This window comes from Capra hircus, chromosome 16 (genome assembly GCF_001704415.2).
Source record: "Capra hircus breed San Clemente chromosome 16, ASM170441v1, whole genome shotgun sequence".
Taxonomy (NCBI): domain Eukaryota; kingdom Metazoa; phylum Chordata; class Mammalia; order Artiodactyla; family Bovidae; genus Capra; species Capra hircus.
This window is the reverse complement of record NC_030823.1, coordinates 74,042,498-74,185,268: the sequence shown is the minus strand read 5'-3', so window position 1 is coordinate 74,185,268 and position 142,771 is coordinate 74,042,498. Positions and strand designations below refer to the sequence as shown.

The following is a 142,771-nucleotide window of genomic DNA, read 5'->3' as shown; positions in this document are numbered from 1 at the left end:
TGTGCAGCCCTTCCAGATTCCCGCCTGGCTCTCAGCCTTCATGATTTCCTGGCCTTGAGGGAACACGCACGTCTACGTGTGTGGTAGAAGACGTATCTTCCGCATCACTTTCACGCATGGGTGTAGCTGAGTAAAAACCCAGGTCCCAACCATGACACCATAGCACGTTTCTGAAGCACGGCTGCACTCTGGAATCCCCTGGGATTTTCACTAATGCCTGGGTGCCCCCACCTGCTCCCCCAGATGCTTGTCACACTGTTGACCTGGGATGTGCCTGGGCATTAGACATCTGTAAAGCTTCCCAAGTGATTATAATATACAGCTAAAGGAGAACCTCTGCGTTAGTGGTTCTTCAGCCTCAGAGTCCACGTCTGCCTGTGAACTTGCACATACAAACTTGTAGCGACAGAAGGTAAGTGCTTATATTTGCAAGAGAAAATTGTGTTTTTGTAATTTAGCCTGTTAAGTCACAAAATGACAGACTTGACAAGATCTTGTCACCCAGCTAATCAAAGGAAGCTATCTGGTTAAAAAGAAGCAATCTTCATAATGCCAACGCTGATAATGAGGTTGGCTATAAAGAAAGAAAACATTTTGCCGAACTTTATTTACCTGTAACCTGAGATCCAACCAGTCCATCCTAAAGGAAATCAGCCCTGAATATGCATTGGAAGGACTGATGTTGAAGCTGAAACTCCGATAACTTTGGCCACCTGATGCGAAGAGCTGACTCATTTGAAAATACCCTGATGCTGGGAAAGATTGAAGGTGGGAGGAGAAGGGGATGACAGAGGATGAGATGATTGGATGGCATCACCGACTCAATGGACGTGGGTTTGGGTAAACTCCAGGAGTCCGTGATGGACAGGGAGGCCTGGCGTGCTGTGATCCATGGGGTCGCAAAAAGTTGGACAGGACTGAGCGACTGAACTGAACGGAACCTGAGACTACTGTACTATTTTCGGATGGGCTGGCTCTTCTTGCTGCACAGGGCGCTCTCCAGTTGCAGAAAGCAGGGGCTGCTCTCTGGTTGTGGTGTGCAGGCTTCTCTTGTTGCGGGGCGTGTGCTCTAGGGGGCACGGGCATCATCAGTTCTGTTACATCCTCTTAGCAATTGCAGCAAATCAGCTTAGTTACCCTGCGATGTGGACTCAACCAAACCAGGGACCGAACCCTGCACTGGCGGGCAGATTTTTAGCCAGTGGTCCTCCAGGAAATTGCTATATATATATATATCTTTTTTGTCATAAGATATACCGGGAGAGCTTTTACGGTGATAATGAAAAGTCTCTGTCTTCCAGAAATGATACAAAACTAAAAAGTGTTAGTCGTTTATTCCTGTCCGACTCTGCGAGTCTATGGACTGTATACCCTACCAGATGTCTCTCCATGGAATTTTCCAGGCAAGAATACCGGAGTGAATTACCATTTGATCTTCACACACATTTGCAGGTGGGGTGGGGTGGGGATGTTGTTTGCGGTTCCCAGTCTGCATTGCTTTCATCATTTCCAGGCTCATCTAGAAAACCTTACCCTGGCACGTCGCGGGCAGACTTTAAAACCACCACACTGCTGCCCTCCTGTGGACTGCGAGAGCATCTGACATGTTCTCTGCGTAGTTCAAACTCATTCAGAGGTTTTAGTCACTGCTGGGATACCTAGAAGTCATTTTCAACTTTAACTAGCTCTTTCCTACTTAGCTTCTAAAGAATTACCTTTAAAAATGGCTTACATATGGGGGAAGCATAATATAGGGGTCTGTGGTCAATAAACTATTTTCCTTCCCTCTGGTGTACATACCAGAAGGTGACCGCATTGATCCACGTCTGGATGACACTGAGAAAGTTCCCTACTCCGAGGAGACCTGTACGGGGTGATAAACAAGTGGTGATGGTTGTGGTGTAGTCAAGTCATGTCTGACTCTTGCAACCCTATGGACTGTATCCCACAGGCTCCTCTGTCCAAGGGATTGCCCTTTCCTTCTCCAGAGGAACTTCTCAACCCAGGGATCAAACCCAGGTCTCCTGCATTGCCGGCAAATTCTTTACTGAGAGCCACTTAGAAAGCCATAAACATGTGGTAAAACTTAGGTAGACCCAAGCCTGGCAAAGCATTTTCTAAGTTGAAAGCATGATCACGAAAGCAGATTCAAGATGTCTTCAAAATAAACACTGCTCAGCAATCTATTAGCACAAACCACCCTGGGATGCTAATTTTAGCTAAAAAGCTGTCAACCTTCAGATGAATAAAGAAAAATCCTCCTCCATGAGCAGCCCTTCAGTTAGAACCAAGGGGCTTTCATTTTGCTTCTCATGACACAGCCATGAGCACTTGTTTAAAATTAAGCATTCATGAGAACTCCAGAAACTACTTTCATGGAAAAGATGTCCCAAGCCATTGTTTTTATGCTTTCATGTTAAACCCAGATCTTCTGACACTTTCTCATTTGGGGACTGGAACCATAGCCACCTGCTGGCAAAATCCACAGGTTACTTGCTTTATTGGCAATACCTAGCCCACTCCAGTGTTCTTGCCTGGAGAATCCCAGGGATGGGGGAGCCTGGTGAGCTGTCATCTATGGGGTTGCACAGTCGGAGAGGACTGAAGCGACTTAGCAGCAGCAGCCTGGAGCCAGGGACACAGTAGGTGAATCAGAAGCTGTTCAGTTTGTTACAACTGACCCAAAGCTTTTATGCCCACAGGTCTGTTGTAGCTACCTCACCAGAGAGGTGAATAAAGCAATCCAGGGTCTTACCTGTTCCCACCACATCCTGGGAACCAGAACCTGAATTCTCCAGTCAACAGCCCCACACAGCCCTGCAGCTACAGTGGGAGGCGCCCCCCATTCCCAAGGAAGTTTTCCCAACAGAGGCTTCACCCACCTCACCCCACCCCACCGGGCAGGGCAGCCAGCTAGGGGGAGTCTGGCAGGAACTGGACCTCGAAAGGCTTCCCAGGTGGTTGAGGTGCCACCACGTATGGAGAACAGGTGTGAAATCAAAGTCCTGCAGGTAGGTCAGGGCTGGCCTTGCACTTTCTGCTCAGAAAGGTCAATCAAGGGGACACAGCTCTCCAACCTGAAGACCCTCCCTGTGAAGTCAAATCTGGCTCATCTCTGAGCACCTTTACAGAACTGGTTCACTCTGCCTTCAAGGGTTGATAGAAATTAAGAACAAAAGTAGAGAATGCCTGCATCTCTAAGGTCGCTGAATTCATCAGCGCACCTCCCTCCAGGGGCCGCGTGAGTACGGGCTCCTTTAATTCATCAGCGCGCCTCCCTCCAGGGCCGCGTGAGTACGGGGCTCCATTAATTCATCAGCGCACCTCCCTCTAGGGGCCACGTTGAGTACGGGCCCGTTAAGGGAACGTTTCTGTGGGAACGCAGACTGCAGAGGCTCCGGGGCTGCTGCCTGTTTGCGACTGCGGTCAGTTTCCCCTTCAACTCAGGTCTGCAACACTTCTCTATCATCGTTGTTTTCATTTTATTTCTTGGCTCATAGAATTTCATTCTTGTCAATGGACTACATGTTTAATATCTGTTTGCTGTAACTGACTTTGAACTCTTTATGAAGTAGGTAACATTTGCATATAGCAAATTAATTTTTCAGGGCCCCACTTATCATAGAATTATGAATGGAAAATAATCTATGAAAAACAAACACATGGTAAGTTGAATACAGTAAATATTTATTAAGGTCAGGATGCATGAACAGAAAGATAATTTAACAGCAACCAATTCGGAGTTTATAGCACTATCACATTTTAGCAAACTGAGGACATTAGGTACACCAGGGTGATTTGTTTCTAAAAATCCACTAAATGATTACCTGTGCATAAAGCATTGTAGATGTAGTTAAGTCAGTAGGGAAAGGTGTGACCTCCCTCCCCCACTCTGCCCATCCATCTTCCAGGAAGCCACGGGCTGCTGCTGACCAGACTTGGCACGAGACCTCGAGGCTGCTGCTTTTCCCCCTACATCATAACCGATTTCAAATGGTGCTAGACAAAAACAGACTCTGAACACCAGGAGAAATCGGTCAGCCTGTGTAAGAGATGGGTCCGGTGGTGCTCAGTGGGGTCCACACCTTGACGGTGCAGGTGGCAAGTCTGATTTCACCTACTCAGCAACTGCAGCTGATTGTTCCATGGCGTGCAGGAGCAGGTGGACAGTGCTGCTGTGATGAGAGAGGCCTTCCGGTCCACGGCCCTCCCGCTGCTGACTGCAATCAAGTACCCAACCCAGCGCTACCCAATCACATGCTGAAAGGCCCCACCAACAGGTTCCTGCTGGTGGCTGCCTCGGAGTTTCTATTGACCACCACCCCACCCCTGCACTGTCCCCCTTCCACAACCCAACACACTCAAGAGTGAACTCTGCTTCTCAAGCTCTTCTTTTCTTGAACCAGCTCACGTGGCAGGGGGAGGGGAGCTGGTCCCAGGGCAGCAGCTCCTCTGCAGGTGGCCTTTGGCTCTGCTGCAATTCTTACTCCTAAAACACTGATTTCAAATGGTGCTAGATACAAAGATGGAAAAATCTAAGCCACCATGTGAAACCAGCTTCCAGAAGAAGAGGATCTCACTGAAGAAAGGCAGGAGATACGATCAGAAGACCCAGCCTTTGCCTGAGCAAAAAGATGTCTTACTGCAGTTATACCTGTGACGGGACATAACATAAGGGTCCCCTCAAAAGGCACAGAGAAGAGTTACAAAGTGATGCTCAAAGGACATGGAAGTCAAAGCTGATAAGTCACACAGACGATCACAATACAAAAGTAATAAATTCTAGGCTAATTTATTCAATTCCACAACCAGTTCCTTCACATTATTATATATGACGAAATAAAACAGTGAAAGTTATCATTGAACTGTGTGAACATTTACATTAGTTTTGCCCTGTTTGTAAACCATTTCACAATCTGCAAAGCATTTTCTGATGTTATCTCCCTGCATCCGGAAACAAGCACCCTTTCGGCCTGGGAGGCTCCAACCACTACACACAGGTGGGTTTCACCTGGGCCAGGGCAACTCGCCCACGAACCCTAGTAAGGATGAGTACAGGCTCGCCCTTCCCCATCACAGACGAGCGGTCAGGACATTCAAGTATGACCCCGTGAGCCACCAATCTTAGTCTCTACTGGTGTCCTAAAACTGTATTAAGTAGGCAACTCTCTAATACAAGAATGGGGTTTTGTTTTGTGTTGTTTTCAAAATCAGCCTGAAAATAAGATGTGCAAACAGTGTTCAAATCAGACTTCCATCTCCTGTGGGTGAAGCTAAGAAAGTATGTCTGTATTTCCTCTGATACCATAACCAAGAGAAAGAAGAGACAAAATCTTTACCTCTCAGGTTCCCTACCGATTCTTCAGGACTCCAGAGAAAAACGTCGTTTTTTCTGCCTCCTGGAAATAACGTTACGTGCTGCTCTAGGGAAGAGAAGGAAATAAAATGCGAACACCAAGTTGTGCTCTTCAATGCTCATCACGAACCAGGGATTATTCCTGTTCTTGCAGAAGAAACTGATCCTCAATGTGGTTCGAAAACCTGTCCACAGTCCCGTGACCAGTGAGCCGGGTCCAAGCCGGGTCTGAGCCTGGCGTCTGCACTCCTGCCCCTCTGCCCACCACCACCTGCTCTGTGGTTGGCCGACTGTCTCCCTCTGCCCTTGCCCCTGATCATGAGCAAGACTGAGGGCAGGTGGGAATCCTAGGCAGGGCTTCTGCACAGACGGCGGGGTGCTGCTGACTGTACGGGTTAAACTCGGGTGGAGATGGGAGCACGCCCGGTGCTTTGATACTCCCGCAAGCCGTGCCTGGGTGGTCTCCACCGCGCGGCTGCGGCAGTGGGGAAGACGCTGGGGATGAAGGCCCTGCAGCATCTGTCGTGGACGCCTCTGCAACCTGTGGGGCTCTGCAAGGCCTCAGTCACAGACAGGGGAGTCTGGGACAGGCGGGGTCGGCACTGCCTGCAGGGAAGGGCTCTAAGCATGGGCACCTGCGGTCAACAGCAGAGGTGAGGTCAGTTGGGTTGGGGTGTGAATCAGGTCATCACTTTGAGGCTTTAAGATCAAGACTGAGTGTGAGTCATGACTACAGGATACGAATAAAATATAAAAGGAGGGGGTTGAAGGAGATCTGCATTTGGCAATTCTCAGCTTTGCTGCTTTCTACTGCAGCCAAACTCTTCTTCCTTAGTAACTTCCAGCTGCCACTATCCACCCCCTTTCCGAAGGTATTACAGGAGTCCTTTGGTGACCCAGAATGTCTCTCCCTCTCCAGAAGGCCTCTCTGCACATGCCGCTCCCTCTTTCTGGAATATTCTGCATCTACTGTCCTGAAACTCCCAGCCCTGAACCACCCCACTCCACCCACACAGTAAGCCTGGTGGTCTCAAGTCCTCCTTCGGGTCACAGCAGGGCTACCCTGTCCTCAGAAAAGCACCCCAGTCTAGCCCGGCTTTTGGTTAAGCTCCCCTCACACTCCACCCTGCTCTGGTCCTTCATAACACACTCAGATCATTGGGTCACGAGGGTGACTAATCCCCGGCTCCCCGGGAAGTGTCAGCTCTGAGTGCAGAACACGGGCCACGCGTGGCAGACAAGCAACTGTCGCCGAGGGAGCTCGGGGGCACGAGCCCGTGTGTGTGCTCCCAACTCCGGAGCTCTGAAACACTCAGTGCCCTGGAAAGAGAGGCAAGAGATCATCAGCAACACACTGCTGTAGCACACTCTTAAGGGACACGGGGGGTTACCTTAGGATCCAAAGCTTTTGCCCTCCCAAGCCCACCAGATAAAAGGGTCTGTTGAGGTCTCAGATCTCCCGACAGAACCAAGCTTCTTTCTCCAAGTCAGTCGAGCAGGGAGCGACTCACTTACCTGAACCCAGCCGCTGGTTCTGTCCCCAAGTTGCATGCAGCCAGGTGATCCGAGGCGGCTGGAAGCGGCATGCCCTCCCTGGCACCCAGCCCGGAGGCCTCCTGGATCTGGAGGAAGGCAGCCTGGGAAAGCCTCAGCATGCTGAAGCCTCCAGGTCTTCCCACAGCAACCGAGCAGCCCCGGGCAAGCCAATCAGTGAACAGGGGCTCAGCGGGCTGCCCAGGAGGGAGAACCAGCCCTGGAGGAGTGGGGACATCGGCCCTGGAGGTGCCACCTCGCAAGAGGCTTTGGGGCCACAGGGCTGTTTCAGCCCACTTCCGTGTCCACGTTCTATTTGGAGGTTTTTTCCCCACCCCCCTCATGCCTACGAAAACTCCTCTGCCTGGGCAGGGACCCAAGGGTGGAGGAAAGGTCACCACACAGAGCATCAGAACACAGCGGCTTTAGTTTCTGCTCAGCCCAGGTTCTGAGAACGGGGGGCCTGGACTTTTCTCGAACGGGCCTCAGGGTGCTCATCTGAAAAGAGAGGGGCAGGGGCAGACTGGTCACTGCATCATCAAATGTAAGGAGGGTCAGGCAGGAAATGAGACAAGCGGAGCGGGGACAGTGTGCAGAAGTCCAGTGGCCGTGCTCAGTCTACAGGCACGCAGAGTCAGATGCAGCTAAACAAGAAATAAGACACAAAAACTGCACAGGCCAAAACCAAACATCTGAGGGTTAAACACAACCCATGGGCCTTTGCTTCCAGAACAGTCTGGAGACAGCAAAGAGAGTGTCCACTGCATTCTGTAAATGACGCTGTCTGCATCATTTAAAGTCCTAAGAATCCTATGCGCAGTATGGTGACCCCCTACAAAAAATAAAGGAGGAAAACAGGAAGGAGAGGAACCCTTATTTATGATATCCGTAAGCATGGACACAGAACACGCAGGAACCAGGGCTACCGGCCGTGTCCTGCGCCACCACGGCGTGTGCAGATCCAGAGCCGGGAAGGCTCCTGGGAGGCGGCAGCCTCCCCCTCCCTCCGACCTGCTGGGTGCTGAGTCACAGCTACTTACAGGACTGACGCAAGTTCCAGCCGGAGCGGGGGAGGAGAGCCGGAAGTGGAGGCCAGCTCATCCATCTTCCTGCCACTGGGAATGCTGGTTTCGGGGCTCCCAGTAGGGAGAAGAGTCATCTTGGGGAGACAGAGGCCCCGAGAAGGCCCTCCTGGAGAACGGGGAGCGGTCTGCCCTCGAGGCGCTCCTGGACCACTGTCCCTCTGAACACGGAGGCCCGGCCCAGTTTCCTGCCACCCTCAGCTCCAGCCCCGGCCCAGTGTCCTGAACATTTTGTCTCCAAGTGGTCAGGGCGGGGCCTGTGGCCAACTAGCTTGTGGTTAATGAATCAGAGGAAAGGGAGATAAAACGACAGGTATAGGGACAGGGGGCTGGGGAGCAGGAGGGCATGGAGGGCTCAGTGTCCAGGAACCACCACACTTCACCAGCCCTGGATCCCAAAGGGGGGTGGCGCGCGGACCCACTAACCATCACCCCTCCCCATGGCGCATGCACATCGCCCTTGAGATAACAACGCCAGAAATCACTGCCTTCTCAGCTGGGGTGGGCCCAGCACACGCACTTCCAGTTTCTCCTGGGGCGGGGGTATAGGGGACCTACGTTCTGAGGCTTCCGTCCCTTCCTTGACACTACCAGCAAAGACTTGGGTCTAGAAATCTCCCCACGTCCTGGACTCAGGACAGGGCATGGGGGCCCTGGGCCAGGAGGACACACGAAGCTACCCTGCCCGGGGATGCCATGGAGGCTGGGGCAGCAGCAAGAGACGGTGGGGGGGCCATGAAGATGGGGTCAAGGATGACTCCCTGTTGCCCAGAGAGTGGCTCTGCCTGGGTGCAGCGTGGGCACAGTGCTGGACTGCCTTCACGGAAGCTGGTGCTTTCCACAAGCAGGAAAGGGAGTGTGCGGACGGTCTGTCACACGCATGATGCCCACCACAGTTTGCGGCTCTGCGCCAGAGTAGGTCCCCAGGAGAAGCAGCCACCGACACTCCCCGCTTGTCCCCCCATCATTTATTGACCCGGTGAGGATGCACTCGGAGGTGAAACTTCAGACTCAGGTTAAATCTAACCCTGGAAGTTGGGGGAAGAGACACCCAGAATCCAGTGTCCCTGCCACCGGGAGTGAACAGGAGACACAGCCCCCCCACACCCCCTGGGAGCCCCATTCACAGGGCCCCATGCCTGCCTGTGGGGAGAAACACTGTGTCTGTCAGTGGGAACGGGTCCAGAGGTGTGCCCAGCCTCTGCGGTACTGCTGGACTCCTCCTGGAAGGAGAGCAGGGCCTCTCCCGGAGGTGGACATCCTCCTGGGAGCACGGCCCCTGTGGGCAGCAGGAGGCCCGGGGAGCACCCACAGACCTCCCAGTGGCAATTCTAACCGGTACCTGGGCCCACACCTGGCAGAGCACGTGGACCAGGGCATGCCCCTGACCTGGTTCCACTTCCCTAGGTGGGGGAGGACAGGCAGGGGGTAGGTCTGCAGTGGCGGGTGGCCCAGAGCACCCTCCTCTCCTCCTGCTTTCCCTGCAGCTGGCCCAGCAGGTAGCTGCGCCTAAACTGCTTATGCCAGCCTCAGGACCCGGGTCTGCCAGTCCGGGACCTGCAACAGAGAGCGGTGGGAGGAGGGAGGGGGAGGAGGGAAGATGGAGGGGAGGAGAGAGGGGAGGAGGGAGGGGAGGAGGGAGGGAGGAGGAGTTTCACAGTCTAGTGCATTCCCATCAGATCAGAGAGGGGAACGCAGGCTACTTCCCCTTTTCAAGCGCTTCTGGGGCCCCACTTGCGTTTCAGTTCCTCCCCCTCTGGACCGGGGATGGCACGGCTGGTGGGCCTGGCCCGGGCGGGTGCCCAGGTGCCCAGCCAACTGGGCCCTCGCCCGGCTCCATCTCGGGCTGGCAGGCTCCCTGCAGTTACCCGGCATGCCCTTCCCCTTGTCAGGGAGGCCTCGCCCTCTTGTTTTCCAAGTTTTATAACAGTATTGTTTGTTGTCCGGCAGATTAAATTCTTCTGGAGGCGGGGGAGGGAGATGAGGGAGGGAAAGGAGGGAAGAGAGAGAGGGAGACGAAACACAAATAGGGCCATCAGGGCCAAAAGACTAGATGAGCTGCTTTCTGAACAGAGCTCACCTGTCTCGCAGGGAGGCCCGTGGCCGGGAGCCCATGTTCACTTCCTCTCTGACCCTCTCTGCCTGCACTCTCAACCCAGCACGGGGGCGGGGGCTCAGACTCTCCAGGCCGCCAGGGCTAGGCGGGGAGCCGCACCGTCTCAGAAATGGCTCACCTCTGCAGCAAGCCTGCACCGTGCTCACATGTGAAACGAAGGGAACACCGTTTACCACGTCAGAGACACTGGACGAACAGGTCCCCGAGGAAACGGTGCCACAGGCGTGCGGACAGACATTCCTGTGTGCCTAAGGAGTGAACGAGGGTGGGAAACAGACAAGAAGGGAGGCCGGAAACTGACACAAAGGCAGCATGAGCTTACAGAAGGCAGCGGCGGCGGGCGACCCGGCAGGGGAAGGCTCCTGACTTGTCGGCTCCCTCTATGTCAAACGTGCAGGCACTAGTGATACTAAAGGATATACGATTCTCTGCATTTAACACAACCTTCATTTAGACATCAACTGGTTGATTTCTGGACTTTGGTCACTTCTAAATAGTATGTTAGGTGTGCTTCAACACCCCCCCATGCCTTTAAAAGAGCCAGCAGTGCCGGTGGCCCCAGAGCTGTGGACCTGCCCTGAGAACTCCTCTTCCCTCCCCTGCCTTTCTCCAGCCAACCGATGTATGGCCCTGCCTCACATGCCGCATTCTCACACACACACACACAGTCTCTCTCCCCCCACACACACACAAAATTCACATATACACACTCTCTCTCCCACACACACAGAGTTCACACTCATTCACACACACACACACACTCTCTCACAACGCATCTCTGATGCCTGTCGGCGGTCCCTAGAGCGCAGAGAAGCCGGCCGGCAGGATGGCAGCAGTGCTGATACGAATCAGGATCAGAGCAGCTCAGAGCTCTCCCGGCAGGGATGAGGGGCGAACATGCCTTTCTCCTTTTTTATTCACAAATACAATCAGTCCTACAGGGTCCGTGCCAGAAGTTCTCTCTGCAAAGGGAAACAACGTTCACGTGTTCCCCCATCCCGAGCTCTGGCGTGCCTCAGGGGCAGAAAGGACTGGCGGAGCCCGCACGGGATCCTAGCACCCACAGCTCCTGCTGCTCCCGGCGTCCACAGATGCAGGCCTGAAGGACCCTCCTGAGGACCGCCAGCCTCCCCCTCTCAGAGAAGCCTCATCTCTCCTCGGGAGCCATCGGGATGCCACGGTGGTCCTCCCTGGAGTGTAGCCTAAGCCCCCTCCCTGTGCCGGTGCAGACCTCCTCCGCTCCTTCCTCCAGAGAGCCGGGGTCCAGAACGACAAAGGTTCACACGTCAAGCCCCTCAAGTCTGCGGCCACCGAAACGGCTCCCAGGTGGCTTGCCCATCACAGGGTTTCTCTACAAGCCAGGGCTGCATCCAGGGGATACCAATGGCCAGATGGTGCTGGCATGGTAAGTGTGCCGACCCCCACCCCACCCCAATCCTTCCTCAAACACCCCGTTAAATACGCTATAAACGCTAAGTCACCCTGGTTAAATACGCTATAAACGAACACTCCTTCCCCCTCCTAACCAAATGCAGATCACACAGAGGGCCACATGGCCAAGGAGCCGTGCAGCCCACGCTCTGCTTCAGAACCCCTTGTGGAGGGTGGGGGCTGGGCTCAGTACTTAGAATACACGGCTGCCCAAGGATTCTCTGAGCACCTTCTCCACGGGAAAGGCCTACTTCTTCCAATCAGTCATCATGCAAACAACCAGAGCTGAAGCGAGCGCTTCCATCGCACATCGGCCGGCTCCTCCAGCAGGTGCAGCACGTTAAGCAGCTAGCAGACAGGTAATGAGCAGCTAGGCAGAGCTCCATACAGAGCTCCATACACAACGCCTACAAGTCCGATGGGAAAAAAGTCTCAGAGACCCCACCGTGAGGCCTCATTTCTGAGAGAGCTACTCGGCAGAAGCAGACCATATGCACAAGCATGAAGTGCTGTACAGACGTGTCAGAATGGTCGGAAGCAGAGCATATTCCAGAAGCTTCCAAATGCAAGAAACCTCACCAGAAACGCATGGTGCATGGCTGGCTTCCCAGAGACAGAGCACACGCCAGTCTTCATGAGAGCTCTGAGAGAGCTGAAAAGGCAGAGAACCCAGATATTCTGAGGTTTCCTGCCCCTTCAATATATATAGAAAAGACCTGAGGCCTGGAATGGCCAAGTCAACTGCCTAAGACCCACCCCCATCCCCACCCCACCCCTGGGTCCCCTGGCTAGAACACCCAGAGTCAGGGGACCTGGATGCATGGTGTCCCGAACTACGCAGGTACAAGCAGGATTCTCTCCAGTTCAGGGTCATCAGCCACGGGGCTCATACCACCCACCTGCCCTCATAGGGCGTGAGAGGTCAGAAGAGCTCGCAAATGTGAACAGCACTGTGAAACATCAGGGGGTGCAGGTGAGACCACGGTTACCAGGCAATTCCTGTCCTGCCTGCATCCGAGCCCCAGTCCCCATTCCCACCACCATTCGGGGAGTCCAGGAGGCCGGGTTCATAGTGACGAACCCCAGGTAAAGTGTCCTGGAGACTGGCAAGCAGATAGCATCTTGGGAGAAAGGCAACTATTTTTAAAGCTCTGCATTCTGTCTAGCGGGTTGCACAGCGTGTGCCTCCGCCTCGGGGCTCCTGCCCACGCACCCCGGGAGACACAGTGGACGTCAGGGACTGAGGCCACTATGGAGCAGGCAGGCCGGGGGCCCCGCCACGCCAGGCCACAGCCCGGCTCTGCACACAAGTCCAGAAGGGCTTGGGACCCTGCGCTTTGCCGTACATGTATTTCATTTTTGCTGTCTTTTAAGGAGGGGCTCAAGACTAAAAAGCCAAAATGGAACTGGTGGCTCTGAGATATTTCTGTTTTCTTTGCTCCTGTCATTTTTTTTTTTTAATGGAAGGGCTTAAACAATCACATGAGAAAATAAGGCTAAATATAAAGGGAAACTTTATGACAGCAACAGGGGCACAGACCCTGAGAAGTTACAGGGAAAGCATAGGACACAAGGACCCTGCAAACCTATTTCCTCTCCAGGATTTAGGGCCAAAAGGGGAAGGCCAAATCTCTCTGGGAGCATGGCGTGTCAGGTCACCCCCCTGCAGCCCTGCCAGCCCCCAGCAGTTCCCATACAGCCCGTCTCTAGACGAGCTCCTAGCAGGAGCTGGAGTCTCTGTCCTCAGTCACCCAGAGGGTCCTCAGCAGACACTTTCATGCTCTTTACTTTTTGCATTTATTTCTGGGGCATTTCGAAAAGTGCCTCTACCGGCCAGCCCTAATTCACTCCAACGGTGTCCCTTCAGGAAACACGGTTACCGCTGCAAGCAGACAGGTCTCTGGGGTCCCTCCCCTCTCCTGGTAACGCAGGTCTTGAGTTTCTGGCTAAGAAATACCTCCACGGGGCTTCCCTGGTGGTCCAGGGGTTAAGAGTCTGCCAGCCAATGTGGCGGGGGGACACAGGTTGGGTCTCTGGTCCAGGAGGGTCGCACCTCCCCCGAAGCCCAAGCAGAGCAGTGACGTGCAGCCCCACTCCCTGCCGCTGCAGATAGCCTGCGAGCAGCCACGAAGACCCAGCACAGCCCAAAATACACAATTAAAAACAACAACAAAAAAGAAATACCTCCACAAACATCCAAGGAGCCCCCATATCAGAGCTGACGGGAACCTCCGCAAAGATTCTCGTTCAATCCCTCTTGTTTTTATAGATAATGAAACTGAGGCCCACAGAGGTAAGGCGAGGGAGCACGTTTTTACCAACGGAGCCAGAACCCCAGGCCCGCTGACTCGTCTACGGGTTTTGTGAGCCCCCACAGGCACACACCACCGAGGCCCACACTCGGTCCCACTGCAACCCCGGCTGCCTGGCAGCAGGTGGCAGCCTCCACGGCCAGGGTGGGCCAGGCCGCCGGGACTGTGGTGCCAGAGCGGGCGAGTCACGTGGCCTGCCTCACCCTGGGCCCAGCAGCCGCGGCACTCCCACCGTGTCAACAAGCCCCAGGTCCTGGCGCTGCACACAGGAAACATACCCTCCCCCATCCCCAGCTACCGACCTGCCTCAACCTCTCAGGACACAAAGCTCCTCCGAGCATCCGACACCAAGGGACTCCCCTCCCTTCCCTTCCCTATCGTGAGGATCTTGGAACCACGCGTGCTGGCAAAGGAGTGGCTCCGTGGAGCTCTGCCTCCTGTGGGCATGGCTCTACCAGTGACTCGGCAAACACTGACCCCGAGTGTCCCCCGGCACTGGATGGATAAGACAGTGACCAGGCCCTGGGGGAGATGCCAGCTGGTGCCTGGTAAGGGTGGGAGAGACAAGAGGTCAGGAGTAGACATGGCTAATGGGAAAAAAAACAAACAAACCCTAGTCTGCTGGTGACCAAAGGTCTGACAGCTATGGCCACCCTGATTCCTGACCCACTGCAAGCTTCTGTGAGCGTCTGTGGGCCACAGATGGATTTTCCCAGCTGGTGGGAAACGAGAAGGGTTAGAATGTATGTCAGTTCTCTCTGGAAGTTCAATCAACATGGCTTCCCCGGGGGCCGAGGTACTTCAGTCTCCCCGGTTCCCTCCCTGACCAACATCTGGATCCCGCTTCTGCAGAAGGAAGAGGGTCCTTCTTTTCCTTCTATGTCTATCTTTAAATCCCATTTACTAGCATTAACAGTATCGTCCCCACGCGAGGATATACACCCCCAAGGGCAGAAACTTGGTTTTGTTGAGGCCAGCAACCCCACACTGAGCACTGTCCTTGGCATATATGCAGCAGAGGCTGAAGACACCGTGTGGAAGGAATGTATCTGACTGCCCGTGCACGGGGATCACAGAGTATCTGGCCTTGCCCTCTGGGTCATGTCGGCTGCCGATCCTCTGAGGGTCTCAGCTGGGCTTCAGCCTGACAGCGTGAAGAAAACGTGCAGGCTTCGGACTCAGAGATGCCCGAGTTTAAATCTCAGGAGTGCCACCCACCAGGCGTGTGACCTTGCTTAAGTCACTTAACCAAATCACTGTGTCTTCAATCATAAAAGGATTGTTCTAAGCATGAAATCAGATAAGCAAAAGGGGGCCTAACAAAGGCCGGCTTCCCTGGACTGCACGCTAAGACAAAAGACTTTGAGGCCTGTCTCAGGCTCTCCAGCCTGGTAACAGACCCCAATCCGGGCTCCATGCACACGTGTCTGCTCAGGCTGCCATAGGCAGCCTCCTCCCACCCGTCCCGGCCTTGATCCTGCGGTCAGATGCTGCACAAGTCTTCCCCCACGCCCGTTCCCCGCACCCTGCGTGGCTCTCCATCCCCGCCCCCCTGCTCCTCCCCTGCTTGGGGCTCCACGAGACTGCACGGGCCCAGGGGGGCTGCTGGAGGCGTTCTCTGGCCTCATCTGCCTACGAGCAGCTCCCGTGGAGGGAGCTAGCAAGAAACCAAACCGCGTCTATGCTTCCCTGACAGACACTCCAAGTCCCAGAAAAGAAACGCAAGATGAAGAGGGCCTCCCACAGACAGCCGGCAAGTGGAAAAGGCGCTCTCGCATATTTCGGAGGTGTGGGGGTGGGGCGGCCACAACATGCCCAACAAAGTGACCAGCACGAAGTACAGATGCTCACTGAAGCCCCGCTGCAGCCCCGGGGGCACTCGTGCCAGGACACAGAGCCAAGCTGTGCATTAGACAGTGTGCGGTCCTGAGCAGACCAGGAGTCGATGGAGAGGAAGGTGCTGACCAACCAGGCCCCCTGGCAGGGCCCCTCCCGCAGGTCTTCCGGCCAAGCCGCACCACCGCGGCTCCAGGGCCACCAGCCCTGTTAACCTTGGCCGGACCCCAGCCGGAGAGAGGCCCCCGAGCCGCCTGCCGGGTCCCAGACTATGGGGACTCAAAGGTCAACAGAGAAGCGCCGGCTCTGCCTGACCCCCCTCTCAGGGGGTGATGCCAAGTGCTCTGCCAGCCTGGCTCCTGACACAACGCTGCACGTCACGTCTGGAACAGCCAGGCCAGGAGCAGGAAGGAAGGAACGCATGAGACGAGGGAGAAAGCTGGGCAAGTCGGCAGGGGAGCACCAAGCCCCAATCCAGGGGGATACCAGAGGCCCCAGAGACAACAGGGTCTCAGGGAGCAACGCAAGCCTCTGCACCCTGGTGACCCCCCCAATAACAAGCCAGGGGCAGGGCTGTGAACGCGGGCAGCGGGCACCCGGAGCCAGGCCTGAGGACCCGCTGAGCACAGGGAGCCGCGGCTCCCCAGCACGGCCAGCGGCTCCATCTGGCTCCAGCCCGGCAGCCAGCGCTGGCCAGACACTAGCCGGCACATCTTGAGGGACTTGGCCGGCTCCCGCTTCATCTCCCCAGCTGCACCAGAGCTGATCTGTCTGCTTTATTCCTGTTCCAGGTCCAACACCCCTAGCCATCCCTCACTCCGTTCCTGCCAGAGGGGCTGAGGCTTCAGATTCCTTGAAGGAAGAGACAGCGGACTCTTCCAAATACGCTCAGCAAGGATCCCAGGCTGCTCACGCCAACTCAGAGTCTCTTCTCAGATGGGAAGAGGTGAAGATGCAACTCTGGGAGGCAGCATGCAGCAGGCTTCCCGGGGAAAGGGGTGGGCGGGGGGAGTGGGGGCAGAAACACCACCCTCGTCCCCGAGGCACAAGCGGAGAGCTGGGATCCCACAGGGGCCTCGTGATATCATCCGAGAACATCAGAAAATTCCCCAGCACCATCCCTCTGGTCTTGAGACCCCAGACGATCAGCTGTCAGCTCACTCCATCCGGCCCTACTGGCTCAGACGGGGCAGGAATCGACTCGACAGGAGAGAGATCTCCCGAGAATGTGGACAGCGCCTCAGTCTGCACCATCTCCATCAAGTGACAGATCTCCCAGTTCCGTAGGCCTCATCCTTTATAATCACCATCGCTATTATTGTGACCAGTATCTAGTGCAGCATCGAGAAAAACGTTCCTACGTCAACTGCCTGGAGATGCTTTGCAATGGCTCACTGGGCCAGGATTTTTTTTTAAGTAAAGGCAATGAGGGCCTAGAGGAAGAAAGTAACTCACTCAAAACAAAAAAAACTTAAGGTAGGGAAAGAATCCCAAAGTTCACTGCCCAGCCCACAGTCCATAAAGTCCAGGCCACGGGCCTAGACTAAGGCCCAGTGAGGCTAAAGGTGCTCTAGCGTCCAGGTAAGAGAGGACATGGGGAAAGGAAGGCCCAGCTCCCAGGCAGGCTCCCAGCCCCTCTGAGGGCTCAGCACCCAGAACCTATGGCTGGACACAGGGGCCTGGGGCGGGCAGTGACCTCGGGAGGCCTGACAGTTGTTCTGCCAAGGGCCACTCCCACCGTCGCCAGTGTCCGATCACTTAGGCTGCCCACCCGGCCCCTGTGCCTTCACTGGTTACTAACCTCATTCACAGAAAAGCCAGGAGGAGGAGGATGGAAAGAAGAGAGCAATTGTCTGGGAGATTCTGAATGGAGAAGTCTGAGGCTTCTCCACTAAGTAGAATGCCCTCCGTGGGCAAAGAGGGGCTGGGGGAGGGCCGGACCGCACCGCACAGCCCACACTTGACTTACCTGGGAGGCAGGGAGGTGGCAGGATCCTATCTTCCTTCCTGCATCTGGTTTCCGATAAGCAGCCTGGCAGTAGCTCGCTGACAAGCCCAGGGTCGCGTCATGCCCATCGGCACTTACAGTCCCAGAACCACACAAACTGTGGGCTCAGCAGTGTCTCTGAGAGGAACCCAGACCATGCTGCCCTGTTCGTCTCAGCATGACACGCTCATTCACCACCCAGCTACTCTGCAGACAACTGACCCCTTCTGCTGGTCAAGCCAGACTTCTAGAAACCCCAAACGAGGGTGAGGGTGGGGCGCAGACAAGCTCCCGGATGCCCAGAGCTGGGGCTGCCTCACTGATCCCAAAGAGACTCAGAGGAAGGACGAGGCAGGGCTGGAGGAAGGCAGGGAAGGTAGGAGGTTCCAAAGAAGGAAGGGAGAGGTCAAAAGACATGCTTGGGCAAAGCAGGGCAAACCGGAAGCTGTTAAGACACAGCGGAGGCCACACAGTGCTCTCAGCCACATTGGGTGCCAGCCTCTCCTCCAAACAAACCCAGGATCCTTCGAGAACCACCCGCCCCTCCCGACCCGCATCCTACATCGCCGGCACCTGCAAGGTCCTGAACCTGCTAGCACCTGAAACAGGGGGAAGGAAAGAAAGCTTGGCAGCTCTGAACCAGATGACCAGAGGCAGATGCGTGTACACAGACACACAGATGCATGTGCATGCGTGCGCGTGCACACACACACCCACACCCCTTCCCAGAATAAAAGGTCCCGTGGAGGTGGCTCACTCTCTCCAGGTTCTGGTTTTCTGATAGAAGCTCTCCTCCCCGTGGGGGTGAGGGGACAGACAGGTCCGATAAGAATTGCTTAGCACAACGCTATATATAGTCTAGGTTCCTAGCGGCCTAGCGATCTGGAGCTAGAACTTGGCAGAGAACCATGCTAGATGCTGGCAAGGCACATCCCCCACCTCGCCACTCCCCCACCCACCCCCCTCAGCCAGGCAACTGAGAGTCACTCCCTGCTGGGGGCAGTGAGCACAGGCAGGGCCCTTCCATTCAGCCCGTGAACACTCAGTTCCGGAGGACCTGGCCTCTTGGCTCCATTTTAGGGAGAATCAACTTCTCCTGAACCTGAGGGGGATGCACGGGGGCGGAACACTGACTGCTAGGCTCCCTGCAGCTCTCCAGCAGCATGGGGAAATGGATCCAGCGCCCGCTTCTGGAGGACCCAGGGCGGGGCTGTGCAGCAAAGAACCGAGAAAGCACAAGAGCCAGCTGGGTTCAGCACCGCATCCGTCCACTTCCCACATTCGAAGGGATAAAAGAATGCAGACAGATACTTACTGCCGAGAGCCAGGCTGCGAGGCAGCTCCTTTTTCTGTGTGTTCCAAATAAGACACGCAAACAGGCAACACGTTTACCCCACAGGATGACGACTGTCTTCTGAATGCCAGCACCATCATCAGCGGAGTCTCCAGCAGGCTGTCACCTACTTCTGGAGCTGAACTCCCCTGAGTTCTCTGTGGGGAAGAAGTGAAAGGTGGGCTCAGTTCCCAGGGACCACCAGGCGAGGCACCACGCATGGGCCCCAATCACTGGAGTCTCTTCTGGGACCCCGGACGTGGCCCTCCGCTGTGGCGCCCTGTCCACCGACAAGAAGCAGAGCCACCATCAGGCCTAGCGTCCTGGAGAAGGGCCAGTCGCAGCGGGCACGGGGGCTCGCTGAGGAGGACCCATCCATCACACTGCTGCAAAAACAAACCCGAAGGACAACAGCTCCCTGAAGCACAGAACCTGGGCTCTCGGCACCACGCAGCTTCCGGACAAAGATCCGCAGATGTTCCAACACCCACATAGAGACACGAATTTTTTCAGGTCAAGTTGCTCTCTACTTAGGCTGAAAAAGACATGACTGCAAAAAAGGGTGGGGGGTGGTGATGGGGCTGCCTTTGTACTTGCATGGGGTCGGCCAGCTCCCACCCCCTAGCCTGTCTCTTCAGCTCTCCGCTGTGACCTGGGCCGGGTCCCCCGCTCCTTCTGGGCGCCCAAGACCCCAGATCCCAACGAGTCACGCGGAGAGGTCCTCGGGGGAAGAGGTAGTGCGCGGCGACAAAGGTCAGAGCGGGCATCGTCCACAGGAGTGCGGGAGGCTGAGAAAAATGGCACCCAGGCTGAGGCGACCAGAGAGTTCGGCCAGGCTGTCTGTCCCTCCATCATCCCCTCCCACAAGTTGTTTGCTCCTCTGCCCCAGAGGCTGGCCGACAGCGCGGGAGGAGAGAAGGGAAGCCAGATGCTGGGGATGATGGTGGTTTGGCCGAGATTCTGCGGCGAAAGAACGCAGGGCCAGTCTCCTCCCTGGGTCTCAGGGACAGGCCGGGCGGCGGGGCGGGGCCCGGCGGTGGGGCGGGGCCGGGCGGCGGGGCGGGGCCGCGGGGGCGTCACGTGCACAAAGCGCATTGCTGCAGACCCGAGAAAAGCCTAGAACCCCGAGCCGCCATGATGACACCACACACACACACCCCCACACCCACAGACGCGGAGGTCAACGCCCACCATGGCACCTGAGGAGGAAGAGAGGAAGACGGTGAAGATGAAGAAAAGCTTGGTATTTGGGATAAAGAAAGGGGAGGCTGAAGAATGGCTGCCCGAGAGAGCTGGTCTTTGGCTTGAGGCCGGTGACGCCGGAGCCACCATCTTCGCGTGACGCCGGCAGAGGAGACCCCCAAGACACTACATCCCCACAACAGGCACTAGGGCTGCCAGGCCCCACCCTTGCTGCCCCACAAAAAGGGGACTTGCCCTCCATCCAAGGCAATGAGCCACACTGAGAAATCCCCCAGGGGTTTTTCTGGACCCGGGAAGATGTCTCTTTGTCGGGGACGAGTGCGAGGAGCTCAAGAAGCCATCCTGGTTGCCAAGCTCATCTAGTAACACAAATGGCTGCGTTTTCTTTTCAGGTTCTAAAATTGAAGGGTCTACAGAGCCCTGTTAAGTTACCCGGTATCACCCCTGCCAACCCAATACGTGGCGGTCACCTTTCCTCTGCCAAGCCCTTCCTGAAAATGACCCCAGCCCAGGGTCAGCTCCGAGCTCCGACAAGCTGTTTTTGCTGCTTTCATGTTGACAGAACGTCCTGGCCACTCGGCTGAGTGCTCCATCTCCCGGCTCCCGACACACTGAGTCATCATCCGAAGAGGAAAAAAACAACAAAGCAGCCGTCACCAGGGTCCCCGCTGCCGTCGGCTGACGACTCATGAGCTGTCGTCACTCTCTGTTCTGCAGCCCCGGAACTGGTGACGAGGGGCTTCAGGGTGTCCAACTCCCCTCCCACGGGCTGCGATAGCGTCAGGAAGCGGGCAGCCACCGCTGCATTCGGAAAGAAGGGAAAGTAACCTGGCATCAAAAGGATCCCAGGGAGGCTCACTGGTTAACCCTCACTCTGCCACCACATGGCTCATCTACGTTTCCATGGTGCTTTCCTGATTCAGAAGGTTCTAATGCAAGAGCGGGTATTTAGCCCAGGTGGGGGAAGGCACGACCTCGCAAGTTTCAGGTGCCTGCTGCCGGGTTGCCTCCTCCCTGCCTCTGGCTATGATACCACTTAAGACACATAAGCTTCCTTCTTCCCCATTTCTTCTCGAGCTACCTCGTATATTCCTTTCTTAAGTCCCCAGCAGAAAACTGGGCAAGGGGAATGAAGCTGCATCGCTTTCTCTTAGGAGCCTACCTGTTTGACAATGTATTAGGCATTTCTGTGTAGTAGGTATAGTGGCTTCATTTCACTGACCGGGGACACTAAGACTTAGGGAAATCAAGTAACATGTCTCAAAACACCCAGAAGAGTGAGGCAGAGTCAAGATGTAGACCCAGCTCTGCCCAAGTGCCACGTCTCTGCTTCTTCGGTCTCTACAGATCTCTGGATTCCGGGGGTTATTCTGTCTGCCCTGAAGGTAATGCAACCCTCCACCAACACGTCCTCTTCCAAGAGGAAAACTGAGGTTTGGTAGTCCATTAATTTCAGCTACAAAATGAACTCATCCTCTTGCGTTAACCTATCCTCAAAGCAAGAGGAGAAAGTTAATGAGGGCGCAGGGAGGGTGGCACGGAAGAGCTAAGTGACCCAGACCCTGGGTTCAGGAAGATGAGCCACCCAAACTCCCACAAAGCATCAGGGATTCACAGAACTCCTTAAATAGACACGTTTTGGGGATCTACCTCCTAAGAGGCATTTTATAGACACTGAAGAGTGAGAGAAGAAAAATGCAAAGGCTGTGAGACACCAAGGTTCTAATCATGAGCAGAACACTTACCAGTCACTCCTCGCAGGGCTGCAGTGAGGAATAAATGAAATAACCACCGTCAGTGATCCCCCACCTGGAGGTGGTACCTGCCAAACAGAAAACGTCATATAGGTGCATGTTTCCTTTCTTTCCCCCGGCTTCCTGAGGCTCACAATCTAATAGGTGACATAAGACTTAAAGAACCCCAGCACATCTAAAGTAGCACAGGACAGGCATGAAGATATGGGAGTTTGGTCGAAGTGGGCAGGGGTGGGTATGAGGATTGCTTCTGGTGAAAGTAATCAGGAAAGGTCCTTGGGAGATAGTGGGACTGCCGCAGGTGGGTGCAGTGGAGGAGGCATGGAAAGTATCAGCAGTGAGAACAGAGACAGAGAAAAGGCAAGAAAAAGTAAGTTGCCTGGTTTTCCTGGAATACTTGGTCCACACAGGCAAACGCGGAAAGGTGAGACCGTATAGGAGAGCTAAGACAAGACTAGTCATAGACAGCCTCCAGCATCCTGCTAAAGGGAAGGGATCTCAGTCTGGAGACGAAGAGAAACCATTTTAAATTTCTGAGCAAGAAAGACAAGATGGCCGCTGCACGCAGAAGGGCCTGGAAAGGAGAGGGACGGGAGGCAGGGAGCCTCACTGGAGGACTACAGCTGGAATCATGGCCCTGGCAGGGGACATACGGGAGAACACAGAAGGAAAAAAATGGGGACCAGGCAGGGCCATCCAAACAGATCGTCAAAGCTCCCACGGACCCCACCCCCTGTCCCCATGGAGAGACTGCCAGAGACAGAACCTATTTGGGGAGCACAAACCACAGGTCCAACTCGTCGGAGGTGAGCTGCCATATCTCTGCTTTTACCCTCCCCCTCAAAAACCTGGTTTTCCCTCCCTCTGGACTGCTCTCAGCTGCAGGCTGACGAAGGCATGGGAGACCCAGACCTTCGGTGAGCAGTGCCCACGTTTGGGCAAAGCCGGGGCCCCAGCTGGTGGAACCCTCACCCAGGGCTGTGTCCGTGGGCACTGGGCAGTCCTGCCCGTGGGGCCATCTTCACTGCGGCAGCCACCACTGTGCCCGCCTCTGCTGCGCTTTTGCCCCCCCTCCCCTCCTCCGTCACAGCCCCCGCCCCCCGCCCACTCTGCGGAACTGGCACAGCAGGACCAGAAAAACCAACGCCACCATGTCTGAGACCAGCAGAAATGCCTCCAAAATGGCAGCCTTATGATAAAAAGGAGTCTCCAAATGCCATCAACCCACCCAGGGAAAGGGAAGCTAGAGACAAGGGGAGGGGAACTGTCAACCACCTCCCAACTGGCCCCCCAAAGTCTTCCTTACTCTCCCAATGGTCACATCTTTCCCTTCAGAAACTTCCTCTCAGAAAGCATAAGAGACAAAAAAGGGCACTGCCTCCTCCCCCCACGCCCCCTCCCCCGCCCCCGAGAGGTCCTGGGGGCCCATAGGTGACATAGGGCATTCAGAAGGACGTTCTGCATTTCATACCCTGAGACAGGGGTCGGCAGTCCACTTCTGTCTGCAAACCCAGCCCCTCTCACTGACTGGACAAGAGCGAGCCCTCCAAGGGAGTCAAGTCTTATCACTTCTCTCCCACCAGACCCTCCCCAGTTCTGTGGGCCCTGGGGAGCCAGGAGGTAGGGTTGCAAGGAAGGGCCGAGAAAGCACAGCCGTGCCCTCCGTTATGTAATAAGAAGGGCGGTGCTGTCCTAGGCCGGAGACCCGGAGCGCATTGCGCTCCTGGATGCGCAGTCATGGGCGGGGGCCACTGCGCAAAATGCAGGGATCGGAAACCCCCTCCCCACGGAGGTAGGAGTTGCAACGAGGGCTGGATGGGGAGCTGGGACCCTGATTTTTCCAAGTCCTCCTCCCCCAACCAGAGGCGAGCAGCCTGCTGCCCTAGTTTTGCTCTCACTCTCCTCACTCCCCAGGATGACAAACCCTTCTAACCTGGGACCTCCAAGTCTCTTGTGGCCCCGTGGCTTTCCTGGAAACCCCACCAAATAAATACGCAGTTTCTGAGCCGTGTCCCAGGCTCAGTCCCCATCCTCACCTTTCCAAGCACCAGGGAGCAGCAGCTTCTAGAAGGCAGGTCCTTCCCATAATGGGCTCATCTCTGGACAGCCCGGGACGTCAATGCAAATCTCTCGTCCCCGGGGAGTAGCCCAGAGTCAGCAGGAAGCCCAGGGTGGTGGCAAGAGCAGCAGTAGCAGCTGTGCCCTACCTTGCCCGTGCGTTTCCAGGGGAGCCAAGAATTATTTTGCCGCAACGCTGAGGTGTGGCTGATCGGAAAATTCCCACTAAAGAACAAATACTCTCTTCCAGTTTGGTCAACCCTCTGCGCACCCACCTCCCCAACCCTTGCTCCTCCAAAAAAAAAGTTTGGGGGAGCCCTTAGCTCCTCTTCCTTATAGTGCATGAAATTAAAAAGGCACAGGAAGAGGCTTCAACTGGTCAGTCAAAATCAGGCAGAGACACAGGAGCATACGCACACCCCTAAACAGATTTTAGAAAGCTGCTGGGCTTCTCCCCCCTCCCCTTTAAGCAAGTGAAATGCAAATTCAGATTTGATACCCTGCCCTCGGCCAATCAAAAAAAGGTTTTCACCTGCCATTGGCCCACCCACCAATCAGAGGAAGTGTCTGGAGTGAGAGCCCTCCCCTGGCCAATGGAAGGCCAGCTCAGTCACTTCGTTAATGATGCAGCAGTACAAGGAAGGCCATCACATGTGAACTGGAAGGGGGCCAGCATGGAGACACGGGGAGCGCACGGTAAACAACTCCCAACGCCACAGGGATGACATTCAATCTCTAAATGCTAGCTTCCCTTCTCGGCCCATCCTCAGCCCCACTCAGCAGGCCCTATAGATCCCAGGAGCCTCACTACCTGTCCCCCCAGAGCCCACAACAAGACCCAACAGTGACTGCGTCACCATTCCCCACTTTCCCCAACTACGCAGTGACAAACGTGCCGGCTTCACCCCACTTCTCCCAGCCCACGCCCCATCCTGCCCGTCCGCTCCCCCACCAGCCCCGGGTTCCCAGGGATGAACATTGCAAACCAGGTAACTAACCCCTGGAAAGGCTGCCCCTTTCGCCTTCCTCACAGTGTTCCTCCTCCTCACTCCTTACCTTCCACCTGAGAACCTTATGGACGGACCGACAGACACTGACACCCAAACAACTTGGAGAACCAGTCTGTCTGTCTGCCAGACAGAACGAAATGGGGGTAAAGGCTGGGAGGTCAGGTGGGACTCCGGGGATGGCTTGCTACTTTTTCCTCTACCCTGGTCAGGCTTGAGCAGCTGATACTAAGGGAAAAGAAATTAAAGTGGAAAAAAACCCTCCCTCAGAGAAGAAAAAAAAAGGCAAAAAGCGAGAAAGAAGGTGAGAAAGACAGAGCACCCACATACGCAGAGACATCGCCCCCGATCCCAGCAAATACGTACGTGGGGGAAGAAGGGGGTTACGCCATCAAGTCCTGAAGCCCGTCGGACCACCCATCGTCGCCTGCGCAGACCCAAATCTCGGCCGGCCGTAAGGTGCCGCAGTCCCGAATGTTCCAGAAACTGGTCCCGAATGTTCCAGAAACTGGTCCCGGCAACCCTTCCGCCATCGCCCCGAAACCTCTTGCTCCCGACCCTGCCCCCCACTGCCACCCCACCTCTTCCCCGCGGGAGCCGCTCGCGCCACCTTGCGTGTCATCTCCCTAGCCTAGGCTACCCAGAGGCCTCCGGCCCCCGACAGATTTCTGAGCGCTTGGCAAGTGAGCTGGCAGAACCTGGTGCCCGGTGTTGCTATGACTTGTTTCTTGATTTCTCTCTCTCTCTGCTGCAGCACGGCTGTTGCTAGCAGACCTATCGACGGAGCGCTCGCTCGCTCTCTCCTCTCTCCTCTCCCTCTCTCTCTCTCAGAGCTCTGTGACGCAGATCTAAATTCTCCAGTCTGCTCCTTGTGTTGCAAGAGCAGAACTGCAGCTTTTCCCCTGGAGAGCCGGAGGGCAGTGCCAAGGCTGGTCAAACAAGGCAAAAAAAAGTTGGGCCTACACTCCGCTTCTCTGGCCGCACTTGCCTGGCCCCTTTTACCTCAGACCTCACTGCTCTGGGGCATAGAGGGCCTAGTGCCCGCAGGCTCACGCCTTCTTTGAGGACTCCCCTGCCATAAGACTGCTTAACTCTTTGAGTGACAGTGCCCAGAGCCCAGACAGGGCTGTCCCACACTGAATGTGGCGTCATCGTTTCTTGAACCGTAGGTGCTTCTCCTGGATCCCCCAAAATAATGGTCTCCACCCTGAGACCACTGTTCTATTAACTCTTTCTGCCACAGACAAGTCTAGTATTACAGCCGGAGCTGATTTTTGTTATTTTCTGCTTTTTTTGGCCATAAACCAGGACCTTTTTTCTCCCTGGAATTTCCTAAGGACAAAATGCATAATTTAAACATTGCCTGCTTACCCTGTGAGTTGTGAGTCTTCTACTGGGGCAGGAGTGAGAGAAACCGCACTGAATGGCAGCTCGGCGAATCTAGAGAATCTCCACTCTTCTGGGGCTCAGAATTTTAGGGCCTAGGTGGATGCGTCCAATCACTTCTCAAAGGCAGTTAGGCTACTCAGTCCCAGAGATTCAGGTTGCTGAGTCATTTGTTCCCAAGAAGATCCTCTGACAACATGAAAAGCAGCAAACCAGAGTGGCAGCCAAGCCTGAACGCTGAGCGGCCAGTGACTGGCTTTAATGAGACAAGCATCCACCAGCCCACCCCCCACTGCCCCTGCCACGGTAATACATGGGCATTCACACCTGGAATCGCTTACAAGGAGGGGGTTTCTCACCAATGCTCTGGAGACTGATGGGCTTGTTTTTGGATACTGACAGGTCTTCATTGCAGCAGAGCACACAGCTCCAACTCCCAACATTTTCCTGCCCTATGACCCAGAAATAGTTCCCGAACAGCTCAGGTGCTAACTCACAGAACCACACACACCTAGACAGGCTCCAGGTGTCTTGGATTCCCACATGGCCACATCCAAAGGCAGACCCGCCAAGGTTTCTGACGACCAGTTGTAGCACAAGAGCCAGCCCTGATGAGAAGTGAGAGATGTATTCAGGCTCATTCAGGTTCAGGGGCAGCTGCCTCAAAGTATATCATATGGAGATCCTTGCAACTTCCAGACAGCTAGAGAATGAGAGGCCAGGCAGACACCTTATCCCATACCTCGACTCCCAAGCAGCCTTCTTCAAGCAACTGCTCTGGGCCAAGGTTTCACCCAGCAGAAAGAAGACCACTTGGAAGACAACCATGGCACTCCACAGCTTTAAAAGAAGTCCAGAGCATCTGTGCCAAGCTCTCAGCAGGGGAGAAAGTGCTTCAAATTCACACCTTCTGGGCTCCAGGGTAGAGCATGCCAATAAAGAAGTCACCTAGTGGTCTGATGACCAAAGGAATGTGGCCTTGATGGCACCAAAGCAAGTCCCCCGGAATGGTCCTCTGCCTACTTAAATACCACTTGCCATAGTTTCCTTTTCCATGGAAGAAAAACATGCCTAAGTTCATGTCAGGACATTCCTGATTTATCCAAGAGCCCAGGATCAAATAAACAAAGGGCTTTGAGCTCTGCCAGGGAGCCTCCTGCTTCAGGAGGGAGAACTAGGAGGAAGTAGGGCTCAGCACAGAGTTGGCCCATCACCCCGTGAACTGGTGAATGACGTGGCTGCTCACTGCCATGGCGATGGAGATGTCATGGGTGGGTGGACGTGAGAGAGGAGAGGCAAATAAGTCACGAGAGATGGGGCAAGAGCAACTTGGGGTCAGCGGGGCCCTGCGCAGCCACAGAGCATAGAGACGGAGGCCGACTGTGGTTCAACCGCAGCTCGAGCCCATGCAAAGGAAGGTCCCCGCGTCGGGCGCTTGGCAGGAATCAGCTCTGACTTGCAAAACATGATCGCACAATGTTTGGGAGGTTTTGTTTCATTTCACTTTTCATCTAAGTCTTCTCTTTTTCTTCCCACGACCCCGTTACTCTCCTTACAGTTTTACTAAGATTGAAACAGTCATTTCAGGTGCCTCTGCCCCATTCTAGGTCTTCCTTCTATTAACCTGATTCTACAAGGCATCGAGAACAGAAAAACGCAAATGGGATGACCAGGAATCAGAAAGGGGATTCGGTTCCAAAAACATGGGAGGATATTTACTTAGCAAGGACGCCCGAGCCTACCAGGAAGCAGTTTTACAGGGGCTGTACGCAGTGCTTGATTTCAAGGGGTAAAGATAACTTTCGGAGGGAGGGGAAGGTGGCACGCTCCTTCCGTCCGCCCCGTGAGGTCTGGGGAGGCTGGGACAGGGCACACTTGAAAAGACAGGGCTTCAACTCAAGCCCAGCAGGTCACTAGCTCGCTCCAGCTTCTCTGCAGCTTCAGGCCTCGGGAACTAAACGCTCTCTCCAGACATCGCGAGCTCTCGTGGCCTCTGACTGATCTGGGTCAAAACTCTGAAATGTCAAAGAGGAAGAATTTTTTTTTTTTTTCTTTAAAGGGAATGAGCTGAACTTTTACCCAGCCCTTACCCTGGGTTCGGAATGTAAGCCGTCTGTAATTGCCACAAACTCCAGGTCGGCAGGCACCAGCCGAGAGCAGAGGTCTGGCGCAGGCCTCTTTGTGCTCCCATCCCCTCCTGGACATCTCCTGAACAGGGCGGCCTCTTTCACCAAGAAAGAAGTCACTTCTCTCAACACAGGCAGCCGTGCAGGGGACCCATCCCAAACTCTGCACGAGCATCGAGGGCTCGAGTGGGTGTTCTAGATAATAGAGCAGGCAGCAGTCTGGTCTCGGGCAGAACTGACAGGTTCAGGTCCTCAGGGAGAAGGAGTTTCTCCTCACCGCCTGGAGAGGGGCAGGCAGAGGGCACTCAGTGATCCCGGGAGGTAAATCATTCATCAGGCACCTTTGTTGTGATTGTGGAGTCGCTAAGTCGCGTCCGACTCTTCACCAGCCCATGGACTGCAGCCCTCGGACTGCAGCCCTCCAGGCTCCTCTGTCTATAGGACTTCCCAGGCAAGAACACTGGAGTGGGCTGCCAGTTCCTTCTCCAGGGGATCTTCCCGACCCAGGGACTGAACCCAGGTCTCCTGCACTGCAGATGGATTCCTTACCACTGAGTCACTAGGGATGCCCCCCTCATTAGGATGCCCCCTACTAGCTGCTGAGGCCACATCCGGCATAGGAGAAGTCCAAGACATAGCCCCTCACCGCAGGACCGATAGGTTCTAACTGAGGACCCTACAAGCAGTCCCGAATTGGCATTTTTGATATTTCCAAAATCTGCTCTTTAAAAGCTGAATTCATTTTCTCACAATACTAAATGTATTGGTTGGGATCCCAGGCTAGCCCACGAAAGCCTATTTTACAACTTGAGGAAGTCAGGAGGTTCAATGCCTTGCGGGGCTCGGCAGGTAAAGGCTGGGGGATGTGTGAGGGGAAGGAGCAAGCCCTTCCCCAGGTCTGGGGGTGGAAACCCCCAAGGGCCCAGATGGTCCAGTATTTTAGGAGAAGGTACAAATCTAAATGTATTACATTAAACTCTTGATTTTTAAACGTCGTCCCGACTTTTTAAAAGCCAGAATATACCCACAGAGCCTCTATTGTGTTTTCTCTGTGGCGATATATCCAAACTATGCTATAGGAACCTGCGCTGCCCAAGTGAGGATTTAAAGAAAGAAACAAAGAAGATAAAACTGAAAAGAATCACCACACAGATGTTGTTACTAGAGGGAAAGAATGGCGCAGAAGAAAATAAGGGAAATCTTGCCTTTTGGGTCAATGGCTGTCCACCGGCCCTACGTTGAGGGCTGCGGCTGGAGGGGTGCTTCAGAGTTATTTTTAACTTGACATGTGATACCCTTAAAGTGCTAGTATTTGTGCCCCATCCCAATCCCAGAAGGACAAAAGAATCATTTCAGTTTACAGGCCCTCTCTCCCAGATGAGAGTCGCTGCTTGAGACATCCTCAGAGGCTCTGTTTGGGGCTGTGTTGATCAGACAGGAAGGGATTATCCTAATCCAGCTGCCCATCCAAGGCATAGGGCCCTCCGTAAACAACACTATGACCAAGGCACTGTCCAGCCTCTGCTTCACTCCATAACCCCCAGCCCACTTTTGGGGAACTCAGACAGTGGGACATCACTTAAGATGACGTCTCTCTCAAGGTAACTAATGACCAGCTTTACGTCTTCTCTCTGCCTCTGGAACCCATAGAACAAGCCTCCTCCTTCAAAGGCCTTCAGCTATTTTAGGATAACTTTTACAAGTCTTTAGGCTAAACAAGGAGGTACAAAAAGGGAAATGAAAGGGGTGGGGGTGGGGGGCAGGAGGGATGGTGGGGGAGAAGAAGCCAGAGAGAAATATTCTTAAAATAGCTGGTCAAAAGTTAACAAGCCAAAGGAGAAGAGGAAGAGACCTCTGTGATTATGTATTCACGAAAAAGGGGGCGCTAGTGGCAGGAAGACAGCTGAGTGGCACAGGACATGCGGAAGGAAGAGCCCACAGTCCAGACAGCAAGCACCAAGATGGGCCAGGGGCTTAGACAGTTCTCAAGGCCAGCCACCAGGCTGTGCCAATGACCTAGGACAGACTGGCTACAACCCAAGCTTGGGAGAAGAAAACGCGCAGCTCAGTTTATAAGCATGGAATATCCTTCTGCCCTTTTTTTTCTTACGTATTTGTTGGTTACGCATCCTGGACACAAATTCACTTGCCAGTGGTAGGTATTACATGTATCCTTTCCACTCTGCTTGCCTTTTCTCTCTTTTATTGATGTCTTTTGATAATGAGAAGTTCCTCATTTTAATGTCATCCAACTTATCCATCTGTCCCTTATTGTTTTTTGCATCCTCAGTGTCTTCTTTAAGAAAATGTATGGCCACCTCAAGGTTATGAAAATATGCTAAGTGATCTTGTACACGAAGTTTTATTTTGTCTTAACTTTCACATTGAGATAGATGACCTCTCTGGAGTTTATTTTTGTGTATGACGTGAGGTAGCAGTCAAGATTCATTTCTTTCCTTGTGGACATCCAACTGACCCAGCGCTGTTCGTTATTAAAATGACTGTCCATTCCCTACTGCCCAGCAGTGCCCCCTCCATCATCAATCAGGTGTCCAGATATTCAGGGGCTTGCCATCAGGCTCTCTGTTCCATTCCTTCAGTCAGATATAAGATAGACAAATAGTTCTACTATTATAGTATGGAGCACTAATCTTAAATCAGGTGATTTTTAACATTAAGATAGGTCTGCAAGTAAAGTTTAAGAAAATATCAGTCCAGGAACTGACTTTGCAAAGTTCAATGTGGACAGACACAGTCTGAGCCCAGCCTGGGCCCCTCAGAAAGAACAGGATGAAAAGAAACTGACACAGAAAAAGCTCCCCAAGCTAAGGAAGGCAGCAGCAAGAAGAAAGGGACAGAGGAAGAAATTAGTCCTGTTTTCATAAACAGTAATACAGTGATCAAGAGGAGAGACTTATACTGTTCAAGAGATAACTGGCATCAAAATCCCAACTATAGACTTTTTGCTGTGTGATCTTGAGCAAGTTAACTCAGTCTTTCTGAGCCTCAGTTTCCTGATCTGCAGATGGGGGAAAGCTTCCTCAATGAGCTGTGCAGATTATGTAGCTTAATCTAGTGTATATGACTTACATCCCATTATCACAGAGCCTAGGAATCTAAGTGTTAAAAAATATTGGGGACTTTCATTATGGGGAGTGGTATCTCAGAGACCAGTCCAACTGTGGGAGCAATCTTGCCATTCAACAGACCTTTCCCGAGTATGTATAACTAAACAAAGATAATACAGATTGTGGTTAAAAAAAAAAGTTCAGACTCTAAAATGAGACAGGATTGAAATGTGTATCTTTGTACAGTCTCTACTAGTTATAGAGACTTGAATAACTTGTTTGACCTCCCTAAGTTCCTAGTTTGAGCTTCATCTGTACTTCCTATGAATTTTCTTGGTGAGGATGGTATGAGACATTTAGCACAATGCCCAACACAAAGTTAATGTTCAACAGATACCAGTATCGCTATGTTGATGACGATGATGATGGACAATGATGATGTTTTGGTTGGTACCATGCCAAGCACCTGGAGAAGGCAATGGCACCCCACTCCAGTACTCTTGCCTGGAAAATCCCATGGGCGGAGGCGCCTGGTAGGCTGCAGTCCATGGGGTCGCTAAGAGTTGGACACGACTGAGCGGCTTCCATTTCACTTTTCACTTTCATGCATTGGAGAAGGAAATGGCAACCCACTCCAGTGTTCTTGCCTGGAGAATCCCAGGGACGGGGGAGCCTGGTGGGCTGCTGTCTATGGGGTCGCACAGAGTCGGACACGACTGAAGCGACTTAGCAGCAGCAGCAGCAGCATGCCAAGCACTGGAAGAACAGGCCTAGTAACTCCTCAAAAGACCTATAGCATCTGGCAATCAGGGTCTTCCAACCAAGTACTAACCAGGCATAGCCACAACTCGATTCATACTGACAAGACCGAGTGGATAAGACTGAGTGTGTGCGGGTGGTAGGCTTAAGACAGAGGAGGGGCTTGGAGGAAAAAGGCTGAGATGCAATGTAAAGGCCAAGCGTGCTGGGACAGTGAAATACCTGGTAAGGAAATTCTGAGGAAAATCTCAAGGAACTTTAAGAACAAATAAAAACACAGAGTCTGTGAATATATATAATTGGAAAAAGTCTGAAAATGTGCTGAATCAAATGGGGGAGGGTGGGTTATGTGTGTCAGAAATGGTACGTGTAGATGGTAGCCAAGGGAAGAAGGTTCCTGAAAGAACAGCGCCATGAACGGTTTCAACTAACAGTAATGACCACGTCACGGTCAGCATCACAGCCTTAAAGACCGAATCTCGTCAGTCTCTAGGAACAAGGGCCCCAGAACCATGGTGGGGTTTCTCCCATCAAATTCCCCACCCGGGGGGACCATGGCACTTCTGCCCAGACTGCTGAGCTGAAGCAAAACAAGGCCCCAGCAGTGACCACAAACACTCCCAAGGACACAACGCCACACCACGTGCCAAGTGAGAATCCAAGAGACAAGGGCCGGGGACAGCCTGTGCTGGAGGGCAGGTCCTGACAGAGGTGACGTGAAGATGTAGACTCAGATGCCGCCGTGGGCGGGCAGCTGGAGCCAGGCAGCAGACGGTCGGTGGCCTGGCAGACGCCAGCCCCAGGAACACGGGACTCCCCCAACTGCAGGGTGAAAGGAGAGGAGTGTCAGCCAAGTCAGGGCCTTAACAGACAGAAGTGAGTCCCAGCACCAACAGAGACGTCCACGTGGAATACACTAAAGGCAAGAGAGCAACGGGCCACATCTGTTTCGGTGGTCAGTCAGGCCTAGGGTGGCAGGTACTATGACCAGGATGCCGTTTGTAAGTAGATGCTTTCTCCTGGGCAGACTGAGTCAGTCCACCTCTCGGGCCAAAACTCCAGGCTCCAAAGTGTCCTGCCCAAGCTGGCTCCCATCACCTCCTGGGAAAATGAAAGAGGCCAAAATATGTCTTCCCCGAGGCCACCGATCTTTCTAAGCTACGGTCCCCAGAGGGCTCACGGCTCAGCCTCAAGCAAAACCCAGGCGGGCGATGCGATGGGCACCCGCTGTTCTGACGATGGGCTGGGGGCTCAGTAAACATGGTCATTCCACTAGTCAGAAGCTCCAGACCAGGCACTTCCAGGGCTGCCCAAAATGCAGGGGGCAAAGTCTTTCCTGGGACTCAGAGAGTAACCTAACTCGACTCTTGGCTGGCTACTCCTGAAACCCTGGCCCTGTCACTGGATGGAAATAATTTCCAGAGATGGAGTGTGGCCGGTCCACGTGAGCTGGACTGAAGGAAGCTCTACCACCTCCCTACATAGTGGAATCAGCAGTCTGTGCCATGGACCAGGTGTGGCTGGGAAACGAGGGTGTCCTGGCCAGGTGCCCTCCACACATAGGCTGGGACCCTTAGATATTACTGCCACTCGTGGGCTTCTTGATTGAAGAGGGAGGTTCTGAGCAGGAGGAGACATCTCCCGGGTACAGAGAATCTGGGCAACTGATGATTCATGGGGCTGGACTGACCTCTGCGTGACCACACGAGCTTAGCACCATGTGTCTCAAAAGTGGAGTTTCTTTCTTGCCCCGGAACCAACTATTGCTGCGCTTAGCTGAGTCAGAACCAGACAGAAGTTGTCACAAATTACCAGTAGGATGGGAGTTCCCCAAACAGCTCAGATTTGAGCTTTAATTTCCATACTGCCTTCTCCCTCATCCAGGGGCATGCCCCTGCCCTTGGCTGCAGCCTCAGTAGGAGAGGAAAGACCCCAGGACCATCGCGCACACCAGGGCGTGACTCCTGACTTTCAGCAAAACGCTGGCCTTGTAGGGGGCTGGAGCAGGGCCAAGGCTCTCATCTGACGGGGGAGGCTAAAACATAATCTTGAATGTCATATTCGGGGCCATACTGAGGATACATTTTATATGATTTTCATAATATTAAGCCTTAACCAAAGTAAGCTCCTACAAAATGTCTGAGTACATCTTCTGCATACAGAGAGCTCAAGAGTGGGGAGGGGCTGATGACCAGAGCTGTTAGGTGCGAGGAGGCCCTGTGACTGTCTCACTTGCACAGGGATGGTGTTGGAACAGTGCTGAGGGTTCTGCTCCCTGAAGGCCTCTGGGACTGGCGGGAGGCCGTTATTCTCAGGGTAGGATTCACTCAGGTAAGAAGGTCAGGGTTTTCCCCCGCAAAACAGAGCAGCAGTGACAGCCTTGAAATACAAAGGATGACTCGGAGAGCCCTCTCCCAGGACCGCCACATAACGCGGCGCGAGAGGAGCGGCCCCCACCCTACCTCTAACATCCCCAACCCCCCGGGGCCCAGGGCGGACACTGAGGAGGCAGGGAGTCCTCCATCTTTTCTATCCCCCCGACAAGTGTCTGGGACAGACCGTGGGTCAGGCTTGGTGCTGGGCCCTCTCCGGGTAACCCTTCCCCTGGAAGCAGGGACCCTGCTGGCTGCCAGAGGCTGGAAAACAAGGATATCAAGACAGTAAGGGGACAGCTGGCTTCGTAACCCCACTCTGGCCCCTGCAGATAAGGCGGATCGAGGCCCTGGGTGTCACTCTGTGCAGTGACGGAGCTAACGGGAGGGACAGAGCAAACGTGGGTGGTGGGACGCCTGCAGGCCGAGTGCGCTGGTGACACGGTCAGGAAGCTTCTGGGGAAGCCGGCCCACAAAAGGACCACTGGTGCTTCCAAGAGTCTAGTGTCACCAGAGGGCTAGAGGATGTGGATGGGAGGAGTGGAGATGCCGAGAAAAGTCTGGGGACACCCCAGCCACTTCCCCCGCAAGGCCAGTTCCTAACAGCCAATGGCACACACCTGCTGATCCAGTCCCCATGAAGTCAGGGGGAGAGCAGGAATCATCACTTTTGCCCTAGACCCAAGAGAGCTGCCTGACCCCATCCAAATGGCTGGGATGACCCACCCGGCTTAGAAGACTTAGGAACCTGGTATTATGCGGCATCCTATGAGTCACGCAGCCTCACCTTTCACCAATACATGAAGACTGGTCTTGGGCTGGAGGCCAAGGTGTGGGACCTTGGTGGGTTACTTCAGATCTCAGGCTAAGTTTCTCATCTTAAAGTAGGGCTAATGAAAAAACGCACACCCCTGCCCACAGTGTTGCGGGCGATTAAATGAGTTTAAATGAGCCCATACAGTAAACACTTGGTGGCACTGCTTGGTGGTCACAGTCGTGTCCGACTCTTTGTGACCCCATGGACTGTAGCCCGCCAGGCTCCTCTGTCCCTGGGATTCACCAGGCAAGAATACTGGAGTGGGTTGCCGTCACCTTCTCCACTGCCCAGTGCTGGAGGGTCCATAGGAGGCAAACAGTTGGTAGCACTGCTTGGTACAGAGCAAGGTGCAGGAAGTGGCAGCTGGGGTGACTGCTTTTATTCTGAGCATCCTCTCGTGGTGGCCATTCAACTTACCTGCAAACACCAGAACCTGCTCCTCCACTGCTACCCACGCCCCGCTGAAGGAGCTCACTGCCTCAGAGTCACCTGTCTTCCCTCGCTCACCTCCTTCCCAGCTCCAAGGGAGGGACACTAACCCAGTCCCCTGCATCAGCAGTGGCCCCCCCGCCCCGGCCACTGTCGCCCAGTGGCCCCAGCCTGTCCGCTGGAGCACCCCAGAGTAAGCGAGCCCAGCACCCACATTAGGGGACAGTCCTGCCCATGCACACAACTGTGCCCAGCAAACCCGTCCTGCCTGCCTCTGCCCCTTTCTGGGGTAAACATGGCCACGCTCTAAGCACTCCTCCCCAGCCAGCAGCCCTGCTCTGCCTGCTTCTGCTTTGACATCTTCTCTCCTCGCTGGGATCAAGACCTGAACAAAACTGGCCCGAGCAGGAGGGCCAGCCGATCCGTCTCCAGCAGAGCCTTCTTCCGCAGACTCTCTCACTCCCTCTCACTTGCCTTCTCCAGCGGGTTGGCTACCGTCCCCCTACGCCCATTCTCACCCCCCCACCCAACACCCTGATTAAACCTTGCTGTGGTGTCTTCCTTAGGAAACTCTCAGTCATGATCCTAGGAACGTATCAACAAAGTTCTGCTGAGTTATTGCTCCACTGAAAAACACTCAATCAGAGGCTTTCACATATACTACGTCCACGAAGCTAGTTAACTCCCCTGAGCTGGGAACTGAAGCCTGTTCTCTCACCCAGAGCTCCATGCCCTGAGCAGCTCCCTGGATGGGTCCTTTCCACTGGCCAAGGAGAAGGCAGGCTGACACTGCTGATGGGTGCGAGGATCAGAGAGCCACCGTCTCTCCCAGACAAGGCAGGAGATCGACCTTTGCTGTCCAGCCTTTCCCAGGCAGGAGAGATGGCCACGGCTGCCCTCCCTTCTCCAAGTGCCAGCAGCACGTAGAGCCCTCTGTTACAGTCCGGAGCCTCCAACTAGAGCCTGAACTTTTCAAAGACAAGGCCCGGGGCAGGTTTAGAACTCTCATTCCCTCCAATATGAAGCTCCCAGAGGTACCCTAATCTCTACTTGTTGATTGATGATTGGTTCATGAGGCTAGATTTGGCCTCCCTGTCAACATCACCACCCCAAGTCCCTGGTAGACACGAAACGGGCTTACTTGGTTCCAGTCCCTTCCCCGGGCACACTGGTCCCATGAGGCCCCTGCTGCTCTCTCTTTCCCTGGTCTAGACTCGTCAAACATGAAGCTAATCATCGTTACTCCAGCTTCTGGAAAGGATCCCCAAGCAGATATCCAAGGGACACCCGACCTGTGCTTTTACTAACACCCCCTGGCCAGAGGATGCGAAGGGCGCCTTGTTCTGGGCTGAACACAGAACATCGTCACTGACACCTCCTGGCCAGAGGATGCGAAGGGTGGCTTGCTCTGGGCTGAACACAGTGCCTCGTCAACTCTAGACCTTGGGATCAGTCATGAGGTTTTCTTTCTGGCATGGCCCTGTGCAAGGCTGAGGACGGAGGAGACAGCTTATCTCAGAGGTGGGCAGGCACCCTCTGTCAAACCCACCCTCTCCCAGAGAAAGATCAGAGACCTTACTGGCTCCCCACGGCGACTGACTGTAGATATGAGCCAAGCAAAGAGCATAACGCCATCCTCGCTAGATACAGGAGCAGATGAAGAGAAAGGGGCAAAGAAGCGCAGTCGCAGACCCCGGGGGGTAGGTGGAAACACGGAGCCTCACCTACCTTCAGGTGGCCCTGGGGGTGGGCTGGAATTCTTACTGTTACAAACACTCACCAACCAAGGAAAAGGGGGACAAATCCTCTCTGCCTTGACCCCCAGTTCTAGGCAGCTCACAAACACTGATGGGCTCCAGACAGCAGCTCAAGGTTCCTCGGAGGCATCGAAGTGGTAGATGCACAAAGAACCAGAGTCCTCGGGAGGCTGTTCTAGGCACAGGCTCTAGTCTGTTACTGTGTTCCTACCAAGGAGCTCTGATTCTTCTAAGTATTTCTAACACCTAAGATAACGCCAGGCACGCAGTGTTTGTGGACGAGGCTACTGAATCCAGGGCAGGAGGAGAAACAGAATCAAAATTAAATATAAGATACGGTTCATAACCAAAGGAGTTCCTAAAATAGATTCCAGAGCTAACATGATTTGGGAACAGTTACAAAACAGCCTGCCTGCAAGGAAGCTTCCCGTGGCCCTGGACTGCGTCTCACAGGCCATCACGCCACCACGGATGGTGCGCCCGTTTCCGGCGGCCGCCCGCTGGCCGGACGAACACGTGAACACAGGAGTGGAAACACAGCGCGACTTTTTTGGGGTCTACTTCTAAGACAGTAAAGGACCAGCCTGCAACGCAGGTGACCCGGGTTCAATCCCTCGGTCAGGAAGATTCCCCTGGAGAAGGACATGGTAACCCACTCCAGCATTCTTGCCTGGAGAATCCCATGGACAGAGGAGCCTGACAGGCTACAGTCCATGGGGTCATAGAGAGTCAAACACGACTGAGTGACTTCACTTTCACTTTTCTAAATATCCTAAATATCAACATTTACCTTTCACTTTTGAAATCATAAAAGGCCCAGATACTGACTGATGGCTGATTACCTCTGGGCTACACCCAGAGTTTTTGCATCACCTTCATACAAGAAAGAGAGAAAGGGGACCCCACAAGCTACTGCCAACATTAATCTCCCCTCCCCCCAACCCCACATCTTACCTCCCCGTTTGTTCCAGCCCAAGTTGGAACCCGGCACACTGACCTCTTGAGACACAGCCAACTCCCTGCCGCCTGCAGGAGGACTTGCAGTCCTGACCCCCACCGACTGTCCCCCCGCCCCAGTTTGGGAGAAGTAGAGCCTCCATTTGGCTTAGGGTCCTTAATGGGGGTCTGGCCTTCTGCCAAGGTTGCCCTGTGGCCAAGGCCCTCATTCCCAAAAGACACAGATATTTCTAGCCCCTCTTTGAGAAAAACTTCAAATAAGGATGAGCCTCCAGATCAGGATGCCACTTCCCTCCTACTTGCCCAGTCTTTTCCTCATCACGAATGTGGACCTTAACATCCACTGAGCCTGGTGCCGGCCCCGCGCGTGTATCCCGGCTCGGTCCTCACGACAGGGCTCGGAAGCCGGGACGACCACCACCTCCAGCCACAGGCTAGGAGCCGAGGAGCCTGTGCAGGGACGTGCAGCTAGGACTAGGCTCACAACCCCTGTGCTAGGCAAGCTAGCGACATCCCTCTCTTAGGAGACCTCCCCCGAGCTCCGTCCGTCCCTGATGAACTCCTCCCCATTTTCGCGCCTGACAACTGCAGAGACAAAGGTGGGACCAACCACACACAAAAAAATGGAAACATCTCCATGTGCCTTTTTTGTGATTTTTTAAGATAAGTTTTTACTACTGACTCATTTAAGTGAGGTGTCACGTACGTATAATGCTTTCTAGTGCACAAAGAAGTTTTATGACACATTATCCCATTTCACCATCCCCCGCTGCGGCTCGAAGCCTTGTGAAGTATACGAAGTTATCCACATTTCACAGATGAGCAGATGAGCAAACCGAGGGGAGCTGGCCAAGACCATCCAGCCAGTAAAGGAACAACTGAGCAATAAACCGTCCCCAGGTCTTCCTGGCGATAAGCCCTGAGCTCCAGGTGCCCCCCGCACGGGCATCAGGACTGACTCCGGGGGCTCTGAGTCAGGGAGACTCCCAAGTTACTGGCTGCACGACCCAGGGCAAGTTAACTAACCTCTTCCTGTCTCAGCTTCTTCATCCATAAAACGGTGCTAACGACAACCGTGACATGTGGTTACCCTGAGGATTAAATGAGATACTGTATGCTCAGCACACGGGCCGAGACGTAGCCAATGCTCATGAAACGGTGGGGACTGCCACTGCACCCCATGCCCCGGCAGGCCCGCGGGGTGCCCTGGCTCCCAGATGGCAGTTAGAGAGGAGACCAGGTATGCTGCAGGTGCTAATTAACACTGGTGGGCTATGAGCGCCTTCTTCCACCAGCCAGGCACCTCCCGAGAGTCCGGGGCCCAGATTCAAGGGCATGGGCAACAAGGAGAAGCCAGTGTCCTCTACGGCGGGGCCCTGTGCCCTCCTGCCAGTCCACCACGGTGGCTCTGAGCAGCAGTGTCTGCCCCGAGCGGCCTGTTCCAGGACCAGGCAGCAAGGAGATGCAGGCTCCCATCGCAGGACCACATGGCCAAACAGTCCAAGCCCCCCGCCCTGCACCCCCGGCCCCCCCAGGCAAGGCCTCCGAGCTCTGCCGACGCCCCGCCCTGTGCCCCAGGTCCTGCTCCTGGGCTTGGGAAACAGGCCTGTCCTGGGCAAGAAGAGCCAATAACAGCGGGTGGCCTGTTTTCCAGCAACCTTGCTGTCTCTCACTTTAAGATGAAACTAATAAACACCGACACCCAGAGGCTGGTGAGGGAGGGGGAAATCAAGTGGCCTCAGAGGAGCTGGGGCGCTAGGACTTGCGCGGCGCGGGCTGCCCTAACTGGGCAACCTGGGCAAGGTGCGTCAGAGCCAGGAGGCTGCAAATACACAGGCGCCAGGGCCGGAGGCGCCAGGCCCGGACGGCGAAGGTCACCGCGGGCTGGCCTGGTTCCTGGTTCCTGGTGGCACCGGGGCCCGAGTGGGCGGGGTGGTGAGCAGTGCGCACGGCTTGTGACTCTCAGCAGTGTGGCCCCAGCACCTGCCAACCAGTCGCCCTGCGAACTCCAGGCCCTCTCTTCTCCGGGGCAGTCCAGAGTCTTCGACCAGGATCTTCCCTAAAGTTCTGGACCCGCCTGTCCTGCTCTTTCTCTAAAACCTTCCACCATTTCCCGGTGCCTGCCCCCGCCCCCCGCCAGGCTTTCTCCCAGCCGTTCCAGGTGCCCTCATGTATGGTCCTGATCACCCCCAGAGCTTGACCCACCCCAAGGTCAGGTCACACTGATCCCAGGGTGACCGTGTGTTCCCATTCTCCTACCCGGCACCCACTCTGACGCTGCTGAATAGCCCCTCCAGGCACCTCCCTCCTAGGTGCGTTCCTGTGTGGGTTCGGGGTCTGCCCCACCCCCTGGCCCAAATCTAGAGGTCGCTGTTCTCCTGACACAGATCTGCTGGGTGCCCACCACATGCCAGGCCCTGGGTGCGCCAGGCATCGATACCACAGGGCCACACAAGACACGTCCTGCCCACGGTGAGCCTGTGGTCACAGGTCCGAGCAAACAAGCCCACCGCCACTACACAATGTGGTCACCAATCCAGGATCAACTAACAGAGTCCTAACTACGAGCCAGATGCTGTTTCAAGCACGTTACGAGCTCATTGAATCCTGTAAATAACTCTGTGAGCTAAAGTGAGTGACGTAAAAGTCACTCAGTCATGTCCAACTCTTTGCAACTCCATGGACTATCAGTCCATGGAATTCTCCAGGCCATCATACTGGAGTGGGTAGCCTTCCCCTTCCCCAGGGGATCTTCTCAACCCAGGGACTGAACCCAGGTCTCCCGCATTGCAGGTGAATTCTTTCTCAGCTGAGCCACCAGGGAAGCCCAAGGGCAATGATTAATATTACAAGTCCCATTTTATAGATGAGGAAACTAAAGCCTAGCAAAGGCCAAGTAAACGTACTCAGTGTCACCCAGCGGCCAGCAGAGTGGCTGGAGGGAGGCTCCGAGGCCCAGCAGGGCAGCCAGAGGTGACCACAGCCACAGATGGAACCAAAGGCGGGGATAGCCACAGCCACGGCCCCCTCTCTGCTCTCCCCAAAGGTAACGCTGGAGACGGGCACTCCCCACACAGAAAAGAGACGCGGGGACCGGGCAGGTAAACCAACCCCAAGGCTGCCCTCCCTGATTCTAGACAGAAAGTGGAGAGCAGGAGGGGATGCACGTACGAGCAACAGCCCACAGCCACAGCGTGAGGCAAGCAGGAGGCCAAGTCCACAGCAAATCCACTCAGCATCTCCACTTCCACTGGGCCACCAGTGAGGGAACTCGACCCCCGATCTGCTGGAGGCTCAGTGACTCCAGAGTCCTGCCTCTGGCACAAGCTGGGGGTGGATCTCTAGGGTCTATCAAATGGCCTCTTCTTTCAGGGGCCCTGTGTGGCCAGGAAGACTCCATGCGCCCCTGCCAGCCAGGCTGCCTCTGCACTGGTGCCAGCCTTCCCCTGCAGCGGGAGGGCCGGGGCGGGGAAGCTGGCACAACTCCAAGGCACGGGTAGGCACGGGGCTCTGGGGCGCAGCCCTCAGACCGGGGAACCTCCACCTGGCGCTGCTTTCCTCCCCACGTGTGTGCGGGGCGTGCAGCCTCCGGGTTAGGCACAGATGATGCCTGGGGAGGAGGGAGACGTGCTGCCCCTCCAGGACTCCCCAGGGGGTCCTTCCTGCTCCTCCTCTTCTCTTACAGTGGAAACCCCACCCTGGCGGTCTCGGCGCTCCATGCAGGCCACCAGGACTGCCTCCGTCCTGCCACCCAGTCCCCCCCAGGCTGGGGTCCAAGCAATCAGAAGGGACCGTTTCCTCCTTTTCTCCCAGCAAGTCTGGAGGGATAGGGTGGGGGCGCCTCCTGAAACCAGCTCCATGAGGACAGGGGCTTCTGTCTGCTTTGTAAAATGCTAAACCCCCAGAGTTGAGAAGAGTGCCTGGAAAACAGTAAGCACTCAGTAAATGCTTGTGGAAGGCAAGCGTTCCCATCCCCCCCCTTACAAACAGGAAGTCTCAGAGTATTTCCAAAGGTTACTCAGCTGGTCTATGGCAGAACCAAGATTCACAGCCAGGTGCGACTCAGCATGTCATGCAATCGTTTCTGACACTAGGATTTACGGAGTCCGTGACATGGGCTGGAGGCTTCAGAGGACACAGAAATGATTCCTACGACCGAAACTTTACCGTGGGCTTATCATTCACCAGGTGCCGAGAGGCGTGAAGGCATGACCTTTCTTTACAGGCTGCGTGTGTGCAAACACACGGATATGCATATATGAAGTGGAAGTTTCAGTCGCTCAGTCCCGTCCGACTTTTTGTGACCCTAAGGATTGTAGCCCACCAGGCTCCTCTGTCCGTGGGATTCTCCAGGCAAGATTACTGGAGTGGGTTGCCATTTCCTACTCCAGAGGATCTTCTTGATCCCAGGAGTCAGACCCAGGTCTCCCGCATTGCAGGCAGATTCTTTATCATCTGAGCCACATATATATTTAATATGCATATACACACATGTACGTATATACACATATATACACACGTACATGCATGTATGTATATACATATATATATAAATATGTATCTAACTAAATTGTTTTCATATATAAAATATGCAAATTTCTTATACACATAAATTCTTTGAAGCCACCACTAGGCAATATGGGGGAGCCCAAAGATTAAAACAGATAATAAATGCAACGGGAACCTGGAGGGGGCAGGATTCACAGGAGGCAGAGGTTCCACGGAGGAGGTGGAAGCTGAAGGGGGCTCTGAGGAATCCAAATCTTCCAATAACAACGGAAGGAGCAAAGGCCAAGGGGCAAGGAATGGTGTGTAGAACAGTCTGGACACAGAACCAGTCAGGCTCAGGGAACAATCTGCAGAGAATTCGTGGCCTAAGCTGTTTTCTCTGCCTGTTTATTTTTTGAAAATTTACACCTCTGCTTTAAACTGCTTCATCGTCTGCGCCTATCCAAAGTTGTTTTATTGGAGGAACATGTTTCTCTGCAATTTAAAAAAAAAATTAAAAAAAAAAAATCAACGCTCAAACCCAGTCTCGTGACACTGTAGATGGAAACCGAGATTGCCACGACCCAGAGCTAGCTCCTGGCAGGATGGGACACCAGCGAATCTCACATGGCATGATGGGAAGCAGAGGAGGAAGGCAGCTGGCGGGCACTGAGCGCCCAGTGCGGCCAGGGTCTCGGGGCAACGACCCATCAAGCCCAGGGTCTCGGGTCCCCACAGCACACGCCTACAGCTGGGACACAACCTGGGGCGTTTCAGCCTCCGCAGCAGAGATCTCCCTCTTACCCTAGAGGCTGCAGAGCTTTTCCTGCTGGAAATCATGTGTTGTTTGTTGATTTTTTTTTTTTTTTTCCTGCTTGGCTTGTTTTGACACAAGGAAGAGAGAGGCTAATCCACCCGGCAAACACGGGTAATGCAGCAGGCGGCCAGCCCTTCCCGGAAGCGGCGGGGGCAGCCACTCCGGCGGGGGCAGCCACTCCGACGGGGAGAAACCGGATCTCCGCGCCCGACTGCTCAGCAGCTGACCTCTCTGCTCCCTCCTCAGGTGGATCCTACACACCCCACGGGGGCCAGTTTCCCTGAAGAGTCCTGGCTCTGTGGGCAGACGGCTTCAGTTTCCAACTCCACCTGTCACTAGCTGAATGATTTCAGGAAAGAGACCGTGCCTCTCGGTGACTCGGTTTCCTCATCTGTCAAGCAGAGCAGTTATCCCGTGGAGTCACCACAAGGTTTAACCGAGCTAATAACACAGAAACAAGAAGCGGGCATCTGGACACAGCAAACGTTTGATAAATTTGGCTGTCGTTATTATTTCACTCTTTGTATCAGTGTATGAAAGTGAAAGTGAAGTCGCTCAGTCGTGAAGTCGCTCAGTTGTGTCTGACTCTCTGCCACCCCATGGACAGCAGCCCACCAGGCTCCGCCGTCCATGGGATTTTCCAGGCAGGAGTATTGGAGTGGGTTGCCATGTCCTTCTCCAGTATCAATGTATAAGGCTCCCTAAAACCTATGCCAAGCAGGCGAGGCTGGATGCTAAGGGAATCTACTGTGGGGTGAACAGTGGTGTCAAGAGCTAACACAGGCTGAGCCTGCAGAGATTCAGAGCCGCCTGGTAGCGTCTGAGCTTCCCTTTCCGCGTCTCAGAGCTAGAGGCAGGCAGTGTGAGGCTTTGCACTTCTCAGCTCTGCCAGGTAAACCCTGGTACTCAGAAACAGGTACCTAAGGACTCTGGCCTCTCCTGCCTCACACCCTCTGCCTTGGTTCATGCCCTGGGGGAGTCATCTGACTGGTACCCTGTAGAGAGGATCTGTGTTCTCGCACGCTTGGATCCCTCATTTATGTCCTGTGGGAATGCTCTAGGCCTTTTCCTTGAGATGACTAGCTTACAGGCATCCTGGGTCTGGGGAAATTAACTGGATATTATCTTTCAAAACCATTTCTAAATATTTCCTTGAGATCTGGGGCGAACCTTGTGGGTGCACATAGGAATTCACCAAACTGCTCTCTCAGTGGGGGCTATGTATGAGAGTGGGCTTCCCTGATAGCTCAGTTGGGAAAGAATCCACCTGCAGTGCAGGAGACCCCGGTTCGATTCCTGGGTCGAGAAGACCTGCTGGAGAAGGGATAGGCTACCCACTCCAGTATTCTTGGGCTTCCCTTCTGGCTCAGGTGGTAGAGAATCCGCCTGCAATGTGGGAGACCTGGGCTTCCCTGGGTTGGGAAGATCCCCTGGAGATGGGAAAGGCTCCCCACTCCAGCATTCTAGCCTGGAGAATTCCATGGATGCTACAGTCCATGGGGTCGTAAAGAGTCGGACACGACTGAGCGACTTTCACTTTCATTATGAGAGGCCAGGCTTTTGCCTGGCCCAGGGTACAGTGGTGGCAGTGAGCACTTGTGTGGAAGCTGCTGAAGAGTGAGGTGGTGGCAGGTTTGGGCATCAGCTTTCTCAGTCTCCAGCCCAACATCTCCCCTGCAGAAAGCCTTGAAGACGCAGGTGAGTCCGGTGACAGTCCCGGTTCAAGTCTGACTTTTTATCTCTCAGCCATTTCGCTTTGACCTCCGAGCATCTAGCACCTGGCCTGGCTCTCGCTGGGAGTTTGCTGCATAGCAGTTACACTGAACGGCGGCTTGGATTCTCCAGCACGCAGCCCAGAAACAGCCGCACTCACCTTTGAGCCAGGTGTGTCTGTCACAAGCACCCAGGTCTCGACAGCTACCAGCATCCATGGTAAAATATTCTATTGTACTTACAGGGTAACCAGGTTGTCCTGGGGACTAGTGTCCAGGAATTGTAAGTAGGAATGCTAAGTTATGTTAGATGCGGTGTTTCGATGTAGATCACTCAAGCTTCCCAATAGTCATCTCCTAATCAATGTTAAAAGCAAAGAACAGAAAGGCCAAGATATTTCCCACTTTGCCCCACGTATCCTCTGCCTCACGGATCTGGCTTTCCTGTGGTATCCAGTCAGGTCCCCACTCCCTCTACAAAGCTCTTTTTCTCGCTGCTTATGTACCTGGGGCTGTCGTCTCTCCCCTCTTTACTGTGCAGAGCCCAACAGTATTCCAAGGCCACACTCTAGTTCGAGACTTGCGTGAAGCTCTAGAATGGTCCGAGCATCATGCATCTTCGCTGCTGTGTCTCCTGCTGTGGGGCCTGGCGCCTTCCGGCGCTCAGCATTTAATGGCTCTGGCTGTTTTGGTATATTTCCCCTGATCGCAGATTCTGGCCTTACCTCCACCACGAATTTCTTTTCAAGGTCAACAATGATGTCAGACAGAGTCAAGTTCACCTTGGGTCTACCACTATTTGTCAACTCGTGTTCCTTCCTCAGACCGCATCCCTCCTGACTTGGATAGTACTCAGCACTCCCTTCTAAACGCCTCTCTTAGTGTGTAGCATATAGCACTTCCCTGAGACCACCTTTTCTGCTCTGCCCTCCCCCGTGCTGAGCCCAGGCCCGGCTCCCAGCTTGGCCCCCTGCACCCTGAGAGCACCTTCGCACGGCTGGCCTCATCCCTACCTCACCTTCAGTCCTCGGTCATCTGGGAACACCTGTTGGACAGCCCACCTAGGTAGCCTACCATCAGTTCACATTCAATAGAACTAAAATTCATTCAACAATTATTTGATGAGCACATACTAAGGCCGGGACCTACTCCATTCACTGGCAAGCAAACCATATAAAAGTTCTTGCCCCGAGTGTCCATCCACAGATGAATGGGTAAATGAAATGCAATATATCCATACAAAGAGATATTATTCAGCTTTAAAAGGAAGGAAATTCTGACACGTGCTATAGCACAGATAAACACATGATGTTAAGTGAAATAAGCCAGTCCCCCCCAAAAGGCAAATACTGTATGATTCTACTTTTATAAAGTGCCTAGAGTAGTAGGAAGTAGGTGGGTGTGTTTGCCAGGGGTTGTGGGGAGGGGATGGGGAGTTAGTATTTAATGTGTGCGTGTGTGCTTAGTTGCTCAGTCGTGCCCGGCTCTCTGTGACCCCATGGACTGTAGCCCACCAGGCTCCTCTGCCCACAGGGATTCTCCAGGCAAGAGTGCTGGAGTGGGTGGCCATGCCCTCCTCCAGGGGATCTTCCCCACCCAGGGATCAAACCCAGGTCTCCCGCACTGCAGGCCGATTCTGGACCATTTGAGCCACCAGGGAAGCCCAAGTATTTAATGGGTACTGAGTTTCAATTCTGAAAGACGAAAAGAATTCTGGAGATGGATGGTGGTGATGGTTGTACAAGAATATGACTGTACAGAATATCAGTGAACTGTATACTCAAAGTGGTTACGATGGTACATTTTATATGTGTTTACCACAATAAAAAAGAATAGAAACAAAAAGGTCCTCACTCTCTGTGTACTTTCCTGTATGTTATGCTTCAGTTTTAGTTCAGTTCAGTTCAGTCACTCAGTCGTGTCTGACTCTTTGCAACCCCATGGACTGCAGCACGCCAGGCCTCCCTGTCCATCACCAACTCCCGGAGTCCACCCAAACCCACGTCCATTGAGTCGGTGATGCCATCCAACCTTCTCATCCTCTGTCGTCCCCTTCTCCTCCTGCCCTCAATCTTTCCGGGTCTTTTCAAATGAGTCAGCTTTTCGCATCAGGTGCCAAAGTATTGGAGCTTCAGTAACGATGAAAAAGGCTCTGTCTTCGTGGAACTTTTATATTCTCCGCTCGCGGCTGCGTTCATCATCTGGCAGCTTCCGACCCACTCTCCATCCCTGGAGCCGCCCGCCTCCCAGGCTCCGTGCTGCAGTCACGTGTCTCCTCCTTCTCCCCTACATCCGAGGACTCCCCACGGTTCTTCTCTAAGGCGTTCACCCTAGTCCGTTCTCCTTCCAGGACCGCAATCCCCGCCGCCTCTTAGCTTTTGATGGAAAACACGAGGAAGCAGGAAACACTGCCGTCCAGGTTCCCCAGGCCGGCTCTTCCCTGGCTCTGAGTAACGCCGCACTTTTGCTTTCATTCCTCGCCGGCTACGTGAAGAGTCTGAGCAGACACTCACGATGGCCTCTTCTGGCTCCAGTGCAGGCGGGTCTCTGGGTCGCCTGGCCCGGCCCGAGGTCTGCTGTCTTCCTCGCAGGCCCTCAGCAGCCTGAGAAGAAAGGCCTCATTCAGGAGGGAGGCCGGCCGGCCGGCCCGGGGAAACGGCTCCCTGCAAGCGCTCCTTGGCTCGCTTTCCTGCCTGCCTGAACTTTTACTGCCTGCAACCTTGTGACTCCGGATTACCTGACCTTGGAGCCTGCCAGCCCTGCACTGCTGCTGGGACCTCTTCTGACCCAACAGCCTGTAACTGGGACAGGCCTGCCTGCTGACACTGGCCCCCGGCCTGCCTCCACGAGCTGGGCTGCCCTGCGGCTGGACACCAGGAGGCCGTGAGCTGGACTCTGAATTCTCCCGGGGCCCTAACCACGGTCCCTCCTGATGTGCCCGTCTGGGCCCCAGGGCCCTCCCTGCAGCATCCTCTGAATGCACCCCTTCTGCAAAGCAGGATTTATAGCCTGTCTGTAACCGAGTCCTTCACTCCACAAATGTCCACCACGATGTCTACATGTGATGGGCACTGCTCTAGGCAAGGGGTACATCAGGATGGAACATGACATACCCTACTGCCAGCCAAACTCCCTACCGGACAAAGCCGTCATCCAACTCACCACTGTCAAACCCTGTCACGCAACAGGTATTTATTGAGCACTTATTATGTGCCAGGCATCCTAATAAATTATCGATTTTAGGAACTGCAGTTTCCTACGCAGTACAATTGATTACCGGGCATGAGCTCCGCATCCAAACTCTCAGTTATGTGACCCTCAGTAATTATAAGACCTCGCGGAGCCTCAGTTTCCTCACTTGAAAATGCGGGTAAGAGTGATGGATAACCCGCCTGCCAATGCAGGAGACATGGGTTCGATCCCTGGGTGGGAAAGATCTCCTTCCTGGAGAAGGAAATGGTTGCCCACTCCAGTATTCTGGCCTGGAGAATCCCATGGATGGAGGAGCCTGGTGGGCTACAGTCCACGCAGTCGCAAACAGTCAGACACAACTGAGCACACACACACCGTTAGACACTAGAAATAGTGACCAGTGGGGTAATAACAAGCATGTATGAGGAATAAGAGTCCATGTAAAAGCTTAGAAGGTACGGCACACCGCACGCACTTGGATGTGAGCAGTTTTTACTTTAATATGATCTCCAAGGTGCCAACACCTCCATACACCAAGAACTTCAAGAGTCCCTGTCCCACCCTATACAACCAATACCACGATACTACCTCTGTAGACAAGTTACTGGCAGAATGCAGCCCCAATGTCAACATCACTAACAAAGAATAAAATATCCCCATGCAGACTACTATATATAATCCAAAGGTTTCCTAAGGGTTAACCTCAGGAATAACACCAAAGGAATGGATATCAAAAGCCAGGCAAGTGAGGAAATATGTGCGATGCGTATATTCAACAATGGATTATGCAGAGCTTTCAACAAACCAATACGAAGAAGACAGGGAATTCAACAGAGAAAAGAGTAAACTACCCTAACAAGCACTTCACAAAAATGAGGACTAAAATGGCCAATCACGGAAAGGCAAAGTCAGACCACAGTCCAGTATTGCTTCAGACCCACTAGAAAGAGTACAATGAAGAAAGAGGATGACACCAAATCCTGGCAAGGGCATGGAAGAACCAGAACTTTCCTACTTTGCTAGTGGAAGTATAGCTGTACCACCGCTTGGCACTCTGTACCATGATTATTCCAGTAGTCATGTACGGATGCGAGAGTTCGACCATAAAGAAGGCTGAGCACCAAAGAACTGATGCTTCCAAACTGTGGTGCTGGAGAAGACTCTTGAGAGTCCCTTGAACAGCAAGATCAAAACAGTCAATCCTAAAGGAAATCCACCAGGAATATTTATTGGAAGGACTGAGGCCAAAACCGAAGCTCCAACGCTTTGACCACCTGATGTGATACGAGCCAATTTATTGGAAAAGACCCCGATGCTGTCAAAGATTGAGGACAGCAGAAGGGAGCTACAGAGGATGAGATAGTTGGATGGCATCACCGAATGGACATGAGTTCGAGCAAACTCCAGGAGATAGTGAAGGACAGGAAAGCCTGGCGTGCATGGGGTTGCAAAGAGTCGGACACAACTTGGCAACCAATCAACAACTAAGACTACGATCCAGCAGGTCCATTCCTAGGTGCGTACCCAACAGAGACACACACACAAATTATGCATACATGCACAGAGACATGAATGTACGCATACATTCATTCACCAGAAGACACATGTGAACATATTCATAGGAACACTGTTTCAAACTCTACACACAGCCAGAATACTCATCAACCACAGAACAAACAATAAACTGTGTTCTATTAATAAAATGGAATACTACACAGACACAAGAGCAGGAAACAATAACAGCACACAGCATGGATGAACGTCACAGACAAAAGGATGAATGAAAGCGGCTGAACACAAGAGAGAACACGCTGCGTGACCGTTGTTGTTGTTCAGCAGCAAAGTCATGTCCGATTCTTTGTGACCCTGTGGACTGAAGCACGGCAGTCTTCTCTGTCCTTCATTACCTCCCTGAGTTTGCTCAAACTCATGTCCATCGAGTCGGTGATGCCATCCGACCGTTTCATCCTCTGTCTCCACATTCTCCTCCTGCCTTCAGTCTCTCCCAGCATCAGGGTCTTTTCTAATGAGTCAGCTCTTTGCATCAGGTGGCCAAAATGCGTGATCACATTTATATAAAGCTGAAAAGCAGGCAAAACTAATCTGTCATTTTAGCAGTCAAAATAGTGGCTACCCTTGGAAAGGCGGTCAGGAGCTGGAAAGAAGCTCAAGGCATGTTCTGGAACGAGGTCTGGTATGTTCTGTTCCTTGGCTTGACGTGGGTGCTGCTTACAGGCTGTGGGCACTTTGTGCCCAATACTTACGATTTGCTTATTTTTCTGTATGCGTATTATATGTCGGTTACAAAGTTTCCTTTAAAAAAGAAAAAAGCTAATGAGAAAAAAAATGAAGAACAATGGACTTTTATCCAAACGGGTTGTTGCCTCAACATCAACAGATTTCAGGGCCTACCATCTCTGCTCACGAGACGCAAGGAGACATACACATTCCCTATTGCCTTTTAATAAATGGCAGAAATATTACTCTACAACACTTCAAAGCTATATTAAATAAACATGTGTTTTAAAAACTCCCAATTAGTTTGCCAAGCTTGTTCTGAGACACAGTTTGAAAACGCATTTGGGTTTTTGAGATGCATGGTGAACTATGGAGTAATTTTTATGAGAAACAAGATTTTTTTTTTTAACAAGACAGAAGTGGTAGAGATCAGGGGCTGAAGAGAGTAAGGACCAAGACGACTGAAGAGACTACCCAGCTCCAAACCAGCAACCCAGGGATTCCACATCCAGTGGCCGGCAGGGCCAGAAGCCAGGAAGTCCATGCAGAAGGCAGAAACTCAAAGGCCTGTTCAGGACCTGGAGCAAGATGGGGCTAAGCGGGAAGGAGGCTTAGGGCCCAAGGCCAAAGAATGCTGGTAGATGACGATAAGCTACCAAAGAGGTTCTGTGGAGAATGAGCTACACGCCCTGACCCAGGGCAGGAAATAGTGGTTGGGTGTGGGCAGCCCTGGGTACACAAGGAAGTGACCTCAGCCGACTATGGAATAAGAGGATGTGACCCTGGGTGTGCTCAGACCTGCGGCTGGGATGAGCAAGCCAGGCTTACCCAGGGGTTCTTTCTCCGCTGGGTGTGACTCTCTAAATATACACCCAGACATCCCTTGGATCCATTCAGATGTTAACCACCACTGAACAGGACTCGGGAGGCTTTTGGTTTCGACTGTCAGGGTTGCTGGCTTAGACGGGTCTAGAACCTGGTTTTCGAGGCCCAAGTCATCATCCTAGTCCTTCACATGAGAATAAGGATAAGTTCAGTGAGTGTGAATTCCAGGAATACCAGGGCTTGTCAGGCAATCCGTTCCCCAGGAGACTTCTATCAGCAAAAGGAGACAGAAAGCTCAAAACAAAACCAGGGCCCAAGCCAGGTAACATCCCTGGTACTGACTACACAGCATTACATCCCTCCCTGTTTGGCTCGGGCCCATCCCCAAATATGCTGGTCTCCCTTGAACTGGTGGAAACTGAGTGACTGTATCAGGGGCAGGGGAGCAACACTGAGAAGCGACCTGGGGCGAGAATGTCAAAGGCGCACAGGAGAGCTTCTGAGCATCTCCGGGGCAGCCTGGCCTTCTCTCCACATCAGCGCTTCCCACCTCCTCGGCCAGCACCCCCTTCACCCCTTCCTCCCCGCACCCGTATCACACCTTGACTCTCTGGCATCACAAATGAAGAGTCAAGGCAATGAAGTCACACGGGAAGAATCTTGAGGCTTGGTGATTGTAAAAAGCCGCTGCATTCCCCACACAACGCAGAGCGAGCTAAGGTCCTCACTTTGCGGGGGACGTCTTTGTTTCCCCATTCTAGCTAGCCTTCAGGCAGTCGTGCCGGCTGCAGGAGCGTGGTGTTGGCAGACAAGCCATCGCAGGGCCGCTGAGGTATGGCAACGGGTTGGATGTCTCATCTGGGAAGCGACATCGTGTTCTCCAGGGCAGTGTGTCGGTGTTTCCTGATCTAGGAGAACTTTAGCAAGCGGAACTCAGTTCTGCAAGGCAGAGCAAGCCCCTCAGCCACCAGTGAATGAGGGAAAACAGCTCACTCTCATGAGCTGTCTGCATGGACTGGCTTCCCTGGCGTGCACAAGCGCACCAGGCTGCACCAAGCCGCCCCAGATGACCACCTGGCACCCATGGGTGCTTGATGGGGGGATTCTACGGGAAACCAGGCCATATGAGGTTGAAGCAACTCCCTGGAAACACCTTCCTAAACACAATGATGAGAGGGCACTGTACGTGCCGAGAAGCCGGGAAGTCAGGGTACAAAGGGCAAAAGCAATGGCTATGTAGCTCCTCCTTCTCAAGAAGCAGGGATCTGGGTGAAACTACCTGGCAGGGCCATTCCAACTTCAGCACTATCGTCGTTTTGGACTGGATTATTCTCTGTTGTGGGGTGGGCTGCCCAGCTCAGGATACAGTACTTTGCTGTGTCCCTGGCCTCTACCCACTGGACACCAGTAATAAACACCCCTCCCGTTCCTCAGCTGTGACAACCAAAACTGTCTCCGAACACAGCCAAGTGGCCCCTGGAGGCAAAGCTGCCCCTCGTTGAGAACCACTGCCTTGTACTGACAAATCACATCACCAAGGCAAGACTCCAGCCCCGCTCACAGGCTGAGAGATGGAGCCTGGTCATTGTATCTTAGGGCATTGAGACAGTAAAGTCTCTGCCAGAGAAGCCAGCACTGTCAGATCTGAGCCGGGGATGGAGGAGGTGGCCCAGGACCAGATGGTGTTGCCTCCAGCAGACCTCCACCTTCAATTCCACAAAACCCACTTCCTCTCCGAGAAGGTCCACGTCAGGGCAGAAGACTGAGCCAACTAAAGACAGCCCCAAGGGCCAAAGAGTCTCAAAGCCCACCCATGGCCACCCCACATTGTAGTTCACTCTGGTGCCATGTACCTGGCTAAGCTCCTGGTAGGAACAGACCACCTTAATCCCTCACAGCCTTGTTCGACCAACTATCCCAGCTCTTCCTTTACCTCCACTCAACAGTCTGGACCAAAAGGTGTCCTAAGATGGCCAGATGCCCTGTGAAAAAATGACCAAAGGCTGAGTGCCAAAGAATTGATGCTTTTGAACCGTGGTGCTAGAGAAGACTCTTGAGAGTCCCTTGGACAGCAAGGAGATCCAACCAGTCAATCCTAAAGGAAATCAACCTGAATACTCACTGGAAGGACTGATGCTGAAGCTGAAGCTCCAATTGCTTGGCCACATGATGCAAAGAGCTGACTCACTGGAAAAGACTCTGATGCTGGGAAAGATGGAAGGCTGGAGGAGAAGGGGACGACAGAGGATGAGATGGCTGGATCCGGACTCAATGGACATGAGTCTGAGCAAACTCCGGGAGATGGTGAAGGACAGGGAGGCCTGACGTGCTGCAGTCCGTGGGGTCAGAGAGAATCAGACATGACGGAGTGACTGAACAGCAACAGACAGGTCCTGTTCTCCAGGGCCTTGGGAATGAAGGCTGGCAACACTGGCCAAGAGGCCTAGGAAGACTGTGCAGGCCAGGGCAAAGGTGCTGGAGGGGGAACTCCAGACACACGAGGCAGGGACGGATGGAAGGCCAACCCCGAGGGGTGGTGGCGGTGGACCCAAGTGTCACAGGGCAGAGCTGGGGAGCCTGCAGGATGCGAGCCAAGTGCCCGGGCCTTAGGGATGGAAAGATCCCGAGTGACCACAGGCTTGCCCAAGCGCAGATGACGCTCGCTGCGCTGCTGACTGTAAATCTAGCCCACTCGGGGCTGGGTTTGGCTCACTACAGGCCGGCCCCCCACCAGCTACAGTTTTGCTAAATTTAGTGCTGTTCCCAGCACCCATAGGACTCTGCGCTTCGTGTCCATTTCAGGTTCACCCGGGGACAGACAGGAGAGGAGCAAGACTTGTCTAGAAGCGATGTGCCCTCGTGTGACCCTGTCCCTTCCCCGATGAAGTCAGGAGCCCAGGGGAGCAGAAGAGTGAGAAGCCACGGTTGAAGGTCTCTGGGGCTCTGCAAGCATCCTCTGCCCCAGGGTGGCGCTCAGAGGGGGGAAGTGGGCACTGATGCCAAGTGGCCAGCCCACCTTCTGCCCACTCCAGCCCACCCAGGCTTCCCTCCGGGGAGTCCCAGCTGCAGTGGTGACATCGGTCCTGCTCCCTTAGACGGGAAGCTGGAGTTAATCATTAGGGGACAGTGGGTGATAGGGGCCTGGGGGAAGATGAAAATGTATTTAAGCAAATACTCACAGGCCCCAAAACTCAGAGGGTTCAGACAGTGGTTTCTAAACCTGGCACATTGAAATCACCTGGGAAACTTCAAAAACTACTCATGCCAGAGTCCCACTCTCCAGAGACTGTGATGTAATTGGTCTTCGTGTAACGTAACTGGCCCGGGCTTTGGAAAGTTTAAAAGAGCCCCCGGTGATTTCACCATTCAGATAAGTTTGGGAAGCAGTGGGTTAAGAGCATGGCCTCTGCTCTCAGCTCGTCTCAGGTGGACTTCTGGCAAATCACTTAACCTTCCTCTGCCTCAGTTTCGGCAACATGCACAAAATAACAGTGACTTCAGGGTACTGCTGGGAAGACTCAGTGAGGCCATCTATGGAAAGCGCAGCAACAGTGGCGTGTAGTAAGCACTCAATAAGATCTGGAATCATTGTTATTATGAATGATAAACAGGAGGAGAAAATGGTGGGAACCTGAGGTCTACCTCTCTGTTATCAAGGGGTAGGAGTCTGTAGGACCGAAACTGGGGCAATTTCAAGACACGGTTGGGGAGGTAGACCCTCTGGTGACCTGCACTTAGTTAGGGGACCACCCTCTCTCCCAGCCTTTGTTCCTGGGGTTCCTCCCTCCTTCCCCAGCCTACCCACTCCACATCCCGCTGAGCCCCACCACTCACAGCCAGCTCTCACCACACCAGAGCCCTCTCCCTTCCCAGGCCTCCCACAGACCCTGCCCCCGCCACCACCACCACTATGCCTGTGGCTTTGGAACTTTATAATTTGCTGCGGTAAACAGCTACCACCCATACAAATGTGAGTCCGTGGGAAGAGTGACAAGTGCTGGTCAGGTCTCCTCAAAAAGATGAGTTCAGGGGAGGCCCCCAGGCTCATGCTCCTGTGTGCCCTACGGCACCCAGCACGTCCTGGACAGCCAGCTGTTGGTTAACGGGCATCTGGGAGATGGAAACGCAAATAGAGCTAAGTGCGGATCAGGAGGAGCTGGGCTCAGCTCCCAGAAGAAGGCGTACCAGCACCCACTCCATCAGTACAAGGAGAAACCGCCACCCCGTCCCATCCCCAGAGATGGTGCCCACCCGGTGCCAGGGACGTGTGTGTAAGCGCAGACGGCAGACGGAGTGCTGGGCAAGCAACTCTGCCACCCTGGCCGCTGGCTGCTCCCAAGCCTTCATGAATGAGGCTATAAGTCCGGTTACTCCTGCAAGGAAGCCACTGTGATTCCCATCCCCAAGGTTCCCTCGACCCAACAAGGGCTAGGCGAAGCCCAGCTCTGCCCACAGGGCAGTCCAGAGCAGCTGGCCAGCCAACAGGCTGTAAGCCTCTTACAGATTAAAGGTCCTAATTTAAACCTCTATTTGAGGTACCACAAGTGGGTCAGCGCCCTGCAGGCCGGTCAGCACAGCTGACGGAAGGAGAAGCAAGATCCGAGAAAGGCTCCTGGCCTTTGCAGGAAAGATGGAGCCAGAGAATTACTGAGCTAAGTGGTCATTCTGAGGTGGGGAGCTAGCTCAATCCAATCTCCCAGGAATCCCCTCCCCAGACAGCCTGAACTCGAAACTGCCCTCCCAGTACACCTGTGAAACAGAACCACAGGGCAAAGTGACGGGTTGGGATGGCCTTCCTCTCCCAGCCCTGACCTTGGCATGGGAACAGCTAATAGAGTCAGGAAGCCAGAGAAGAGGCGCAGGGCTGAAGATGCTGCTCCCCAGGGCATCACACCCGGTGACGGAAGGGGGAGGCGGCCTCTGCTCCCACCCCTGGAGAGGTCTGCCGGCCTCTCTCCCCAGCTGGCCGCAGCAGGAAACACCGGGCACGGGGAGGCGGGGGCAGGAGTGGGTGAGCAGCCGCAGACGAACCTCAGATCACGCTGTGAGAGCCTGACTCTGCGGCTCTTAAAAAAAGAAAAGAAAGAAAAAACAGCCCTCTCGCCACATCTGTCTCCATAGCGATGGCCTCTGGGGAAGCGGCCGGAACCTGCTGTCTCCCCTGAGAGCAAAGAAATCCTTCTCGCACTTGTTTTTCAAACTTGGTGGACCCTAGGAAAGCTGGCCATAGGCAAGTTGGCAAGGTGGCCTGGTACACGCACACACACGTATATAGGTGCACTTGTGTGTTGCTGTTGTTCAGTTGCTAAGTCATGTCTGGTGCTTTGTGACCCCATGGACTGCAGCACGCCAGGCTTCCCTGTCCTTCACTATCTCCCTGAGCTTGCTCCAACTCATGTCCATGGAGTTAGTGATGCCATCCAACCATCTCATCCTCTGCCGCCCCCTTGTCACCCTTGTGTGCATATAGATACACACATCTGTAGATACAGACATAGATAGATTACATACACCACTGAAATAACTATCATGAAATCGTACTCAACTTTACGACATACTGTGCCATCTAATACTTCCTATTACATTCTTTTTTTTTTTCTCCAAATCGGTCCCAACCCACCAAATTGATTTCACCACTCATTAAGGTGTCTGGACTTGCAGTCCGAAGACCACTCATGGGAAAACAGGAGGGGCTCTTCCCTTTGAAAGTACTTTTAAAACTCTGTCCAGACCAACCTCCCTGCAAGCAAAATCCCACAGTTGGGGGACATGAGCAGAGGGGAGGAAGAGCCGACTTCGTTAAGCCCCTTTCCTGCCGTACGCTTCGGGCAAGAGCTTCTCGCAAGACCCCCGTGTCTGTCCCTGGCCGTGCTCAGGGGCAGACCAAGGGCTCCCTCTTCCACTCCAGCAGTGCCTGCTGGTGCTGGCCAGTGTCTAACCCAGCCTGGGGCAGGGCCAATGTTTAGTCAACATTGTTCCCTGAGCAAAAGCATGGCCATACCGCCCCTGAACCTCGCCCCTCCATGAGTGAGCTTACCTATGACACACAAAGGTCAGCACTGTCCTGCCCATACTTGGGTTTTTTTTTTAACTCTCCAGTCTGCCTATCTGTATAGCATATCCACTAAAAACTTCTAGAGGACAAGAAATTTGTTTTTTTAACTTATTTTTTAATTGAAGGTACACAGATATTCTACATAAGAACTTTTATGATAACAGGAACAAATTTTTCCAAGATGGCCTATGAACTCTTGCCACATTCCTCCTCCAGGCAGCCTTCCATGATGGGTCAGGATTGCTAAGTTCTCTCAACATGATACCTGGGTGATAAGAAACTCAAATGACTCCCTGCCACACTCACAGACCCAAGAATTGCAAAACATTGCCTCTCTAGGTCTGTAATTGCTGCTTAGCTGGGTATCTGGGCTGGAAATGATGTCACAGGGGGAAAAAAAAACAAACTAGCATAAGCATTCCATATTCTGAATTAGTAATTTAAGCAAAATTTTTTTGGCCGTGCTATAGGGCATGTGGGATCTTAGTTCCCTGACCAGAGATCAAACCCACACCCCCGGCACTGGAAGTGTGGAGTCTTAACACTGGTCCGTCAGGGAAGTCCCTGAATAAGTTCTGAAAGTTAATTTTTTTTTTCTATCTTCTCTCAGATAAACTTTTTTGTCCCTTGCTCCGTGGAGCAAACACGGAAATACTGAATCTCTCCACGTGAGTACACAGAGCCTTCCGCCCCTCAGCTCTCCATTGCTTTCTCAAGCTCATCAGGACCACTATGAAGCCTGTCCTTAACAATGCCTTCAAAACCAAGAGTGACTACAGGGTACACACTCAACCGAGTCAACTCCCGAAGACTCCAGGGGGATAAAAAAAGGGGGTCTTGCCCCTTTAAAGAGTTCAGTAAGGACTGATGGCTCCCCAGCCTATGGCAGGAGTTTATAACTTGGGGTCTGCGAGTCCTCTGATGGCACCTGGCAAATCATGTGCTGTCATCACTCTCCCTTCCTCCTGGAGGAAGAAACTATAGTTTCCAGGGAATTCCTACTGAGAACTGGACTCTAAAGAGGTTCAGTTCAGTTCAGTCGCTCAGTCGTGTCCGACTGTTTGCAACCCCATGAATCGCAGCACGCCAGGCCTCCCTGTCCATCACCAACTCCCGGAGTTCACTCAGACTCACGTTCATCGAGTCAGTGATACCATCCAGCCATTTCATCCTCTGTCGTCCCCTTCTCTTCCTGCCCCCAATCCCTCCCAGCATCAAAGTCTTTTCCAAGGAGTCAACTAAAGAGGTTAAGAACCACCAAAACCAAATTCCTGGAAAGCTGGTCCAGGCCCCTCCATGGCTGGCCCACCTGGTACACAGCCCCCCTCCCGGTACACACCCTCCCTCCCCTGGTACATTGGCCCCCCTCTCCCGGTACATGGCCCCCCTCCTGATACACGGTCCCCCTCTCCCGGTACACGGCCCCCCTCTGCTGGTACACGGTCCCCCTCTCCTGGTACATGGCCCCCCTCCCGGTACACGGGCCCCCCCTTCTGGTACACGGGCCCCCCTCCTGGTACATGGCCCCGCTCCTACCACTCCAGCGGCCTCCTCCCAACAGGACATTTCCTCCTCAGTCGCTGGTGGTGAAGCCCCACTCCTTCAACACCCGTGCGTGCTAAGTCACTTCAGTCGTGTCCAGCTCTGTGCGACCCCATGGACTGTGGCCGCCAGGCTCCTCTGTCCATGGAATTCTCCAGGCAAGAATACTGGAGTCGGTGGCCATTCCCTTCTCCAGGGAAATCTTCCCGACTCAGGGATCAAACCTGGGTCTCCCGCACTGCAGGCAGATTCTTTACCATCTGAGCCACCAGGGAAGCCCATCCCAACCTCTAACAAATGCACATTTACTGAGCACCTGATGGGGATGCTGTGCGGAGCTAGGCTCTGAGGATTCAGCCACAAACAAGATGGATGGGCCCCCTGCTCTGGTTCCTCACACTCCTTCAAGTCCCAAGCCTTCCGATTAACAGAACACCTTCTCACACTCCATCCACTTGCTTTGGCGCTTTGTCTTGTGTTCAGTGTGGGTGTCTGCCCCCCTCGGTAAGCATCAGCCCCCTGAAGACGGAGCCCAGCTCGCTTTCACCTTGGCACGCTCCTTCCTTTCCCATGCCCACCCCACTCCATCCGGAGACACAGAGCCTTTTCCACAGGAGGCCCTGTACAAACGTATGTCAAGACCAGAAGCTGACGGGTTGGCGGATGGTCTAAGTAGCGAAGACTAGCCCACTAGGGACAAGCCCTGCTCGTTGATGAGGGCCCAGGGCACGTGGGAGACGGTCTCTACAGCAGCAGAAAGTAACCTGGGCGTCTGCGCCCAGCTGGAGCTGCAGTTCTCCATCCAGATGCTCATCTTTTCAACTGATTTTGGTCACAGCAGCTGGAAAAACAGCTCCAAGCACACGTATCCAGTTGACATACCTCCTACACTGTCAAAACGGATGGAAAGCGAAATTGCAAGAGCATTTTCCATGAATAGGTGAATGGATGGATGGAAGATACGGCACCGTGCTGCAAAGACATACCACCTCTCTTTCTAAGAAGACAACAGCGAAGGCATGGAAACAGCTGAACGTCCATCAACAGGCGAACCGATAAAGAAGATGCAGCACACACACGGTGGGCTGTTTCTCAACCAGAAAAAGGAGCGAAACGACGCCATCTGCAGTGACACGGGTGCAACGAGAGGTTATCGTACAGACTAAAGTAAGTCAGAAAGAGAGAGGTGTAGAATCTAAAATATGACGCAAAGGAACCTATCTATGAAACAAACGGTCTCAGACATAAAGAGACTTGCAGTTGTCAAGCGGGGATAGGTAGGAGAGGAATGGGCTGGGAGTTTGGCGTTAGTAGATACAAACTCTTACATACAGTATGAATGAACAACAGGGTCCTACTGTAGAACACAAGGAACTATGTTCAATATCCTGAGATAAACCATAATGGAAAAGAATATGAAAAGAGTGTATGTACACCGTAACTGAATCCCTCTGCTGCAGAGTAGAAATTAACACGGCATGGTGAACCAATTATACGTCAGCAAAATAAAAGAGAAGGCAGCTGGTTACTCTGGCCAGCTTGGCCATCTCTTCCAGCAATCCCAGTCCTGCTCACCTCCTAACTCAAAACATGTTGGTGCCTCAAGCAGCCACCACGTCTGCATCCTGGATCTGGGCAGGAGACACAAAACATCAAAGGATGGATGGACAGGACAGAACAGTTGTTGGTGTGAAAATGTCGGTCTCTCAGTCTTGTCCTGCTCTTTGTGATCCCATGGACTGTAGCCACCAGGCTCCTCTGTCCATGGGAATTCTCCAGGCAAGAATAGAGGAAGGGGTAGCCATTTCCTTCTCCAGGGGATCTTCCCAACTCAGGCATCCAACCTGGGTCTCCTGCATAGCAGGCAGATTCTTTACCGTCTGAGCCACAGTTGGGTATACAGTTTACCTGTGCCCGGTTAAGTAAACGCAGGGACGTTCTCTTCAATTCGTAAATGGCAGTCCTTTGTAATGAGCAGCTGGGACCCTCAAGGCCCAGGACCGCATTGCAATGACTATCTCATGGCGGAGGACCTGAAAAGCAGCTCACCCGAAGCAGAAGTGATGCTTCTTTCTAAACTGGAAAACAAGATTCCAGGACTTGCTGACCTCTTCAGTAATGAGTCAGGAGAATGTCGATTAACGGATATCGTTCAAACAAACAAACATTTAATCTGTCCCTTTAAGGTACGGTGACATCTTAAAAGTGGCTAAGAAAGCATTTCCTTTTTGAAAGAAACTTATGTCACGGAAAAACCATTTCAAAAACCAGCATTTGGAAATCACTTCCGCCATTACATGATGATGTTACGAAATTCGATGGAAGGAAGTTGTCTCTGAAACCAAGGATCTATGCACACCCATAAAAGAGGATATCCCAACTTGTTTTTAAATCTCTCAGTGAAGTGAATGAAATACAGTGTCTCCGGGGGCTTGAATACAGTTAAATTATAAGTTGAACCCATAATAACATCATTATAGAGAGGACTCTTTCAAAATATTGTGACTTGAACCAGACCTTCAAACTGTTTGGTTCAACTGTCATGCAAAATATGACACCAAGATAGTCTGAAACAATAATACTCAATTCCATGGTTCTTACTAAAAAAAAAAAATGAATCATTCTTAACACATTTAACTCCTCAACAACATCCATCTACTTCTTATATGTGCCCAGCACTGTTTCGTGCCTTTGAAATATAGCAGGGAATGATACAGACAAAAGTCTCTGCCCTCACAGAGCTCAGATTCCAGTGGGGGGAGAGAGAAAATCTAACAGAATTATGTTAAACGGTAATAGTACTATGGAGAAAGGGCTTCCCCAATGGTGCTAGTGGTAAAGATCCAGCCTGCCAAGGCAGGAGATGTAAAAAACGCAGGTTCAATCCCTGGGTCGGGAAGATCCCCTGGAGGGGAGAATGGCCACCCACTCCAGTACTCTTGCCTGGAGAATCCCATGGACGGAGGAGCCTGGTGGGCTGCAGTCCATGGGGTCACAAAGAGTCGGACACGACCCAAGCAACTTAGGATGCAGGCACGCCCTATGGAGGAAAACCACTGAAGGGAAGATATGCAGGAAATGCTAGCAAGGGTGCGGGGGCAAGCGGGGTGCTGGAAGGTGGAGCAGACACGAGAACAGACCCAAAGGGAGGGAGAGCCAGCCGTGCGGCCATCTGGGGAAAAGCGTTCCAGACAGAGGGAGCAGGAGGTCCAAAGGCCCTGAAACTGGAAATGCCCGGCTTGTTCGAGCAACAGCGAGGAGGTTGGTGCGGCTGGAGCAAAGTGAGAGAAGGGAAGAACGGTAGGAAAGAACGACACAGAAGCAAAGACCACGGAGGCCCATGACTGAACTATGACGGCCACCAGCCACGTGAGGACGCCGAGCACATGAAACACAGCTGGTCCAAACTGCATGTGCCATGGGGGTGAGGTATAGCCCTCAGAGATGAAAACAGTGTTGACATACTGGGTTAAATTATCAAAATTAATTCCACCTTTTTCCTTTTAAATTTAGCTACCAGAAAAGTGTTAAATTATGAATGCGGCACTCCTGTGTAACTTGCTGTATTTCTACTGGACTCTGTTCATAAGTTACAGAGTCTTGTAGGCCACTCTAGGGACCATGGGTTTTACTGAAAGCAAAAGAAGCCACAGCAGGTTTTTGAGCATGGCAGGGATCCTCCCGACCATGGTGAGGACTACAGCCTGTACAGGGCGAAAGAGAAGCAGGTGAGTGATGATGCTGGCCTGGACCGGGGTGATGGCCGTGGAGGCAGCTCTGACTAGTCATATCCTACGTCTGATACATGTTACAGGCAGAGTGATGGAGATTCACTGGTGGACTGGATGAAGGACGTGAAAGAGAGAAGTGAAGCAAGGCCACAGGCATTACGGATGAGTAAAACCAAGACAGGAGACTGGGGGAAGAACATATTTACGTGCAAAAATCAGGAGCTCACTGTTGGGCGTGTTAAGTACGAAATGTCTATTAACATTCAAGTTGAAATGTTAAGTGGGCAGATAGACACACAGAACAGTACCTCAGGAGAGAGGCTGGGCTTGAGACAAAGAACTGGCGGGGGGTGGAGCAATCATCGGCATGTAGATTTTTCTTTTCATTATGGCAAATTCCAACACAGACAAAACTAGAGATAATCGTATGAAAAATCTCCAGGTACCTACCAGCCACCTTCAACCATTATCAAGTCATGGTCAGTCTTGTTTATCTCACAGAATTCCTCCGGAGCGAATTCCAGGCAGCATCCATACAGGGGGTATATAACGGCATGAGTCGGGAGAGGGCCACAAAGAGAATCAGAAGAGGGAGGGGAGAAGCCCGGGCCTTCTAACAATGAGAAGTCAGGGAGCAGAGATGCTGAAAGGGACGGCCGATAAGACAGGCGGAAAACCAGAAACACGCTCCCTGCAAGCCAAGTGAAGAAAGAGCTCCAAGGGAAAGGGTATGACCAGCTGGGCCAACACTGCTGGAGCCGCTGATACCAGGACGAAGACCAAGAAGGGACCGCTATGTGTAGCAGCAAGGAGGTCACCGCTGGCCGTGGCCAGAGCGCTGTTGCCCGGAGTGGTTCGGACAAGCCTGACTGGGGAGATGAGAGAGGGGGAGTGAAGGAAGCAAGGACTGGAACGGTTTGGGGCAGTAGCTGGAAGAGATGGATGGGGTCAAAGAAGCATTTTTTTTTTTAAAGATGGGAAAAATAGCAGCATATCGAAACGATCCAGTTAAGAGAGAAGCAGTGATGCCAGGAGGAGAGGGAGGTGCTGAAAGAGCGTCCTGAATACGTCTCAGGATGAAATTCAGAGCAAAGAAGAGCGGCTGCCCTCAGACAGAACCGTAAGTAGTTCACGCGGGAACACAAGACACCCAATCATTTTCACTTTTTATTTTATAAAGTGTATGATGTATTATTAGAACAGCCTTGCTGTATATAAACATGCACACAGACACAACACACAAGGAAATTTGCTTGAAAGTTTTAACCAATACCAGAGCACAATCAAAATAAAGATTAATTAGAAGAATACAAAACCATATCACCAAAGGCTACACTATGTAGCCTTCAGAAATACATATCTTAGCATATTCATATAATCGGTATTATCTTACGTGTACAAGAAAAGATCTAGAGAAGGTGAAAGTCTTTGTATCTAAGAATACATTAATTTTTATGAACTAAGATTTTTTTTTAAAAAAAGGCTCAGACACTATAAATCAGGAACCACAATATACCTGCATTTGAACTCGAAAACTGCAACAAGAATCATGAAAATGAAAGTGAAAGTGAAGTCGCTCAATCATGTCCGACTCTTTGCTATCCCATGGACTGTAGCCCACCAGGCTTCTCTGTCCCTGGGATTTTCCAGGCAAGAGTACAGGAGTAGGTTGCCATTGCCTTCTCCAGGGGGTCTTCGTGACCCAGGGATCGAATCCAGGTCTCCCGCATTGCAGGCAGACACTTTACCCAGGTGGCCTAATCGTTAAGGGCCAGAGCCGCGAGGTCCCCAGAAATCCACAGAGGCAGAGAAACAGCCGCCTTGCTCCAGGAACAGTCCCGCACCACGGTGTGTGCTGAGCCCTGTGGCTGCTCCGAACACCTTCCACGTGTTTCCACTCACCCCTCTACAGGCCACCAGTCAAGCTCAGCGACAAAGGCTCAGGCCCAAGAGCGTCTTGCGGACGCACACAGAGTCAGCTGGTGACACTGTCGGAATCCCCGGGCACGGCCACGGAACGTGGACCTGCCGCAGCCGCCATAGCCGGGGACACCACTGATCACCCACGTGAGAGGACCGCACGAGAGCACCAACACCAAGCCCGAGGACATGGTGGGTCTGTCGGACCAGCAGGGACGCCTGCGGCCACCCAGTTTGGCCGGCTGGACGGGGTGGGGGACAGCCAGCAGGCCCTCGACAGCACAAGCTCCTCGAGAGCAAGGCTGGCCTGTCTGTTCATCGCAGCGTGCCGGCTCCAGTGTCTGGCACTGAGAAGACTCGCGAGAAATACTTATCAAACGAAGGAAAAAACGACTAGTTATGTTACACCACAAAGACAAGAGGAATAATGAAGGATGCTAAAAAATCACCAAATGGTTCACAAAACTCAGGAGAGCTGTTAACGGTAGCCGACTGGAGATGGGGGCAGGGCAGCTAAGTAAATCTGAACTACAGAACTGCACAGCATCGAGCTTTCCCAAAAGAGCATCCTCTTTCCTAACAGAGACGCTGAGATTGATCATGAACGACATGAAACATGGGGACCTTGTGTGGAGCTTGATTCAAACAAAATACCAACTGTGTCCAAAAAAAAAAAAAAAAAAAATTGAGACAAGCAAGGGAAACGTAACTGAATGGATAATTGGTGACGTTAAGAAGGACAGTGCTTTTGCTGGGAGTGATACTCCGGGAGTTATGTTTTTTAAAATAATACTTTTTAAAAGATTCATCATGGAGTATTTATGGATGAAATATGATACCTTGGATCTGCTGTAAAATCATCCAAAAGGGGAGTGAGGGATAAGGTTGATGAATGTACAAATGAAACAGACAGTGCCGTGTGTAGATTACAAGATAAAACTGAGTGGCAGCCACCGAGATCACTTATGCTCTTTACCTTCGCAGATACATGAAAACTTCCACAGTAACTATAACCTCAAAGTGCAGTCACTTTGCCTGTGCCTGACCAGTGCAGAGAAACGTGGTATTCTGGGTCATGATCGTATCACTGGGAGGAGGCCCGCCGGTCAGATCGGACGGCCACTGCCAGCATCTTCCCCTGCTTCAGCTCCGTGTCCGCCCTGGGCCCGCGATGCCTCCAGGCTCCCTCCCATTCTGGTTTCTCCTCTCCTGACTCCATCCCACCTTCCCTGCCACTGGCTGGTTCTTTTTTCTTCCTTAGCCCCTCTGGCTTTACCCGGTCACATGGGGATGGTGACCCACCTCTTTGTCCCAGGTCATTCTCCTCCTTTCTCACAGTCCGAAGGTCAAAAGTCCCTCCTTCCCGACAGGGTCAACCTGTCTGCATCCTTTCTCCTTAACGGCACCCACATAACCAGCCTGTCCGGTTGTTATTAAAGAGCCCATCTTTGCCCAGGTTTGTCACGAGGGCTGCTGTGAGCTCCTATGTTGCTCCACTTACCTCCTCAGGACCCTCCTGCTTTCCAGGACAGACACCGAACAGGGCTGGGTGAGTCAGTTACTGGGACGTGGGAGCCTGCACGGATGGGTCAGCCAGTTTCAGGGGTGTGTGTGCCTGCCAAGTGCCGAGCGCAGTGCCCCACACTGGGCCGCTGCAATGAACGCGACAGACACAAATGCGCTCGCCTAAAGCTTATGATCTGGGGAAGTTCAGTTCAGTCACTCAGTAGTGTCTGTCTCTTTGCAACCCCCTGGACTGCAACACGCCAGGCTTCCCTGTCCATCACCAAGTCCCGGAGATTACTCAAACTCATGTCCACTGAGTCAGTGATGCCATCCAACCATCTCAACCTCTGTCATCCCCTTCTCTTCCCGCCTTCAATCTTTCCCAGCATCAGGGTCTTTTCAAATGATCTGGGGCAGGTCCTATTAAAATTGGTTCAACTGCCCACATACCTTCCAGACTATTCTGTGAATCCTCTAGATATCTGTATCCCCACCAAGCTTCGCACAATGCCCAACCCAGAACAGATCCTTAATAAATCTGTAGCAAATGAATGTTCCTCCAAGTCAGTGCACTTGTCTGAACATTTGTGGAAACCCACGTAGTGTGGGGTCACCTTGGACTGAAAGGTGGTGTGGGGTCACCTTGGACTGAAAGGTATTTAGAGAGGATTTTTGATAAAGACCTTTCTTCTTTTTTCTTCAATGAGAAGAAAACATCCCCGGGGCCTCTGGGGGAAATGTGTGTAGAGGAGGTGAGAAGTAAGACTTCTAGAGCCAGGCTTACCATTGCCGGCTAAAAGCAGCTCTGGGTGTGCTTAGCTTCTGTCTTCTTTGCTATTCTGGGTCGTTGGCTCCCGCCTCCCCTGGCCAGCCTCCTCCCTTCCAGCTGCAATGGGAATAAACCTCAGTCACCACCCGCTTGCCCCCCTCCTGCACGGCTCTGCACACACCGTTTCCTCTCGCCACCAAAGTGTCTCACTTTCTACCTCAGCCCTGAGAAGAAGCGACCCGACTGCCCTGCGGCTGCTGTTTTGTAAAAGGAAGAATTTGAAATTCATCCTGTTCCTCACCAGGAGTTCCCCTGAGACTCCAGTTTGAGGACTGAGTCAAAAAAGGTGGAAACCAGGACCCGAGAGGACCCAGTACGGTTGGCAGCAAGGATCCCGAGTGCTGGGATTCCAGCCTCGAGCCACCCAGGCTCACACCCCACCAACCCCAGGCAGCGGGGCTGGCTCTGGCAGACAGGCCCCGCTGGGCTGCAGACCCTCTCTGCAGACGCATCTTCAGGGCCTCCAGCCAAAAGGGCACAGTGAGGCCAGAAGTGGCAAGGCAAAGGTATCAAGAGAAACACGCCGCAGGACTCGTCAAAACCTATGAGCCTCTCTTCCACACCAGACACCGGTTGGTCCACTCTCCTCTGCAGGGGCGTGAGAGATGAGAGGGGAGGTAGCTTGTCACACCAGGGCCCCAAGCCATCCCTGACAAGGAATTCAGGCCTCTGGGCTCAAAGAAGTGTCTGTGCTGGGGGATGCTGGGGGCTGGGGACAGAAAGGCTTCAGGAAAAGGGATCCACACAGAAGGGGCTTCCCAGACACGGGGAGTACTATCTTGGGGCTGACTCTAAGAACCTACCACCTCACCTGCTGCCTCATCCTCTCATGGGATATCACCAAGGAAGGGCCAAGGCACAGTCTTCAAGAACCCCAGGAATCTGACCATTGCAAGCATGCTCAGTGGTGACCCAAGCACTTTTCTGGTGTTCTAGGACAGGGGTGAATTTTTTTTTTTTTTTCTTGCAGGGCAAGGCAGTAAAGACTTAGGCTTGCAGGTCATACAGTTTCTGTTGCGACAACTCGGCTGTACCAACGCAGCGTGAAAACAGCCAGAGACATAAACAGTGGGCCTGTGTGCCAATCAAACTTTATTTACAAAAGCAGGCATCAGCCCACAGGCCAAAGTTGGCCCACTCCTGGTCACTGGGGAAAAACTACCCTTCTAGTATTTCCACGCTCCCAAGAAGAACACGGGCCACCCGCTACTTGCAGGGCTCCTGCCCAATCTGGAGACAGGGGCCTGGTCTAGGGATTTCTCCCATGCCCCCTACCACAAAGCACCAGAGAAATCTGGGCTGCTGGTTTCAAACGTCTGGTCTTCAACAGAAACCTTGGCAAATGCAGGGAAAAAACTGGACGTCCTATCTGAAGTCTTCAGAGCTGGAAGAAACTAGACCCTTAGACTAGGCCTTAGCCTGGAAACGGAAGTGACGTGCTCACGATCGCATTGCTGGCAAAGGCCTCTGTCGAGCGCTCTTATTCCTGCAGTGGTGACTGGAAATGAGCCAGAAAGAACAGCCTTGCCGGCGGAGGCTGAAGGCATATGGCGCATCTCTGTAGCACAGGCCAGGGCCTCTCAGGAATTTATAAGCGGATCGTAGAGCAAAGGTCAAGGAGAGAGCTTGGAGAGGTAAGTGCACACATCTATCTTTCCAGGACATATCCTCCTGGATATAGTTACCAGGGAGAAGAAAATTCAAACAGAAACCTGAACTTCAAAAAAGGGTGTGGTTTGGTAGGAGATGTGGGCGTTCATTAGCAGAAATCTGGTCCAGCAGTCTGGGCGGGCCCTGGTAATAAGTGCCAGGCTCAGAGCCTCACCCAGCCCAAGGCCCATGTCCCAAGCCCTGGGATCTCTCTCTCTCCACACCTTCTCAGCAACCTCACACCTTCAAAGCTTCGTAATAATACGGTTTCTTCCAAGTCTCTTCCCAGAACGGATTTCCATCGCAAATTCTCTTTGCCTGACCATAAATATTTCTACTCAGACACCCTGCCATTGTCTTGGGCAGTGTGTCCAAAGGCAAATCCAACATGACTCCCCCAAGCAAGTTTGAACCTTGATTTTGCTACTTCTGTCAATCATGAAGGCTCAAAACATCAGCATCTTATCTTGCCCGTGTCCTGTCCCCAAGCCAAGAGGGCTCTGCGAACTACCTCTTCCTCCACTTTCTTGCAGGCTCCACCTTAATCTATCACTTCCAGTCTGGAATATTGCCAGTCTCCTGCCTGGAGCCCCAGAGTCTAGGCTTGTAACCACGCCAGCTGATCTTCCCCCGTATACGTATCCCACTCTCATCTACCATGATCTCTTCAAGGTCCATCCTACTGACCTGGGTCTTCGCAGTTCCCAGAACCTTACCTCACATGGGAGGCACCCAAAAAAACGCTGAATGAATGAGTTCAAGCTTTCCTCGGGAGCCACAGCCACACCAGAAACCTCGGGGCCTTCCCATTTCCTACCACCACTGTGCACCCAGACCACCACACTCTCCAGGCCTTCCATCATCGGCCCCGCCCTCCCGCCCACAGCTCCTACCATCCCAGGCACAAGCTCCATCCAGCTAATCAATGCCTGACCTTCCTCGTGGGCCAGTCATTCCTGCATCCACATCTCTGCCCACGCGCTCTGCTCACCCTGCCCTGCAATGACGTCCATGCCCTTCCCCCTCCATCCAGGCCAACTCCTCCTCAACTGCCAATTATTGAGCTCTGGGGGGGATGGGGAACGCAGGAAAGGGAAAGATGACCGAAAATGGGGAAGGAGGGGGCCTGATATGAATACACTGGGGTCTCTGATCCCTGGAGCCATCACTCTTCGGGTAGGTTGCACACGATTAGAGAAGGAAGAGGTGGGGGGAGGAGCCAGATTTTTCCACTGAACGAAAGGCATGATTTTCATCACTGCTTCTGTTGCCCTGGTAACCAGGGACAGCCCAGTGGAGAGTACCGTAAAAGAACACCATGTTTATCTTTGCCGTCTGATCCACTTCCCTGAACACCCTTCCCTGACCATCCTCTGGCCCTAAGGCCGGCTGCAGATTTCTTAGAAGGCCACCACCATCCCATCCTTCTAGTCACTCTTGCTCAAAACCTGTTTCTCGCTCTCTTTATCCAACCCTGGGTACCGTATATTCTTCCACTGCAACATTCTGGGGGGTCATCTCACCATACCCATTTGCTACGCCAAGGGATCCCGAGAACAAAAAAGTGGCCTCAGAGCGCAAGAATGGAACCCACTCCATCAGAAAGTCCACGGGGCCAGGGGGACATGGAAGGGACAAGAACGGGAGGAAGGCCGTCCAGCCAACCACTCTGGGTCAGCTCCAGACGGTGGGAGTGAGCTCTCCTGGGTCCCTTCCTACAGCCGGGAGGAGCAGAGGAAGCCAGGGTGAGCATGATGGTGTAGGTCCGCCCACGAGCTTCCACAGATGCGGACTCCCACACGGACACAGCGGCTGTGCGACCCGAGAGCCGAGAGGCAGCGCTCGCCCCGGGAGATTATATAAGCGTTATATAACATGGTGGCACCAATCAGCACGGCGACGCTGCAGCTGTCAAGTGCCAGGGACGGGCCGAGAGCAGAACCAAACCCAAGGGGCTGGAGGCACAGCCCTCTGGCCGCTGATGCCAGAGCAAGGCCGGGAGCTGGCCGCCGCAGCCCTGTCTCTACATGCTCCTTCCATCTCAGAGGACACAGAGGGAGACTTGCCTGGCTCCGCGTTCTTCTTCCCACGCCGGGCAGCAGGGAGGTGCGGCTGCACCCTTGCACCCTGGCCCCAGGCAGCCTCCGTCCAGCTGCCCTCCTCCCCGGGGAGCGGCCGGGGGCCCCGGGCAGGGGAGGCGCGGGGCCAGCCGCCCCCTCCTCTCTGTCCCTGCACCACAGTGTGTGCGGGGAACCGGCGCTGCAGCGGCTCCGGGATTGGCTGGGCCAGCCTTCCCTCTGCTCTGTCATTTGCAGTTCCTCTAAAAAACAAAACAAACCGAAAGGGAAAGAGGAAAAAAGAAAAAGAAATTAAGCATATTTGGCAAATGAGAATCCCAAATTTTGGTCGATGGCTACAGACAAAGCTGGAAGGCGGGGGTGGTCTTAAGGACATTACCTGCTTTTCCTAGAGCTCCCACCTCCCACCATCTCCTGGCCCACCCACCACCTAGGAACTTAGTCTGCAGGCCTGGAGACTGCCGTTCCCCTCCGGACACCGCCCCCACCCCCACGTCCTTCTCCCAGCCCCCATCTCGGGAGCTGTCCCCGTGGCTGAAGCTGCCAAGCGGATGAGAGGGCATGGCCACCCGCCGCCCCCACCCCCAGCCGCTGCAGAGCGCTTAGTGCATGCGGCTCCCAGACATGCAGCGGGGATACCGGCCACCGGCCGCGGCCAGTTCCGGGCAGTTCGGGGCCAGGTCTTCATCCAACTCCTCTACCTGCACCGCCACACCCACGTCATTAATTTGGGGGGCGGCGGGCATCTAACAGGGACATTTGCCCGGTGGCATCTCTGGCTGCGCCTGCCTCTCCCGAGCCTAAAGCCTCCGGCCTTCCCGCCTCCTCCTCCACGCGCACCTCCGCCCCCCACCCCACCGCGAAGAAGGGGCGAGAAAGAAATAGGCATTAAGATCACAAGCCTTCCCGCACCATCGCTCGCCCCCTCAACCACCTGTCTCTGCGCTCTCCTCCCCCACGGCCTTCCTCAACTCCAGGGCGCCCCCCCTCTGCAGCAGAGGGGGGCACCACGCCCACTGCGGAGCCCAGAAGCGGAAGGTGAGGAGTGGGCAGGGGCTCCTGGGCCAGGCCTCGGGGTGGTGGGGGCGCTGATCATCTGCCTCCCCTGCCCTGCTGGCCCCGGGCCCCCAGAGCCCACGGTGGTGGGGTGCCGGCCAGGGCAGAAGCCGGCCCCAGTCTGCTCCCACCCAAGCGGTCAGGGCAGCTGCGGCGGGAGGCCGGCGCCGCAGCGGGGGTGGGGGCGACCCGATCGCGGTAGGCCCGGAGCATCGCCCCCTCAGGGCCGGGAGAGGAGCCCCCCAGCCTTGCCCGGGGCTCTGGAGACTGGCCGCAGGCCTGGCCGCCGCGCCGCTCCCACCCGATCGGCAGCCCGGCTCTTACCTCCAGCGGCCGCCCCCTCCCCGCCAGCGGCTGCACGGCCGCCTCGCCGCGCCCGGTGCGCCCCGCGGCAGGCGCGAGCTGCGCAGCGGCTCCGCATTCGGGCCCGGCGGCGGCGGCCGCTGTCCGGGCGTGAGCGAGCCCGGCCCGCCCGCGCGCCCGCGCTTCCCACGCTCCGCGCGCCGCCCCGCGCCGCCCAGCGGCCGCCGCCGGCACCGCAGCCTCGCGGCCTGGGGGCGCTGCCGCAGCCCGGCCGGCGGCCGCGGACCGGCCCAGAACGCGGCTGTGGGTTCTCACGGGATTGGGGGACCCCGCAGGCCGACCTCTCCGGCTCCAGCTTCAGCGCAGAGCGGCTCCCGCCCACCGCGTCTCGGAAGGAGGTCCCAGAGCCTCTGCGTGAGTCCCCAATTCTCCCGTTTGGCGCTCTGACCTTGCCTCCCTTATTGACCTCAAGGCGGTGGAGACGGGTGAGCGTGGTGACCACTCGTAGAATGGAGGTGGGGCGAGGGGCAAGGGTGGGCAAAGGGAGGGAAGCCCGTGTGAGCTACCTTTTTTTTCAGAGCCTTCTCGGGCCTGTCTAGAGATCCGAAGGGTGCACTGGACAGTTCTTGAAGGAAGTTTCTTATTTAAAAACAACAGAGACATGCAGATGCTTCAGTTCAGTCGCTCAGTCGTGTCCAACTCTTTGCGACCCCACGGACTGCAGCACGCCAGGCCTCCCTGTCCATCATCAACTCTTGGAGCTTGCTCAAACTCACGTGCATCGAGCCATCCAACCATCTCATCCCCCGTCGTCCCCTTCTCCTCCTGCCCTCAATCTTTCCCAGCATCAGGGTCTTTTTGAATGAGTCAATTCTTCCCATCAGGTGGCCAAAGTATTGGAGCTTCAGCTTCAGCATCAGTCCTTCCAGTGAATATTCAGGACTGATATCCTTTAGGTGCCTCAGACCCACCTGTGAAATAAAACCTTTTCTCTACTCTAGACCCTGCAGAGAACTGAAGGAGGGCTGTGGTCCCTCTCTCCAGAAAAGTACACACTCATCCCTAAACATAATTTTTGCACCGTCAGGGAATTCTCAGACTTGTCAAAGCTCCCTGCACCCCGGCTTAAGGTACCCTAAGACAGCAGGAGATGGGGCTGGTGACCTTCTTTGCTAATGCTTTTTCTTCCTTCAGGAATACCTGCCTACTGCAATCCCACGTTTATGCCTGTAGATATTCGCCTCTCCTTTACAACCAGCTTGAATACCACTTCCTCCCTGGTTTTCCCATTCAGAAGTGTCTATGACCACGGCCTCCTGGGAACATGTTCTCTATGCCGTTTATGACTATTAATCCTATTCATGTGGACCTGTAGTTCTTTTGTGATTAGTTGTCTTTTCACACCTTCTAGGTTATAAACTCTTATAGTTTCTCCCTCTGCATCTATGAAGGTGCTTTACACGGTATGCCCTTGACAGTGAAAAGTGAAAGTGAAGTCATTCAGTCATGTCCAACTCTTTGCGACCCCCTGGACTGTAGCCCACCAGGCTCCTCCGTCCATGGGATTCTCCAGGCAAGAATACTAGAGTGGGTTGCCATTTCCTTCTCCAGGGAAAGCTTCCCGACCCAGGGATCGAACTGAGGTCTCCCGCATTGCAGGCAGACACTTTAACCTCTGAGCCACCAGGGAAGCAATAATCAAAGGGAAGCTGGGTTGAGGGAACAGGAGGTCTGCTGGAGACCCAGGGAAACCAATGCCCTTGCTCCAGGAGAACCAGATGCCCCTCATACCAGGTGCTTCACCACTGACACACGTCCACACCTTGCCTGCTGGCAAGTAGAATCCTCAAGTTGGTTGGTGTTCAGTCCTTCAGTCGTGTCTGATTCTTCGAAACCCTATGGACCGCAGCACGCCAGGCTTCCCTGTCCTTCACCGTCTCCCAGAGCTTGCTCAAACTCATGTCCATTGAGTCAGTGATGCCATCCAACCTTCTCGTCCTCTGTCATCCCCTTCTCCTCCTGCCTTCAATCTTTCCTAGCATCAGGGTCTCTTCTAATGAGTCGGTTCTTGGCATCCGGTGGCCAAAGTATTGAAGCTTCAGCTTTAGCATCATTCCTTCCAATGAATAGTCAGGGTTGATTTCCTTAAGATTGACTGGTTTGATTTCCTTGCGGTCCAAGGGACTCTCAGGAGTCTTCTCCAGAAACAGAGTTCAGAAGCATCAGTTCTTAAGTGCTCAGCCTTCTTTATGGTCCAACTCTCACATCCGTACATGATTACTGGAAAAACCATAGTTTTCACTATTATGGACCTTTGTTGGCAAAATAACGTATCTGCTTTTTAATATGCTGTCTAGGTTGGTCATAGCTTTTCTTCCAAGGAGAAAGCGTCTTTTAATTTCATGGCAGCAGTCACCATTCACAGCGATTTTGGAGCCCCAAAATAAAGTCTGTCACTGTTTCCATTGTTTCGCCATCTATTTGCCATGAAGTGGTGGGACTGGATGCCATGATTTTCATTTTCTGAACGTTGAGTTTTAAGCCAGCTTTTTCACTCTCCTCTTTCGCCTTCGTCAAGAGGCTCTTTAGTTCCTCTTTGCTTTCTGCCATATGGGTGGTGTCATCTGCATATCCGAGGTTGTTGATATTGATACCATTGTGCCTTTTATTCCCTTTTCTTGGGGATGGTTTTGGTCACTGCCTCCTGTACAGTGTCATGAGCCTCCGGCCATAGTGCAGGCATTCTCAAGTTAGCAGGATCTTCTCATCCATTGCTTCTCCGCTGGGCAAGACAGACATAATTTACAGGTCCCTGAGTGAATTTGGGGTCCAGGCTCATGCAGGAGACACCTGACTAATAGCAGATATTCTGCCCCAAATGCCCCCTTGTCAAATAAGGGAAACCTTCACTCACCAGTTGCACAGTCCAGATACAAGCTGGTATCATGCTTGACTCCTTCCCCTACCTTCCCTCCCTGCATTCTCTTCCCCATCAGTCACCGTGCCCTCAGTCTGTTGCAGAGATTGCCCTTCTCTCCATCTCCATGGCCCCGTCCCAAGCTCAGACCACCATTATTTCTTGCTTCAGTTCCTGCATCTGTCTCCATACTAGCTGGCCTACCTGCCTCCAGTCTCACTAGGCTCAGATCCAGTCTCCACATCCCAGCCAGAAGATCTTCCAAAAATATCATCTCCTTCCCTGCTGAAAGCACTCAGGCAGCTCTGCATTTATTAAGGACGAGGTCCAAAGTCCTTCACCCAGCTCTCAGCCTGCAGGTGCTGGCCCTCGCTAACCCTCTGGCCTCCTTTCTCTCTGCTTCCCTCTCCCCTTTGGTGCGTCACTTGTACCAAATATCAAGCTCTTCCCCACACTGAGGTGAGAACCCCCTTCCCTGATTTGTGAGACTACGGCCTACTCATTAGGGCATCCCAGGTGGTGCTAGTGGTAAAGACCTGTCTGCCAACGCAGGGGAGGTAAGAGACTCGGGTTTGGTCCCTGGGTGGGGAAGATCCCCTGGAGGAGGGGATGGCAACCCACTCCAGGATTCTTGCCTGGAGAGTCCCATGGACAGAGGAGCCTAGCGGGCTGCAGTCCATGGGGTTGCAGAGAGTCGGGCACGACTGAAGCAACTTAGCACACGCGTGTGTCCTCCTCATTCTTCCAAGTTTCCCTTCTGCGTCTGTCTCCATCTATGTCACCTGTCCTTCCCACCTGGAAACATTCATCACAGAGACTGTTCCTCATTTAGCTGACACCCACTCTCTCTGCCATGCTGGGAGCGCTGCAGTAGAGTACTCAACGCTGGGCACGGTCCCTGATGCCAGATAGGAGCGCAGACCTTTACTGCTTACCTGGTGAATGAAAGCTGGGAATGGGACACCTAGCCCAGATAGGGGACTCTGGGACGGACACCTTTTGGCTGCAGGACCTGAAAGTCAGACGTGATGGGGCCAGGCCCGCTGCTTGGAATAATCACACTACTCACTGTTTGCCAATGAGTTCCAATATTTCTGAGTCTTGGATTTTTTTCTCAATTGAAAAATGGGGATAATAATACTCTGGGTTGCTCTGAGGGTTGCCAGGTGTCTATGTAGAAGCCCTTTGTAATTTTGAAGTTCTCTCTGTGTAATAGTAATATTGGATTACTTTGCTTAATCCTCTCAGTACCATTTTGATGGAGGCGACTGACGTTTCCCATTTTGCATATGAGGAAGCTGAAGGTGGACGATGGAAATAACTTGCCTGAGGGCACCAGCTGGTTACCAGGAACAGAAGCTCGTCCCTGGGTTCCAAGTCCAGGCTCTCTCCACCACATTACCACTGCCCCTCCCCTCTAACGTGTTGACATTCTGAGTGCCCTACAGCTAACGTATGTCCACTTAACCGTTTCCACAAGGGGTTTTTTGGGGGGTGGGGCCCAGGTTGGGGGGAGGTGTGATGAGTTGTTGGCCAAAAGTGGATTATATAACAACAGGTATCCAGCAAAATTGGGTTCAGGAGGAGTTGACCTTGAAGCTAACCCTATACTCCCTATCCCTGCCCCATCTCCCACCCTAGAGGGGTAGTCTCAATTGACAGTTGCCTTTTATCACATAGTTGGACCCCCCGCTTCAGTTCCCAGAAGCTGGTGAGCATCTCCTGCCTCCATATTTTCAATTTGTATGTTAGCAACTATTTACTGAGCTCCTCTGAGTGCTTCGTCCCTGCCTGTGGAGTCCTGGACAAACGACTAACCCTCTTCGAGCGACAGTCTCCCCCATTTTGCAAAATAGGATCGCTAACGGTCTGTCACATGGCTGATGTGAGGGTTACAATAAGACGGCATCCTCACCGCTGCTGGTGGGCTGTTGCTGATGGAGACCCCTGCCTCCAGCCCCCTCTCTGTGTCTGCTCACCTCCATTCCAGTGCATGGGCAAGTGTGTGTTTGGTAACCAGGGGAGGGCAGAGGGTGGCGGAGAGCCTGAAAAGGACAGGAAAGGAGTCCAAAGGCTGCGGTGCTCCCAGGAGCGTGGAGAGAGCTGCGGAACTCAGAGTCTATCTGAGCTGCTCAAGGATGACTTGTAAGTTCTTGGGCCCTTTGAGTTCGCTTCACACGGTCAGCCACGGCATGATGAGAGGCTTCTCTGAGCTCTTGGTGGGCAGGGGCTGTGGGCCACTAGGAGCCAGAACAGAAGGGTAAGCACTGAGTGACTGCTGTGGTGCTCACAGCTGTAAGGGCTCATAGGAGGTGCCTTTCTGGGGACTTCCAGAAATACTGGGCTCCCCTGGTGGTGCAGCGGTAAAGAATCCACCCACCAATGCAGGAGACACAAGAGATGTGTGTTCAATCCCTGGATGGGGAAGATCCCCTGGAAGAGGGAGTAGCAACCCCCTCCAGTATTCTTGTCTGGAGAAGCCCCGTGGACAGAGGGTCACAAAGAATCCGACAAGACTGAGCAGCTGAGTGCACAAAAGCAACTCTAGGACACTCTAAGAATGAAGAAGTCATCAAAACACGATGTTACAGACATAGAGAACGGAGGCAGTGCCTGGCACGTAGTAGGAACTCAGTGTGTGTGAGTTCCCTAAGAAGCTCATGCATCAGCATCAGGGCCAAGTCCCCTTGCTCCGGAGTCTTCTGATAACGCTGCCTTTGCCGTAAGCGTGTTTGTTTCTCACTGTGTCCGGTGCCCCAGGGAACACCCAGTGGATCTGCCCTTCACAGATCCCTGTGTGTGGTGATGGTGGTTTTTCTCTTTAAAGATGAAATCATTTTTCTTTTCCCTTTCTGTTCAACAAAGACAACAGCCTTTTGGTTTTTGATAAACGTTCCCTTCATGCTAGCAGGTGGATTTGCCCTGGGCACTAAGCGCTGTGCTTTTAAAACACACACAGGCCCAGCTGTTTGAATCTGCTGCGCACTCCAGTCTTTCTTACTTCTCTTATCTTCTGCCCCCGGGGTTTGAGTTTTCTCTGCCTCTGCAGGCTGATAACATGTGGAAGGAGGAGAACAGTTTTAATTAATAGACTAATTAAGTGGTACAAGCCTTTAATAGCTGATTATAGGAAAGTCGTTCCCCACCCCCCCAAGTGATTGATTTTTTTATTGTTCTTGTGCTACATTATGGCAAAATAGTCACAGCTTCTCATTGTCTTCTAGTTGGTTCAGTGGGTCTTTTCCTTCTCTCCCTCTTCATGTGTCCATTTGCTAATGGTGGGCACAGGCAGGATGGGAGACCTTAAACCAGAGGATGAGCAGAAGCAAGGGTCAGAGTGCTGGTGCCAGCCACTTCTTGACAGCGACAGTTAGAAGGGGGATGGGAGGTAGGAGGGAAAAGATCGAAGAAAATCGTAGCCATAATTTGTAGGCTTGTCTCCCCAAGACCCTTCACTCATGATCCCTCTCCCTCGTAGGCCACCACTCACACACGTCAGGTGCATTCAGAAACAGTGCAGTGTGGAGTTTTAAAGAGTGCACTGAAATCCAACTGCCTGAGTTCAGACCTTGCCCCTCCCACTGGCTAGCCATGTGGTCTGGGCAAGTCCCTTACCCTCACTGTGCCTCAGCCTGCTCGTTTATAGAGTAGGACTATAACCCTAGGTTCCTCCCTGGGATTGGGCATCTTTAGTGGCTCAGATGGTAAAGTATCCACCTACAGTTGCAGTGTACCTAGGTTTGATCCCTGGGTCGAGAAGATTCTCTGGAGAGGGAAATGGCTACCCACTCTAGTCTTCTTGCCTGGAAAATTCCATGGACAGAGGAGCCTGGCAGGCTACTGTTCATGGGGTCAGAAAGAGTCAGACACGACTGAGCGACTAACACTTCCAACTTTCCCTAGGATTGTCATGAGAATTAAATGAAACAAGCCAGGTAAAGCACTTAGCACATACTAAGGCCAAACAGACGAGCTGTGACCATCACTACTGCCTGAAGTTATTTAAACTGACTGCTACATAGGAGGGAGTTGATAAATGTTTGTAGAATAAATGAATGTCTACATCATAATTTTCAAGTAGACTCTGAGTCCTTGAAGTTCAAAAGGGTGAAAAAAAGTGGAAATTGCCCATTAAATCATAATAAGAAGCTACCTTTAGTGAGTGCTGATCATGGGTTGGGCTCTGAGCTAATTGGTTTCTGTACATTCTCTCATTTAATCCTGATGTAATATGATTTTTGCCAGCTTTCTTAGAACATGTTTTCCTTAAAGATCCCAAGCCCCCAGACCAAATTTTGTGGGCTGTCCATGTCCTGCACAAGATTTCCAGGGATTCTTGGGGGATGGGCTGACATTTTCATGATCCTGGTTTCTTATGAATTCCTGCTCAAGCTGAATTCACAGTTATTTTCCTGCATCCTCTTAGTCTCAGAGCAAGTTGAACTCTTCCCTTCCTTCTGTCCGGAAAGCCCCCAGAGCACAGGGCCATTTTGAGTGGAAGACTTTTATTGAAGGTCAAGAGGCAAGACAGGAAGTTATAGCGCCACCTAGAGCGAGCAGTAGCTGGAGCTCACCACAGTAAAGCTCACCATCTCCCTCCTGCCTGTGCTTTCTCCCACGGCTCTTTTGCTACCCAGAGCCCTGCTTGCAGCCATTTTTCCTTCCTAAGAGCCCTCTCCTCCATGTCTCTGCTGTTCTCCACCTTGCCCTGAAAACATCAGCTTCCTGTTACTTAGTCACACAAATGCATTTAGATCTTTGAACAAATGTCTCCAGTCTGGGCTGTTCTCAGTCCTGGGTCAGAGGAGCTAAGGAGATAGTGGGGTATAGAGCAGCTCAGCTGCTTGTCTCAGCCACGAAAGTTTACCGGAGTGTCCTCCTCAACAAATAAGCCACTGAGATGAGATGGCCTGAGATGGCCTCTGAGATGACTCCTGCCCCACTTAGAGTGAAGAAATATGGCAGTCCTATTTTCGCATAATTTTTTTTCTTCCTGTTATACTTGTGGTCATGTTGCAGGAAGGGGAACCCCTTCTAGGACCCGAGAGTGGGCTTCTGTCTTACACTCAAAGGCAAACTGCCCAAGACACACATTGACAAAGCAAGAGACTCTACTGAGAAGGGGAGCAGGGGTGGAGAGTGTGGGAGGCAAGGGAACCCAGGAGGACGGCTCCGCCACATGGCTCAGTCTTGGGTTTTATGGTTGTGGGGTTAGTTTCCAGCTTGTCTCTGGTTAATCATTCTGACTCGGTCCTTCCTAGTGGTGTGTACATTGCTCAGCCAGGATGGACTCCAGCAAAGAGGATTCTGGGAGATTAAAGGACTGTCGTCTCCTTTTGACCTTTCCCAGATTCCTCTGGTTGGTGGTGGCTTATTAGGTAATACCATGTTCCTTTCCGGGACCTGCTGTCAAAATAACTCATGCAAATAAATGGTTACGGGCCAGAGTGGGTGGTGCCAGTCAGTGTTTCCCCTAACAATCATGGTAGGAGGTAGATAATATTATCTCCATTTTTTTCCAGATGAGGAATCTGAAAGTGAAAGATGTAAAAAGAAAAAGTGACCCACTCAAAGTCACACAGCTCCTTCAGAGCTGGACTCCTAGGGCGGGCCTGTCTGATTCCAAAGCCAGGGAGGCAGATCACGACACCATGTGGTCACTTAATGCAGCTCAAGCTGGTCTGAAGTGGTTCTAATTCTAGAGCAAAACTTTCTCAGGAAATCTTTCTGTGAGGAAGGCAATGTGGGTCATAGGAAGGTGAATTGACTGACTGAAGACCCAAGACATTAAACAGATTTAGAGCTAGAAATAGCTACGTATCTATAGCTTCATGTATGAGACCCAAGAGTTGTTGCTATTAATCACTGCTGAGTGATTATTCTGATTGCTTCAATTTTGTTGATGCTGCACTTGCTGAATCTGCTGTGCTTTATTCAACCTTGGGTAGGGCCTCTTCTCCAGGAACATAAAGAAGGTTTTCCTTGGCTTATGGAGTTCTGGCTTCATATGTAAGACATCACTTTGGGAGCCCCTTCCCGTCTGTGAAGGCTGGCCGGTAGCTGCGGCTCTTATAAAGAGCTCAATAAATAGCTACGGAATGAATGAAAGAAAGGCTCTTCACTCTCCCTAATTTGTCAGTTCTCTTCCCAAGGCAGGAGTTGGGCAGAAACAGACAAAGGAGCATCCATCCCAGCTGGGCAGCTGGCAGGAGCACCAAAATTGTTCTGACTCAAGAACATCGCTGGAAATGGGATGAGGCTACAGAATTTATCCGCTCTCTTCCCAGAAAGAGTCATGAGTGCAGTTAGAATTCTTTAACAAGCTTCTGGGGCAGAGGCATCCAGATTTTACCACATAGTAGCAATGTGACCCTGGATTTCTCTTCCCTAAAGTGGGGGTTTGGTACTTATCATAAGGGATTTCCCCCTCAATTAAGTGTGATAATGGAAAAATTCTGGCTTTTATCCTTACTTACTCTTCAGTCTACTCTAATCCGGTTCCTGCCCTCCCACACCCCACTGATTGCTTTCACTGAGGTTACCGATCACCCCTTTGTTGAAAATTCCACTTCTCCATCGCTTGGTGGCATTTGACACGGAATAACAGAACTTCCTCCATGAAATAATCTCTTCCCTGGTTCCTTATGACCCCAGGGCCTCCTGTCATAAAATAATTTATGCAAAGCGTTGCCAGCTAGAGTGGGCAGTGTCAGGCTTATCATTTGCATGTCTCCTTGACCATCCTTTTAAGTCTCCATTTGAGGCATCCTGATTAGTTATTTGTTGCTGCATAATAAATTACCCCCAAATTTAGCAGCTTAGAACAGCATCATTTCTGAGGGTTAGGAATTTGGGAGCAGTTTAACTGAGCTGTTTTGACTTGGGCTTTCTCTTGATATGCAGTCCCACTCATTATTCATTCATGAAGATTCTCTTCCAGCTCTTCAAGCTCCCTTGCATGGCTCTGGGCAGGAGGCCTCAGTTCTTCACACGTGGACCTCTACACAGGACTGCTGGTGACGGGGAGGTGGCTTCCCCAGGGTGAGGGGTCCAAGGAGAATGAGCACCTGTGGCTGAGATCTCAGGGGTGCTGTCCCATCACTTCCGCCCTTGTCACACTGCCCAACCCTGGTACATCAGGGAGGACCACACACCAGTATGAAGATCAGAGACAGCACTGGGGGTCAGCCTGGACGCTGGCTACCATGGCAGCCTTCTTGGCTGACCCTAAAAAGTCAGTGCTCCCCGGAGTTCCATCCCGACACCTGTCTCCTCTCCATCTCCACACACACCCTTGAGAGCTTGGAACTCCCCTTCAGTTACATCTAAATTTTAAAGTCATCCAAGTCTGTGTCCCTAGCCAAGTTCCCGCTCAGAAACTTCAGCTTGTACACTCTCTGCCTGTGTGCATGCGTGCTTAGTTGCTCAGTTGTGTCTCTCTGCGACCCCGTGGACTGTAGCCCGCCAGGCTCTTCTGTCCATGGGATTCTTCCGGCAAGGATACTGGAGTGGGCCGCCATTCCCTTCTCCAGGGGATCTTCCTGAACCAGGGATCGCACCCGCATCTCTTGTGTCCCCTGCATTGCAGGCTGACTCTACCTCTTTCTCTCATATCCAACCACCATATTAAGGTTCTTTGTTTTTTCATTGTTTTTCCCATCTTTTGTTTTGAAAAATGTCAAAATATAGAAAGAGTTAAAAGATGAGTAAAACGGTCCCCTATTGGCTGGATTACTTCTAGGTTCACAATTGCTGATATTTTGTGTCTCATTTGCTTTCTCTCCCTGCTTCTCTTCCTTAGGTTTATGTCTTTTCGTAGTAACGTTCAGATGCTACTTGCCATTCTCTCACAGATGTACTGTATGTGTGTGTGTGTGTGTGTGAAGTTTCTATGTAAATACAGTGGTTGAAAGTAAGTTACAGGGAAAGAATCTGAAAAAGAGTGGGTATATGTGGGTATATTCTTCGTTGCGTACCTGAAACTAACACAACATTGTAAATCAACTAGACTCCAATATAAAAATTAAATTAAAAATAAATAAAATGTACTGATAGATGATAAAGAAAGAAAGTTGCAGATATTATGACACTTCATCCCTAAAGAGTTCTGCATCTGTTTCCTAAAATGTTTAGCCTTCCCGGGGGCTCAGTGGTAAGGAATCCACCTGCAATGTGTGAGACGCAGATTTGATCCCTGGGTCGAACCCTGAAGCGGGAAATGTCAAGCCACTCCTGTATTCTTGCCTGGAAAATCCAATGGACAGAGGAGCCTGGCGGGCTGCAGTCCATGGGGTTACAAGGGAGTCAGACACAACCGAGTGACTAAACAACAAAACCGCTCCTGAGAACAAGGATGCTCTTCCCCTAGGCAACCACAATGCCGTTATTATTCCTGCGGCCACCCTTCCCGCTCTGTCTCCTCCAGGCTGTGCGCTTTCCTCACCATCGCTAGTGCAGCCATCTCCTAACCGGCTCCTCCTCTGATCCATGCCCCATGCTTCTGCCAGGGCGAGCTTTCCAAAATACACATCTGATTATGTCACTTCCCTTCTTGGGACCTGTCAGTAGCTCTATATTCCTTTCAAAATAAAGGTAGACTTCACAAGGCATATAAGCTTTCATCATCTAGATTCATTTACAGCAGTCTCGCCCAGCACTAGAAATATAATATGAGCTACATAAGTAACTATTCACAGAAAATTTGCTTATTTATTTTTGGCCCTGCCGAGTCTTCACAGCTGTGTGGAGGCTTCAGTAGTAGCGGCTCTCGGGCCCCAGAGCTCAGGCTCAGCAGTCATGGTGCTGGGGCTTAGTCGCCCTGTGGACTGTGGAATCTTCCCCGACTGGGGATCAAACCTGTGTCCCCTGCATTGGCAGGTGGATTCTTCACCGCTGGGCTGGAAGAGAAGTCTGGTAACTTTACATTTTAAATGCTGCCACATTTTTAAAAGTTATTAAAAAACAGGTGAAATGAATTTTAAAAATAGGTTTTCTATAATCCGATATATTCAAAATCTTATCATAGCAGCATAAGCCCAATATAAGAACTATTAATGAGATGTCTTACTTTTTATCCTAAGTCTTCAAAATCTGACCTTTATTTCATATGTACAACATACCTCAATTCAGATGCTCACTTTCCAAGGGTAAATGAAAAATGAATTCAAAATAACAAGATTATATTTAACAAAAAAAATTTATATTGCTCCAGCTGACTTAATTAAAATTAAATAAAATGGGAAGCTCTGTTCTTCCTTCACACTGGCCACATCTCGAGTGTTTAGTAGCCACAGAGGCTAGTAGATCCTGAAAGAGGGAATTCCTGAGCAGCAGTTCTCAAAGTGTGATCCAGGACTGGGGGTCCTGAAGACCTTTCCAAAGGGGTCACTAAGGTCAAAATTATTTTCATGATAATTAAACGTTATTTGCCTTCTTTCACTTTTTTTTCTCCCATCAGTATAGCACAACGGAGTGTTCCAGAGGCCACGTAACATGTAATATGACCACAGATTGAACATAGAAGCATTTAAGAGAATCAGCAGTTTGTATTAAGCAGATAGTGAAGAAATTTACCAAATTGCGAAACAAAGCTTCTCCTTTCCTGACTTGCTTTTGTCCTGGAAAGTATAATTATTTTCCATTAAAATGTGTATATTTATATACTCAATGAGATTATTTTTAAATGAATTAATTGAAAGGTTGAAATGTTCTCGGTTTTACTTTCTGATACGGTAATTATCGATGGGGAGAACTCTCACTTTTCTATGGTGTCAGAGGGCTTTGAGAAGAGCTGGCCTCCAGCAGCCTGGCTCTGCAGCTTCATCGCTAGTGATTTCCTCTCCTCGCTCATACTTTTCACATGAACATCCAGCTCCAGACAAGATGAAGCAGATCCACTTTCTCCCTCTTCCTCTGGTTAAGTGCTTCCTAAAATCCTGAACATCACAGATACAACAAACATCTGAAAGGCAAAGCCAAGGCTAGGGACCTCAGGACTCAAGGAGTGACATGGCACCAAGGTGGTATCAGCAGAGACCTAGCGGGGTTGCTGAACTTCTGCTCTGGTCCAGCAATAACGAGATGTCCGCCACTCCGCAAGTGTCAACGGCTGCATGGAGACCCTGGACTTTTATCCCCACCTGGCGGTAGCCAGGAGGTCACCCTCCACCCCGCCCCGCCTGCCCCGGCAGAGCAGTAGGAAAGAGGCCCTGCTGAAACAGATCAGTCTCACAACACAATACCTGAAGTGTCCAAGATGCAATTTAAAATCCCTCATGATGCCAAGAACCAGGAAAATCTCAACTTGAATGAGAAGAGATAATTAGCAGATGCCAACACGGAGATGACAGAGATGTTGGAATTATCTGACAGGGATTTAAAAACAACCGGCATAAACATGCTTCACTGAACAATGATAACATTGCTTAATAACTTAAAATAAAAGAATGAATAGCAAGTCTCAGCACAGAAACAAAAGATGGAAAGAAGGATCATACCGTCTGCTGCTGCTGCTAAGTCACTTCAGTCGTGCCCGTCTCTGTGTGACCCCACAGACGGCAGCCCACGAGGCTCCGCCATCCCTGGGATTCTCCAGGCAAGAACACTGGAGTGGGTTGCCATTTCCTTCTCCAATGCATGAAAGTGAAAAGTGAGAGTGAAGTCGCTCAGTCATGTCCGACTCTTAGCGACCCCATGGACTGCAGCCCACCGGGCTCCTCCGTCCATGGGATTTTCCAGGCAAGAGTACTGGAGTCATACCATTTACTTGGGCCTTAAAAGCATCACTCGTGTTTCTGGGATGGCCACCCTCAGCTTGTGCCCGGGCCAAGGCGTCTGCCTCTTCTTAGAACACCCGTCTCTCCTTTTTAAATCCTGCTTGTCCCCGGGGTCAGCTGAGATGTCACCTCCTCTGTGAAGCCTTCCTTGACTTCCATGCCCCTTCCCCCCGAAAGCTCCCTACACCAGAGCACTCACATTCAACTCCACTAAGTTGAGTCTGTCATCTCTCCCTCCACACATACCCAGTGTAAAACCTTGCCAGAGGGACTGTGTCTTATCCCAGGTACCTGGCATAGTACCTGGCTTAAAATAAGCACTCAGAAAAGTGTTGAATAAATGAGTAAATCTGTGAATAAATGGAAACTCTGCAGTGACTCTCTCTTTTGTCGAATGCATCTAATTAATGCCTGTGGTCAGCCATTACATGCCCTACACAAACTGTGATACACCTCTTTTTGGTATCTGGCTTCCCTTCATACCTCCTACTCCTCTGCCACACTGGAAAACAGTGTTTTGTTTTCCTGGAACTTCAAAACACTTTTTATTTGTCACATACAATGGTTAATTTCTTTCTCTAAAAAAAATTTTTTTTATTGGAGTAAAGTTGATTTACAATGTTGTTTCAGATGTACAGCCAGATGAATCAGTTATACATATATATATATATCCACTCTTTTTTTAAAAGATTCTTTTCCCACACAGGTCATGACAATACTGAGTAGCGTTCCCTATTGAACAGGTCGCCAATGAGGACCTGTTGGGCTCCCTGGTGGTTCAGATGATAAAGAATCTGCCTGCAGTATGGAAGGCTCAGATTCAGTCTTTGGTTTGTCAAAATCCCCTGGAGAAGGGAATGGTTGCCCACTCCAGTATTCTTGCCTGGAAAACTCCATGGACAGAGGAACTTGTCCGGCTGCACTCCTTGGGACTGCAGAGTCGAACACGGCTGTGACTAACACTTTCACTTCATTGTACACGGACTTGCTAGTCATCTATTTCATACAAATAGTCAATCCCAGTCTCCCAATGTACCCCTGCCTCCTTCTTTCCCCTCTGGTAACTGAGATTGAAAACAGTATTTTTTTTTTCTTTTTTGGCAGCACAATGGGGCTGGTGAGATACTAGTCCCCCGACCAGGGGTAGACTCCGCAGACGCTGCAGTGGTCAAGCAGAGTCTTAACCCTTAGACCGCCAGGGAAGGCCCAGAAGACAGTGTTCTGAAAGGACCTTTTACCTCCCTATATCCCCATCTCCACATACACGTATGTATGCGTTTCCATCGCCTCAGACATTCCCAGCCATCTTTTCTCGGTTACTTCTCCCTCTCTGCCGCACGTTTGTTTTTTTGGCTGCGCTGCGTCTTCGTTGCTACGCGCCGACTTGGTCAAGCGGCAGCGGGCAGGACCCACTCCTTGTTCTGGTGCCAGGGCTTGTCGTTGCGGTGGCTGCTCTAGTTTCGGAGCCCAGGGCTTCCGTAGTTGGGGCCTGTGGGCTCAGCAGCTGAGGCTCATGGACTCTAGAGCCCCACTTAGTAGTTTGGGCGCGTGGGCTTAGTTGCCCCGTGGCATGAGGAATCTTCCTGGGTCAGGGATTGAAGCCATGTCCCCCGGCATTGGCAGGCGGGTTCTTAATCACCGGACTGCCAGGGAACTTCTCTCTTTGTTTTTATGTGTTTGTTTGAGTGCACTTGTATTAGCCCCAAGATTTAAAACTCTGTGCGTTTGAGACTCCCTGGCAGTCCAGCTGTTAAGACTCCATGCTTCCACTGCAGGCGGGGGCGCGGGTTTGATCCCGGGCGGGGCACTAGGATCCCACCAGTAGGCGGCACTGCATGGCCAAGAAAGATCCGTGAGTTCAAACTCACGTCGTGTTCATCTTTGCCTCTGCCTCCGAGTCCCTAGCATAGGCCCTTGTTACTCTCAGGGAGTTTTCATTTCTTTTTCTGAGATCATAGAACCTACTTCATAGGGGTTCTGTGGCTACTAAACCAAAAATACACTATTTAAATTTTGATGTGGCATCTCAATTTTGATACAGCCAGTATTCAATAAATGTTAGCCATGATTATTGTTATTATCACTTGAAGGAATAAATGATGGAGCAAGTCCTACCTACTCTACCTTCAAAATGTCCTTTTGAATTCCACTTCGTCTCCCTACTGCCACTATTATTGCCCTGCTCCCAGGGGTGACCATTCTTGATCCCATCTCTACAGTCTAATGGGCCCCAACCCTTCCAGTTTTGCAGAAGACAATTTTCCCACAGGCTGAGGAAGAGGAATGGTTTGGGGATGGTTCAAGCACATTACCTTTATTGTGCAGTTTATTTCTGTATATGTGTTCTGAAAACCAGGGGGCCACTCTGTCACCAACACATATATCCAGACTTAGGGGGACAGTCCTCTTTTTCCATGAAATGAAAATTTAGCAGAAGATACACCTAGGTACATTTTTCCACAGTCCAAGGTTAATTCTCCAGGGCTGACTGCAGGCAGAGCAGAGGGAACCAAGGTCAGGGGACTTGCTTGGCTACCCAGACCTGAGAAAGCACCCTCTGAGGAAATGCCCCAGACACAAAGCCCCAGACCTATCCTGACCCTGCCCTCACCAGCTTCAGGACATCCAACTGCAGGAACCCTGAGGTCCCAGCACAAGAGTGGGGAAAGCTTTGGATTCAGGACTTCTGAATTCCAGGTCATCCGGGCAAGCTACCTCCCCTCTCAGGGCCTCAGTTTGTAACTATGCCATAGGTTGTTGACTTGAAAATATCTTTCAAGTGCCCTCCAATCGTCACAGTCTATAATTAAATGAGCTTCAGGTGTGGAATCCTCTGGACTAGGCTGTTTGAAGGGCGGGGCTGCAGGGGAGAGAAACCCAACATGGAGGCAATAGAACGAAACTGAGTGGTAGGCGCTCAGCATGGCCATCAGGTGGAGCCATTGCCACACCAAGATGCTCAAATCAAAGGCGGGGGAAGTTCTGATTCCTCTAGACAGCAATGGGCCCCTCACGGCAAGCTGTCCAGCAACAAGAAGAACCAGTTGCCACCCCACGCTGTCCCCTAAACACACACGCACGCACGCACGCACGCACATGCACACGCACACACACGGCTTGCTCCCAAAGCCTACACATTCTGACAAACTCAGGGCAATGTACTGTTACAGGTTGCTGAGCCTGAGGCTGACAGCATGTTGAAAAGCAGAGACATTACTTTGCCAACAAAATCCGTCTCGTCAAAGCTATGGTTTTCCCAGTGGTCATGTATGGATGTGAGAGCTGGACTATAAAGAAAGCTGAGCACCAAAGAATTGATGCTTTTGAACTGTGGTGTTGGAGAAGACTCTTGAGAGTCCCTTGGACTGCAAGGAGATCCAATCAGTCCATCCTAAAGGAGATCAGTCCTGAATATTCATTGGAAGGATGTTGAAGCTGAAACTCCAATACTTTGACCACCTGATGTGAAGAACTGACTCATTTGAAAAGACCCTGATGCTGGGAAAGATTGAAGGCAGGAGAAGGGAACGACAGAGGATGAGATGGTTGGATGGCATCACTGACTCAATGGACATGAGTTTGAAATAACTCCGGGAATTGGTGATGGACAGGGAGGCCTGGCGTGTTGCAGTCCGTGGGGTTGCAAAGAGTCGGACACGACTGAGCGACTGAGCTGAACTGAGCCTGAGGCTGAAGGAGTTTTAAAGACCCAGCTGCCTTTTCTCCTCCTGGTTTCCCGGGAATCTGTACCCTGTACCACCGGCCTTACCTGGCCAGACTCTCCTCCAGTCACTCTCAGGGCAGGATGTGTGACCAGATAGAGGCCAGCCTGACTTTTTTTTTAATTTTAACATCTTCCCTTTCTCCAACCCCCAGCTGTCACCTTCTAAGGAAACCTCAAGACTTCCTCCCTTTGCCTCCCCAAGTCTTGGGGAGGAACCTCTGGTTAGAGCAGTGGGAGAAAAGCAAGGGGGAAGTGGGGCGGGGGGCGGGGTGTGCTGCTGAGGGGAAAGGTCTGGCCTGGGCCAGATAAGCCTGGAAGGATCCTTTGTTTGGCCCCAACTACCTCTGCCATTGTTGACACACTTGGGAGCCTTTCCCGAAGGTCCTGAATGTCTGACAGCTCCCCTTCCCCCACTTCCTATGGGCTTGGGTGGAGTGGGGGTGTCTGGGCTCTGGGGGTGGGGGTGTCTGGGCTCTGGGTGAGGGTGTCTGGGCTCTGGGTGAGGGTGTCTGGGCTCTGGGGGTGGGGGTGTCTGGGCTCTGTGGGTGGGGGTGTCTGGGCTCTGGGGGTGGGGGTTCGCTTACAGACAGTTTTGCAGTTACGCTGCTTTCTTAATGCGGAGGTGGAAACCACCCCCTCCAGGGGCGGGCAGCCAGATCTCTTAGAAAGACGTTCCCACACTGTGTCTCACTGTTGTGCCCGGAGCTGGGGGCAGGGATGGGTGACAGCTGAGAGTTCACAGGCCCTGGTTCCTTCCCATGGCCTGGCATCTTTTGCATATGTACCTCTTCTCAGAAGGTGTTCACGAAGGGCATGGCTCCTAAGTCCTGGGCATTCTCTCTGCTTTTCTTTCTGCAACTAGGAGCATCAGCTTCCCTGAGAGCATCCCTGTCCCCCCAGAGAGGGGAGCAGTCAGTAGGCCCAGACGAAAGGTAGCATCCTGGTTGGTACCCTGAGATGGCCAGCCCCACCCCCCACATCCCCGCATGGTCCCCTTAGGTCTCATGGGGAGACCTCTGCTCTGGTCTTCAGACACACCCAGCTGGCACAGAACACAGACAGATGTGTTTCAGTATCACTTTAATTACATTATTTACACACAGCATTTTTCATTCAGAAAAACAAACAAAAAATCCACCCCATCTTCCTATCTCTGGAAAGTTCTATTTCCAACCGTCATTGAAATCAGGATCCCTTTTCACCCTTCTGGAAAAAGAAAAAAAAAAAAAAAACAAGGACCTGGGTCACCTGCAGAAAAGGTGGCTTGTGGTGAGGGTCCTCTGGAGAAGTCCCGGGGCCCTGACCACACGGGGTGCAGAGCGGCTAAAGGGTTCAGGGTTAGGGAGACAGAGACAGAAGGAGTCTGCTGGGAGACTGAGGCCACAGCTCAACCCAGGAGTCAGGGAGAGGCGGGAGGAGGCCATCGAGACAGAGGTGAAGGTCAGAACCTAGCCTCAGAGCAAAAGGCTTCCTTCGAAGCTCACGAGTCAAGAGATCTGGTCCCATGGTCCTGTCCACTCTGACCCACTGGCAGAAAAAGCAGCCCCAGCAGAGGCTCTCCGTGGCCCTACAGAGACCGGGACCAAGCTGTGTGCCCTCACCCCTCTGCCCTTTGAGTGGGAACCCATGTGTCCACATGTATCACCAGGTCAGGTCCTCCAAACACACAGACTCTGGACCTTGTTCTAAAACTTGGAGTCAGGTTCCAGGCTCAGCCAGAAAAGCTGCACAGGCCTCAGTCTACAGAGGTGGCGGTGGGGGGTGGGGGTGATTTACCTGTGGAGCTCAGGGACCTTAGAGAGCAAGAGGGGGGCTGGTGAGTAAACGCTCAGTGCCTCAGAGAGGGGAATGATGGAGATGGGTTAAGACGGCATGATTTTCTGACCGGTCATTACAAAGGGGCAAGTTCGAGGGATTGCTTTGGTGTTCCTAAAGTAGAGAAAGAAAAATACAAGGAAGAAACAGGAAAAGGTAACACCTCTTGGGACGAAATCACAGTCCAGAAAAGCCCCTGCTTTCCCCTGGGAATTCCTATAGTGAGGCAGAGAGGAGGGGGAGGAAAGGGGCCCCTCTGTGGAAGCTGCAAGACCATCTGCCCCCCCACCCACCACCCCCGAGGAGCTTCTCAGCATCTTGGCTGTGCACATCACACCTTTCCTCAGAGTAGCCCAACGGTGGGTGCAGGGAGGTGAATGCGTGGAGGGCAGGAGGGCCCCTTGGCCTGGTACAGGGCGGGCCTCCAGGGATGGCTTCCCTGGGTATGTGCACTGGGAAAGGGGGGATGGTGAGGGGGCGCCGCTCTGGCGCAGAGGCTGCAAGCGCTCAGACCCAGGGAGGGGCTCCTTCCCCGGATCCCTCCCGGCCTCGCCCCTCCCCAGCCACGTCACAGTTCGGTATCAGCTACCACACGTTGTCTCGCTGAATGGCCGTTTCTGGAGGTGGCCTGGCCGGTGCCATTCTCCTGAGCCCCTCGATTCACAATGGCCTTTCCCTGAGCCTCGGGGGAGGCCTCAGAGCCTGAGTTATAGCCCTGGCCTCCACCGTTCTCCACGTAATAAGGGTCTTCGCCCTGGATGGTGTATAAATAAAGGAGCATTATCTCGTAAGCATGGGAGCCAGGCGAGGGGGAGGGAGAGGGGGAGGCGGGGGAGGGGGCTGCAGCTGCGTGTGCAGACTCCTTTCTTCCTGAAGAGCGCTCAGGGTTCCAGCTCCTAGAGGAGAAAGGACAGAGGAGAGGCGCCACACAGTGCCACGGCAGCTCGAGAGCCAACTCGCGCCAGGAACTGGGCCGTCCCCAGAGGAAGCCAGGGGCCAGAGGCCAACAGCCAAACCCTCCCCCAGACCACTTCAAAGGTCGAGTTTCCTTCCACATGTCCCCTTCTTGTGAGTCACTGGGTACCCACGGGCCTTTACTATGCTTGCAAAGAAGTGGCTGCTTTAGCTGCCTGTTCTGGCTTGTACCCAGCTAAACTATCCCAGGGACAACCATAAATCGATGACGCAAACCAGCTATTACCATGGTGAGGGGGGCAGGGCCCCAGTTCATGCCACCCTCCACCATCTACTCCATATTGTTTTGACTCGTCCACAGACACAGTAATGTGCGTGCACACACATTCCTGTGTGAGGGCACAGAAGTACCTCTTCTGGTATTTCTCCTCCCCTTCCGTGACATTCATGGACCTCCCCAGGAGACCTAGCTTCCTCATGTGCTTTGCCCTGGAGCCCAGAACTGACCAGCCTTTCTCCTGCTGGGCTCCAGCTGCGGCGGTTCATCAGGAAATAGCACGTGGTGATCAGGATGGCCAGCAGGATCCCCGAGGTGACCAGTGCAATCAAGGTCTTCCGGGAATAGCTCTGGTGGCTGCTGACATCTTCTTCAGAGATGTCCTGGATGCCCATCTTGAAGAGAAGCCACAGAAAAGTGAGTCTTCCACTTGCGGAACGTGAGTCCTGGAAGAGGAGCTCGGCCCATGCTAGACGCCTCTGTGTGACTCAACACTGAATACACCCAAGAAGACACAGACCTCAGGGGTTTTCTAAACAGGACTTAAGACTGGTATCTCTTCATTAAGCCGAACTGTAAAATTTTGTTTCAAAGATAGAAGGGCGAAGACTGTTGGAGAAGGGCGGAGAGGTAGGAAGGGTAGGTAGGTCTGGAAAATATGATTACTTTCTCCCCTGAGACCCCTCATCTCCACGAACTTACCTCTCTCAGGTCAGACTGGTACCTTTTCAGAAGTCTGATCTTGCTGGAACTTTCTGGAATGAGAAACAGAGTTTGCTGCATCCAGAAGCTCAAACAGCTCCTCCTGCACTGTTCTAGAAGATGCTCTGACAGTGAGGGTAGATCTCAGAGGGTCTTTCCCAGACTCAGCACGGCCCTGCTTGCTGGCACCTCTGCCCTCTGAGCTACAATGCCTGGTTTCTACCCAGCATCCTCTAACCTCAGCACAGACCTGTCCCTTACCTGTCCTGTTGGTCAGGACCAGCAGCAGGCACTGAGGCTTCACCTCAGACTGGGCCAGGAGCAAGGAGCACACCTCGGCCTGTTCCTCCTGACACAGGACTCGGGTCAGCTTCTCTTCATTGTTCTTCTTAAACTCCTCCTGGGACAACAGAGAAGAGTGGTGAGCAGGACATGGGGTTGCTGGTATCCTCTGCACTGTATCTGGAGTCTCAGGCTATAATTTGGATTAAAGTCCCACTGTTACCCTCAAAACAAAAAGAAGCCTTTTTCCCCCCTAAAATTCCAAGTGGAAAAAAAATCTTGCAAACTTCATATGTGCAAAAACACAATAAGAAAAAAAAAACTCCAAAATTTCCCAAGACCAAAAGGTGGTCTTAGCTGGCACTCTATGATGTCAGAGAACAAATTTAGGAACCATTACCTTATTGAAGGATTGCCCATGTAAACCTACACTATCCAAATTAAGTTCAAAAGAAATCACCAATAACACAAAATATTAACAGTGCAATACTGAACTCCGGGAGATGGTGATGGACAGGGAGGCCTGGCGTGCTGTGATTCATGGGGTTGCAAAGAGTCGGACACGACTGAGCGACTGAACTGAACTGAACTGACTGAATACAAAATGAAGATAAAACCCTCTGTTTCAAGCTTATAAGAGGCCCAGATATTGAAAGAAAAGCCAAGGGAGGTGAGGAGTAGAGAAGAAATTTATGACTATAGATGCAATGGGATCCTTGTCCCTTCCCTCTCAGTCTCCAAGGGGTCTCACAGACAGCATGGCTCAAATTCAAGTGGGGCTCTTGTCTAGTCTTCCATTCCCTGTCCCCACCAGAGACACAGAACCCAGTTTTATATGAGGTGGACAGGTCGCTCCAGGTTGCTGGCTGACTGGTCCATGGAGTCAGACGCTTAGACTCAGAAGACAAACTCTGACAATTCTTCAACAGTAAAGTCCCAGGAAAGGGATGAATTAGAAGCCCTGGCTGTTCCCCCCCCCCCCCACCTCAGTCTTCCAGGATTTATTCCAGCAGCCTCCGAAGGGAGTGGCCTGCTCTACCCAGAAAAAGAATCAAAACCAAGACTCTCTCCTCGGTCCGGATGGCAGATGGCGGGGGAGGAAATGCCTGAGCAGCTCTGACAGCTTTCCTGTGAGGGGAAAACTGCTGGGGCGTGTGAGGGGCATCAGAGCTGAGCCTCCGTGGAGGAGAACGCTTCCTGTTTGCGGAGCGGTGCTGCTCCGGGGGCAAGGCCACAGGGCCCTCCCAGCTTGGCAAGCAGCCTGGGTATTTTCCTACTGCTGCGGCCCAAGGCAGTAAAACCCAGGCTCCTTTGCTCCTGCACAAGGCAAGGTCAAGATTGGCCTCACGTCCCAGCTTTCTTCTGCCAGCTGGAATTCGAGGCTTTGGGGAGGCCAGACAGCAGGGCGAGTCCAGCGGGAACCTCAGAAGGTCCCCAAGAGCCAAGCTTACAGAGAGATGAGTCCTCAGGCCACGGCTCCTTCTCCCTTGGGAGAAGGACAGGTGAGGCGGGTCTCCAGGGAAGTCCCAGGAGAGGAGCTCCTCACAACAGCATTCGCTGTGGGGAGTCTGGGCACCGCACCGGATGTGATCAGCAGTCTCCTTCCTATCTGGGCTCGCGTCCCCTCGGACTTGCCTTGCTGCCCGGGAGCACCTTCTGGATGAGGAGGAGGGAAGTCCCGGCCTGGATGACTCTGGGCTCGTGAGCTGTCTCTGGCTGACATGTGTCTCGTTCCCGAGAGAGGCAGGGGGACGGGGCTCCTGGACAATCTAAACAAGTCAAACAAGGAGGCCCCTCCTCGGTGTGCTGAGTCCTATGAAGCTCCGCCTCGATCAGACTCAGCTGTTCCGACAGTGATCAGGACTGCGCGAATCCCTCCGTGCGTGCGTCGTGTGTGTGGTGTGTGCATGGAGCGGGGCTAGCAATGAATTCCACGTGGTCAGAGCTGTTGGTGTGTATGCACGGCCATGAAGATAGATGCCACCGCCTATGTCTCAGGCACTGGTTCTAAGTGCTTTCTGCATGTTGACTCACTTAGGTTTCACACAACTCTGTGAGATGGATACTGTTATTCTCCCCACTTTATAGATGAAGAAACTGAGGCACAAAGAGACTTCACAGTTGACAGAGCTAGTCACATGGTAAGAACCCTAAGAGAGGTACCGTGGACATGTACAGGAGAGCGAGCACACACCTACTTCGGGGTTATCAGAAACATCTCAAAATAGGCCTCACAGAATGGACACACTGTATGCAGGAGAAGCTGGGGAAGGGCCTTGGGAGTGTGGGTGCCACCCTGAGGATGCTCAGGCATGCATGAGCCTGCAGCCTGCACAATACGGGCTGCCCCGGGAATGAAGCATATGGCCTTTCCCCTTGGAATTTCATCCTTCAAGACTCGATTCCACCTCCCCTCCTCAAAGAAGCCAGTCCCCGTGTTCCAGAAGACTGGGTATCCGTCCTTGCTCTGCTATTTACTAGATTCTTTGCAAGTCATACAGCGCATCTGAGTGTGGGGTTCCTCAGCTGAAGACTCAGTAGGGGTGGTGACTGGAGAGCTGGTCTGTGAAGAGTGTCTGACAAGGTGCTTGGAACCAAGTGGGCACGGGATAAATGGCAGCTGTTCTGAAGCAACACCTCCTAGACTGTTCACCTAGAATCTACACGTTGATGTTTAATCACATTCTGCCTTACTGCTATTATCATTTCTCTGTGACTAGACTGTAAGGCTTCTTAGTGGGGGGTGGGGGGATGTGGGTGGACGTTAAATAATTTTGAACCCAGACTGCACGAAGCATAGCACCAGAAAAACAAGAACTCGGTGAACTCCTGTTCATCTTAACGCCCCAAGTGGTTTGACTTCCACACAGGGGCCTCCGCCCCTTGTTTAGTTTCTTGGACTCGATTCAGGGGAATAACAGTAGCCAGCCAGCCTCCCTCCTACTCTGGAATCCAACAGCATCAGTGAATTGTGTTTGAGCCTGGACAGAAGCAGGTGGATCCTGAACAAAGCACAATGCGCCTCCGGATGCTTGAAATAAACATCCTCCCCCAAGAGAGGCTGCAGGCAGGCATCATGGGACAGTGGGCAGGAGGAAGCCACAGCCTCACCATGTTGCTCATGGGAATCAGACTGGTGGACCCCTAACTTCATCAGCTAGCACATAATATTTTATAAAAGCAATTATCATCATCATAATAAAACCACCTAAGTTTTCTAAAGCAGCATTCTCAAACTTTGCAAAGACTCAGCATGTTAAAGAAGCACATTAAATATTGGAGTAGGGGGAGAGAGGGACAGGTATTTTTCTAAACTTGAAGATATTACTCAATCTTAAAACCCTAGGATCAGTCACCTCTCTATCTCCCTTCCTCCCTCTCTCTCAGTATTTTATTGACTTTGGTGTAAGCTTGGCAATGCAGCTAAAATCTCTCTTTTCATATAGAGACTGGAATAATTAAAGGACCCATTACAAGTCACACAGGTGGGCAGCTGACCAAAAGTTAGGGTGTCCCAGATCTCAGGTTCTTTCCAGAAGACACACGGTCTTCATCCGTCCCCCATCTGCAAGTTATTTTTTCTGCATGGAAGCTGATCTTCAGTGTTTGAGCGGAGGGCAAGGAAGACACGGGCTGGGGGACATTATCTGGAGGCAGCCTGCCTCCGACGAAGCCAGTGTGACAGCACAAGGGAGATGTGAGCCAGCTGAGCAAATATCACCCCTGCTCATGAACACACGTGGTTCTAAAGACAGGCAGCTCTGAAAGACAAATTGGAGGGCGAAGGACTTGAACAGAGATTTCTGCAGAGAACATACACAGACGGTCAGTCAGCACATGAAAGGATGCTCAGCCTCATTGATCATTAGGAAATGGCAATCAAATGCACCTCACATCCAGTCAGATGGCTACTATGAAAAAACCGAAAATAAAGAGTGCTGGTGAGGATGAGGAGAAACTGGAACGTCTGTGCCCACTGGTGAGAACAGGAAGTGGTGTAGCTATTGTGGAAGACAGTATGGTGATTCCTCAAAATTTTAAAAATAGAGTTACCATATGATCCAGCAGTTCCATTTCTGGATATATACCAAAAGAAATGAAATAAGAGTGTTGAGATATCTGAGCAAACATGTTCAGAACAGCATTATTAACCATAAGCCAAAAGGGGGAAGCGACCCAAGTGTTCATAGGTGAATGAATGAATAAAATTGGATATGAACATACAATGGAATATTATCCAGCCTTAAAACAGAAAATTCTGACACATGCTACATCAGGGATGACCCTTGAGGACATCAGACTGAGTGATTATATATCAGTCACAAAAAGATAAATACTGTATGATTCCACTCATACAAGGTACCTAGAATAACCAAATTCATAGACACAGAAAGAATAGTGGCTATCAGGGAGAAGGAGGAGGCGGGGGAAAAGGGAAGTTGTTTAGTGGGTGGAGAGCTTCAGTTCTGGAAGATGAAACGAGTTCTAAACGTCGATCACACAACAGGGTGAGTGTACTCAGCAGTACTGAACTGCACACCTAAAATGGTAAAGTTCATGTTATGTATATGTTACCACCATTAAAATGACTCCTTGGTAGATTCCCCTGGATCTGTAGATAATGAGAGAATGAGGGCTTCCCTGGTAGCTCAGCTGGTAAAGAAGGTGGTAAAGAGTCTATCTGCAATGTGGGAGACCTGGGTTTGATCCCTGGCTGGGGAAGATCCCCTGAAGAAGGGAATGGCAACCCACTCCGGTATTCTTGCCTGGAAAATCCCATGGAGGGAGGAGCCTGGCAGGCCCACCAGTCCATGGGGTCGCCAAGAGTCGGATAGGACTGAGCAACTCACGCACGCATAAGGGAATAAAGTAAGCTTACATTCTGAAAACTACGTGGGAAATCACAACCACAGCAAAGTAAATTAGCCTGCCGCTGCAGCAGGGAGGACGAACGTCAGACGTGGGTGACACGCTCTGCAAATAAGGCTCCTGAGATGCAGTAACAGCTGCTTGACAAGAGTATGGGATTACCGTCCTCTGGCTGACACAGGTGACCTCTATCTAGAGGTGAAGCACAGGAGCAAAAGCAGAGTAGCTGGGACAGAAATGTCTGCAGGATGCACGTCCAGGAGGCAGGCCGAGCAATCCCCATAGCAAGAGCTAGGAGACTGGACCCTCACTGTCTACCAGTGGAAAATGAGTGTCTGGAGAGCTGAGAACAATGCTTATTTCTGTTATGGGAACATATTAGATGGAAGGGCATGACAGCGTTACATAAGTACTCGAGGGTGTGATGTCAGGGGGACCCACGTCCTTCATGCTTCTCATTAGGCCTGAGTTTCCCCTCGATGAGAACCAGGGCCATAAGGCCCTCTGACGCCCAAGGTACGAAACCAACATAAGGAAGATGAGGAGGCGCCACACCGCTGTGGGGGAGAGGCTGATTATCAGAGAAGCATGCAGTAGGGCTCATGGAAAAGGAATCTGGGGAACAAGAGCTGTGGCCCAAAACTCTGGAAGAAGGATTGCTGACTGAGGAAAACAGGAGGCAATGCTGCCTGAGGGCTGGGGAAGAAGAACCCCCCAGGAAGACAGGGATCAACCGTGGCGGAAGGAAAAGGAAAAAAAGAAAACCAGCACTGCATAGGTGCTGCTATCGAGTTGATTCATCACGGGCAGCGCAGAAGCCTTCTTTAGGATATTGGAGGAATTACTATCTTTCCACATCCCTACTCGCAGATTCTCCCCAAATTACAGTAGAATGCGGATCTTTTCAGCTGTGGCATAAAGTAGATTAGAGAGTAAAGGCCTCAGAGAGAGAGAGAGACTGCAGCACAGGAAAAGCCGTTATTTCTGGAGTAGCAGTAAGTTTCTGGCACTTATCTGGTACGATGACCCTCGTTAAACGTGAACTTTGAAGAGCAGTGGACAGACATTTAGAATAAATCGTCTGCCATTAGCTCTAAATCGTTTGTATGAAGAATTAGTATTCTGGCACAGAGCACCGCAATGCACAGGAAAATAAGTGCTCAGCCAAGATAATACAGAGAGAGAGAGAAGATGATCATTTCTCTTGGCTATAATTAGCAAACTGTTGGGCAAAAAAAAAAATGTTTTTTTTTAAATGAGTAGAGTTGAAAATCAGCATCAGAAACACACAGAATCTTAACGTGGACACCCTGTATATTCATGCTTAACTATTCTACAAATTGCAGTTAGCTATTCCCATTGCGTGAACCTATGTCTTCCAAATTTTTGTTGTTTTTTAAAATTGTAAGTTAAATAATTTTCTTAGGTATAATTTTAGAAGACCTGTGAGTTAGAATGACCCACCTGATAATCACAAGATACCAACAGTCAAAATGGACAAAAACAAGTAACCTAACACCCTCTATAGACTACAGTATATACCCAGACTCTTTCCAAAATACATGCATGTCACATGTCATATGTATGGTTCCCTGAAATGGATTCCCAACTTGTAAGAACATGCTTTTTTTCTGGAAGTAAATATCATTCTTCCTATCATTCTTTCTTTCATCCAGGAAATTGTTACTGTCAGGAAACTGGATTTACTGAAACAAAGCAAGGAGATCTGCTATCATCATTAAAAATTAATACAGTGCAGAACAGTTTGCCACGTGATAAGACAGGAAGTGGCAACAAGAGGCATAGCTACTGAAAAGAAAGACGAAAGCAACATATTATGAGAAATGCCATGAAGGTTTACCTTAAAAATGAAAAATAATCATTAAAAAAAATCTCCTGGAATTAATAAGCATGTTGAAGAAAATGGCTAGACCCAAGATAAATATGAAAAACTCAATGAACTTTCTAATATACAAGAAATAATCAACTGGAATATATCGTGGAAAATCTATATAATAAGTCTTAAGAAATCCATAAAACCTGTAACATTTTAAAAATTAAAAAAATAAAAAGACACAGAACAATACCAGAGGAAAAATCAGAAAAATATGGTGAGATTTTAGAGCAGTTCCAATTAAAATTTTAATGGTTTTGTGGGGTTTTTTGACTTGCTGTTTCTAAAATTCTTCTAAAAAAATAGATGAAAAATGCCTTATACACAGGTCTTTGTATAGCAAAGACCTGCTTGGCTAGATCTTGAAAGTGTTGATGTATAACACTATAAGGGCTTCCCTGGAAGCTCAGCTGGTAAAGAAGCCACCTCCAGTGCAGGAGACCCCGGTCCAATTCCTGGGTTGGGAAGATCCCCAGGAGAAGGGATAGGCTACCCACTCCAGTATTCTTGGGCTTCCCTGCTGGTTCAGGCAGTAAAGAATCCTGCAATGTGGGAGACCTGGGGTCGATCCCTGGGTTGGGAAGATCCCCTGAAGAAGGGCATGCACCCCACTCCAGTACTCTTGCCTGGAGAATCCCATGAACAGAGGAGCCTGGCAGGCTGCAGTCCATGGGGTCAACGAGTCAGACATGACTGAGCAACTAAGCACAGCAGAGGGCACAGAAAAACTTAATACAAACTAAAGGAAGAATCCCAGGCAATAAAGGAGAGAATCACTGAAAAAATAATGCTAGGGGAACTGGTTATATGGAGAATGAAGCATTTACAGCAAAAAATTCTCTCTATATTAAAGAGTTATATGAAAATAATAATAAATTGATTTTTTAGGTGACTATATTTCCTGAAAGACTTTCTTAACATAAAACCAACCTAAATCGGACTATATATTACAATATGCATGTGTGCGTGCTCAGTCATATCCAGCTATTGGCAACCCCATGGACTGTAGCCCGCCAGGCCCCTCGGTCCATGGGATTTTCCAGACAAGAATACTGGGGTGGGCTGCCATTCCCTCCTCCAGGGGAATCTGCCCAACCCAGGGATGGAACCCATGTCTCCTGCACTGACAAGCAGGTTCTTAACCCCTGAGTCACCTGAGAAGCTTATACAGTACAACAGAGGAGGGGGGAAAGAAAACTTAAACAAAACCATCTTTGCCTTCTTTGTCCACCAGATGGGGCCTCTTACTCCCTAAATCCAAAGCTCAATATTCAAAGCAGCCTGTCCATGTTAAACTGCCCCTGCCTCCACCCAACTCGCTCCTTCCAAGACTCACCTTAAGGAGGTTCAGAAGTAATTTCGGGAGGAGAGGGAGGGGGACGGAATGGGCAGAGGGGTTTGACTTACACAGTTGGAGGTCTCATTTAGCTTCAGGCAGATGCTGTGGGCCAATTTCACTTCTTTGACTCTGGAACATTTTATTTCAGTCTGTATTTTTTTAAAAAAAGTAAATAAGTCAGCATCATTTCTTCCCTACCTCTTTTCTGGTTTGATTTTATGACATAGGTTTTAAAGCGGTTTCAAAAAAAAAAAAAAAGAAATTTAAACATGTTGTTAGGAGACTAGAAAGTTATAAGACACACTCTTCTTTCACCTCACTTCTTAACACATCGGATAGTCAAAACTTTAGTTACTAGCCTGGGCTTGCAGGCAAGTAGCTATTTGCAATCTTGGTAAACATTGGCTTGAATGCTGCCCATATGGACAAGGGTAGGATCTTTCCCCTTGGAGCTGTTTTCCCTCCAGCGAATTACACACTTGCAGGGGAACAGATAATGAGGGGGCCAGGCAGACTCTGGTGACACTCATTTTACTTCTGGGCCCTGGGACTCTCCAGATTTCTATTCTGGTTCCCTTAAAAACAGAAACCAGGCAGGTCTCCCATGCCTGCTGGCAGGCTCCATGCCCTCACATTTTCGACTCTTCCTGCTGAAAGTTGCTGATAGCCACAAGCCCCAAGACTGAACAAGGCAGAGTGAGCTTAACACCCCCAGTCTTCTTAGCTCCTCACTGCCTCTCTACACCTGCTATACCACCAAACCCTCTGGCAGAAAGGAAACAGTATTTGCCCTAAACATTTTGGGAAAAGCAGCACCATTAAATGCAAGATAGTTTCCAAATATGCCCAAAGGAGAGGGGTACCTTGGTCCATGCCTAGACCAAGAGGTATAAGAAAGAACCACCAAGGCTTGGATGGATTCCTGAGAATCCTCTTCACTCTCTACTCTCTGAAAACATTATACCCATGGCACAGATCAGTCTTGCCACCAAACCCTCCCCTTTCCCTCCCCTTTCAGCAATCTTTAAGCTGCATATTTCTCATGTGAACTCCTATATGATCAAAATTCATTGGTTTGGATAAGCAGAGGTTAAGGGGAAGGGAGAGAGCTTGCTTGCATAGATATGAAGTCAGGGGGTAATCTGTCATTTTTAGCCCAGTTCACCCACCTTGAGGATATTTTGGGTAGGAGAAAATGATGGAGAGGTATTAATGGAAGAAGTCACAGGGCTGGTACTATTGTATAGGGAATCCGAAATATTTCCAGGAAACGTGCTGGGCTGCAGAGTCGCCTCTGAAGTCGCAAAGCTGATGAGGGTAGAAGATGCCGTGGTGGCTAAAGAGGTCTGTGGTTGGACAGAAGAGTTCACGGCTCCAGAGGCTGGGAGGGTCTCAGAGGCAGACGTGAAATTGACTGTAGACGCTGGAACTGACCAGTACACAGTGTGAACACATGCACAACGGCATAAACACACAGCAGACACACAAACACATCTCAGTTCATTCTCATAGGCTCGGACTTCAACCCAGAAAAGGGAATCTGGGGAGTTAAAAATTACTTCACGTCCTAACCCTTGGCAACTCATTTCCAGCCAGCTGTTGAAACCATAGCTATAATCTAGATGTGTTAGAAATGCCCTCCAAGACGCTGAAACTGAATGTTGAAACTGGTACCTTAGAGACACCAAAGACCCCCAATTTGTACGTGGTTTGCTTTCCTTAGAAAAGACCATAGATTCTTCTTTATCACTAAGCTGGACTCAGGAGTACAAGGAGAATTACTGATCAGAACGAGCAGCCCAGACATTGACTGGAGAAAGCTGTCACTACAGGAAGACTTGTCTAGAACATACTTCAGGGTTCCCTAAGCATGATACTCCAGCCATTATTAAAAGGAGCTTGTATGTTTCCATCTGTGGGGGAACATAGAGGACAGAGGTGGTTTGCAAATATCCTAATGCTTCACCCAAGTGCCAGTAGCATCCTTCTGGGGGCTTGAGATGAGAAATCTTTACCTGAGGTGACTGCTGTGGTCCCATTGCTGTCCTGAGAGACATTGTAGAGGCTGGTGCTTCTAAAAGTACTTGAGTTCATGCTTTTCCAGTAGGACGTAGTTGTAGGGACAGGTGAAGATATTCCTGGGTTGGATGACACTGTGGCATTACCAGTTACGGCTGTATTTGTGAATTCCATAGAGGCTACAGAGAAACAAAGAAGAGATATCAGAGTGCAGATAGTCCTGAAGCCTCATAGCATCACCTGATTCAGTTTCTTGACATTAGGGAGAATCCATCTAGAACATCCCCTGGCAACAGAGCAGAACAAAGACCCCCTCCTGGACAGATGACTAATTTCCCACTAGATTTTTTCCCAAGGAAACAGAGAAAGAAAAGTTTGCATGCACCAAGCATCTAGCATAGTCTTATTTATAGGAAGGAAAAGTGGCAAGCAACTGAATGAGTCACAACAGGGTGAATGTTATATGCACTCAGCATACCGTAATCACTACAAACGAAAGTATGCCACAATTATAGCAGCACGAGAATATGAGGCAACGCTCATAATAGGCTAAGTAAAATAGAAAAATTTCAAATTACACCTGAATAAGTATTGCCAAGATCTAAAATGTGGGAAAAGATGCGCTTCTATTTCCTTTTGAATGTATCCTTCTCTCCATTCAATTTATTAACTCGGAATAACCACTAGATTCACACCGTCTCTATGCAATCCTTTAAAAAATCTTCTTTCCTTCGTAGATTGCCCCATTACCCAAATCCTTTCATTCTCTCCCTCAGGGCCTTAAAACCTATTCTTTTTTTTTTTTTTTTTTTAATTGAGGAACTGTGGCTCACAAGCCCAAGATTCCTTTTGGGAAACTCTGACCTAGGAATCTAGCTGATGGACTAGAGAGCATATGACTTGGTTTCTTATCAAACGCTGTGGGGACAGACAGCTGGGTTCTGGATCTGCCAAAAATTCGATAATTTAATGTGTGTGTATATTAATTTTTAAATGAGGGTCTTTTCTTATTTGGATTGTTGGGGAAATCAACGAGATAACAAATGCTATAGTATAATGTTTCCAGAAGCAGTTATTCTCTGAAACTTTTCCTGCAGGTTCTTAACCCTCCCATGTTCCCTGTGGTGCCCAGCAGCGCTATCCTCAGATCCAGGAAGGAAAAGCTACCTGTATGGACCCTGCGCTTAAGAGCCTACACACTGTTCCTTCTCCTGCCCTCCCTGTTCCCAAAATGTGAGGAGTCCATGGGGCCAACAGAGGGGCACACTCTCTTCTAGATCGTGCGTTGGGACCAGAACTTCTTGCCCAAATGGCTCTTTGCTTACTGGAGGACCTGCATGGGTCTCTTCTCCATCCTTCCAAGGGTGAACTGCAGCTCCAGTGAATATTCTACAAGCTCAAGGCCACCAGTGTGCAGGGAAAAGGCAAGAGCTCAAGCATGTGGGTGGGGTGCCCCTTGCCTGCACGCACGGTCCCTTACAGTGTGGATCAGAGCCCTGGGTAAGAGGAAGAGAAGAGGGTGGGCAAAGGCCGAGGACCATCTCTTCCTGCTAAGCCCCCCTGTGACACTGACCCCCAAGGCTCTGAGAGTCTTAAATTCAAATCTGGCCTTCCAGGTGGCCAAGAAGGTACATTTTTAAGAAGATAGAAGATACTTTATTTACAAGTTCGTTGGCCTGATTTATAACTTGAAGTATTTAGACATATAATATATGGGATATGGGTCTCTACTGTATTCTTGGCTTGAGCCCTGGAAACAATTAGAGGTAGACTTGGCATCCAGAGCTCACACCCAGCAATACTATCCTCAAGGAAAGGCCCCCCGGGGTCTCAGGGCACCCTAAAGCTTGTCTCTAACTTTTCTGATTGAGATCTGGGTCTGTGCTTTTCAGAGGTTTCCAGGTAAAAGCAGTGCAGAAGAACACCTCTTCTTTTCCGCAGCCTCAAGGCAGCAGTTAGGCAATGGTTTCAAGGCAATGAATTTTCTCCCAAAGGTGGGGTCAAGTCTCACTCTCCGTCATCCACCTCTCTTCCCAGCCTGCTGCAGGCTGGCTGGTACTCCTGCTGAGTACAAAGGACCTATCTGAAAATGATGGGGCACAAGAGGAGAACATGTGGTATTACTATTTCCATTTCAGAGATAAGAACCTGGATCACCAAGGTTTCAGCCAAGGGGGAACGCTGTCATTCATGCAGGGCAAGGAGCCATGGGGCGCCCGAGGTTTAGCTGACCCTTGAGTAGAAGCAGCAACAGGGTCCGGGGGTCCAAACTGCTAAGGATCAGGATGCATCCTCCACACTTAGGAGAGAAAAGGATGGGCTTCTCGCTGGCTGGGGTTGGGGGCAGGAGGGATGAATCTCTCAAAATAAAATAGATGGGGAAGCAGACCCAGTGGTTTTGCCCTTAAATCAGTCCCTCTCGTCCTCTGTCATCCCCTTCTGCTGCTGTTTTCTATCTTTCCCAGGGGGCCACAGAGGAGGAGACAGTTGGATGGCATCACTGACTCCATGGACATGAGTTTGAGCAAGCTCCAGGAGACAGTGAAGGACAGGGAAGCCTGGCGTGCTGCAGTCCACGGGGTCGCAAAGAGTCGGCCATGACTGAGTGACTGAACAACAATAAGTCCCTCTCAGCAATCTGACCCGAAGGTCTAAGTTCAGTGCAGGGGGCAGGTGGTGGGAACATTTGGACACTGAACTGAAGGACCATCCTCCCAAGGTTACCATTCCAAAGCACCACTGGCGTTCCCCCTTGACATCCCTCCTGCCCACCCTGTCTTTCTTCTTCCCTCCAGGACACCGATTCTTGGGAATCCCATCTGGCCCAGCCTGGCCCAGCCCTCTGCTCTCCGCAACAAAATCTGGGCCTGGCTGAGGTTACATCATGCTTTTGAACCCCCTCCCCCGGGGCCTCCTTCACCCAGACAAACAGTTTTGAACTTTTCCAGATGTGAAGAGAGACCCACTGCCCGTTCTGAGCACAGAGGTGGCTGTTCCAGAGGAGTGAAGCAACCCAGCACCCCAGCCAGCTCCTGAGCCACGGGGGTCAGGCTCCCGGCTGGGGCTGCCTCCTCCCACACCCCCCTGCCCCTCTGCTAAGAATGGACGAACAGGTTGCAGGATCTGTCTGCAAAGAGGAGGGAACCCCAACCGCAGATTCACATCCCTGAGCCTAGGCGGAGTGGGGAAGCCCGTGAGACCCTTGAAAGACAAGACAAAGAGGGTAGGCAGGAGGGCAAGGCTGAGCAATGGGGTATGTATGAGCTGGTGCAGGGCAAGGCGACCCCTTGGCAGAGCCCTGGGGGCTGATCCTGACCTAGGCGCCGCGCCTGGAGACTGTCGGTGAGGAGGGCTCTTGTTTTCACAGCCTCTAGGGCTCCCTCTCTAGTGCTCCCATGAAGAGATGGGTCTTGGAGGAACGCAATCAAGACCGGCCACAGGTCTGTATTTATCCTGTCTTCCCCGACATGCCCCTGGCGTTAGACCATCCAAGGCGGATCTTTCTCTATCTCAGCTTCTCATCCCCAACTGCATGTGGAAGTCATAGCAGCCTCCCAGCCAGAGCCAAGAGATGGTCGATGAAGCTTCTACCCCGTTTCACTCTAGGAACTGGAGGAACGGCCCTTACCCCAACCCAACAGAGCACTATGCCACAAGTTAAACCTGAGCGAATGCCTGTCTTCTGCTGTTCACCTCTCAGTCCATCTGTATTAGCTGTGTCTCCTGAAGCACACTATGTGCCCCTACCTACCCTACTTGATCTCAGCCCGTGAACTCGGGATAAAAGGAGACAAGGGCTTGAGCAGTTAGAGACATGAGGATTCCAAGAAGCCAAAGAGATGTCATGAAATTCATGTTGTAAACGTCATGCATTTAACCACAGGTACGTATTTCAGAGGCAATTAGTCTTGTTTGACACAGAATCCTAACAAACGTCTTGATCTGCTATCCTAGTCAAAGCTAAAAATTAGTAAGAGACTACTAGAAGCGAACAACAAGGCAAAGCAACAGCTGAAAATGAAGAAACAGCAATAAATTAAAACCAGACATGAGCATTAAAACCCACACTAGTCTGGAACCATTTGTGGTCAGAGTAAATAAAAAATACACACTTTCGTAAGTATTCACACTCAATGGACATGAACCTGAGCAAACTCCAGGAGATAGTGAAGGACAGGGAAGCCTGGCTTGCTGCATTCCATGGGGTCGCAAAGAGTTGGACATGACTTATCGACTGAACAACAACGAGAATTAACAATGGCACTGAGTTGCACCATAACCAGATTATTTTCCTGATACATCTAAGTCTGAAGGTTAAAGCCCTTTTTTCCCCAATACACCGAGAAAGCAGAAACGTATGTAATAGGTTTTTAAAAGATTTCTACCTACAATTAACATATTGGAAATTCTTTTAAACTTTAAAGGGCATTTACAAATCTTCAGAGATCCAGAAAGCTCTGCTATCTAAATTACTAAATTCCTGTACTTTAAGAAATGTTTTTTCCCCGTTATTTGGTCTTGTTTTTCACAGCCCTCTGAGTTGTAGTGGTGCTGTTTTTTCTCTTTTGCTGGTTCTGTTAGCCAGTCAGCCCCATTCTGCCCACACTTTCAGGTTCTAGCACCTGGCCTGAGAGCAGTTTCCTGGAGGAGATCTTGGATCTCTCAGATGCAGACCTGGGAAGAAGGAACAAGCAGGCTCTGCTGGAACCCCACAGCCTGCATTGATGGCTGATGAGAAGACAGGGGAGCCCCAGAACAGAGAGCTCAGACTCTGTAATTGGACTGTGTTGAAAGGTTCCTCTACCAAGTTCTAACTTCATGACCACAGGAAGCTTCTTCCCCTTTCTATACCTTACCTGTAAAAGAGAGATAAAAACAGCCCCTTCCTCCTTGCTCTTTGGAGGAATAAAGGCGACAGGAGGTGTAAAGCAGTTGCCTATCTGCTAAATGATTATCTTTAAGACAAAGGACAGGTCCCTTTTCTCCTGCTTCTAGGAGACGTTAAGACATATATCTGCATGACTTATCTGGCAGAAGACCATATACACTGTTTCCTGAGTGTAGGTCTTGTCACCTCAGTTACATTGCAGATTTCCTGAGTGCTGGAACCCTCTCTCAGACTTATTTTTAAATCAAGGCGCTGAACACAATCCTGAGTTCACAATATGCACTTGGGTTGAATAGCAACTGCATCAGGCGTGTTCACACTGACCACTTCTCTGTATTGATAGAACCATCTCATTCAATGCTATAAGAGGAAATTAATTTAATTAAGGAAATGCCCTTGAGAGGATAATCCGAATTAGGAAAGTTCTAGAAACTAAGTCATATGGCTGAGGGCTTAGTGTTATTTCATCTAGATCAATAGTTGATGCTTGGTGCTGGTGGACCAAATCTGACCCACGGGTTGTGTGTTGTTTGGCCAGTGAGCTAAGAATGGCTTCTACAGGTTTAGAGTGTTGTAAAATAAAACAATGTAAAATATGTGTCAGAGACCACATATGGACTCCAGAGCCTAAAATATTTACTATCTGGCCCTTTACAGAAAAAAAAAAAAAAAAAAAAAAACTTCACTGATCTTTGATCCAGACAGGAAGAATTTGAGGAGAGAGAATAAACAATCTTCTTCAGGATTCATTTCACTTATTCATTCATTCTTAATTTTCCAAAGTACCAGTGATGTGCAGAGGACCAGACTCAGCACTTTGGGGAGCACAAATGAACACCTTTCTACTGTTCGGTGTTAGTGTCACTAGAATTTAAATAAATCCCTGTCCTCAAGGAATTTGTAATCTCATAGGGCAGACTAGAAAGGTTGTTAAGGATTGTCCTGAAGAAAGATCAGATTTAATTCTATGAGAGTTCAAGGAATAGAATTACAATCAATGACTAGAAGTTACAGAAAGGCTAGTTCCACTGCAATACCAAAAAAAAAAAGCTAATAATCATAAGATTTTTCTTTAATAGAATAAACGACTCTGGGAGACAACAAGGTACCCGTGTGTTCCTGGAGCATTCAGGAAGCCTCCACGCTATGGGTCTCGGCGGGTTTGGGTCATGTGTGACTGGATCAAAGTTTTAGGCTGATGCCTTCCTGTCTGTGCTACAGAGGCTAAGCTGAGGTGTGAGCACAAACCGAGTCTGTGGCCTGAGCGTTCCCAGGGTTCTGAGACTCCCCTTTAATGCTCAAATAGCACATCTTGGACCCCTATCCACTTCCTGGGGAACCCTAATACTGTGAGCTCTCTCAGGGGGCCTACACTTCTCCCGGTCACCTCTTCCTCTGCTTTCATCATTTCCAGGAACCCCTATTTTATAGCTCTGAGCTCAGGCTTCTACACTGCTGTACCATGGGCTTACCAAATACCCGTTCCTTGATTCCCCCTACCCAGAGCAGCACTAACAGTGCTGTAAGGCCAGTGTGAACTGACTGAAGGTTTAAGATCATGCAGGGAGATTACAGCACAACCCAGAAGAGACAACAGCATAATCTTGAAATACCTGGCATTCCCGTGCTAAACAGCTGGGCCACACCATAAGGAATTCTCCCAGGCAGGTCTTTTCCACCCTGCACTCACTACCATTCCCCTATTGCTCCAAGCACTTCCCTCCTCTCTCTATGCTTTCCTGGGCTCGGAGTCCTTTTAGCCTTTTGTCTCTTGGGTTCATCAAATACAAAGTTCCGCTTTATTTTATCACGCTCAGCAATTCAACTTCCTGTCTGTGCGAGGGTCCGGGTTTTCTCAACCAAAGACGCATTAAGGCATTTTCTTAAACAATGGAGCGGGCTACCTAGAGATGGTGCTCTCCAGGAAGGTAGCAGGGGTGGATTCTTTGCAGTTTTTTTCCCTCTTAAATCAGAAGCAGACTTCCCAGTGAAGCCAGAGGCCTTTTCCTTTATGTCCAAAGGGAAGTGATTCATTCTAGCAGGCTTTAGGGTGTATGTCCTGGGACGCCGCACACCCTGCTATATACCCCTCCTCATTTCTAGCACATTCTCCCAAGACACATGCATCTTCCTCCTTAGCAAAGTCGAGGGCCCTTGAGACTAAAAAGTGTAGACACTGTGTTTTTATTTCTTAGCTGAGGAAGGAAGAGAATGTTCTCATTAGGAAAGTCAAAGCCCAGAAAAATATGGAAATTCTGCCCTGGCAACTCTGAGCATTTTCTTTTGGAAGATGGTGTTTTATTCCTTTTCCATACCTTCAGATTTTCAGTTCCCCACACTCGGGGCCATTTAGTGACATCCAGCAAAGTCAATGGGAGAGGGAGACCCAGGCACCCTCAGGGTGGAGCCGGGTAACCACCCCGCCATGATTGCAGGCCTGTGCCCTCCCGCCCAAGGAGCTAAAGGAAATTGGGCAGCGAGGTGGTAAGAAGTAGAATTGTTGCTCCTTTGGATTTGCTTTTGTAAGAGTGCTAGGCTTGAGTTTATCTGCTGCAGTGTGGTCCTTCTGGCCCTGAGCTTTGGAAGACAAGGACTCTTCCAAAGGAGATGAGGACTAGTGAACACAGAGGCCCAGGAGGTGGAGCCAAAGGGATGAGAAAAAGATGCCCAGGCTCCATTTATCAGTCAAACAGGAACGCGGAGGGAAACCTGCATTTGCAAAGGCAGTGCCAGCTGGGCCGGCCCTAGGAGGGGGAGCGCTGGGGACCACGGAATGAGTCAGAGGTCCCAAGGCTGCTCCATCTTGGTCTCCATGTGGCAGCGAGTCAAGGGTGGAGTCTCTCCCCTCCGGAAAATATCTGATAAAATTCTTTTCCCTTTTCTTTTTTCCCCTCTTACACACAGCCGCAGACAGGATATGGGTGTGGGGTCAGCAGGCACGAAGGACCCAGAGGAAGAAGAGGAATGTGAAGGGTGGGACGCACTGGACAAAGAGGAAAGACAGGCCTGGAGGGCTTGGGGGAAACAGATCCCCTGGGCCTGACAAGTGGGCTTCCCTAATTACCTGCAAGGTTTCTCCTCCCAGCTGGAGGTGTGATTCTGGTCACATACACGCAGGTCAGACCCCACCCTGCCTCTGCTCACCCCACAGAGTAACCCTGTCTCCAACAGAGAAAGTCCGCTCTGGTTCAAGCCCGGAACAGCTTCTCACAGGAACGGAAAACTGACCTTCCCAGAACAAAGCTCCGGGACAGGAGAAAACTCCAGGCCTCCCTTCTGTGGGTGCCCTAAAGTTCACGGTAACCATACCACAGAATTTCTGCAATGTCCCTTGGTTAGCATTTCAGGTATAGCCACTCATTTCATCTACCCCACAATACATCAGAAAATGATTCCTGGTATTAAATAAAAACAAACCCCAGAAAGCTCTTGGGGAAGGCATAAAGCTACAAATTGGCCTGAGCAGTGGGGCAAGACTGAGCGGAGGCACTCAGGCTCCATTGCTCATCCCCAAAGAGGACACGCTGAAATTCTCTGTGTGTCTGCCCAGGGTTCTGCAGAGGTTAAATCACTTTCGCGTCCCCTCCACTGCAGGCCAAGGCGAGACTGAGACTGGCCAGCTGAGGAAATAAGAAAAGGGTGGGCCTCACTCGGCCGAGGACCAGGTCATCATGAGCTGTGAAGCCAAAGGAGCCTGGAGCATCGGTTAGGAATCCGAGCTGCCGGTCAACTCAGCTCGTTGTGAGGTACAGACAGCCCCCAAGGCCGTTCCCCCATTCTAGAGCTTCAACATCTTAGCAACAGCTTTTTTCCCGGCCCCAAACAGCACGTCTGGGTCCACCAAACAAGTCAACCCAGAGCCTAACAGAGCTTCCCCCGGCCTGGAGTCTCTCTCCAACTGGGTGGGCCCAAAGGGAGAGGCCTGGCTGGCTGACCCAGGTCACTCAGAGGGGTGGTGGGGCCGTGGTGGGTGGCTTTTAGGATGCAGTTAAGACTAGGGAATTGGGAGCCCTGGAGCCTGGAAGCAGAACCTGGAGCTAACAAGAGAATAATATATAATATTTAAATTCATCTGAGCTCCATGAGATGAGACCGAGAGTGTTATCCCCAAATGAAAGCAATTACGAATATTGATTGCATGCCTACCAATTTTTTTCTTTTCAACAGAAATGACAGCAAGAGCTTAAGAAGTATCCAGGCCTGCCTGGATAAGCAAAGGAGTGTACCCCAGTCTGCAGCTCTGTCCACTGGTTAGAACTTGGAGAATAGGGCACGGAAAGGAACCCCCCCCCCACAATGCAACGAGCTTGAATTTGTGCCGGGGTGAGCGGTTGTGATGGGGAGAGAGGAAGGCAGAGTACAGAGCAAATTCCATTCACCGGTCCCTTCTCTCCAGGGAAGCAGGTGTGGATGCCCAGAGAAGGAGTCTTAACCTAGCTTTCCCATCTTAAATGCACTCTCACGGGCTCTTCTTCACTGCAAACTCCTCCTGTCACCTAGCTTAGCCTACCGCCCTGGCCTCTGGACCTCGGACCGGGCCTCACCCCAAGCGGGCTTGGCTCCCATTGCTTGAAGGTTCAGTTCTGGCTCCCCGTGTCCGGGTGGTACGTGGGCGCCAGCGCTCCCTTCCCAGCAACCGGCTCGGCTGCCGCTCGCTTTCTAAACCAACCATCAGCTACAAACTTTTCCTTTCCTTTCCTTTTCTTCTCTCCTCCCCTCTCCCGGGTTCTGGCTCCAGCTCTGCGCTCCGCGCACCTTTGGCATCTCCAGAGCGCTTTATTTCAGAGAAGAGTCTCCCGGCCTGACTCCGGGAGGCCTGGGGCGCGCCGCCCGGTTTACACCTGGGCTACACTCAGGGGGTCCCCTTCCCGTCGCGTCCCACCCCCACCGACTCCCAGGTGAGGGGCCGGTCCCCACCGGGCTCTGTTGGAGCGGCCTCAGTCCCACCAAGCCAGGAGCTGCGGCAGTGGGCGTGGGCGCGGGGAGTGGGGCGGGGGGTCCCCGGGGCGGGGGTCCCCCTGGTTCCGCGGTCGCCTCCACCCGCCGCGCTCTGCCCCCGGGAGAGCGCCGACCCTCCCGGCCGCCCAGCCGGGCGGGCCGGGCGCGCGGCCCGTACTCACGCAGCAGACTCAGCAGGCAGAGCGCGGTCCAGCCCCGCGCCATCCCGCGCCCCGCGCGCGCGCCCCTGCGGCCCAGCATCGTTCCCGCGGCGCCCCCGGAGAGATGCGCAGAGCGCGAGACACTGCCTGGCCCGGCCGGGACGCGCGGCTCCCCGCCCCTCCGCCCGAGCGTGGGGTGGGCGAAACGCGCTTTTTCCCCTCCCCTCCCTCTTCGGTCCTGGCACGGCCAGCCCCTCTCCTTGGCTGCCACTAACGTGAGCTTTCCGCTTAGTCCCAAAGGCCGAGGAACTTAGGAGCGAGGCCGAGGTTGCCGCTGTCGAGGCCAAAAAAGGTTTTGTAAGGGCCCCCAGATGCCTTGTTCAACTTGATAGAGCGACCCCAGCTTCTTCAAGCTCACTTCCACTGAACTTTTAACCCCTTGGTGTCAGCCTTACAGGTATCCAGGGCAGGTTTCCTCTGATTTTTTTTTTTTCTTTTTCCTCATTTCCTTTCCTTTTTGTTTTTCTTGGTTTTTAAGTTTTAAGCTGAGAACAATCTTGCAGAAGGAATCTACTGGTAAGGACCTGAGTTTACAAGTGTGAGCATTTTTGCTAATCAGGTAAAAACAGGGAAGCCAGGCAAAACATACCCCGTGTTAAACCTGATGCAGACTGCGATGTGTGGTAACGATGCAGAAAGCCTGAGCAGGACACGTAAATGACGGTAATTGTTCATTTTGTACCCCCGCCCCCTTACAAGATTTGTTTATTTTAATTTGGAGGGTTTTTATTTTTCTCCCTGTGACCGGCCCTACTTTCTCACATAGTTTGATCCTGTCACCAGCATCATAAAGACAAAGAACTCCACTAGCACCTGGGATGCTTTCTCCCTAGTCACCCCAACCCCCTCTCCAGTCCTGGGGCTGAGACTCTAGGGGCTCCATCCTGATCTTCTATCAGAAAAAAATACTTCTCCTGACTCCACCACCGTTTACCTAGTTGGTCCTGGAGCTCCCGTACTCCTCAGGAGTTGTTCTGGATGTTGGTAAACTGAATTACTGAACCTGGGAGCTAGGAGGTCAGCCTAGTGACAGACCTGATTGTGGGGGTGGAGATGGAGGGATAGAGGAACCTGGAGGAGCAGATGATGGCACCCGGAGCGGGGAAGAGAAAGCACAGTCTTGGAGACCATGCTCTGAGATCCTGAGTGGGCTCGCAGGATTACAGATATCCAGTCCAGTCTCTTCCCCAATGACCGCAGCACCGAGCCCAAAGGGACAGAAAGCCCAGCACCCTCAGCTCCTCTCTGATTTCCTTCTCTGCAGAGACCCCCCCTGGCATTATGAGAGTGGAAGCGTGTCCAGGTCTAAAAGCAAAACCCAGAACTTCCACTGTGGTCTTGTTGCCTGACTTTCCTTGACAGAGGAAATGAAGCCTTGCATCACAGAAGGAGGCCAAAGCCTCCCGAAGCCGACTTGGTAGCACGTGTGGTGGTGCTATGACTCTGATAGAAAGCACAGATGGGAATTCACATCTGACCACACTGACCACACCGTGATCTCAAGGGCCTGCAGATGGGGACAGAAACTGTTACAAGACACATTTTAAAAATCAGGCTTTTGTCCTTGGAACTCTGAGTAGACAGAGAAAAAGAGTTGCCCGCCCCCACCTGGACTCTCTTAGCTCCAGGAAATGGGACTGCTTTACCCCCAGTGAGAGGAGGTGAATAGAATGGGAGGTTGGAAACCCCGTGTGAAAACCAATTTGTCTCTCTTGGCTCTTCCTTCATCCTCAGTAAATTCTTCTGGTTACTTTAAATGCCCTTTGTCTGCCCTAGCTGGAGCACAGGAAACAGGAAAGAACTTGTCCCTAGCACCTGAATTTCTTCATTCGTTTTGGGGACAGAGGAGAGAATGATCCTGTGGAGCAGAGCTTCTCAAAGTATGGTGCACAGAGAATCGAGGGTAAGGTCTGGGACTCTACGCTTTTAATAGGCACTCTCTTTTACACATGCTAAAATTTAGGAAGCCCTGGTATAGAACAAAGTCAGGCTAGGTACAAAGTGGATGACAAACTTCAGGGAGGGAAATAGGAGTAGAGGGCATTGGAGGCTGACCGATCACTTACTCTGGGAAACCAGAGCTGTTCTCTGGCTTAAAGGACTATGGATGACACCAGAACCATGACACCAGGGGATAACTGTCCACTCTTCCTATTTTCCAGGGTCCCTGAGACTCATGACCCCGAGCACACATAGCCTTACCCTGATCGCCCACAACCTCAGGTTCTAGCCACTGGATACACGTCCTTCCTGGGACCACAGCCTTGTGTTTCATCACAGGCCACACAGAGTTGAGCTAGTAAGTGCCTTCAAAGCTCTAGCCTTTCTTGGCTGCTCCTTAATGTCTCTCCTCCCCAACTTTGTCACATGAGCTGTTGCTGAAAGAGGATGTTAACTACACCACACATCGTGGAGGATGTAACAGTCATCTGTAGAGTGAGAGGCTCTGTTGGACCCTTTATAGACCACTCGGTCATGGCTACCCTTACCAGCGAACATCCACCATCCCAGGCCCCAAACACATACATGTCATATCAATCCATTTAAAATAGACCCACATCCTGTGTTAAATATAACTTCTTTGATGTATAAAAAAAAGTAAGGAAAGACTCTTTGCAACCCCATGGACCACAGCACGCCAGGCTTTCCTGTCCATCACCAACTCCCCAAGTTTGCTCAAACTCATGTCCATCAAGTTGGTGATGCCATCCAACTTTCTCATCTCATCAAAAGAGTGAGTTGCAGCTTCTAAGTTGGTTAAGTTTACCTTTTTTTTTGTTTTTCTAAGTCGCTTCAGTCATGTCCGACTCTGTGCAACCCCAAAGATGGCAGCCCACCAGGCTTCCCCGTCCCTGGGATTCTCCAGGCAAGAATACGAGGCACTTAATAAAACATTTGTTCATTTTGATTTACCATTTTCATATTTTGGAACCAAGACTCTTTTTTTCCCCACGTTGCTTTCTTATCTTGGGTCTTTGAAAGTTTTCAGGATTTGGAGCCCAGTTTGGCAAGGAGGGATCCTTGGTGGTGGAAGTGTCCAGATATTAATATTAGAAGGAGGCGATGAGAACCTGCAGTCAGATGTGAGCCCATTCTTTTCTCTTCCCACCTGCCAATCTCTCCAGTACTTCCTCTTGCCAGAACAAAACCAGCAACCAGCTGACAAGGGAGTATGGGAAATGTGGCATGTAGTGTCTTTTGGGAGACTGGTTCCATGCAGTGGAAACCTCCAAGTATGCTCGAGGCAGGCTATAGAGGCCCCAGGCCAAGAAGGCTCAAACCAAATTATGGTGATCAAATCACAAAGATTATGCATTTAGAGGCTGTCTATTTAAACCATACAGTTAGAAACAATAGGAAAGAATCAGATAGGTTAACACACTTCTCAGCTGGTAAAGAAATCTGCCCGCAATGTGGGAGACCTGAGTTCGATTCCTGGATTGGGAAGATCCCCTGGAGAAGGGATAGGCTACCCATTCAAGTATTCTTGGGCTTCCGTGGTGGCTCAGATGGTAAAGAATCTGCCTGCAATGCGGGAGACTTGCAGGATATCTGGGTTCAATTCCTGGGTGAGAAGATCCCCTGGAGGAGGATATGGCAACTCACTCCAGTATTCTTGCCTGGAGAATCCCCATGAACAGAGGAGCCTGGTGGGCTACAGTCCATGGAGTCGCAGAGTCAGACGTGACTGAGCGACTAAGCACAGCACGGCACAGCACCCACTTGGGATGGGGTGCCGCAGGGCGAAAGGACTGAGCTCCCCGAACCTTGTGTTTTGCTCTGCTAGTGTAGCTGCCAGGATCAGAATCGAGGTTAAGGAGTCAGTAGGTGGAAGATGCTTGGGAGTAACATATACTTGTTCTACGGGGAGATGCAAGGGCAAGCAGGTTTGGCGTCTGGTTTATTGATACAGTGCATACATTCTGGGCAGCCACCCCCTTTTGCTAGGGTTTCTGCAGCAGAGCATACAGGGGCCAGAGTGATGCTCCCAACAGGAAGAGAGCTTAAAGGTGTCAGCCCTGAAGGGCCATGCCCTACACCTGCTGATTTATGACTTGATTTTTCTATTCCTTTCTACACAGAGGTAACACTCTTGTTTGTTCCCTTCTTTTTCATATAATACATTGCATTTATTCTATTTTTTCATGTCTTACAGATTACAACTTTGCTCCTATTTTTAGTCATCTGAATTCTGCTTATGTCTCACAAACTACTTGCTTACTTATCATCCATAGTTAATACTGATGATTTTCACCTATCCTGTTTGCTTTCCTTGTCCTCTGTAGCAGAAGTGAATAATCTCACAGAATAGAGCAAACATCCATTATACTCTGCATTACAGAGAAGATGACAGAAGTGTGGGGTTGGGACTGAGAGATGCAGGGAGAATACTTGGCACGAATCCAGGTTCATGTCTTTTTTATACAGAGAAGCCCTTGCCCAGCTCTGCTTGCTGTGTGGCCTCTCCCTGTTCGTCTGAAATGCCATTTCTGTTCCGTATCTGCACTTTGCATGTACGTGGGCCTCTTTCTGGGCTCCCTATCCATCGGTCACCATGTGTGCAGCTTTGGATAAGTCCTGATATGGTTAGGTCAAGTGAAGACTCAATTTTTTTCTCAGAAAAGTGACCTGGCTATTCTAGGCTCTTTGAAAAGTGAAGGTTAAAGTCATTCAGTGTGTCTGACTTTGCGACCCCATGGCCCATACAGGAATTCTCCAGGCCAGAATATTGCAGTGGGTAGCCTTTCCCTTCTCCAGGAGATCGATCCAACCCAGGTCTCCCGTATTGCCAGCAGATTCTTTACCAGCTGAGCTACAAGCGAAGCCCAAGAATACTGGAGTGCATAGCCTATCCCTCTTGCAGCAGACCTTCCTCACCCAGGAATTGAACCGGGGTCTCCTGCATTGCAGGCAGATTCTTTACCAACTGATCTATCAGGGACTCTCCCATATAGATCAGAATTCACTTATCAGATTCCTCCCCGAAATAACCTTTTGGGTTTTGATCAAAATTTCCCTGTAGATTAATTTGGAGAGAATAGAATCTTCCATTCAGTGAAGCTGGCATAGCTCTTTATTACTTGGGTCTTCTTTAAAGTTTATATTTTTCCCTGTAGTGGTTTTAATTCATCTTTTGTTAGATTGATTCCTAGGTAATTGATGTCCTCTAACACTGCTGTAAATAGTATCTTCTATTTAATTATTTTTGTTTCTGGTGTATGAAATGACAGTTCATTGTTTTATATTAATCCTCCATTGAGCTACCTTGTTAAATTCTATTATTTCTAAGTATTTGTAGATTCTTTTGGGTTTTCTATGTAAATGATCATATCGACCGCAAATAGTGATATTTTTAGTGTTTCTTTCCAGTCCTCCCTTTGCATTCTTTTTCTTTTTTTAAAGTTAATGTACTTGGCGAACATCTGCAACAAGAATGAAAGATGGGTGACCTTAGACATTCTTGACACATTTCAGATTTTAAAGGGTAACGTTCTAATGTTTCCCCACTTAGGATGACATTTGCTTAATTTTTTAAATTTGCTTTTTATATCATGCTAAAAAAATTCCCTTCTATTTTAATTTATTAAAAGATTTCTTTAATAGTGAACATATGATGATTTTTTAAAAATATCTGTATCTATTGAAGAGATTCTCTTTCAATATAGGAGTGTAGTGAATTACATTTATAGACTTTCTAACATTAAACGGACTTTACATTACACCCAACCTTCTCATGGTTTATTATCTTTTTTATATACTGTAGAATTTAATTTGCTAATGCAGTCTTCTATTTATGGCTTGTGTTTCTATATTTATACATGAAATGGGTCTATATTGTCTGATTTTGGTATTGGGATTATTAAGTCCTTATAAACTGACTTGGAGACTATTTCTCTTTTTAAAAAATAGTCCCAGGAAGAGTTTTCATAAGATTGTGATGATCACTTTTTTAAAGATTTGTTAGAACTTTTTCCTGCAAAATCACCTGGGCCTGATATTTAGTGTGGGACTATTTAAAAATACTATTTTCCATTTGCTTATGAGTTCTCAGTTTTAAAACATTTCCTCTTGGGTAAATTTTGTTATTTTTCTAGGAAATCGTTTATTTATGAAAGTTTTCAATGATTTTTGGTAAAATTCCTTTTTCTTATTTATCTATATTTTTCCTAGAAGATATCTTCATTTTCACCCATATTATTACTTGCTTGTAAATAATTTGTGTCTTAATTTATTATAAATATTTAAGTTACAAAAATGTTCAAGTTGCATGTATATGTTATGTTGGGACGACATCCCTCTCTTGCTGTTGAGTTGAGGGGGAGGTGTCTGTTCCTTAGAAGGGAGTGAGCTTGGGCTGATCATCCCGGGCAGGTGCCTGCGATAATATGTTAGCATCTTTCATAGGCCCCTTGGGATATCCTTAAAGCCCGAAAATGTAATGATATCCAGAAAAGAGACATCAAATGCAATGTTTCGTTTCTCCCTCCCTTCAATATTGGCTCAGATCTGCCATCTGAGTTTTGCTTCCTAAGGGACAGGTTTCTCAGTAAGAGAGAAGAACGTGGTGTTTCAGCTGGACTTGCATGTAATCCATAGCTTTTCTGTGCATGGCTATAGCTATTAAGAGCTAGTGATAAGACACGCATGTGGGAAGAAAGCACACCGCGGTGTGGTGATATTTTGCGGTGGGAAGGGAGAAAATGTCAGTGTGTGAAAGGCTATAAGCTGCATCACATGGTCATCTCTGGTTGGCAGAGTTAGGGGCAAATGCTGCCTTCTTCACTTCTGTGTACAGCGTGCCCCTTTTTTATTTTAGTTTTTACAATAATGATGCGTTACTTTTACAAAAAAAAAAAATGACAAAGCTATTTGCACCATGAAAAGGAAAAAAAGTGTGCTGATTTTTATTGTAGTCCTCTTAAGATTTGTTAGGACCTAGGTTGTCTGAGGGAGCAGCCACATGATAACCGAAAAAAGCTTGGCTTAAGAGTGAATATGTCAGCGATGAGGGCACTTGGATAAAACATTTCTAAGCCGTGGGAAGCAGCCCTCTGAGAATGGAGCAGAATCCGTGGCCTGTGAACGTGAGTGTGTCTCTACCTCTGTGGTTGGCTCTGCTGATGTCCCTTGTGTCTCTTCTAGGTTTCCAATAAATCTTCCTGCCGGGGCAGGCCTATCTCAGCATCCCTCCTGAGTGCGACCAGATAACATCTGTATTTCCAGTAAAGCCAGAGTACAAGAAAGGGTCAAGGCTACCCTGGGGGCTGGAGTGTAATGGATTCAAGGAAATGCCAATGTGAAGGATTTATTTGGAGTAACAGAAGGGGAGCTACTTGGCAAACTGCGCTTCCTCACTTGGGAACTCTGTGGTGCTACCTCCAGGTAGGAGCAAGAAAGTGATGTCTGGGATCCAAGAATCACCTCGGGGCTAGAGTCATCTTGCGCCCAATCCTGCATCTAGCGCACGGCCCAACAGGCTGGAAAATCCAGGAACCCATCAGTCTTTGTCTCTGCAAACCTGATCGGACAACTTTAATGACATACATTTGATGGAAGCCAAAGCAGAGAGGGTAGTTATTTTTAGCCTGGGCAAGGAAAAGGTGGCTGGAAAGGAAACATCTGTCCCCAACTATTGATTGTTGCACTTTCCATGGAGGTCTTTTCTTTCTTGAAACCATCACATAAAATAAGGTGGTTGGTTGGGGCCTGGCTCGGGGAACATACCTCCCTTCTCCCCTCTCCTACTGCTTATCTTCTGAGTTAGGGCTACGCCTAAAAGAGACCACCTCAGAGGCAGCGGGTGGGGGGAATGGGTCAAGGACAGCCCAATTCCTATGAATTTTTCAGACTCCTCCTAGTTTACCATCTTCATCCAAGATGGCCCCACCCTTTAGGGTACAAATTTTGCAGACTTCCCAGCTGGGAATCACCAGAGGTCTCAGGCTGTGAGAATCAGACCTCTGAGAGCCAGAACACTCTCCTCGGCTGTGCTGGTGTCTGACCTTTGAGCAGAGTTGTTCTTTCTTCCATAACAGCAAAAAACTTCCCTTTCCTTCAAAACATGGCAGCCTCCTACATGTCCGTCTGAGGGGGAGGAAAGGCGCAGGTGTGCCAGCAAGGAGGCAGGGAGCTCTTTTCGCCTCAGCAGAAGCATTTTCCATTTCTGAGCACACACAGCAAGGCTGAATGTAGCCACAGAGGCTCAAGATGGATAACGTGAAGGATGTATAGACGCAGCGCTGGGCTCGGGCTGCGCACAGCCAGGACTCAGCAGCTCTGTGCCTGTGGACGACGGCATGAAAATGGCTCCTCCGGAAATGGCCGCGGTGCAGAAGGAGAGGAGCAAGACCCGGTGTGTCAGTGGTTGAGGGGTTTCCAGCCTTGTGTCTTGGAAAACTAACCAGAATAGTGCTGTTGTGTTCTTTCTTTCTCTTCTTTCTCTCTCAATTCCTTCCTGTTTTTGGCCCAAGACTGGACGCGGAGAGAAACAGTCGCCTTCCAGATTGAGCAGACTTTTGCCAGGAGCAATGACAAAGGACGAAGCAGAATAAAAGAGCCTCCATGGGTCCACTCCTTCCCTGTCCTGGGGCAGTCCCAGCAGAACAGTGTCAGAGCAGGAGGGCTTGGAGGGTGTGAAATGGGATTGCTAAATTGCCCGAGTCTCTGAAAAGATCCATATGTCTGGGCGGCATCAGGCTTCTGGGCTCAGGGAGGGGCGGATAACGTCATCTGCTGGACGGGGTCCGGTTCTCTTCCTTTGGGGAGGATTCCACATCAGTGTGACTAGAAGTTGTTAGACTTTGTGATGACCCATGTTGGGAACTCGGGGTGCAAGTGTTTGGGGTGTGGAGGAAGGGAGAGGGACAGAGAGTAAACAGGGGTAAATAAACAGGGAAGGTGAAGTTTCTAAGCTTGGGTCTGTGAAACAGTTAGTAGGGAAAGAGTTTGGAAACCCCACCATACTGATTTTTTTCTTTGAAATTTTTTCTCATGCCAGGAGAGTTTTGGGGGGAGCCCCTGTGCAGTTGGATGTTGGGCCATTTGCCTACTTCGTGGGAAGTCTAGACGCCTGTTCCCATAACTAACCCTCCAGAGCCAAGGAAGAGTCACTCTCTTCCCCCTCACATCTTTAACTTCCAAACTGCAGCTTCCTTCGGGGTAGGGGGTGGCAGATGGCACACAGCTGTGGGGTGCATCTGGTCTTGCAGTGATCAGAGGAAGGCGCAAAGGCCAGTTAGAATCCCAGTGGCTACCCCGGAGGCATGGCTCCGAAGATTTGGGGTGGTGCCCCTGACACTCTACCCAGATCCCATCTTGGACAGATTTTCTGCTTTTCCCTAGTCCCCCACACCTCTTCTCCACTCTGACTTCAACTGGATCAGAGAAGGTTTTGTGAGAGTGGCGAGGCAGCTGCTTCCCAGATGTGTGTCTTCAGAAATGGCCATATCAAAACATGGGAGCTTTGAGGAGACTGGTTGGGGTGGGACTTGGGAGATTCGTCTGAGGATGTCCTGAAAGGGGAGAGCCAGCGCAGCGGCCGTTCGAAGACCCCCAGAGTGAAGCTGGAGGGCTGCAACTGGAGAAAGAATGGCAAGGCCCTGGAGTGTTCTCAGCTCTTCTCTCCAAAACTCTGTGTCCAAACATATGACTTTAGTACACTTGCCAGCTAATCTGACTCATTGTGTGTGTGTTTGCTTCACAAGTAGAACATAGTCTTCTCCAAGGAGGTCTGGAGTCTGCCACACAACTTCTGAGTAACTCCCCTGTTCCTGCATTTCTCACTTGGAACATGAGTAGCTTCTAGTCTGGTCTCCTGATAACCATTTTTTGGGGGTTGTTGTTTCTTCTTCTCTGCATTCAGACAGCAGGCAGAGATACTGTATGAAGAGCATTAAAACCGAGGCATTTCATTCTCTTGTTGAAAACTCTTCAGTGATTGCCCTTTGCTCTAAAATAAGATCCAAACTCCTTACTGTGATCTGGAGACCTGGCTGGGCTGGACTCTTCCTTGTCTCTCAGTCTCCTCTCTTGGTCTCACCTCCTTGCCCAGTCTCCCCACTATTCTGGTGGTTTGGGGTTCCTAAAACCTCCCAAGGTCTTTTCCCACCTTAACTCTTGACCCAAGCTGTTTCTTTGACTGCTCCTCTTTCTGTAACCTGGCTCATCGTCCCATCCTCCCTGACCACCCCATGGAAAATAAGCACCCCCACCCCCAGTCACTTTCTCTCTCACAGCCCACCCCACCTTGAAACATGCATTCATGCTGCATATCAGAGTCTACAACCACACATTTACTTGTTGGTTTCTTGTCTTTCTCTTTTGACTATAAGCAACACAGCAGCAGACACCATGTGTCTTTTGTGCCCTGGAACAGGGCACGTGGATAACAGACCCTCTCAATATTTACTGGGTGAATGAACGCACTACCTCTTTATTTTCCTTTGAGCAGTCTCCACTTGCCCAGACATCAGTAAAAGAAAACGTTTAAATGCTAGGGACAAACATGGGATTATCACATGCTATTATCGTAGTTTCAGAAAAACAAGGTCATTTTTACAACCTTAAGGTGAGTGGAGCCTAAACTCAAAAGAAAGCCCTTTCTACAAAGGCACAGTTGGTGATCTTATCCTAATTTCTTCAGTTTCCTGTGAAAATGTTGTCACAGACAAGCCCACGTCTTCTGACTGCGTTTGGAAACCTTAGCCCAATCTCACAGTTCTTAAAACCCATGACGCTGCCCAACGCCGGTTAGGTGTTCAGACTCTGAACATCCGAGTGGACCCGAGTGAATCTTGCGCCTCCGTGGGGCCCAGTCCTGGCGTCTGCCGTGTGATAGGGCTCAGAGAGATGGTTGCCAAGGCGACTCCGGCTCCAGCCGTACCCACCCACCGGCTTCCCTCTAAGAGACAGGCCGAGCCATGCCTGCTGCCGAGGGGACTGAGCAGGGTGGGCGGCGGGTGTCTGAGCCATAAGCTACTGCCAGACGTGGGGAGTGTGGGGGTCGTCTTCTTGTGTGCCGGACAGCCAAGGGCGAGAGGGGAAGCAGCCAGAGTGGGTGGCCAGTTCCTGTCTCTGACCCTTGGGGCAGTGCCTGAAGCTCCTGCCAGGCTCCCACACCTTGGCTAAGAATAGCTCAGCTCCTTCCTGCTGGCCTGCAGGCCCCCGGAGCCCAGAGGAAAGAGAGCCGGACTATATAACCTCAGGCTGGGCTGACCCTTCCGGCGATTCTCTCCTTCGGCCTGCAGATCAAAGGGCCGCCGGGATTGCAGGTCTAGTTTCTGACGCTACCTCCTAATAATAGTGTTCTGCTGGGGCGGGGGGGGGGGGGGGGGGGGGGGGGTTGGGGAGGTGGGAGTCAGGCCACTGCTGAAGGCTGGTGGGAAGCAGGAGGTCTGGAAACTGAAAACTAACAACTCTGGGTACCCAGGGCTGGGAGGATGTGTGCTTGGGAGAAAAGCAGGTTGCCAGGGGTCTTCAAGGTGAGCTGAGGTTATAGCCGAGAGCATCAGACTAAGGCCTTGCGGGGAAAGGCGCTCCTGGTTCTGAGCAACGAGTACCAGAGTGGATCCTGGGCACCTGCACGGGCACACAGCTCTAAAGCTGGCTGAAGCAGTTGGCCTGAAGACCACACCTTGAGAAACAACCAACAACGTATGGCTTAGCAGTCCAGAAAGCACTTCCCTGAGTGAGGGGCTGGCCCTATTCTGCACCAAGGCCATGAGGGTAACTTTGGGTCCATCACTAGGCTCCAGTGACTAGGGGGATCATTCATTTGGACAGTGAATAAGGATGTTATTAATAGCTATGCCAGGAGAGCAAGCCTGATGGAAACTATCCTGGAAGACCAGACATCTGGTTGTTCTAACCACCAAACATGGCCCTGCTCGCCTCTCCTTGGATTTCTCAATAGGAAGAGATGAGATGGAATACATAAAATAGAGCGTTGGAAATTGAGGGGCCACAGAAATCTGGGGCTTTTGATCAAGCTGCTCTGTGCTTCACAGGTCCTGTTCTTCATAAATCAAGTGGAAGTTAATTATAGCCACAAGGAAGCTGGGAAAGAAAGGAGAACTTTCTCAGGAAGTCCATTGCTTGGCTGGGGTTGGGGACTGCCTGGACGGAGAGATAAGCTTCATTGACAAGCCAAGGACGGCAGATTTAGGCAGCTGAAATCCTGGGCTGTAGCAAGCCCCGGAGAGAACCCCTACATCCTCTTTTACAGCAAAATAACCCCGGTCCCCAGTTAACTGTCCACAACCTATATAGTTCACTTGAATAGACAGTCCATTGCTCATTCATTAATGAGCGTGTAAGGGACAGATCATATGTTACATGCCAGCTTCTGTGTGAGTTTCTAGAGATGTGAAAACAAACAGATTCGTCCCATCACTTAAGGAGCTCCCAATCTAGCAGGGGAAACAGGGCTAAATAATTTGCAGAGTGGTGGAGCAATACTGCTTTGGTGGAGAAACCTGTTTCCAGAGTCCCTTTCTCAGAATCACTGAGGACTTTCACAGTCTTTCTTTAGACAGATAGCAAAATCCTTGCTAATATGATGATGAAATTTACTTCGGGGTGTTTCAGAGCATTTGTTAGGAGGATAGGCTTTGGAGCTGATTCAATCTAGATTTGAATTCTGCTAACTCACAAATTACACACTCTTCAGCAAGGTTCTCCAGGCAGATAGCAGTGCTACTTTGTCAAGCGGTGGGTCTAAAATTTCAACATGTACGCAGATCACCTCAGGGAAGTGTTAAATGCAATTCACATTCAAGAGGTCTGGGCTAGGGCCCGAGAGTCCGCATTTTTAATAAGCTCCCAGGTGATATTGATGCTGCTCATCTGAGGACCACACTCTGAGTGGCAAGAGCATGGAATACTAAAACAGCAAATGAGTGCTGAGCACGGTGCCGACAAGAGGAAAGTGTTCAAGAAATGTGCCTTGAAAATGAAAGTCACTCAGTCATATCTAACTCTTTGTGACCTCATAGACCATACAGTCCATGGAATTCTCCAGGCCAGAGTACTGGAGTGGGTAGCCTTTCCCTTCTCCAGGGGATCTTCCAAACCCAGAGATCGAATCCAGGTCTCTTGCACTGCATGTGGATTCTTTACCAGCTGAGCCACGAGGGAAGTGCAAGAATGCAGGAGTGGGTAGCCTACCCCTTCACCAGGGGGTCTACCCGAGCCAGGAATTGAACCGGGGTCTCCTGCATTACAGGCGAATTCTTTGCCAACTGAGCTATCAGGGAAGCCCAAACTGTGCCTTACTACGATTCAAATGAAATACTAAAATGTTCATTGATCTTCATCCAGATCTCTCCCCATATATTACATATTACCATAGTCTAAAAGCAAATTTCTGAAGTCAAGGAAACACTCCCTGTTCTATCTCTTGGAACCCACACAAGGCCAGTCCTTTACGCAGTCCGTGGCAATGGGGTAATTCCAGAAGAGAGGAGTGGAAGAATAGGAATTTGTTTTTAATATCTCCCCAGATCCTCATGATGGAAAGAGCAATGGGAACTCATGCTGGCCTGTCACCTCTCCTGCAGAGTGTATCTACCTGTGGGGACTGAGAAGGCATCACTCTCAGACCCCATACTAACAGGAAAGAGGGAAGCAAGCATGCAGATAGCAAAAACACGATTAAAATCCAGAAAGTTTTCTAAACGGTGGTGGTTTTAAGGTATGGCTCCACGCGTGGTGACACTCCTACCATTGAGAGGCAGACTGCATGTCCTCTCCTCTTAAAGCTGAGCGTGCTCGCGACTCCTTCCACCAGGAAAGTACAATGGGAGGGCTGCGGTGTGACTTCTGAGACCGGATGGGAGAGGGCCTGCGGCCTCCTCCTGCTTCTTTGGGATGCTTGCTCTCCTGACATGCTCCCTCTTTTGGAAGCGAGGTGCCGCAAGCCAAGAGGAGAGACCCCCATCTAGGCTCTCTGGTTGACAGCCTCAGTGGGGTGCCAGACACTCCAGTCTTCCCGCTGAGGCCCTGGACCTCCTGGTACAGCCAAGTCAACCCCTTCCGGCTGGGTACTGACCCACAGAATTCACGAATATAATAACACACTTGTTTTATGTTGACACATTCCCGGGGCAATAAATAATTTAAACCTTATTTTTATTTAGAATAAGAAAGTATAGATATGGTAGTTGAAATTGAAAGCTGATGTTAAACCCTTATTTATAGGTAGTAAATATTGTTTCTATGAAGTTAATAATTCATTAGGTTTTTAGAAAGTAAACATCAAATCTCTAACAAATTAAATTTAAATTCCGTGATTAAGTATTATGTCAGTAGAAGAGGAGGAGTAAATAGTGAAAAAAAAAAATCATACTTTGGAATCTGGATTTGAATTCCAAATTTAAAACTTGCCAGTTGCGTGAAAGACAGATAGGTTTATTTTTCTATGTCTCATGCTAATAATATATTAAATATTTATATCATTTCATGATATAGTAACTGGGATAGTAATAAAATGAGAAGCTAAACAAACTGTGTTGAGGAAGAGAAAAAGGTTTCTGATGAAACTGCCCTCTCTATTGATCCTTAAAATGAATGGGAATAACTGGGTTAGATATTCTCAGATTGTAGAATTTCAAAACTTTCCTAAAAAAATTTAGGGTAGATTTAGGTGGGGGAAGACTACAAAAAAAAAAAAAAAAAAGCAACTTTCTAAAATATGTATGAAAATTTGAAGAGCCAGTAATAACCGAGCCAGTCTTCAGCCAAACAAGCTGAATATCTTAGTTCGTCTAGATCAAGATGGATTATAAAGATACAGCAATGAAGATAGCATGGTCTGGGAACAAGGATAGACAATCTGATGGATGGAACAGATAGTTCAGATATACGCCCACAGGCATTTGGTCTGATTTACCACAAAGGTGACAGCTCAGAGGTTGTGAAGAATACAGCCGCAGAACAGAGAGCTGTGAGAACCAGGAAAGTAGAGCATCCCAGAATCCAGGGAGGAAAGAGCTTCAGGGAGGAGAAGGACAGAGCCAAGGACAGCAGAGGTCTGTTAAACTGGAAAGCTCTTCTGAATTTGACTTTCCAGCAGTTGTTAAGAGTGAGCTCTTCCGCCAGCGTGGACAGGAACCAGACTGTAGTGGTTTGCAGAGTGAGTGGAAGTGATGAGTTAAAGAAAGAAAGTATAGGCTGCTCTTCCAAGAATTCTGGTAAGAGGAGAGGGGAGGAACTCACAGCAGGTATCCATGATGGGAATTCTTTCTGAGGTTTATTAAGGACAGTGCGGGCTTGAGGGTGTTTATAAGTTAAGGAAATGGTGAAAGTTGAGAAAAAAAGTAGAACATCCATCCCACTGAAGACATATTGATAGAGGAAATTCAGTGTATTCCTGGGGAGAAAAGAAGATTAAGAGTTAAGAATAACACATGGATAAACTATATTTTATGAGTCTTTAAATGTCTCCAGAAACTATTAACATTTCGGTTTAAAATAGCCCAATTTTCAGACATCCTCAGTTATATCTCAAAGGCCTTTTAGCGGCTTAAAAATGCATTTTGAAATATATTAGACATAAAAAAATCCATAAAGAGTACTGCAAGGAACTTGTGAGCCCTCACTCATCTTAGAAAATAGAATATTATCAATACAATTGAAGATCACTTTTTGCACCATTTGTGAATGTGTATGTGAGAATGTAACTGTGAGCTTTTGTTTGCTATCATTTTGCCTCAGATAAAGAAATGTCAAAAGTTAAAGAATGAAGAAAAGTCTTGCACCTCTGCTTAGTGATAGGTTGTGTGTGCATGCTAAGTTGCTGCAGCACCTCTTTGCAACCGCATGGACTGTAGCTTGCCAGGTTCCTTTGTCCATGGGACTCTCCAGGCAAGAACACTGGAGTGGGTTGCCATGCCCTCCTCGGCAATAGCTTAGTATGTTATTATTATTTCACCTACTGTCCGAGTATACTTTTGCTTTCAGTTCAGTTCAGTCGCTCAGTTGTGTCCGACTCTTTGCGACCCCATGGACTGTAGCACGCCAGGCTCCCCTGTCCATCACCAGCTCCCGGAGCTTACTCAAATTCATGTCCATTGAGTTGGTGATGCCATCCAACCATCTTATCCTCTGTCATCCCCTTCTCCTCCCACCTTCAGTCTTTTACAGCATCAGGGTCTTTTCCAATGAGTTTTGGATCAGGTGGCCAAAGTATTGGAGTTTAAGTTTCAGCATCAGTCCTTCCTTCCAATGAATATTCAGGACTGATTTCCTTTAGGATGGACTGGTTGGATCTCCTTGCAGTCCAGGCGACTCTCAAGAGTCTTTTCCAACACCACAGTTTAAAAGCATCAATTCTTCAGTGCTCAGCTTTCTTTATAGTCCAACTCTCACATCCATACATGACTACTGGAAAAACCATAGCTTTTACTAGACAGACCTTTTTCAATAATGTCTTGGCTTTTTAATATGCTGTCTAGGTTTGTCATAACTTTTCTTCTAAGGAGCAAGTGTCTTTTAATTTCATGGCTGTAGTCACCATCTGCAGTGATTTTGGAGCCTCCCCAAAATAAAGTCTGTCACTGTTTCCATTGTTTCCCCATCTATTTGCTATGAAGTGATGGGACTGGATGCCATGGTCTTCATTTTCTGAATGTTGAGTTTTAAGCCAACTTTTTCACTTTCCTCTTTTGCTTTTATCAAGAGGCTCTTTAGTTTTTCTTTGCTTTCTGTCATATGGGTGGTGTCATCTGAGTATCTGAGGTTATTGGAATTTCTCCTGGCATTCTTGATTCCAGCTTGTGCTTCATACAGCCTGGTATTTCACATGATATACTTTACATGTAAGTTAAATAGGCAGGGTGACAATATACAGACTTGACATACTCCTTTCCTGATTTGGAACCAGTCTGTTGTTTCATATCCAGTTCTAACTGTTGCTCCTTGACCTTTTGCTTTAAAGTTTGTTAAAAATATGTAGTAAGTTGGTGACTATTGTTGCCCCTTTATTATGGGGAAGTGTTTGTATAAAGTCAGAATTACTTGCTTTTTGACTGTTTTATAGAACTCGCTTCTGAAATATCTGAGTGAGACTGAGTATGTGTGAGAGTGTGGGTGTCAAGTTTGAATGATTCATTCAATTTACTTAACAGTTATAGTAATATGCATTTTTTCTGTTTTTTTTTAGTCAGTTTTAGTATATAATATTTTCCTTTTCATCTGTTTTTTAACTTAAAGGATATAATTGTTCATACTATTCTCTTAATTATCTCTTACATCTATAGTTATGAATTATTTTAAAATTCTAATATTATTTTCCTTCTTTCTTTTATAAAACTCAATCTAGTCAAAGGATATCAATTTTAAGGTTTTTAAAGATATCAACTTTTGGCTTTGTGTGCATTTTGCTGTTGTTTTGTAATTTTTTAAGACTCATCTCATTAATTTCCATTCTTTCTTATTTTCTAAACAAACATGAGAATTTGTAAAATTCCCACTAATAACAACTTTTCTCCTTACATATATCTTGATGTGTGCTATTTTATTATCCTTTGAATTTATGCATTTTCCTATTTATACCTTGGTTTGTTCTTTGATCCAAGGAATTTTTAGAAGTTTGTTTTAGAATTTTTCAAACATATTGAGTTTGTTACGTTCTTTTTTAAAAAATACACTTAAGTCCATTTTGGTCAGAAAACGTAGTGTCAGTGATATGACAGCTTTCCCACTTACAGAGACTTGCTTACCAGCTTGTTGATAAAGGTTCATTTTCCTAAGTGTCCCATGTGTGCTTGACCACAATGTGTATTTGCCAGTTGTTGGATTCAGAGGTCTATGTACAGTCTTTGGAATAAATGTGTTAATTGTGTCTATGAATTCTTTTACTTCTAGCTAATTTTCTTACTGCTTGATTTGTTATTTTTGGAGGGAATTGTACTAAAATTTCTACTGAGCAGTTGAATTTTGTTCTTTAGGTTGTTCTACCTTTTTTTGCTGTGTATATTTGAAACTATATCATTAGATATAGAAAAGAATAGAATTTTTATATTTTCGTGGTGAATGAAACATTTAATCTATTTAACCTGTAGATTAACATTTAATCTAAAGGTTTTTACATTAAAGTGTGTTTTGCCTCATATTGATGTAGTTACATAGGCTTTCTTTTTATTAATATTTGCCGGAAAGATTTTTCTTCATCCTTTTATTTTTGACATTTCTGTGTCCTCACTTCAAGGTTGTCTTTTGTAAACAGTATAAAGTTGAATTTTCCCAGGACCATTTTATAATCTCTGCCCTTTAGGTGGTAAGTTTTCAGTCCACTTACACTTATTATCATTACTTATCCATTTAGATTTATTTCTACCATCTTATTTTATATTTTCTATTTGTCCCACTTTTTATTTTTCCTCTTTGTTTTCTCATCTTTTTAAATTGGTCATTTTTTGACTCAATTTCTTGGCATTCTATTTCAGTTATTTTAGAAGTTAAGCTTTTATTAATAACAAACATATTAATTTTAATGAAGTCTACATATGGGGATTTCCCTTTTTGTGTTACATGTTACTGTATTCCAGTAATTGAATTCTGTTTTCATACATTATCAATTCATTCAGCAAATATTTATTGAGTGCTTGCTGTATGCCAACACTGTGCTAGTAGCATGGGGTACATAAGGAAGCAAAATCTTCCAAAAATAAAAAATCTTACTCCATCATCTAATGAGGGCAGGCCTATAGTTGAATTCCAAGGACGTATTTTTGGTCTCCCACTCCAACAAGACCCAAAGACCAGATAGAAATTTTAAAATTTCCTTGTATATAAAATTTCCTTTGTGTATAAGCTGGTAGAGGTAGAAGTTGAAATAGATCAATTTAGCAGCACACACATTTATATATGCATATATGACAGATTTTATCAATCTCTGCATATATAGTTTAGAGACTTTTTGTTATTTAATAGGACTTATTGCCAAAAAGAAAAAAAAAAACACACAACCAAAAAAAGATGCTTTTTCTCTTATTTCCCATCTTTAGATCAGTCCACTTTACTCTCTTTTACCTTATTCTATAAGTATTTACCTCCATATCTCTAAATAATGTGTTTACATTGCTACTTCCAGATTTTTCATCTAAGTCATTACTCAGATTCCCTGTGTTGGCAGGTGAGGTTTACCTGTCTTTCACTTCACCTCCTCTATTATCCCATTCACGCTTCTTATCCCCACTAAGTTAATTCCAGGAAGGATAATACGTGGTTCATTTTGCAAAGTTATAGTGACTTATATGATCTGCATTCTGTCTATTCTATTTTATTATTATACGAACTCTACTTACAAGTAAGCTAAGCAACTACTGATTTTTTTATTTCCTGAATTATTTTTTAATCTTCCCCGGAAATAACTATAGTCTTCAATTTTCCTTTTTATTTCATCAATTAAATCCTAACCCTGCCACTATTTTTGACCCCTCCTCCCGAGACATTCAAATGCACCAGGCATTCTATCAATCTCATCTTCCTAAAGAAATATTTCTTGGAGCCTTTGAGTGTGCTCCTGTCTGGACTGGCTGCCCCTGCTGCCTAAAGCACAGCTCTCATTCCAGGCTGTCCCTATACATGCGTCCCGAGGATTCTCTTTTCCTCTCTTGTGTTGGATTCCCTGTTTCTTGTTCCGCATTTCCCTCTTCCTTCATTTATTTCCTCTTTATTAACAAGCACATCCTTTACCAGCTTTCTGAAAATCAACGTGCCAGGAGCAAACTTTTTTGTATCTTATGTGTTTGAAATTGTCTTTATTCCACTCTCACAGTTAGTCTAGCAACAAATAGAATTATTGATTGCAAATTGGTTTCTTTTATAATTTTGAAGGCCCTGCTCCATCGTTATTTAGGTCCCATGTTGCTGTTAAGAAATTCAAAGCTATTCCTGAAATTCAAAGCCAAGTCTTGATATTTGGATGTGCCATATTCTCTTCCTGGAAATTGTAGGATGTTTTCTTTATTTGTTAGTGTTCTGAGAAACCTTCATGTACCTTTTGTGGACTGTGTTCAGCTATAATGTTGGGTTCTCAATAAGTCCTTTATCTCTGGAAACATGTAACATTCATTTGGGGAAAATATCTTGAAGTACTTTGTTCTTTGGATGTTTCAATTTGAAACAAGCCCTCTCACTTTATCTTCTTAATAATATTTTCCATCTTGTGTTTTTTACTCTGTTCTAGGAGATTCTCACCACTTTTATTACATTTTTAATTTCTCCTAGAATGTTTTTTATTTCTGGAGTACTTTATTGTCTATATGTTGTTTCTTTTCTTTTCTTTTGCATTCTATTTTTGTTTTAAGGACAACTGTGTCTTCTCTTACTTCTCTGAGGATATTAGTGATAGTTCTTTCCCTTTTTTTAAAAAAAAATTCTGCTTCCTGCATGGTCTCCATTTCCTCCAGGTTGCTTTTTTTCTACCTGTTTGTTTATTTGCTTTTTTGCTTTGATCTATGTCATTCTTTGATATTTGATGGTGCTTGAAGTTTATGAGTGGGGCACCAGCAAGCCGACTGCGAGCCCTGAGAGAAAGGGTTTGGTTTGTCAAGTGTGGTCTCTTCTGTGGGAGTGTTCTGGCTGGGATGTATCTTTGGGAAAATCCCTGGCATCAGTAACTTCAGATCTTTTCTCTTGTGTTTGCCAGAGGCCCTAGGAGATTTTCTTGTGCCTAGAGTGTTTATTCCTAGATGCCTGCAACCTGGGAACTAGTGGGAGAAGTGAGCTAGATGGCCAGCATTCAGTTCATGCCCCTATTTTCAGGGTGATGCGCTTGTCCTAAACAAGGGCTATTTTCTGACAGTCCAGAGACTTTCTGTTTTATACTCTTCAGTCACCAAATCTCCTGACATCTTGCTGTAGTTTAGAAGGGGCTGTATCTCATGGTATGATAGGATGGGACAAAGGGAAGCAGAGTGGAAATTTGGGAATCTTCAAATTTGAGTTTCTGCTTCAACCAAATTGATCTTCAACCTAACACTACATTTTTAAAAACTCTATGTTATGCATGAAAGTGAAAAAATTGTTAGTCTCTCAGTCATGTCTGACTCTTTGCACCCCTATGGACTGTAGTTCACCAGACCCCTCTGTCCATGGAATTCTTCAGGCAAGAATATTGAAATGGGTAACCATTCCCTTCTCCAGGGTATTTTCCTGACCCAGGGATCAAACCCAGGTCTCCTGCATTGCAGGCAGATTCTTTATCATCTGAGCCACCAGGGAAGCACCTCTTATGTATAGTAGCTTGTATTTGTTAATCCCATACCCCCAATTTGCCCCTCCCCTCTCACTCTCCCCTTGGTAACCGTACGTTTGTCTTCTGTGTCTGTGAGTCTGTTTCTATTTTGTATATACATTCATTTGTATTATTTTTATAGTCCATATATGAGTGATATCATATAAAATTTTTCTTTCTCTGTCTGACTTATTTCACTAAACATAATATTCTTTAAGTCCATCCACATTGCTGCAAATGGAAATAATTCATCATTTTTAATGGCTAAATAATATTCCATTTTGTATATATACATATAACACATCTTCTCAATCCAGTCATCTGTTGAAAAGCACTTGAGCTGCTTCCATGTCCTGGCTATTGTAAATAGTGTTGCTATGACCAACCTAGATAGTATATTCAAAAGCAGAGACATTACTTTGCCGACTAAGGTCTGGCTAATCAAGGCTATGGTTTTTCCTGTGGTCATGTATGGATGTGAGAGTTGGACTGTGAAGAAGGCTGAGCGCCAAAGAATTGATGCTTTTGAACTGTGGTGTTGGAGAAGACTCTTGAGAGTCCCTTGGACTGCAAGGAGATCCAACCCGTCCATTCTGAAGGAGATCAGCCCTGGGATTTCTTTGGAAGGAATGATGCTAAAGCTGAAACTCCAGTACTTTGGCCACCTCATGCGAAGAGTTGACTCATTGGAAAAGACTCTGATGCTGGGAGGGATTGGGGGCAGGAGGAGAAGGGGACAACCGAGGGTGAGATGGCTGGATGGCATCACTGACTCGATGGGCATGAGTCTGAGTGAACTCCGGGAGTTGGTGATGGACAGGGAGGCCTGGCGTGCTGCAATTCATGGGGTCGCAAAGAGTCAGACAAGACTGAGAGACTGATCTGATCTGATGAACCTTGGGGTGCATGTATCTTTTGAATTAGAGATTTCACTTTTTCCGACAATATAGACAGGAGTGGAGTTGCTGGATACTATGGTAGTTTTATTTTTAGTTTTTTAGGAGAAACCTAAATACTGTTTTCTATAGTAGCTACATCAATTTGAATTCCCACCAGCAGGGTGTAAGAGTTCCTTTTTCCCACATCTTCTCCAACATTTGCTATTTGTAGACTTTTTGAGGACAGTCATTCTGTAAGATGTGAGGTGACGCCTCGCTGTGGTTTTGATTTGTGTTTCTCTAATGATTAACCATGTTGAACATTTTTTCACATGCCCGTAGGTCATCTGTACATCTTCTTTAGGAAAAGAAGGGAGTGTCTGCCAAGCCCAGAAGGAATGAAAGAACCACAAAATATCATACAAAAGAGGGCAAGCTAATGGAGTGATAGAGACTTGGTAACGTGATGGGAACTTGATCACTGGAAGGAGACATTTCATCTGATAGGAAAAGAAATGGGAAGTTGATGTTTCCTCAACCAGAAGCTATTATGATTAGTGTTTTGCCAGAAAAATCTGAGGGCTTTGGGCTGACTCCTGGGACATAGAGGAATAGAGATAATTAAACATACAGAAGCCAGCTAGGAACAACCACAGTGGTCATAGCCCAGCTATGGCTTCCACAATCAATCTTTTTTTTTTCCTTTTTAAGGAGAGAAGAGCTTATAAAGATATCAAAATTTTCAAATGTATTTAAGATTTGGGATTTTAAAATTTTATTTAGGATTCCAACTTTATTTCAACATTACAGGACTGCTTCGAAGTTCTGTTTGGAAATCATCTAAAGTCATCTATTTGCCAAATATCTCTAAGTAACATAAAAGTGTTAAGTTCTTTATACTTTGCGAGACTGTTCTAGGCATGAGAACTATAATACAGATTTGTTTGTGACACCACCTGATTCTGTTTTCACTTTGTGACCTCAGGCATCCTGTTTTATTTTATTACCCAGTTTATTCCTGAAAATATTTTGGATATTAAAATTTCAAATAGCTTGAGCTCATATTTCATGATTTTAAGTTAGAAAAATAAAAAAGCATTTCTTAAAACTCCAGCCAATTCCGCCAGCCCCCCATTTATCATTAAAACCCTCTTAGAAATCTCTGTAATAATCCATGGAGGATTTCTGAACTATGAAGATAAAGGACTTTAAATGACAGTTGCATTTAATGAACTCATTAGCGAGTAGAGATAAATGCTCTGCAACCATGTTCTTCAATAGCCAATACACATTATGTTATCATTTCTACCTGTGTATTTCCTACCCGTTGTCTTCTCTCAGAATGCTTTTTCGCTCTCAGCTATCTTTTGAGTGATTTGGGTTTTTCTAGGTCTCTTTGGTTCGTGTACTTGGTTCACGGGCTTTTCCACTTTCTTAGAAGGCATTTTCACTGAACAATGTGGGGAAGATGACAGCAATAACACACAAGTTCAAACAATGCAATCAACGGAGAAAGCAGGAGAGAAGCCGTCTGGCCGGGGAAATAGCCAGGACAGACTGCAGGGCATCCTGTGTCCTCTTGTCCAGACTTGCATTCAAATGGTGAGTTTTTACTGGCCCCAGCATGCAAATACTTTACAGCAGGTTTTCAATTAGGGTAATGTATGTGGGGTAAAAATGGTTCCAAGTCATTACAGGGAATATTTGCAGAGTGAGGATTCAGGTAGTAAAAGCAATATCTATATTGTATCCTGCGTACCCATTGTCTTTTCTTAAAAACAAACAAACAATAAAAAGGTTTTCATAATTAACAAAACAAATTGAAACACAGTACAAAAATACATGAAAATAAAACCAAATGTATTTGTTTAATTTTTCATGATTCGCATTCTGTCTTCTGATTAGACAACAAAACTCTTGGTGGAAATGATCTCATTTCTATAATTCAATCCAGCAAATGATGCTGACCGCCTACATGGTGGCAGGCACTGTGCCAGGCAGAAAGCTGGTTATGACACAGACAGAGCACCATGGCTGAGTGTGCAAGCTTGTTCAGCAAGTGTTCGTTTCCTCCCAGTTTCCATGTCCAAGTTCTACGTATCTGCCATCAGGTAAATGGGTTATTTCTCCATTGCACCCTACCTCCCCAAACAAACAAAACCTTTCCCTAACCACGCCAAAGTACCAAACAATCTGATCATTTATACTGATATTCTTCCAAAATATGATTGTTAAAACAAGGGTATGAATTATTAGGTCATAACAAATCATTGTGTCTGATTCTTGTATAGTTTAGGGAAATACAGAAAGAAAGAAAAAATACAGAAGGGCAAATTAAACACTCTCCTCCCACTGAACTTCGATTTTAGCCCTGATCACTTCTTCACCTACCCCAACTTTTCTTACTTTGCAAAAACAACCTTTTAACTTTTTAGATGAAATTTCCAGTGTTAAAGAGTCTTAGCTCTTCCAATGTTCTGAGAAGCTCAGAGTCTCCGTTTCTCTGCTTTTGGGTTTCTGATACATCTGGGCTCAAAAAGCCTGTAGTTATTCTCTTAGACTTACTAGAGAAAGGGCATTCTCTTTCACTCCTTGGTTCTCTGAATAGACTCTGACGTATTTTAACTGGCCAGCTAGATTTCCAGAGAGGAAATCTGGCTCTAAGCGTCCAGAAGGGACCTTCCTCTTTCTTTTCTTTCTGTGGTTAGAAGAGGAAAGCGCAGAAAGACAATGGCAAGCACTGACAAACAGTATATACCCAACAGGGCAAAAAATTCTCCCAGTTGTCGAGGCTGCTTCCTCCCCTCCTTGTTCTTTGAGGCAACTCAGTACGGTCTTTACTGAGGAAACAGTTTGCAGACTCCCCCAGACCAGCGCTATCTGATAGAAACATAAGCCACATATGCAATTTAAAACTTTCTTATACCCATATTAAAAAGGTAAAAATAAATAAGCCAATTAATTTTAATAATATACTTTACATAACATGATATATTCAATCATATAATCAATATAAAACATATCGAGGTGTTTTAGGCTGCTTTACTAAGTGTACTCTAGACTTACAGCACACCATATTTGGATGCTCAGTTTTTATGAGGAATAGGCAAAGTATTTGTAATTTTATGTAATTCATAGTTGGATAAGTATATTCACATACTTAAGGTGTTCTAAACATATTTACATTTTCCCCATAACTGAAAAATCATTCTCCTTTAATACTGCATCCACATGGGCAAGACTGGTTTATCTTTTTAAAAATAATCACTTTGACTTCAAAGCCAAAGATACCAATTTCAGATTCATGTCAAAGCTAAGTAAATTCATTAACTCTTGTGTTAGCTCAGTAATAGAAACAGTGAACTCAAAATGGTATTGACAGATTGAAAAACAGTTCTCTATTAGTGTTGAGTTCTTCACACATTTCTTGTAGCTTATACAGTCAGTTTACCTAAATGCTATCCATCACAATGAAAATTGTTTTCATATTTGCTCATATAAGAAAACTGTAAAATCATTATTAATTGATCATATGAAAAGTTTCAACTTCAACTTAAAATCTTGTGTCTCTCTAGCTAGGTCACAGATAAGCTTTTCCTTTTCTTATGCCTTCAAATTTAGCTCATTCATATGCAGCCTGAAAATGTAAATCACATTGCCATGTTTTGTTTTTGAATTTCGGTCATTTGGCAAATATTCCTTTATTTTCAAGAAAATCTTAAGTTAGAGTTAAGGGTACAGCAAATCATTGCAAAACTCTCACAACTCAACCAGAAGAGCATTGAAGTCATGAGGCTGTTAAACTCACCATCTTTTATTTCTTTCAACAGTTCTGTTCACTTGCAATGGTTCATTAGATTAGCATACAAACACTGAATGATTTTAACAACTATATCCATGACAAATTTCATGGTGTCTGCTTCAACTAAGCATAAATATTTGTAAGATGTATCATACAGTGAAACAAAGACTTAAAGGAAACATCAGTTCCTTTTAAAAAATTCCAATAAACTGGGTTTTTCTTTTTTTTGGCCTAATAAGGCTGAAAATTGTTTGTTGTGTTAGAAACTAATTTTTTAATATCTAGCCAATACTCTTCTTTGACAGATGTGAAATATTTTAAAAATATCTATATCCTCAGTTTGCTATTTTAGGACCATGAATGGAAAATATTTCTTTGTAAACCAAGAAATCTTCGGAGACAAAACATACCCAAAGTACTAATTGTACAGTGTCTTTTATATCTTGTGACTCATTTAAAGGCAACCCAAGCAAAGGAAAAGCTTATCTGTGACCTAGATAGACAGGTGAAATGTTTTTACAATTTTTCAGATTTTGAATCAGTTGATCTTTGGTATTGTTAAGAAGATCTTGTATTTTATAAACAATAGTTGTGGTGGCTTAATTTAAGTTCTTATTTTTGTGAAATATCTTCTTTAGTATTTTTCTCAATTTTCTAACAAAAATTTCTGTAACTGAGATAATAGTTTCTTTTACCATCTCTCCATCTAAAAATGTGAAAATGAAAGCAATTTTGTATCTGGTCCAAATGACAAGCTCAAATCTTATTACAAGCCTTAAGAATTTGGGATGACATGGATAGATCTGGAAGACACCATGCTAACTGAGTGAGTTATAGAAGGGCAAATGCTGCATGACCCTACTTATATGAGCTATCTGAACTCATCAAACCTACAGAAGTAGAAAATAGAATGCTGGTTGCCAGCAGGTGGAGGGAGAGAAAAACGGGCAGTTGCTATTCAACCTGTATAAATTTACAGTCACAGAAGACAAACAAGTTGTAGAAATACGCTATGCAACACACCTGTAGTTAACAATATGATCTTGTGCACTTAAAATTTTGTTAAAAAGGTAGATCTCATGTGAAGTGTTCACACGCACACACACACACACAAAGGGACACAAAGAAACTTTTGGAGGCAATAGACATGTTTATTACCTTTAATGTGGTGATGGTATCACAGGTATATATAATGTATGTAAAAACTCAACAAATTGAATATATTAAATATGTGCAGGTTTTTGTATTTCAATTATATCTCAATAAAGCTGTAAAAGAGAAAGTGAAGATAAACTGTCTACAAAACACGAAAAGCTTAGATGTTTAATCCTGATTTCAGGTAACTAATTTCAACAATTCTTTTGCAAACACTGGAGGAAATACACCAAATTCAGTATGTGTTTTCTGAAAAGTCTCTTAATATTGTGTACTTTATTATCTCTAAAGATTTTTATACGACAATCTTTCTCATTTTGCTCCATGTCAGCAAATTACAGTTGTCATTCATTGTGAAATTTACAACGTACATTTACCAGTCATTTTTTTAGCGTTCTCATCAGGTTTTGCACCTGTATGCAATTCAGCATCAGTACAACGCCTTCACTTTGAACTAAAAAACTTGTCCATTCTTAATTTTTAAATATAAAAATAATTTAATTGTATTACAATTAAAATCATACTTTATATAATTTATTATTTATAAATTGGTATAAATTATACCAATTATAATTTATAGAGGTATCACTGGAACTTGTGCTGTCTATAAAACATTCAAACAAGCACATTATAATGTTACGCTGGTGTATAGGAAAAAAACACTGAAAAAACACTGAAATCAGTGTATAGACATCAACTTGGTCAGTACAGTGTTTACATGTAATTTTAGAAATAGTGTACATAATACAGTAACGTGAGAGTAAAATTTCACAGTAAAGGTTAAATGCTATCCGTCCAAAATAATCAAGTCATACTGTTAGAAAAATATTTTACACTCTTTCAGTTTTTAAATGTAAAGTATCAATTCAGTTCAGTCGCTCAGTTGTGTTCGACTCTTTGAGACCCCATGGACCACAGCACACCAGGCTTCCCTGTCCATCACCAACTCCTAGAGCTTGTTCAAACTCACTTCCATCGAGTCGGTGATGCCATCCAACCATCTCACCCTCTGTTGTCCCCTTCTCCTCCTGACTTCAATCTTTCCCATCATCAGGGTCTTTCCCAGTGAGTCAGTTCTTCGCATCAGGTGGCCAGAGTATTGGAGTTTCAGCTTCAGGATCAGTCCTTCCAATGAATATTCAGGACTGATTTCTTTTAGGATGGACTGGTTGGACCTCCTGGCAGTCCAAGGGACTCTCAAGAATCTTCTCCAAAACTTATTCTAAAGCATCTATTCTTTGGTGCTCAGCTTTCTTTATGACTCATTGGAAAAGACCCTGATGCTGGGAGGGATTGGGGGCAGGAGGAGAAGGGGACGACAGAGGATGAGATGGCTGGATGGCATCACTGACTCAATGGACGTGAGTTTGAATGAACTCCGGGAGTTGGTGATGGACAGGGAGGCCTGGCGTGCTTCAACTCATGGGGTCGCAAAGAGTTGGATAGGACTGAGCAACTGAACTTTGAACTGTCTTTATGGTCCAACTGTCACATCCATACAT

The 142,771-nt window shown here is 49.9% G+C and overlaps 1 protein-coding gene, 3 long non-coding RNA genes and 1 other non-coding gene across 7 annotated transcripts; 2 read left to right on the top strand and 3 right to left on the bottom strand.

Moving 5' to 3' along the window:
* Positions 4,484 to 4,567, bottom strand: MIR29B (microRNA 29b). Its single transcript, NR_129687.1, has one exon. It is a non-coding gene; the product is annotated as a microRNA 29b (primary transcript).
* On the bottom strand, positions 32,629 to 67,602 carry LOC108637794. The gene is made up of 2 exons (XR_001919338.1): positions 67,490 to 67,602; positions 32,629 to 33,169 (listed from the first exon to the last, which is right to left on the bottom strand). It is a non-coding gene; the product is annotated as an uncharacterized LOC108637794 (long non-coding RNA).
* On the top strand, positions 72,894 to 86,093 carry LOC106503007. The gene is made up of 3 exons (XR_001296676.2): positions 72,894 to 73,106; positions 76,787 to 76,991; positions 84,996 to 86,093. It is a non-coding gene; the product is annotated as an uncharacterized LOC106503007 (long non-coding RNA).
* On the bottom strand, positions 91,101 to 114,327 carry CD34 (CD34 molecule). 3 transcript variants are annotated; one of them, XM_018060790.1, is made up of 8 exons: positions 114,158 to 114,327; positions 104,146 to 104,328; positions 103,300 to 103,559; positions 102,199 to 102,279; positions 94,008 to 94,146; positions 93,747 to 93,799; positions 93,275 to 93,439; positions 91,101 to 92,748 (listed from the first exon to the last, which is right to left on the bottom strand). In XM_018060790.1, the coding sequence occupies exons 1-8, from the start codon at positions 114,234 to 114,236 to the stop codon at positions 92,734 to 92,736; spliced, it is 975 nt and encodes a 324-aa protein (XP_017916279.1). In that variant the 5' UTR covers positions 114,237 to 114,327; the 3' UTR covers positions 91,101 to 92,733. The 3 variants fall into 3 exon arrangements, with proteins under 3 accessions (XP_017916279.1, XP_017916278.1, XP_017916277.1); XM_018060789.1 differs by having other exon boundaries at positions 91,101 to 92,606; positions 103,300 to 103,553; XM_018060788.1 differs by having other exon boundaries at positions 91,101 to 92,606; positions 114,158 to 114,325.
* Positions 114,399 to 124,020, top strand: LOC106502993. Its single transcript, XR_001296662.2, has 4 exons — positions 114,399 to 114,859; positions 115,973 to 116,099; positions 116,359 to 116,495; positions 121,340 to 124,020. It is a non-coding gene; the product is annotated as an uncharacterized LOC106502993 (long non-coding RNA).

Bases quoted from the DNA above. Each gene is read 5' to 3' on its own strand.
- CD34 (XM_018060788.1), bottom strand. From the start codon at position 114,236: ATGCTGGGCCGCAGGGGCGCGCGCGCGGGGCGCGGGATGGCGCGGGGC. The intron at 103,560-104,145 runs GTAAAGATTTCT...TGTACTGGTCAG, and splicing joins GACCACAGCAGTCACCTCAG to TTCCAGCGTCTACAGTCAAT. The intron at 94,147-102,198 runs GTAAGTCAAACC...CTGTTGTCCCAG, and splicing joins TAAATGAGACCTCCAACTGT to GAGGAGTTTAAGAAGAACAA.